General features: G+C 45.0%; 1 protein-coding gene across 2 annotated transcripts; it reads right to left on the bottom strand.

Annotated features, from left to right (window-relative positions):
• Positions 1-43,096: 43,096 nt before the first annotated feature.
• Positions 43,097-121,504, bottom strand: ADGRL4 (adhesion G protein-coupled receptor L4). 2 transcript variants are annotated; one of them, XM_009669036.2, is made up of 16 exons: positions 120,620-121,504; positions 118,934-119,083; positions 80,515-80,667; positions 74,010-74,165; positions 73,396-73,466; positions 71,457-71,630; positions 71,184-71,367; positions 68,872-68,988; positions 66,963-67,156; positions 65,516-65,686; positions 63,744-63,947; positions 62,239-62,459; positions 62,070-62,136; positions 47,106-47,197; positions 45,321-45,489; positions 43,097-44,779 (listed from the first exon to the last, which is right to left on the bottom strand). In XM_009669036.2, the coding sequence occupies exons 1-16, from the start codon at positions 120,639-120,641 to the stop codon at positions 44,717-44,719; spliced, it is 2,208 nt and encodes a 735-aa protein (XP_009667331.1). In that variant the 5' UTR covers positions 120,642-121,504; the 3' UTR covers positions 43,097-44,716. The 2 variants fall into 2 exon arrangements, with proteins under 2 accessions (XP_009667331.1, XP_009667337.1); XM_009669042.2 differs by lacking the exon at positions 74,010-74,165 and having other exon boundaries at positions 120,620-121,324.
• Between the last annotated feature and the right edge of the window lie 22,675 nt (positions 121,505-144,179).

Raw genomic sequence — 144,179 nt, 5'->3', positions numbered from 1 at the left:
ACCTCTCCGCTCGTCCCCGTCTCCGCTGGCATCCCCAGCTTTTCCTGTCGGCCGGCCTGGGCTGTGGGCGAGGCATGGGCCCCCACCGACACGCAGAGCTCTCCATATGGCGCGGCATCGATGCCTCTCCAATCCCACCCCTATCGATTGGCATCGATATCGATAGCTATCGATATCGATGCCAATCGATAGGCACCGATTCCGCTGCATCGGGCCTGGCCTCCCTAGCTTTCGCTCTCGCAGCACTTGTGCCAGGCACCACGCACTCTCACCACTGACCGGGCTCCGCCAGGCGACGCCTCGACGAGCATCCTTTTCCAGACCGTTGGCTACCCAACAACCTCCAGAGCTCTCAATCCCCGCCCATACCCATCCTTTCCTCTCCAGCTGCACAGCCATCCTGGGCCCTCCAGCGCCTTGCCTATCGCAGGGGAGGCATGCATTCGCAGTCACGGCTAAGCATCCAAACCAAGCCCGACTCTTAGGCGTCCTTCAATCTCGCCGGACACGGGCAGGTACGCTTCTCGTTCCTGCACGGCTCACGCCTTAGCGACGCACCGGAGACTATCGACATTGACCATTCTCCAAATCGGCAGGCTTCCCTCAGTATCCTGAGGCGTGCATAGTGGCCGGGAAGGAAATCTAGAGCGACAGATGCCTCTCGGTACCTCTCCGCGCGTCCCCGTCTCCGCTGGCATCCCCAGCTTTTCCTGTCGGCCGGCCTGGGCTGTGGGCGAGGCATGGGCCCCCACCGACACGCAGAGCTCTCCATATGGCGCGGCATCGATGCCTCTCCAATCCCACCCCTATCGATTGGCATCGATATCGATAGCTATCGATATCGATGCCAATCGATAGGCACCGATTCCGCTGCATCGGGCCTGGCCTCCCTAGCTTTCGCTCTCGCAGCACTTGTGCCAGGCACCACGCACTCTCACCACTGACCGGGCTCCGCCAGGCGACACCTCGACGAGCATCCTTTTCCAGACCGTTGGCTACCCAACAACCTCCAGAGCTCTCAATCCCCGCCCATACCCATCCTTTCCTCTCCAGCTGCACAGCCATCCTGGGCCCTCCAGCACCTTGCCTATCGCAGGGGAGGCATGCATTCGCAGTCACGGCTAAGCATCCAAACCAAGCCCGACTCTTAGGCGCCCTTCAATCTCGCCGGCCACGGGCAGGTACGCTTCTCGTTCCTGCACGGCTCGTGCCCTTGCTACGCACCGGAGACTATCGACATTGACCGTCCTCCAAATCGGCAGGCTTCCCTCAGTATCCCGAGGCGTGCATAGCGGCCGGGAAGGAAATCTAGAGCGACCGATGCCTCTCGGTAGCTCTCCGCGCGTCCCCGTCTCCGCTGGCATCCCCAGCTTTTCCTGTCGGCCGGCCTGGGCTGTGGGCGAGGCATGGGCCCCCACCGACACGCAGAGCTCTCCATATGGCGCGGCATCGATGCCTCTCCAATCCCACCCCTATCGATTGGCATCGATATCGATAGCTATCGATATCGATGCCAATCGATAGGCACCGATTCCGCTGCATCGGGCCTGGCCTCCCTAGCTTTCGCTCTCGCAGCACTTGTGCCAGGCACCACGCACTCTCACCACTGACCGGGCTCCGCCAGGCGACGCCTCGACGAGCATCCTTTTCCAGACCGTTGGCTACGCAACAACCTCCAGAGCTCTCAATCCCCGCCCATACCCATCCTTTCCTCTCCAGCTGCACAGCCATCCTGGGCCCTCCAGCGCCTTGCCTATCGCAGGGGAGGCATGCATTCGCAGTCACGGCTAAGCATCCAAACCAAGCCCGACTCTTAGGCGCCCTTCAATCTCGCCGGACACGGGCAGGTACGCTTCTCGTTCCTGCACCGCTCACGCCCTTGCTACGCACCGGAGACTATCGACATTGACCGTCCTCCAAATCGGCAGGCTTCCCTCAGTATCCTGAGGCGTGCATAGTGGCTGGAAAGGAAATCTAGACCGATGCCTCTCGGTAGCTCTCCGCTCGTCCCCGTCTCCGCTGGCATCCCCAGCTTTTCCTGTCGGCCGGCCTGGGCTGTGGGCGAGGCATGGGCCCCCACCGACACGCAGAGCTCTCCATATGGCGCGGCATCGATGCCTCTCCAATCCCACCCCTATCGATTGGCATCGATATCGATAGCTATCGATATCGATAGCTATCGATAGGCACCGATTCCGCTGCATCGGGCCTGGCCTCCCTAGCTTTCGCTCTCGCAGCACTTGTGCCAGGCACCACGCACTCTCACCACTGACCGGGCTCCGCCAGGCGACGCCTCGACGAGCATCCTTTTCCAGACCGTTGGCTACGCAACAACCTCCAGAGCTCTCAATCCCCGCCCATACCCATCCTTTCCTCTCCAGCTGCACAGCCATCCTGGGCCCTCCAGCACCTTGCCTATCGCAGGGGAGGCATGCATTCGCAGTCACGGCTAAGCATCCAAACCAAGCCCGACTCTTAGGCGCCCTTCAATCTCGCCGGACACGGGCAGGTACGCTTCTCGTTCCTGCACCGCTCGTGCCCTTGCTACGCACCGGAGACTATCGACATTGACCGTCCTCCAAATCGGCAGGCTTCCCTCAGTATCCCGAGGCGTGCATAGCGGCCGGGAAGGAAATCTAGAGCGACCGATGCCTCTCGGTACCTCTCCGCGCGTCCCCGTCTCCGCTGGCATCCCCAGCTTTTCCTGTCGGCCGGCCTGGGCTGTGGGCGAGGCATGGGCCCCCACCGACACGCAGAGCTCTCCATATGGCGCGGCATCGATGCCTCTCCAATCCCACCCCTATCGATTGGCATCGATATCGATAGCTATCGATATCGATGCCAATCGATAGGCACCGATTCCGCTGCATCGGGCCTGGCCTCCCTAGCTTTCGCTCTCGCAGCACTTGTGCCAGGCACCACGCACTCTCACCACTGACCGGGCTCCGCCAGGCGACGCCTCGACGAGCATCCTTTTCCAGACCGTTGGCTACGCAACAACCTCCAGAGCTCTCAATCCCCGCCCATACCCATCCTTTCCTCTCCAGCTGCACAGCCATCCTGGGCCCTCCAGCGCCTTACCTATCGCAGGGGAGGCATGCATTCGCAGTCACGGCTAAGCATCCAAACCAAGCCTGACTCTTAGGCGCCCTTCAATCTCGCCGGACACGGGCAGGTACGCTTCTCGTTCCTGCACCGCTCACGCCCTTGCTACGCACCGGAGACTATCGACATTGACCGTTCTCCAAATCGGCAGGCTTCCCTCAGTATCCTGAGGCGTGCATAGCGGCCGGGAAGGAAATCTAGAGCGACCGATGCCTCTCGGTACCTCTCCGCTCGTCCCCGTCTCCGCTGGCATCCCCAGCTTTTCCTGTCGGCCGGCCTGGGCTGTGGGCGAGGCATGGGCCCCCACCGACACGCAGAGCTCTCCATATGGCGCGGCATCGATGCCTCTCCAATCCCACCCCTATCGATTGGCATCGATATCGATAGCTATCGATATCGATGCCAATCGATAGGCACCGATTCCGCTGCATCGGGCCTGGCCTCCCTAGCTTTCGCTCTCGCAGCACTTGTGCCAGGCACCACGCACTCTCACCACTGACCGGGCTCCGCCAGGCGACGCCTCGACGAGCATCCTTTTCCAGACCGTTGGCTACCCAACAACCTCCAGAGCTCTCAATCCCCGCCCATACCCATCCTTTCCTCTCCAGCTGCACAGCCATCCTGGGCCCTCCAGCACCTTGCCTATCGCAGGGGAGGCATGCATTCGCAGTCACGGCTAAGCATCCAAACCAAGCCCGACTCTTAGGCGCCCTTCAATCTCGCCGGACACGGGCAGGTACGCTTCTCGTTCCTGCACCGCTCACGCCCTTGCTACGCACCGGAGACTATCGACATTGACCGTCCTCCAAATCGGCAGGCTTCCCTCAGTATCCCGAGGCGTGCATAGCGGCCGGGAAGGAAATCTAGAGCGACCGATGCCTCTCGGTAGCTCTCCGCGCGTCACCGTCTCCGCTGGCATCCCCAGCTTTTCCTGTCGGCCGGCCTGGGCTGTGGGCGAGGCATGGGCCCCCACCGACACGCAGAGCTCTCCATATGGCGCGGCATCGATGCCTCTCCAATCCCACCCCTATCGATTGGCATCGATATCGATAGCTATCGATATCGATGCCAATCGATAGGCACCGATTCCGCTGCATCGGGCCTGGCCTCCCTAGCTTTCGCTCTCGCAGCACTTGTGCCAGGCACCACGCACTCTCACCACTGACCGGGCTCCGCCAGGCGACGCCTCGACGAGCATCCTTTTCCAGACCGTTGGCTACGCAACAACCTCCAGAGCTCTCAATCCCCGCCCATACCCATCCTTTCCTCTCCAGCTGCACAGCCATCCTGGGCCCTCCAGCGCCTTGCCTATCGCAGGGGAGGCATGCATTCGCAGTCACGGCTAAGCATCCAAACCAAGCCCGACTCTTAGGCGCCCTTCAATCTCGCCGGACATGGGCAGGTACGCTTCTCGTTCCTGCACCGCTCGTGCCCTTGCTACGCACCGGAGACTATCGACATTGACCGTCCTCCAAATCGGCAGGCTTCCCTCAGTATCCTGAGGCATGCATAGCACCCGGGAAGGAAATCTAGAGCGACCGATGCCTCTCGGTACCTCTCCGCGCGTCCCCGTCTCTGCTGGCATCCCCAGCTTTTCCTGTCGGCCGGCCTGGGCTGTGGGCGAGGCATGGGCCCCCACCGACACGCAGAGCTCTCCATATGGCGCGGCATCGATGCCTCTCCAATCCCACCCCTATCGATTGGCATCGATATCGATAGCTATCGATATCGATGCCAATCGATAGGCACCGATTCCGCTGCATCGGGCCTGGCCTCCCTAGCTTTCGCTCTCGCAGCACTTGTGCCAGGCACCACGCACTCTCACCACTGACCGGGCTCCGCCAGGCGACGCCTCGACGAGCATCCTTTTCCAGACCGTTGGCTACGCAACAACCTCCAGAGCTCTCAATCCCCGCCCATACCCATCCTTTCCTCTCCAGCTGCACAGCCATCCTGGGCCCTCCAGCGCCTTGCCTATCGCAGGGGAGGCATGCATTTGCAGTCACGGCTAAGCATCCAAACCAAGCCCGACTCTTAGGCGCCCTTCAATCTCGCCGGACACGGGCAGGTACGCTTCTCGTTCCTGCACCGCTCACGCCCTTGCTACGCACCGGAGACTATCGACATTGACCGTTCTCCAAATCGGCAGGCTTCCCTCAGTATCCCGAGGCGTGCATAGCGGCCGGGAAGGAAATCTAGAGCGACCGATGCCTCTCGGTACCTCTCCGCGCGTCCCCGTCTCCGCTGGCATCCCCAGCTTTTCCTGTCGGCCGGCCTGGGCTGTGGGCGAGGCATGGGCCCCCACCGACACGCAGAGCTCTCCATATGGCGCGGCATCGATGCCTCTCCAATCCCACCCCTATCGATTGGCATCGATATCGATAGCTATCGATATCGATGCCAATCGATAGGCACCGATTCCGCTGCATCGGGCCTGGCCTCCCTAGCTTTCGCTCTCGCAGCACTTGTGCCAGGCACCACGCACTCTCACCACTGACCGGGCTCCGCCAGGCGACGCCTCGACGAGCATCCTTTTCCAGACCGTTGGCTACGCAACAACCTCCAGAGCTCTCAATCCCCGCCCATACCCATCCTTTCCTCTCCAGCTGCACAGCCATCCTGGGCCCTCCAGCGCCTTGCCTATCGCAGGGGAGGCATGCATTCGCAGTCACGGCTAAGCATCCAAACCAAGCCCGACTCTTAGGCGCCCTTCAATCTCGCCGGCCACGGGCAGGTACGCTTCTCGTTCCTGCACTGCTCGTGCCCTTGCTACGCACTGGAGACTATCGACATTGGCCGTTCTCCAAATCGGCAGGCTTCCCTCAGTATCCTGAGGCGTGCATAGCGGCCGGGAAGGAAATCTAGAGCGACCGATGCCTCTCGGTAGCTCTCCGCGCGTCCCCGTCTCCGCTGGCATCCCCAGCTTTTCCTGTCGGCCGGCCTGGGCTGTGGGCGAGGCATGGGCCCCCACCGACACGCAGAGCTCTCCATATGGCGCGGCATCGATGCCTCTCCAATCCCACCCCTATCGATTGGCATCGATATCGATAGCTATCGATATCGATGCCAATCGATAGGCACCGATTCCGCTGCATCGGGCCTGGCCTCCCTAGCTTTCGCTCTCGCAGCACTTGTGCCAGGCACCACGCACTCTCACCACTGACCGGGCTCCGCCAGGCGACGCCTCGACGAGCATCCTTTTCCAGACCGTTGGCTACGCAACAACCTCCAGAGCTCTCAATCCCCGCCCATACCCATCCTTTCCTCTCCAGCTGCACAGCCATCCTGGGCCCTCCAGCACCTTGCCTATCGCAGGGGAGGCATGCATTCGCAGTCACGGCTAAGCATCCAAACCAAGCCCGACTCTTAGGCGCCCTTCAATCTCGCCGGACACGGGCAGGTACGCTTCTCGTTCCTGCACCGCTCGTGCCCTTGCTACGCACCGGAGACTATCGACATTGACCGTCCTCCAAATCGGCAGGCTTCCCTCAGTATCCTGAGGCGTGCATAGCGGCCGGGAAGGAAATCTAGAGCGACCGATGCCTCTCGGTAGCTCTCCGCGCGTCCCCGTCTCCGCTGGCATTCCCAGCTTTTCCTGTCGGCCGGCCTGGGCTGTGGGCGAGGCATGGGCCCCCACCGACATGCAGAGCTCTCCATATGGCGCGGCATCGATGCCTCTCCAATCCCATCCCTATCGATTGGCATCGATATCGATAGCTATCGATATCGATGCCAATCGATAGGCACCGATTCCGCTGCATCGGGCCTGGCCTCCCTAGCTTTCGCTCTCGCAGCACTTGTGCCAGGCACCACGCACTCTCACCACTGACCGGGCTCCGCCAGGCGACGCCTCGACGAGCATCCTTTTCCAGACCGTTGGCTACCCAACAACCTCCAGAGCTCTCAATCCCCGCCCATACCCATCCTTTCCTCTCCAGCTGCACAGCCATCCTGGGCCCTCCAGCGCCTTGCCTATCGCAGGGGAGGCATGCATTCGCAGTCACGGCTAAGCATCCAAACCAAGCCCGACTCTTAGGCGCCCTTCAATCTCGCCGGACACGGGCAGGTACGCTTCTCGTTCCTGCACCGCTCACGCCCTTGCTACGCACCGGAGACTATCGACATTGACCGTTCTCCAAATCGGCAGGCTTCCCTCAGTATCCCGAGGCGTGCATAGCGGCCGGGAAGGAAATCTAGAGCGACCGATGCCTCTCCGTACCTCTCCGCGCGTCCCCGTCTCCGCTGGCATCCCCAGCTTTTCCTGTCGGCCGGCCTGGGCTGTGGGCGAGGCATGGGCCCCCACCGACACGCAGAGCTCTCCATATGGCGCGGCATCGATGCCTCTCCAATCCCACCCCTATCGATTGGCATCGATATCGATAGCTATCGATATCGATGCCAATCGATAGGCACCGATTCCGCTGCATCGGGCCTGGCCTCCCTAGCTTTCGCTCTCGCAGCACTTGTGCCAGGCACCACGCACTCTCACCACTGACCGGGCTCCGCCAGGCGACGCCTCGACGAGCATCCTTTTCCAGACCGTTGGCTACCCAACAACCTCCAGAGCTCTCAATCCCCGCCCATACCCATCCTTTCCTCTCCAGCTGCACAGCCATCCTGGGCCCTCCAGCGCCTTACCTATCGCAGGGGAGGCATGCATTCGCAGTCACGGCTAAGCATCCAAACCAAGCCCGACTCTTAGGCGCCCTTCAATCTCGCCGGCCACGGGCAGGTACGCTTCTCGTTCCTGCACCGCTCGTGCCCTTGCTACGCACCGGAGACTATCGACATTGACCGTCCTCCAAATCGGCAGGCTTCCCTCAGTATCCCGAGGCGTGCATAGCGGCCGGGAAGGAAATCTAGAGCGACCGATGCCTCTCGGTACCTCTCCGCGCGTCCCCGTCTCCGCTGGCATCCCCAGCTTTTCCTGTCGGCCGGCCTGGGCTGTGGGCGAGGCATGGGCCCCCACCGACACGCAGAGCTCTCCATATGGCGCGGCATCGATGCCTCTCCAATCCCACCCCTATCGATTGGCATCGATATCGATAGCTATCGATATCGATGCCAATCGATAGGCACCGATTCCGCTGCATCGGGCCTGGCCTCCCTAGCTTTCGCTCTCGCAGCACTTGTGCCAGGCACCACGCACTCTCACCACTGACCGGGCTCCGCCAGGCGACGCCTCAACGAGCATCCTTTTCCAGACCGTTGGCTACGCAACAACCTCCAGAGCTCTCAATCCCCGCCCATACCCATCCTTTCCTCTCCAGCTGCACAGCCATCCTGGGCCCTCCAGCGCCTTGCCTATCGCAGGGGAGGCATGCATTCGCAGTCACGGCTAAGCATCCAAACCAAGCCCGACTCTTAGGCGCCCTTCAATCTCGCCGGCCACGGGCAGGTACGCTTCTCGTTCCTGCACCCCTCGTGCCCTTGCTACGCACCGGAGACTATCGACATTGACCGTTCTCCAAATCGGCAGGCTTCCCTCAGTATCCTGAGGCGTGCATAGCGCCCTGGAAGGAAATCTAGAGCGACCGATGCCTCTCGGTAGCTCTCCGCGCGTCCCCGTCTCCGCTGGCATCCCCAGCTTTTCCTGTCGGCCGGCCTGGGCTGTGGGCGAGGCATGGGCCCCCACCGACACGCAGAGCTCTCCATATGGCGCGGCATCGATGCCTCTCCAATCCCACCCCTATCGATTGGCATCGATATCGATAGCTATCGATATCGATGCCAATCGATAGGCACCGATTCCGCTGCATCGGGCCTGGCCTCCCTAGCTTTCGCTCTCGCAGCACTTGTGCCAGGCACCACGCACTCTCACCACTGACCGGGCTCCGCCAGGCGACGCCTCGACGAGCATCCTTTTCCAGACCGTTGGCTACCCAACAACCTCCAGAGCTCTCAATCCCCGCCCATACCCATCCTTTCCTCTCCAGCTGCACAGCCATCCTGGGCCCTCCAGCGCCTTGCCTATCGCAGGGGAGGCATGCATTCGCAGTCACGGCTAAGCATCCAAACCAAGCCCGACTCTTAGGCGCCCTTCAATCTCGCCGGCCACGGGCAGGTACGCTTCTCGTTCCTGCACCGCTCACGCCCTTGCTACGCACCGGAGACTATCGACATTGACCGTCCTCCAAATCGGCAGGCTTCCCTCAGTATCCTGAGGCGTGCATAGTGGCTGGAAAGGAAATCTAGACCGATGCCTCTCGGTAGCTCTCCGCTCGTCCCCGTCTCCGCTGGCATCCCCAGCTTTTCCTGTCGGCCGGCCTGGGCTGTGGGCGAGGCATGGGCCCCCACCGACACGCAGAGCTCTCCATATGGCGCGGCATCGATGCCTCTCCAATCCCACCCCTATCGATTGGCATCGATATCGATAGCTATCGATATCGATGCCAATCGATAGGCACCGATTCCGCTGCATCGGGCCTGGCCTCCCTAGCTTTCGCTCTCGCAGCACTTGTGCCAGGCACCACGCACTCTCACCACTGACCGGGCTCCGCCAGGCGACGCCTCGACGAGCATCCTTTTCCAGACCGTTGGCTACGCAACAACCTCCAGAGCTCTCAATCCCCGCCCATACCCATCCTTTCCTCTCCAGCTGCACAGCCATCCTGGGCCCTCCAGCACCTTGCCTATCGCAGGGGAGGCATGCATTCGCAGTCACGGCTAAGCATCCAAACCAAGCCCGACTCTTAGGCGCCCTTCAATCTCGCCGGCCACGGGCAGGTACGCTTCTCGTTCCTGCACCGCTCGTGCCCTTGCTACGCACCGGAGACTGTCGACATTGACCGTCCTCCAAATCGGCAGGCTTCCCTCAGTATCCTGAGGCGTGCATAGCGGCCGGGAAGGAAATCTAGAGCGACCGATGCCTCTCGGTACCTCTCCGCGCGTCCCCGTCTCCGCTGGCATCCCCAGCTTTTCCTGTCGGCCGGCCTGGGCTGTGGGCGAGGCATGGGCCCCCACCGACACGCAGAGCTCTCCATATGGCGCGGCATCGATGCCTCTCCAATCCCATCCCTATCGATTGGCATCGATATCGATAGCTATCGATATCGATGCCAATCGATAGGCACCGATTCCGCTGCATCGGGCCTGGCCTCCCTAGCTTTCGCTCTCGCAGCACTTGTGCCAGGCACCACGCACTCTCACCACTGACCGGGCTCCGCCAGGCGACGCCTCGACGAGCATCCTTTTCCAGACCGTTGGCTACGCAACAACCTCCAGAGCTCTCAATCCCCGCCCATACCCATCCTTTCCTCTCCAGCTGCACAGCCATCCTGGGCCCTCCAGCGCCTTGCCTATCGCAGGGGAGGCATGCATTCGCAGTCACGGCTAAGCATCCAAACCAAGCCCGACTCTTAGGCGCCCTTCAATCTCGCCGGACACGGGCAGGTACGCTTCTCGTTCCTGCACCGCTCGTGCCCTTGCTACGCACCGGAGACTATCGACATTGACCGTTCTCCAAATCGGCAGGCTTCCCTCAGTATCCCGAGGCGTGCATAGCGGCCGGGAAGGAAATCTAGAGTGACCGATGCCTCTCCGTACCTCTCCGCGCGTCCCCGTCTCCGCTGGCATCCCCAGCTTTTCCTGTCGGCCGGCCTGGGCTGTGGGCGAGGCATGGGCCCCCACCGACACGCAGAGCTCTCCATATGGCGCGGCATCGATGCCTCTCCAATCCCACCCCTATCGATTGGCATCGATATCGATAGCTATCGATATCGATGCCAATCGATAGGCACCGATTCCGCTGCATCGGGCCTGGCCTCCCTAGCTTTCGCTCTCGCAGCACTTGTGCCAGGCACCACGCACTCTCACCACTGACCGGGCTCCGCCAGGCGACGCCTCGACGAGCATCCTTTTCCAGACCGTTGGCTATGCAACAACCTCCAGAGCTCTCAATCCCCGCCCATACCCATCCTTTCCTCTCCAGCTGCACAGCCATCCTGGGCCCTCCAGCGCCTTACCTATTGCAGGGGAGGCATGCATTCGCAGTCACGGCTAAGCATCCAAACCAAGCCCGACTCTTAGGCGCCCTTCAATCTCGCCGGACACGGGCAGGTACGCTTCTCGTTCCTGCACCGCTCGTGCCCTTGCTACGCACCGGAGACTATCGACATTGACCGTTCTCCAAATCGGCAGGCTTCCCTCAGTATCCCGAGGCGTGCATAGCGGCCGGGAAGGAAATCTAGAGTGACCGATGCCTCTCCGTACCTCTCCGCGCGTCCCCGTCTCCGCTGGCATCCCCAGCTTTTCCTGTCGGCCGGCCTGGGCTGTGGGCGAGGCATGGGCCCCCACCGACACGCAGAGCTCTCCATATGGCGCGGCATCGATGCCTCTCCAATCCCACCCCTATCGATTGGCATCGATATCGATAGCTATCGATATCGATGCCAATCGATAGGCACCGATTCCGCTGCATCGGGCCTGGCCTCCCTAGCTTTCGCTCTCGCAGCACTTGTGCCAGGCACCACGCACTCTCACCACTGACCGGGCTCCGCCAGGCGACGCCTCGACGAGCATCCTTTTCCAGACCGTTGGCTATGCAACAACCTCCAGAGCTCTCAATCCCCGCCCATACCCATCCTTTCCTCTCCAGCTGCACAGCCATCCTGGGCCCTCCAGCGCCTTACCTATTGCAGGGGAGGCATGCATTCGCAGTCACGGCTAAGCATCCAAACCAAGCCCGACTCTTAGGCGCCCTTCAATCTCGCCGGCCACGGGCAGGTACGCTTCTCGTTCCTGCACCGCTCGTGCCCTTGCTACGCACCGGAGACTATCGACATTGACCGTCCTCCAAATCGGCAGGCTTCCCTGAGTTTTCCGAGGCGTGCATAGCGGCCGGGAAGGAAATCTAGAGCGACCGATGCCTCTCGGTACCTCTCCGCGCGTCCCCGTCTCCGCTGGCATCCCCAGCTTTTCCTGTCGGCCGGCCTGGGCTGTGGGCGAGGCATGGGCCCCCACCGACACGCAGAGCTCTCCATATGGCGCGGCATCGATGCCTCTCCAATCCCACCCCTATCGATTGGCATCGATATCGATAGCTATCGATATCGATGCCAATCGATAGGCACCGATTCCGCTGCATCGGGCCTGGCCTCCCTAGCTTTCGCTCTCGCAGCACTTGTGCCAGGCACCACGCACTCTCACCACTGACCGGGCTCCGCCAGGCGACGCCTCGACGAGCATCCTTTTCCAGACCGTTGGCTACGCAACAACCTCCAGAGCTCTCAATCCCCGCCCATACCCATCCTTTCCTCTCCAGCTGCACAGCCATCCTGGGCCCTCCAGCGCCTTGCCTATCGCAGGGGAGGCATGCATTCGCAGTCACGGCTAAGCATCCAAACCAAGCCCGACTCTTAGGCGCCCTTCAATCTCGCCGGACACGGGCAGGTACGCTTCTCGTTCCTGCACCGCTCACGCCCTTGCTACGCACTGGAGACTATCGACATTGACCGTTCTCCAAATCGGCAGGCTTCCCTCAGTATCCTGAGGCGTGCATAGCGGCCGGGAAGGAAGTCTAGAGCGACCGATGCCTCTCGGTAGCTCTCCGCGCGTCCCCGTCTCCGCTGGCATCCCCAGCTTTTCCTGTCGGCCGGCCTGGGCTGTGGGCGAGGCATGGGCCCCCACCGACACGCAGAGCTCTCCATATGGCGCGGCATCGATGCCTCTCCAATCCCACCCCTATCGATTGGCATCGATATCGATAGCTATCGATATCGATGCCAATCGATAGGCACCGATTCCGCTGCATCGGGCCTGGCCTCCCTAGCTTTCGCTCTCGCAGCACTTGTGCCAGGCACCACGCACTCTCACCACTGACCGGGCTCCGCCAGGCGACGCCTCGACGAGCATCCTTTTCCAGACCGTTGGCTACGCAACAACCTCCAGAGCTCTCAATCCCCGCCCATACCCATCCTTTCCTCTCCAGCTGCACAGCCATCCTGGGCCCTCCAGCGCCTTACCTATCGCAGGGGAGGCATGCATTCGCAGTCACGGCTAAGCATCCAAACCAAGCCCGACTCTTAGGCGTCCTTCAATCTCGCCGGACACGGGCAGGTACGCTTCTCGTTCCTGCACGGCTCACGCCTTAGCGACGCACCGGAGACTATCGACATTGACCATTCTCCAAATCGGCAGGCTTCCCTCAGTATCCTGAGGCGTGCATAGTGGCCGGGAAGGAAATCTAGAGCGACCGATGCCTCTCGGTACCTCTCCGCGCGTCCCCGTCTCCGCTGGCATCCCCAGCTTTTCCTGTCGGCCGGCCTGGGCTGTGGGCGAGGCATGGGCCCCCACCGACACGCAGAGCTCTCCATATGGCGCGGCATCGATGCCTCTCCAATCCCACCCCTATCGATTGGCATCGATATCGATAGCTATCGATATCGATGCCAATCGATAGGCACCGATTCCGCTGCATCGGGCCTGGCCTCCCTAGCTTTCGCTCTCGCAGCACTTGTGCCAGGCACCACGCACTCTCACCACTGACCGGGCTCCGCCAGGCGACACCTCGACGAGCATCCTTTTCCAGACCGTTGGCTACGCAACAACCTCCAGAGCTCTCAATCCCCGCCCATACCCATCCTTTCCTCTCCAGCTGCACAGCCATCCTGGGCCCTCCAGCGCCTTGCCTATCGCAGGGGAGGCATGCATTCGCAGTCACGGCTAAGCATCCAAACCAAGCCCGACTCTTAGGCGCCCTTCAATCTCGCCGGCCACGGGCAGGTACGCTTCTCGTTCCTGCACCGCTCGTGCCCTTGCTACGCACCGGAGACTATCGACATTGACCGTTCTCCAAATCGGCAGGCTTCCCTCAGTATCCTGAGGCGTGCATAGCGCCCTGGAAGGAAATCTAGAGCGACCGATGCCTCTCGGTAGCTCTCCGCGCGTCCCCGTCTCCGCTGGCATCCCCAGCTTTTCCTGTCGGCCGGCCTGGGCTGTGGGCGAGGCATGGGCCCCCACCGACACGCAGAGCTCTCCATATGGCGCGGCATCGATGCCTCTCCAATCCCACCCCTATCGATTGGCATCGATATCGATAGCTATCGATATCGATGCCAATCGATAGGCACCGATTCCGCTGCATCGGGCCTGGCCTCCCTAGCTTTCGCTCTCGCAGCACTTGTGCCAGGCACCACGCACTCTCACCACTGACCGGGCTCCGCCAGGCGACGCCTCGACGAGCATCCTTTTCCAGACCGTTGGCTACCCAACAACCTCCAGAGCTCTCAATCCCCGCCCATACCCATCCTTTCCTCTCCAGCTGCACAGCCATCCTGGGCCCTCCAGCGCCTTGCCTATCGCAGGGGAGGCATGCATTCGCAGTCACGGCTAAGCATCCAAACCAAGCCCGACTCTTAGGCGCCCTTCAATCTCGCCGGCCACGGGCAGGTACGCTTCTCGTTCCTGCACCGCTCACGCCCTTGCTACGCACCGGAGACTATCGACATTGACCGTCCTCCAAATCGGCAGGCTTCCCTCAGTATCCTGAGGCGTGCATAGTGGCTGGAAAGGAAATCTAGACCGATGCCTCTCGGTAGCTCTCCGCTCGTCCCCGTCTCCGCTGGCATCCCCAGCTTTTCCTGTCGGCCGGCCTGGGCTGTGGGCGAGGCATGGGCCCCCACCGACACGCAGAGCTCTCCATATGGCGCGGCATCGATGCCTCTCCAATCCCACCCCTATCGATTGGCATCGATATCGATAGCTATCGATATCGATGCCAATCGATAGGCACCGATTCCGCTGCATCGGGCCTGGCCTCCCTAGCTTTCGCTCTCGCAGCACTTGTGCCAGGCACCACGCACTCTCACCACTGACCGGGCTCCGCCAGGCGACGCCTCGACGAGCATCCTTTTCCAGACCGTTGGCTACCCAACAACCTCCAGAGCTCTCAATCCCCGCCCATACCCATCCTTTCCTCTCCAGCTGCACAGCCATCCTGGGCCCTCCAGCACCTTGCCTATCGCAGGGGAGGCATGCATTCGCAGTCACGGCTAAGCATCCAAACCAAGCCCGACTCTTAGGCGCCCTTCAATCTCGCCGGCCACGGGCAGGTACGCTTCTCGTTCCTGCACCGCTCGTGCCCTTGCTACGCACCGGAGACTGTCGACATTGACCGTCCTCCAAATCGGCAGGCTTCCCTCAGTATCCTGAGGCGTGCATAGCGGCCGGGAAGGAAATCTAGAGCGACCGATGCCTCTCGGTACCTCTCCGCGCGTCCCCGTCTCCGCTGGCATCCCCAGCTTTTCCTGTCGGCCGGCCTGGGCTGTGGGCGAGGCATGGGCCCCCACCGACACGCAGAGCTCTCCATATGGCGCGGCATCGATGCCTCTCCAATCCCATCCCTATCGATTGGCATCGATATCGATAGCTATCGATATCGATGCCAATCGATAGGCACCGATTCCGCTGCATCGGGCCTGGCCTCCCTAGCTTTCGCTCTCGCAGCACTTGTGCCAGGCACCACGCACTCTCACCACTGACCGGGCTCCGCCAGGCGACGCCTCGACGAGCATCCTTTTCCAGACCGTTGGCTACGCAACAACCTCCAGAGCTCTCAATCCCCGCCCATACCCATCCTTTCCTCTCCAGCTGCACAGCCATCCTGGGCCCTCCAGCGCCTTGCCTATCGCAGGGGAGGCATGCATTCGCAGTCACGGCTAAGCATCCAAACCAAGCCCGACTCTTAGGCGCCCTTCAATCTCGCCGGACACGGGCAGGTACGCTTCTCGTTCCTGCACCGCTCGTGCCCTTGCTACGCACCGGAGACTATCGACATTGACCGTTCTCCAAATCGGGAGGCTTCCCTCAGTATCCCGAGGCGTGCATAGCGGCCGGGAAGGAAATCTAGAGTGACCGATGCCTCTCCGTACCTCTCCGCGCGTCCCCGTCTCCGCTGGCATCCCCAGCTTTTCCTGTCGGCCGGCCTGGGCTGTGGGCGAGGCATGGGCCCCCACCGACACGCAGAGCTCTCCATATGGCGCGGCATCGATGCCTCTCCAATCCCACCCCTATCGATTGGCATCGATATCGATAGCTATCGATATCGATGCCAATCGATAGGCACCGATTCCGCTGCATCGGGCCTGGCCTCCCTAGCTTTCGCTCTCGCAGCACTTGTGCCAGGCACCACGCACTCTCACCACTGACCGGGCTCCGCCAGGCGACGCCTCGACGAGCATCCTTTTCCAGACCGTTGGCTATGCAACAACCTCCAGAGCTCTCAATCCCCGCCCATACCCATCCTTTCCTCTCCAGCTGCACAGCCATCCTGGGCCCTCCAGCGCCTTACCTATTGCAGGGGAGGCATGCATTCGCAGTCACGGCTAAGCATCCAAACCAAGCCCGACTCTTAGGCGCCCTTCAATCTCGCCGGCCACGGGCAGGTACGCTTCTCGTTCCTGCACCGCTCGTGCCCTTGCTACGCACCGGAGACTATCGACATTGACCGTCCTCCAAATCGGCAGGCTTCCCTGAGTTTTCCGAGGCGTGCATAGCGGCCGGGAAGGAAATCTAGAGCGACCGATGCCTCTCGGTACCTCTCCGCGCGTCCCCGTCTCCGCTGGCATCCCCAGCTTTTCCTGTCGGCCGGCCTGGGCTGTGGGCGAGGCATGGGCCCCCACCGACACGCAGAGCTCTCCATATGGCGCGGCATCGATGCCTCTCCAATCCCACCCCTATCGATTGGCATCGATATCGATAGCTATCGATATCGATGCCAATCGATAGGCACCGATTCCGCTGCATCGGGCCTGGCCTCCCTAGCTTTCGCTCTCGCAGCACTTGTGCCAGGCACCACGCACTCTCACCACTGACCGGGCTCCGCCAGGCGACGCCTCGACGAGCATCCTTTTCCAGACCGTTGGCTACGCAACAACCTCCAGAGCTCTCAATCCCCGCCCATACCCATCCTTTCCTCTCCAGCTGCACAGCCATCCTGGGCCCTCCAGCGCCTTGCCTATCGCAGGGGAGGCATGCATTCGCAGTCACGGCTAAGCATCCAAACCAAGCCCGACTCTTAGGCGCCCTTCAATCTCGCCGGACACGGGCAGGTACGCTTCTCGTTCCTGCACCGCTCACGCCCTTGCTACGCACCGGAGACTATCGACATTGACCGTTCTCCAAATCGGCAGGCTTCCCTCAGTATCCTGAGGCGTGCATAGCGGCCGGGAAGGAAGTCTAGAGCGACCGATGCCTCTCGGTAGCTCTCCGCGCGTCCCCGTCTCCGCTGGCATCCCCAGCTTTTCCTGTCGGCCGGCCTGGGCTGTGGGCGAGGCATGGGCCCCCACCGACACGCAGAGCTCTCCATATGGCGCGGCATCGATGCCTCTCCAATCCCACCCCTATCGATTGGCATCGATATCGATAGCTATCGATATCGATGCCAATCGATAGGCACCGATTCCGCTGCATCGGGCCTGGCCTCCCTAGCTTTCGCTCTCGCAGCACTTGTGCCAGGCACCACGCACTCTCACCACTGACCGGGCTCCGCCAGGCGACGCCTCGACGAGCATCCTTTTCCAGACCGTTGGCTACGCAACAACCTCCAGAGCTCTCAATCCCCGCCCATACCCATCCTTTCCTCTCCAGCTGCACAGCCATCCTGGGCCCTCCAGCGCCTTACCTATCGCAGGGGAGGCATGCATTCGCAGTCACGGCTAAGCATCCAAACCAAGCCCGACTCTTAGGCGTCCTTCAATCTCGCCGGACACGGGCAGGTACGCTTCTCGTTCCTGCACGGCTCACGCCTTAGCGACGCACCGGAGACTATCGACATTGACCATTCTCCAAATCGGCAGGCTTCCCTCAGTATCCTGAGGCGTGCATAGTGGCCGGGAAGGAAATCTAGAGCGACCGATGCCTCTCGGTACCTCTCCGCGCGTCCCCGTCTCCGCTGGCATCCCCAGCTTTTCCTGTCGGCCGGCCTGGGCTGTGGGCGAGGCATGGGCCCCCACCGACACGCAGAGCTCTCCATATGGCGCGGCATCGATGCCTCTCCAATCCCACCCCTATCGATTGGCATCGATATCGATAGCTATCGATATCGATGCCAATCGATAGGCACCGATTCCGCTGCATCGGGCCTGGCCTCCCTAGCTTTCGCTCTCGCAGCACTTGTGCCAGGCACCACGCACTCTCACCACTAACCGGGCTCCGCCAGGCGACACCTCGACGAGCATCCTTTTCCAGACCGTTGGCTACGCAACAACCTCCAGAGCTCTCAATCCCCGCCCATACCCATCCTTTCCTCTCCAGCTGCACAGCCATCCTGGGCCCTCCAGCGCCTTGCCTATCGCAGGGGAGGCATGCATTCGCAGTCACGGCTAAGCATCCAAACCAAGCCCGACTCTTAGGCGCCCTTCAATCTCGCCGGCCACGGGCAGGTACGCTTCTCGTTCCTGCACCGCTCACGCCCTTGCTACGCACCGGAGACTATCGACATTGACCGTCCTCCAAATCGGCAGGCTTCCCTCAGTATCCCGAGGCGTGCATAGCGGCCGGGAAGGAAATCTAGAGCGACCGATGCCTCTTGGTAGCTCTCCGCGCGTCCCCGTCTCCGCTGGCATCCCCAGCTTTTCCTGTCGGCCGGCCTGGGCTGTGGGCGAGGCATGGGCCCCCACCGACACGCAGAGCTCTCCATATGGCGCGGCATCGATGCCTCTCCAATCCCACCCCTATCGATTGGCATCGATATCGATAGCTATCGATATCGATGCCAATCGATAGGCACCGATTCCGCTGCATCGGGCCTGGCCTCCCTAGCTTTCGCTCTCGCAGCACTTGTGCCAGGCACCACGCACTCTCACCACTGACCGGGCTCCGCCAGGCGACGCCTCGACGAGCATCCTTTTCCAGACCGTTGGCTACGCAACAACCTCCAGAGCTCTCAATCCCCGCCCATACCCATCCTTTCCTCTCCAGCTGCACAGCCATCCTGGGCCCTCCAGCGCCTTGCCTATCGCAGGGGAGGCATGCATTCGCAGTCACGGCTAAGCATCCAAACCAAGCCCGACTCTTAGGCGCCCTTCAATCTCGCCGGACATGGGCAGGTACGCTTCTCGTTCCTGCACCGCTCGTGCCCTTGCTACGCACCGGAGACTATCGACATTGACCGTCCTCCAAATCGGCAGGCTTCCCTCAGTATCCTGAGGCATGCATAGCACCCGGGAAGGAAATCTAGAGCGACCGATGCCTCTCGGTACCTCTCCGCGCGTCCCCGTCTCCGCTGGCATCCCCAGCTTTTCCTGTCGGCCGGCCTGGGCTGTGGGCGAGGCATGGGCCCCCACCAACACGCAGAGCTCTCCATATGGCGCGGCATCGATGCCTCTCCAATCCCACCCCTATCGATTGGCATCGATATCGATAGCTATCGATATCGATGCCAATCGATAGGCACCGATTCCGCTGCATCGGGCCTGGCCTCCCTAGCTTTCGCTCTCGCAGCACTTGTGCCAGGCACCACGCACTCTCACCACTGACCGGGCTCCGCCAGGCGACGCCTCGACGAGCATCCTTTTCCAGACCGTTGGCTACCCAACAACCTCCAGAGCTCTCAATCCCCGCCCATACCCATCCTTTCCTCTCCAGCTGCACAGCCATCCTGGGCCCTCCAGCGCCTTGCCTATCGCAGGGGAGGCATGCATTCGCAGTCACGGCTAAGCATCCAAACCAAGCCCGACTCTTAGGCGTCCTTCAATCTCGCCGGACACGGGCAGGTACGCTTCTCGTTCCTGCACGGCTCACGCCTTAGCGACGCACCGGAGACTATCGACATTGACCATTCTCCAAATCGGCAGGCTTCCCTCAGTATCCTGAGGCGTGCATAGCGGCCGGGAAGGAAATCTAGAGCGACAGATGCCTCTCGGTACCTCTCCGCGCGTCCCCGTCTCCGCTGGCATCCCCAGCTTTTCCTGTCGGCCGGCCTGGGCTGTGGGCGAGGCATGGGCCCCCACCGACACGCAGAGCTCTCCATATGGCGCGGCATCGATGCCTCTCCAATCCCACCCCTATCGATTGGCATCGATATCGATAGCTATCGATATCGATGCCAATCGATAGGCACCGATTCCGCTGCATCGGGCCTGGCCTCCCTAGCTTTCGCTCTCGCAGCACTTGTGCCAGGCACCACGCACTCTCACCACTGACCGGGCTCCGCCAGGCGACGCCTCAACGAGCATCCTTTTCCAGACCGTTGGCTACGCAACAACCTCCAGAGCTCTCAATCCCCGCCCATACCAATCCTTTCCTCTCCAGCTGCACAGCCATCCTGGGCCCTCCAGCGCCTTGCCTATCGCAGGGGAGGCATGCATTCGCAGTCACGGCTAAGCATCCAAACCAAGCCCGACTCTTAGGCGCCCTTCAATCTCGCCGGCCACGGGCAGGTACGCTTCTCGTTCCTGCACCGCTCGTGCCCTTGCTACGCACCGGAGACTATCGACATTGACCGTTCTCCAAATCGGCAGGCTTCCCTCAGTATCCTGAGGCGTGCATAGCGCCCTGGAAGGAAATCTAGAGCGACCGATGCCTCTCGGTAGCTCTCCGCGCGTCCCCGTCTCCGCTGGCATCCCCAGCTTTTCCTGTCGGCCGGCCTGGGCTGTGGGCGAGGCATGGGCCCCCACCGACACGCAGAGCTCTCCATATGGCGCGGCATCGATGCCTCTCCAATCCCACCCCTATCGATTGGCATCGATATCGATAGCTATCGATATCGATGCCAATCGATAGGCACCGATTCCGCTGCATCGGGCCTGGCCTCCCTAGCTTTCGCTCTCGCAGCACTTGTGCCAGGCACCACGCACTCTCACCACTGACCGGGCTCCGCCAGGCGACGCCTCGACGAGCATCCTTTTCCAGACCGTTGGCTACCCAACAACCTCCAGAGCTCTCAATCCCCGCCCATACCCATCCTTTCCTCTCCAGCTGCACAGCCATCCTGGGCCCTCCAGCGCCTTGCCTATCGCAGGGGAGGCATGCATTCGCAGTCACGGCTAAGCATCCAAACCAAGCCCGACTCTTAGGCGCCCTTCAATCTCGCCGGCCACGGGCAGGTACGCTTCTCGTTCCTGCACCGCTCACGCCCTTGCTACGCACCGGAGACTATCGACATTGACCGTCCTCCAAATCGGCAGGCTTCCCTCAGTATCCTGAGGCGTGCATAGTGGCTGGAAAGGAAATCTAGACCGATGCGTCTCGGTAGCTCTCCGCTCGTCCCCGTCTCCGCTGGCATCCCCAGCTTTTCCTGTCGGCCGGCCTGGGCTGTGGGCGAGGCATGGGCCCCCACCGACACGCAGAGCTCTCCATATGGCGCGGCATCGATGCCTCTCCAATCCCACCCCTATCGATTGGCATCGATATCGATAGCTATCGATATCGATGCCAATCGATAGGCACCGATTCCGCTGCATCGGGCCTGGCCTCCCTAGCTTTCGCTCTCGCGGCACTTGTGCCAGGCACCACGCACTCTCACCACTGACCGGGCTCCGCCAGGCGACGCCTCGACGAGCATCCTTTTCCAGACCGTTGGCTACCCAACAACCTCCAGAGCTCTCAATCCCCGCCCATACCCATCCTTTCCTCTCCAGCTGCACAGCCATCCTGGGCCCTCCAGCACCTTGCCTATCGCAGGGGAGGCATGCATTCGCAGTCACGGCTAAGCATCCAAACCAAGCCCGACTCTTAGGCGCCCTTCAATCTCGCCGGCCACGGGCAGGTACGCTTCTCGTTCCTGCACCGCTCGTGCCCTTGCTACGCACCGGAGACTGTCGACATTGACCGTCCTCCAAATCGGCAGGCTTCCCTCAGTATCCTGAGGCGTGCATAGCGGCCGGGAAGGAAATCTAGAGCGACCGATGCCTCTCGGTACCTCTCCGTGCGTCCCCGTCTCCGCTGGCATCCCCAGCTTTTCCTGTCGGCCGGCCTGGGCTGTGGGCGAGGCATGGGCCCCCACCGACACGCAGAGCTCTCCATATGGCGCGGCATCGATGCCTCTCCAATCCCATCCCTATCGATTGGCATCGATATCGATAGCTATCGATATCGATGCCAATCGATAGGCACCGATTCCGCTGCATCGGGCCTGGCCTCCCTAGCTTTCGCTCTCGCAGCACTTGTGCCAGGCACCACGCACTCTCACCACTGACCGGGCTCCGCCAGGCGACGCCTCGACGAGCATCCTTTTCCAGACCGTTGGCTACGCAACAACCTCCAGAGCTCTCAATCCCCGCCCATACCCATCCTTTCCTCTCCAGCTGCACAGCCATCCTGGGCCCTCCAGCGCCTTGCCTATCGCAGGGGAGGCATGCATTCGCAGTCACGGCTAAGCATCCAAACCAAGCCCGACTCTTAGGCGCCCTTCAATCTCGCCGGACACGGGCAGGTACGCTTCTCGTTCCTGCACCGCTCGTGCCCTTGCTACGCACCGGAGACTATCGACATTGACCGTTCTCCAAATCGGCAGGCTTCCCTCAGTATCCCGAGGCGTGCATAGCGGCCGGGAAGGAAATCTAGAGTGACCGATGCCTCTCCGTACCTCTCCGCGCGTCCCCGTCTCCGCTGGCATCCCCAGCTTTTCCTGTCGGCCGGCCTGGGCTGTGGGCGAGGCATGGGCCCCCACCGACACGCAGAGCTCTCCATATGGCGCGGCATCGATGCCTCTCCAATCCCACCCCTATCGATTGGCATCGATATCGATAGCTATCGATATCGATGCCAATCGATAGGCACCGATTCCGCTGCATCGGGCCTGGCCTCCCTAGCTTTCGCTCTCGCAGCACTTGTGCCAGGCACCACGCACTCTCACCACTGACCGGGCTCCGCCAGGCGACGCCTCGACGAGCATCCTTTTCCAGACCGTTGGCTATGCAACAACCTCCAGAGCTCTCAATCCCCGCCCATACCCATCCTTTCCTCTCCAGCTGCACAGCCATCCTGGGCCCTCCAGCGCCTTACCTATTGCAGGGGAGGCATGCATTCGCAGTCACGGCTAAGCATCCAAACCAAGCCCGACTCTTAGGCGCCCTTCAATCTCGCCGGCCACGGGCAGGTACGCTTCTCGTTCCTGCACCGCTCGTGCCCTTGCTACGCACCGGAGACTATCGACATTGACCGTCCTCCAAATCGGCAGGCTTCCCTCAGTATCCCGAGGCGTGCATAGCGGCCGGGAAGGAAATCTAGAGCGACCGATGCCTCTCGGTACCTCTCCGCGCGTCCCCGTCTCCGCTGGCATCCCCAGCTTTTCCTGTCGGCCGGCCTGGGCTGTGGGCGAGGCATGGGCCCCCACCGACACGCAGAGCTCTCCATATGGCGCGGCATCGATGCCTCTCCAATCCCACCCCTATCGATTGGCATCGATATCGATAGCTATCGATATCGATGCCAATCGATAGGCACCGATTCCGCTGCATCGGGCCTGGCCTCCCTAGCTTTCGCTCTCGCAGCACTTGTGCCAGGCACCACGCACTCTCACCACTGACCGGGCTCCGCCAGGCGACGCCTCGACGAGCATCCTTTTCCAGACCGTTGGCTACCCAACAACCTCCAGAGCTCTCAATCCCCGCCCATACCCATCCTTTCCTCTCCAGCTGCACAGCCATCCTGGGCCCTCCAGCGCCTTGCCTATCGCAGGGGAGGCATGCATTCGCAGTCACGGCTAAGCATCCAAACCAAGCCCGACTCTTAGGCGCCCTTCAATCTCGCCGGACACGGGCAGGTACGCTTCTCGTTCCTGCACCGCTCACGCCCTTGCTACGCACCGGAGACTATCGACATTGACCGTTCTCCAAATCGGCAGGCTTCCCTCAGTATCCTGAGGCGTGCATAGCGGCCGGGAAGGAAATCTAGAGCGACCGATGCCTCTCGGTACCTCTCCGCTCGTCCCCGTCTCCGCTGGCATCCCCAGCTTTTCCTGTCGGCCGGCCTGGGCTGTGGGCGAGGCATGGGCCCCCACCGACACGCAGAGCTCTCCATATGGCGCGGCATCGATGCCTCTCCAATCCCACCCCTATCGATTGGCATCGATATCGATAGCTATCGATATCGATGCCAATCGATAGGCACCGATTCCGCTGCATCGGGCCTGGCCTCCCTAGCTTTCGCTCTCGCAGCACTTGTGCCAGGCACCACGCACTCTCACCACTGACCGGGCTCCGCCAGGCGACGCCTCGACGAGCATCCTTTTCCAGACCGTTGGCTACGCAACAACCTCCAGAGCTCTCAATCCCCGCCCATACCCATCCTTTCCTCTCCAGCTGCACAGCCATCCTGGGCCCTCCAGCGCCTTGCCTATCGCAGGGGAGGCATGCATTCGCAGTCACGGCTAAGCATCCAAACCAAGCCCGACTCTTAGGCGTCCTTCAATCTCGCCGGACACGGGCAGGTACGCTTCTCGTTCCTGCACGGCTCACGCCTTAGCGACGCACCGGAGACTATCGACATTGACCATTCTCCAAATCGGCAGGCTTCCCTCAGTATCCTGAGGCGTGCATAGTGGCCGGGAAGGAAATCTAGAGCGACCGATGCCTCTCGGTACCTCTCCGCTCGTCCCCGTCTCCGCTGGCATCCCCAGCTTTTCCTGTCGGCCGGCCTGGGCTGTGGGCGAGGCATGGGCCCCCACCGACACGCAGAGCTCTCCATATGGCGCGGCATCGATGCCTCTCCAATCCCACCCCTATCGATTGGCATTGATATCGATAGCTATCGATATCGATGCCAATCGATAGGCACCGATTCCGCTGCATCGGGCCTGGCCTCCCTAGCTTTCGCTCTCGCAGCACTTGTGCCAGGCACCACGCACTCTCACCACTGACCGGGCTCCGCCAGGCGACACCTCGACGAGCATCCTTTTCCAGACCGTTGGCTACGCAACAACCTCCAGAGCTCTCAATCCCCGCCCATACCCATCCTTTCCTCTCCAGCTGCACAGCCATCCTGGGCCCTCCAGCGCCTTGCCTATCGCAGGGGAGGCATGCATTCGCAGTCACGGCTAAGCATCCAAACCAAGCCCGACTCTTAGGCGCCCTTCAATCTCGCCGGACACGGGCAGGTACGCTTCTCGTTCCTGCACCGCTCGTGCCCTTGCTACGCACCGGAGACTATCGACATTGACCGTCCTCCAAATCGGCAGGCTTCCCTCAGTATCCCGAGGCGTGCATAGCGGCCGGGAAGGAAATCTAGAGCGACCGATGCCTCTTGGTAGCTCTCCGCGCGTCCCCGTCTCCGCTGGCATCCCCAGCTTTTCCTGTCGGCCGGCCTGGGCTGTGGGCGAGGCATGGGCCCCCACCGACACGCAGAGCTCTCCATATGGCGCGGCATCGATGCCTCTCCAATCCCACCCCTATCGATTGGCATCGATATCGATAGCTATCGATATCGATGCCAATCGATAGGCACCGATTCCGCTGCATCGGGCCTGGCCTCCCTAGCTTTCGCTCTCGCAGCACTTGTGCCAGGCACCACGCACTCTCACCACTGACCGGGCTCCGCCAGGCGACGCCTCGACGAGCATCCTTTTCCAGACCGTTGGCTACGCAACAACCTCCAGAGCTCTCAATCCCCGCCCATACCCATCCTTTCCTCTCCAGCTGCACAGCCATCCTGGGCCCTCCAGCGCCTTGCCTATCGCAGGGGAGGCATGCATTCGCAGTCACGGCTAAGCATCCAAACCAAGCCCGACTCTTAGGCGCCCTTCAATCTCGCCGGACATGGGCAGGTACGCTTCTCGTTCCTGCACCGCTCGTGCCCTTGCTACGCACCGGAGACTATCGACATTGACCGTCCTCCAAATCGGCAGGCTTCCCTCAGTATCCTGAGGCATGCATAGCACCCGGGAAGGAAATCTAGAGCGACCGATGCCTCTCGGTACCTCTCCGCGCGTCCCCGTCTCCGCTGGCATCCCCAGCTTTTCCTGTCGGCCGGCCTGGGCTGTGGGCGAGGCATGGGCCCCCACCAACACGCAGAGCTCTCCATATGGCGCGGCATCGATGCCTCTCCAATCCCACCCCTATCGATTGGCATCGATATCGATAGCTATCGATATCGATGCCAATCGATAGGCACCGATTCCGCTGCATCGGGCCTGGCCTCCCTAGCTTTCGCTCTCGCAGCACTTGTGCCAGGCACCACGCACTCTCACCACTGACCGGGCTCCGCCAGGCGACGCCTCGACGAGCATCCTTTTCCAGACCGTTGGCTACCCAACAACCTCCAGAGCTCTCAATCCCCGCCCATACCCATCCTTTCCTCTCCAGCTGCACAGCCATCCTGGGCCCTCCAGCGCCTTGCCTATCGCAGGGGAGGCATGCATTCGCAGTCACGGCTAAGCATCCAAACCAAGCCCGACTCTTAGGCGTCCTTCAATCTCGCCGGACACGGGCAGGTACGCTTCTCGTTCCTGCACGGCTCACGCCTTAGCGACGCACCGGAGACTATCGACATTGACCATTCTCCAAATCGGCAGGCTTCCCTCAGTATCCTGAGGCGTGCATAGCGGCCGGGAAGGAAATCTAGAGCGACAGATGCCTCTCGGTACCTCTCCGCGCGTCCCCGTCTCCGCTGGCATCCCCAGCTTTTCCTGTCGGCCGGCCTGGGCTGTGGGCGAGGCATGGGCCCCCACCGACACGCAGAGCTCTCCATATGGCGCGGCATCGATGCCTCTCCAATCCCACCCCTATCGATTGGCATCGATATCGATAGCTATCGATATCGATGCCAATCGATAGGCACCGATTCCGCTGCATCGGGCCTGGCCTCCCTAGCTTTCGCTCTCGCAGCACTTGTGCCAGGCACCACGCACTCTCACCACTGACCGGGCTCCGCCAGGCGACACCTCGACGAGCATCCTTTTCCAGACCGTTGGCTACGCAACAACCTCCAGAGCTCTCAATCCCCGCCCATACCCATCCTTTCCTCTCCAGCTGCACAGCCATCCTGGGCCCTCCAGCGCCTTGCCTATCGCAGGGGAGGCATGCATTCGCAGTCACGGCTAAGCATCCAAACCAAGCCCGACTCTTAGGCGCCCTTCAATCTCGCCGGCCACGGGCAGGTACGCTTCTCGTTCCTGCACGGCTCGTGCCCTTGCTACGCACCGGAGACTATCGACATTGACCGTCCTCCAAATCGGCAGGCTTCCCTCAGTATCCTGAGGCGTGCATAGCGGCCGGGAAGGAAATCTAGAGCGACCGATGCCTCTCGGTACCTCTCCGCGCGTCCCCGTCTCCGCTGGCATCCCCAGCTTTTCCTGTCGGCCGGCCTGGGCTGTGGGCGAGGCATGGGCCCCCACCGACACGCAGAGCTCTCCATATGGCGCGGCATCGATGCCTCTCCAATCCCACCCCTATCGATTGGCATCGATATCGATAGCTATCGATATCGATGCCAATCGATAGGCACCGATTCCGCTGCATCGGGCCTGGCCTCCCTAGCTTTCGCTCTCGCAGCACTTGTGCCAGGCACCACGCACTCTCACCACTGACCGGGCTCCACCAGGCGACGCCTCGACGAGCATCCTTTTCCAGACCGTTGGCTACGCAACAACCTCCAGAGCTCTCAATCCCCGCCCATACCCATCCTTTCCTCTCCAGCTGCACAGCCATCCTGGGCCCTCCAGCGCCTTACCTATCGCAGGGGAGGCATGCATTCGCAGTCACGGCTAAGCATCCAAACCAAGCCCGACTCTTAGGCGCCCTTCAATCTCGCCGGACACGGGCAGGTACGCTTCTCGTTCCTGCACCGCTCGTGCCCTTGCTACGCACCGGAGACTATCGACATTGACCGTCCTCCAAATCGGCAGGCTTCCCTCAGTATCCTGAGGCGTGCATAGCGCCCGGGAAGGAAATCTAGAGCGACCGATGCCTCTCGGTACCTCTCCGCGCGTCCCCGTCTCCGCTGGCATCCCCAGCTTTTCCTGTCGGCCGGCCTGGGCTGTGGGCGAGGCATGGGCCCCCACCGACACGCAGAGCTCTCCATATGGCGCGGCATCGATGCCTCTCCAATCCCACCCCTATCGATTGGCATCGATATCGATAGCTATCGATAGGCACCGATCCCGCTGCATCGGGCCTGGCCTCCCTAGCTTTCGCTCTCGCAGCACTTGTGCCAGGCACCACGCACTCTCACCACTGACCGGGCTCCGCCAGGCGACGCCTCGACGAGCATCCTTTTCCAGACCGTTGGCTACGCAACAACCTCCAGAGCTCTCAATCCCCGCCCATACCCATCCTTTCCTCTCCAGCTGCACAGCCATCCTGGGCCCTCCAGCGCCTTGCCTATCGCAGGGGAGGCATGCATTCGCAGTCACGGCTAAGCATCCAAACCAAGCCCGACTCTTAGGCGCCCTTCAATCTCGCTGGCCACGGGCAGGTACGCTTCTCGTTCCTGCACCGCTCGTGCCCTTGCGACGCACCGGAGACTATCGACATTGGCCGTTCTCCAAATCGGCAGGCTTCCCTCAGTATCCCGAGGAGTGCATAGCGGCCGGGAAGGAAATCTAGAGCGACCGATGCCTCTCGGTAGCTCTCCGCGCGTCCCCGTCTCCGCTGGCATCCCCAGCTTTTCCTGTCGGCCGGCCTGGGCTGTGGGCGAGGCATGGGCCCCCACCGACACGCAGAGCTCTCCATATGGCGCGGCATCGATGCCTCTCCAATCCCACCCCTATCGATTGGCATCGATATCGATAGCTATCGATATCGATGCCAATCGATAGGCACCGATTCCGCTGCATCGGGCCTGGCCTCCCTAGCTTTCGCTCTCGCAGCACTTGTGCCAGGCACCACGCACTCTCACCACTGACCGGGCTCCGCCAGGCGACGCCTCGACGAGCATCCTTTTCCAGACCGTTGGCTACCCAACAACCTCCAGAGCTCTCAATCCCCGCCCATACCCATCCTTTCCTCTCCAGCTGCACAGCCATCCTGGGCCCTCCAGCGCCTTGCCTATCGCAGGGGAGGCATGCATTCGCAGTCACGGCTAAGCATCCAAACCAAGCCCGACTCTTAGGCGCCCTTCAATCTCGCCGGACACGGGCAGGTACGCTTCTCGTTCCTGCACCGCTCGTGCCCTTGCTACGCACCGGAGACTATCGACATTGACCGTCCTCCAAATCGGCAGGCTTCCCTCAGTATCCTGAGGCGTGCATAGCGGCCGGGAAGGAAATCTAGAGCGACCGATGCCTCTCGGTACCTCTCCGCGCGTCCCCGTCTCCGCTGGCATTCCCAGCTTTTCCTGTCGGCCGGCCTGGGCTGTGGGCGAGGCATGGGCCCCCACCGACACGCAGAGCTCTCCATATGGCGCGGCATCGATGCCTCTCCAATCCCATCCCTATCGATTGGCATCGATATCGATAGCTATCGATATCGATGCCAATCGATAGGCACCGATTCCGCTGCATCGGGCCTGGCCTCCCTAGCTTTCGCTCTCGCAGCACTTGTGCCAGGCACCACGCACTCTCACCACTGACCGGGCTCCGCCAGGCGACGCCTCAACGAGCATCCTTTTCCAGACCGTTGGCTACGCAACAACCTCCAGAGCTCTCAATCCCCGCCCATACCCATCCTTTCCTCTCCAGCTGCACAGCCATCCTGGGCCCTCCAGCGCCTTGCCTATCGCAGGGGAGGCATGCATTCGCAGTCACGGCTAAGCATCCAAACCAAGCCCGACTCTTAGGCGCCCTTCAATCTCGCCGGCCACGGGCAGGTACGCTTCTCGTTCCTGCACCGCTCGTGCCCTTGCTACGCACCGGAGACTATCGACATTGACCGTTCTCCAAATCGGCAGGCTTCCCTCAGTATCCTGAGGCGTGCATAGCGCCCTGGAAGGAAATCTAGAGCGACCGATGCCTCTCGGTAGCTCTCCGCGCGTCCCCGTCTCCGCTGGCATCCCCAGCTTTTCCTGTCGGCCGGCCTGGGCTGTGGGCGAGGCATGGGCCCCCACCGACACGCAGAGCTCTCCATATGGCGCGGCATCGATGCCTCTCCAATCCCACCCCTATCGATTGGCATCGATATCGATAGCTATCAATATCGATGCCAATCGATAGGCACCGATTCCGCTGCATCGGGCCTGGCCTCCCTAGCTTTCGCTCTCGCAGCACTTGTGCCAGGCACCACGCACTCTCACCACTGACCGGGCTCCGCCAGGCGACGCCTCGACGAGCATCCTTTTCCAGACCGTTGGCTACCCAACAACCTCCAGAGCTCTCAATCCCCGCCCATACCCATCCTTTCCTCTCCAGCTGCACAGCCATCCTGGGCCCTCCAGCGCCTTGCCTATCGCAGGGGAGGCATGCATTCGCAGTCACGGCTAAGCATCCAAACCAAGCCCGACTCTTAGGCGCCCTTCAATCTCGCCGGCCACGGGCAGGTACGCTTCTCGTTCCTGCACCGCTCGTGCCCTTGCTACGCACCGGAGACTATCGACATTGACCGTCCTCCAAATCGGCAGGCTTCCCTCAGTATCCTGAGGCGTGCATAGCGGCTGGGAAGGAAATCTAGAGCGACCGATGCCTCTCGGTACCTCTCCGCTCGTCCCCGTCTCCGCTGGCATCCCCAGCTTTTCCTGTCGGCCGGCCTGGGCTGTGGGCGAGGCATGGGCCCCCACCGACACGCAGAGCTCTCCATATGGCGCGGCATCGATGCCTCTCCAATCCCACCCCTATCGATTGGCATCGATATCGATAGCTATCGATATCGATGCCAATCGATAGGCACCGATTCCGCTGCATCGGGCCTGGCCTCCCTAGCTTTCGCTCTCGCAGCACTTGTGCCAGGCACCACGCACTCTCACCACTGACCGGGCTCCGCCAGGCGACGCCTCGACGAGCATCCTTTTCCAGACCGTTGGCTACGCAACAACCTCCAGAGCTCTCAATCCCCGCCCATACCCATCCTTTCCTCTCCAGCTGCACAGCCATCCTGGGCCCTCCAGCGCCTTGCCTATCGCAGGGGAGGCATGCATTCGCAGTCACGGCTAAGCATCCAAACCAAGCCCGACTCTTAGGCGCCCTTCAATCTCGCCGGCCACGGGCAGGTACGCTTCTCGTTCCTGCACCGCTCGTGCCCTTGCTACGCACCGGAGACTATCGACATTGACCGTCCTCCAAATCGGCAGGCTTCCCTCAGTATCCCGAGGCGTGCATAGCGGCCGGGAAGGAAATCTAGAGCGACCGATGCCTCTCGGTACCTCTCCGCGCGTCCCCGTCTCCGCTGGCATCCCCAGCTTTTCCTGTCGGCCGGCCTGGGCTGTGGGCGAGGCATGGGCCCCCACCGACACGCAGAGCTCTCCATATGGCGCGGCATCGATGCCTCTCCAATCCCACCCCTATCGATTGGCATCGATATCGATAGCTATCGATATCGATGCCAATCGATAGGCACCGATTCCGCTGCATCGGGCCTGGCCTCCCTAGCTTTCGCTCTCGCAGCACTTGTGCCAGGCACCACGCACTCTCACCACTGACCGGGCTCCGCCAGGCGACGCCTCGACGAGCATCCTTTTCCAGACCGTTGGCTACGCAACAACCTCCAGAGCTCTCAATCCCCGCCCATACCCATCCTTTCCTCTCCAGCTGCACAGCCATCCTGGGCCCTCCAGCGCCTTGCCTATCGCAGGGGAGGCATGCATTCGCAGTCACGGCTAAGCATCCAAACCAAGCCCGACTCTTAGGCGTCCTTCAATCTCGCCGGACACGGGCAGGTACGCTTCTCGTTCCTGCACGGCTCACGCCTTAGCGACGCACCGGAGACTATCGACATTGACCATTCTCCAAATCGGCAGGCTTCCCTCAGTATCCTGAGGCGTGCATAGCGGCCGGGAAGGAAATCTAGAGCGACAGATGCCTCTCGGTACCTCTCCGTGCGTCCCCGTCTCTGCTGGCATCCCCAGCTTTTCCTGTCGGCCGGCCTGGGCTGTGGGCGAGGCATGGGCCCCCACCGACACGCAGAGCTCTCCATATGGCGCGGCATCGATGCCTCTCCAATCCCACCCCTATCGATTGGCATCGATATCGATAGCTATCGATATCGATGCCAATCGATAGGCACCGATTCCGCTGCATCGGGCCTGGCCTCCCTAGCTTTCGCTCTCGCAGCACTTGTGCCAGGCACCACGCACTCTCACCACTGACCGGGCTCCGCCAGGCGACGCCTCGACGAGCATCCTTTTCCAGACCGTTGGCTACGCAACAACCTCCAGAGCTCTCAATCCCCGCCCATACCCATCCTTTCCTCTCCAGCTGCACAGCCATCCTGGGCCCTCCAGCGCCTTGCCTATCGCAGGGGAGGCATGCATTCGCAGTCACGGCTAAGCATCCAAACCAAGCCCGACTCTTAGGCGCCCTTCAATCTCGCCGGCCACGGGCAGGTATGCTTCTCGTTCCTGCACGGCTCGTGCCCTTGCTACGCACCGGAGACTATCGACATTGACTGTCCTCCAAATCGGCAGGCTTCCCTCAGTATCCTGAGGCGTGCATAGCGGCCGGGAAGGAAATCTAGAGCGACCGATGCCTCTCGGTAGCTCTCCGCGCGTCCCCGTCTCCGCTGGCATCCCCAGCTTTTCCTGTCGGCCGGCCTGGGCTGTGGGCGAGGCATGGGCCCCCACCGACACGCAGAGCTCTCCATATGGCGCGGCATCGATGCCTCTCCAATCCCACCCCTATCGATTGGCATCGATATCGATAGCTATCGATATCGATGCCAATCGATAGGCACCGATTCCGCTGCATCGGGCCTGGCCTCCCTAGCTTTCGCTCTCGCAGCACTTGTGCCAGGCACCACGCACTCTCACCACTGACCGGGCTCCGCCAGGCGACGCCTCGACAAGCATCCTTTTCCAGACCGTTGGCTACGCAACAACCTCCAGAGCTCTCAATCCCCGCCCATACCCATCCTTTCCTCTCCAGCTGCACAGCCATCCTGGGCCCTCCAGCGCCTTACCTATCGCAGGGGAGGCATGCATTCGCAGTCACGGCTAAGCATCCAAACCAAGCCCGACTCTTAGGCGCCCTTCAATCTCGCCGGCCACGGGCAGGTACGCTTCTCGTTCCTGCACCGCTCGTGCCCTTGCTACGCACCGGAGACTATCGACATTGACCGTCCTCCAAATCGGCAGGCTTCCCTCAGTATCCTGAGGCGTGCATAGCGCCCGGGAAGGAAATCTAGAGCGACCGATGCCTCTCGGTAGCTCTCCGCGCGTCCCCGTCTCCGCTGGCATCCCCAGCTTTTCCTGTCGGCCGGCCTGGGCTGTGGGCGAGGCATGGGCCCCCACCGACACGCAGAGCTCTCCATATGGCGCGGCATCGATGCCTCTCCAATCCCACCCCTATCGATTGGCATCGATATCGATAGCTATCGATATCGATGCCAATCGATAGGCACCGATTCCGCTGCATCGGGCCTGGCCTCCCTAGCTTTCGCTCTCGCAGCACTTGTGCCAGGCACCACGCACTCTCACCACTGACCGGGCTCCGCCAGGCGACACCTCGACGAGCATCCTTTTCCAGACCGTTGGCTACGCAACAACCTCCAGAGCTCTCAATCCCCGCCCATACCCATCCTTTCCTCTCCAGCTGCACAGCCATCCTGGGCCCTCCAGCACCTTGCCTATCGCAGGGGAGGCATGCATTCGCAGTCACGGCTAAGCATCCAAACCAAGCCCGACTCTTAGGCGCCCTTCAATCTCGCCGGACACGGGCAGGTACGCTTCTCGTTCCTGCACGGCTCGTGCCCTTGCTACGCACCGGAGACTATCGACATTGACCGTCCTCCAAATCGGCAGGCTTCCCTCAGTATCCTGAGGCGTGCATAGCGCCCGGGAAGGAAATCTAGAGCGACCGATGCCTCTCGGTAGCTCTCCGCGCGTCCCCGTCTCCGCTGGCATCCCCAGCTTTTCCTGTCGGCCGGCCTGGGCTGTGGGCGAGGCATGGGCCCCCACCGACACGCAGAGCTCTCCATATGGCGCGGCATCGATGCCTCTCCAATCCCACCCCTATCGATTGGCATCGATATCGATAGCTATCGATATCGATGCCAATCGATAGGCACCGATTCCGCTGCATCGGGCCTGGCCTCCCTAGCTTTCGCTCTCGCAGCACTTGTGCCAGGCACCACGCACTCTCACCACTGACCGGGCTCCGCCAGGCGACGCCTCGACGAGCATCCTTTTCCAGACCGTTGGCTACCCAACAACCTCCAGAGCTCTCAATCCCCGCCCATACCCATCCTTTCCTCTCCAGCTGCACAGCCATCCTGGGCCCTCCAGCGCCTTGCCTATCGCAGGGGAGGCATGCATTCGCAGTCACGGCTAAGCATCCAAACCAAGCCCGACTCTTAGGCGCCCTTCAATCTCGCCGGCCACGGGCAGGTACGCTTCTCGTTCCTGCACCGCTCGTGCCCTTGCTACGCACCGGAGACTATCGACATTGACCGTTCTCCAAATCAGCAGGCTTCCCTCAGTATCCTGAGGCGTGCATAGCGGCCGGGAAGGAAATCTAGAGCGACCGATGCCTCTCGGTACCTCTCCGCGCGTCCCCGTCTCCGCTGGCATCCCCAGCTTTTCCTGTCGGCCGGCCTGGGCTGTGGGCGAGGCATGGGCCCCCACCGACACGCAGAGCTCTCCATATGGCGCGGCATCGATGCCTCTCCAATCCCACCCCTATCGATTGGCATCGATATCGATGCCAATCGATAGGCACCGATTCCGCTGCATCGGGCCTGGCCTCCCTAGCTTTCGCTCTCGCAGCACTTGTGCCAGGCACCACGCACTCTCACCACTGACCGGGCTCCGCCAGGCGACGCCTCGACGAGCATCCTTTTCCAGACCGTTGGCTACGCAACAACCTCCAGAGCTCTCAATCCCCGCCCATACCCATCCTTTCCTCTCCAGCTGCACAGCCATCCTGGGCCCTCCAGCGCCTTGCCTATCGCAGGGGAGGCATGCATTCGCAGTCACGGCTAAGCATCCAAACCAAGCCCGACTCTTAGGCGCCCTTCAATCTCGCCGGACACGGGCAGGTACGCTTCTCGTTCCTGCACCGCTCGTGCCCTTGCTACGCACCGGAGACTATCGACATTGACCGTTCTCCAAATCAGCAGGCTTCCCTCAGTATCCTGAGGCATGCATAGCACCCGGGAAGGAAATCTAGAGCGACCGATGCCTCTCGGTACCTCTCCGCTCGTCCCCGTCTCCGCTGGCATCCCCAGCTTTTCCTGTCGGCCGGCCTGGGCTGTGGGCGAGGCATGGGCCCCCACCGACACGCAGAGCTCTCCATATGGCGCGGCATCGATGCCTCTCCAATCCCACCCCTATCGATTGGCATCGATATCGATAGCTATCGATATCGATGCCAATCGATAGGCACCGATTCCGCTGCATCGGGCCTGGCCTCCCTAGCTTTCGCTCTCGCAGCACTTGTGCCAGGCACCACGCACTCTCACCACTGACCGGGCTCCGCCAGGCGACGCCTCGACGAGCATCCTTTTCCAGACCGTTGGCTACGCAACAACCTCCAGAGCTCTCAATCCCCGCCCATACCCATCCTTTCCTCTCCAGCTGCACAGCCATCCTGGGCCCTCCAGCGCCTTGCCTATCGCAGGGGAGGCATGCATTCGCAGTCACGGCTAAGCATCCAAACCAAGCCGAACTCTTACGCACCCTTCAATCTCGCCGGCCACGGGCAGGTACGCTTCTCGTTCCTGCACCGCTCGTGCCCTTGCTACGCACCGGAGACTATCGACATTGACCGTTCTCCAAATCGGCAGGCTTCCCTGAGTTTTCCGAGGCGTGCATAGTGGCCGGGAAGGAAATCTAGAGCGACCGATGCCTCTCCGTACCTCTCCGCGCGTCCCCGTCTCCGCTGGCATCCCCAGCTTTTCCTGTCGGCCGGCCTGGGCTGTGGGCGAGGCATGGGCCCCCACCGACACGCAGAGCTCTCCATATGGCGCGGCATCGATGCCTCTCCAATCCCACCCCTATCGATTGGCATCGATATCGATAGCTATCGATATCGATGCCAATCGATAGGTACCGATTCCGCTGCATCGGGCCTGGCCTCCCTAGCTTTCGCTCTCGCAGCACTTGTGCCAGGCACCACGCACTCTCACCACTGACCGGGCTCCGCCAGGCGACGCCTCGAACGAGCATCCTTTTCCAGACCGTTGGCTACCCAACAACCTCCAGAGCTCTCAATCCCCGCCCATACCCATCCTTTCCTCTCCAGCTGCACAGCCATCCTGGGCCCTCCAGCGCCTTGCCTATCGCAGGGGAGGCATGCATTCGCAGTCACGGCTAAGCATCCAAACCAAGCCCGACTCTTAGGCGCCCTTCAATCTCGCCGGACACGGGCAGGTACGCTTCTCGTTCCTGCACCGCTCGTGCCCTAGCGACGCACCGGAGACTATCGACATTGACCGTTCTCCAAATCGGCAGGCTTCCCTCAGTATCCCGAGGCGTGCATAGTGGCCGGGAAGGAAATCTAGAGCGACCGATGCCTCTCGGTACCTCTCCGCTCGTCCCCGTCTCCGCTGGCATCCCCAGCTTTTCCTGTCGGCCGGCCTGGGCTGTGGGCGAGGCATGGGCCCCCACCGACACGCAGAGCTCTCCATATGGCGCGGCATCGATGCCTCTCCAATCCCACCCCTATCGATTGGCATCGATATCGATAGCTATCGATATCGATGCCAATCGATAGGCACCGATTCCGCTGCATCGGGCCTGGCCTCCCTAGCTTTCGCTCTCGCAGCACTTGTGCCAGGCACCACGCACTCTCACCACTGACCGGGCTCCGCCAGGCGACGCCTCGACGAGCGTCCTTTTCCAGACCGTTGGCTACGCAACAACCTCCAGAGCTCTCAATCCCCGCCCATACCCATCCTTTCCTCTCCAGCTGCACAGCCATCCTGGGCCCTCCAGCGCCTTGCCTATCGCAGGGGAGGCATGCATTCGCAGTCACGGCTAAGCATCCAAACCAAGCCCGACTCTTAGGCGCCCTTCAATCTCGCCGGACACGGGCAGGTACGCTTCTCGTTCCTGCACCGCTCACGCCCTAGCGACGCACCGGAGACTATCGACATTGACCGTTCTCCAAATCGGCAGGCTTCCCTCAGTATCCCGAGGCGTGCATAGCGGCCGGGAAGGAAATCTAGAGCGACCGATGCCTCTCGGTACCTCTCCGCGCGTCCCCGTCTCCGCTGGCATCCCCAGCTTTTCCTGTCGGCCGGCCTGGGCTGTGGGCGAGGCATGGGCCCCCACCGACACGCAGAGCTCTCCATATGGCGCGGCATCGATGCCTCTCCAATCGCACACAGAATCACAACATTGTTTAGGTTCGAAAGGACCTCTGGAGATCACCTTCTCCAACCTCCCTGCACAAGCAGGGACCTCTAGGTTATATTACCCAGGATCACATCCCGATGGGTTTAGAATATCTCCAGGGAAGGAGACTCCACTACCTCTCTGGGCAACCTGTTCCAATGCTCTGTCACCCTCACAGTGAAGAAGTTTTTTCTCAGGTTCAGATGGAATTTCCTGTGGTTCAATTTCTGCCCATTGCCTCTTGTCCTGTTGCTGGGCACCACGGAGCAGAGGCTGGCCTCATCCTCTTGACACCCTCCCTTCAGATACTTGTACACATTTATGAGATCGCCTCTCAGTCTTCTCTTCTCCAGGCTGAACAGGCCCAGCTCTTGCAGTCTTTCTTTATAGGGAGATGCTCCAGTCCCCTGATCATCTTGGTAGCCCTCCGCTGCACTCTCTCCAGTAGCGCCATATCTCTCTTGTACTGGGGAGCCCAGAACTGGACACAGTACTCCAGGGGAGGCCTCACCAGGGCTGAGTGGAGGGGCAGGATCACCTCCCTCCACCTGCTGGCAACACTCTGCCTAACGCACCCCAGGATCCCATTGGCCTTCTTGGCCACAAGGGCACACTGCTGGCTCATGCTTCACTTGTTGTCCACCAGCACTCCCAGGTCCTTCTCTGCAGAGCTACTTTCCAGCAAGTCAACCCCCAGCCTGTACTGGTGCATGGGATTATTTCTCCCCAGGTGCAGGACCTTGCACTTGCCTTTGTTGAACTTCAGGAGGTTCCTCTCCGCCCACCTCTCCAGCCTGTCCAGGTCCCTCTGAATGGCAGCACAGTCTTCTGGTGTGTTAGCCTCTCCCCCCAGTTTAGTATCATCAGCAAACTTGCTGAGGGTGCACTCTGTCCCTTCCTCCAGGTCATTGATGAATATATTGAACAAGACTGGACCCAGGACTGACCCCTTCGGGACACCACTAGCTACAGGCCTCCAACTTGACTCTGCGCCATTCACCACAACCCTCTGAGCTCGGCCATCCAGCCAGTTCTCAAGCCACCTCACTGTCCACTCATCTAGCCCACACTTCCTGAGCTTACCTAGGAGGATGTGATGGGAGACAGTGTCAAAAGCCTTGCTGAAGTCCAGGTAGACAACATCCACTGCTCTCCCCTCATCTACCCAGGCAGTCATTCCGTCATAGAAGGCTATCAGATTGGTCAAGTTTGGTGAATCCATGCTGACTACTCCTGATCACCTTCTTGTCCTCCACATGCTTAGTGAGGACCTCCAGGAGGAGCTGTTCCATCACCTTTCCAGGGATGGAGGTGAGGCTGACAGGCCTGTAGTGTCCTGGCTCCTCCTTCTTGCCCTTTTTGAAGACTGGCGTGACATTGGCTTTCTTCCAGTCCTCAGGCACCTCTCCTGATCTCCAGGACCTTTCAAAGAGGATGGAGAGTGGCCTAGTAATAACATCCGCCAGCTCCCTCAGCACTCGTGGGTGCATCCCGTCAGGGCCCATGGATTTATGGATGTCTAGTCTGGACAAAAGATCTCTAACCTGATCCTCCTCCACCAAGGGAGAGTCTTCCTTTCTCCAGCCTTCCTCTCTTGTCCCCAGGGCCTGGAATTCCTCAGCACTGGCCTTAGCAGTGAAGACTGAGGCAAAGGTGGCATTCAATAACTCTGCCTTCTCTATATCCTTTGTCACCAGGGCACCCACCCCATTCAGCAGCGGGCCCACATTTTCCCTCGTGTTCCCTTTGCTGTATTGATGTATTTGATGAACCTCTTCTTGTTGTCCTTGACATCCCTTGCCAGATTTAATTCCAAATGGGCCTTAGCCTTCCTTGTCACATCCCTGCACACTCTGACAACGTCCCTATATTCCTCCCAAGTGGCCTGTCCCCTTTTCCACATTCTGTACACTTCCTTCTTCTGTTGGAAATTTGCCAGGAGTTCCTTGCTCATCCATGCAGGTCTCCTGCCCGCTTTGCTCGACTTCTTCCTCAGAGGGATGCACCGATCTTGAGCCTGGAGGAGGTGATGCTTGAATATTAACCAGCTTTCTTGGACCCCTCTTCCTTCTAGGGCCCTACCCCATGAGCTTCCCCTAAGTAGGTCCCTGAAGAGGCCAAAGTTAGCTCTCCTGAAGTCCAGCATTGCAATCCTACTCATTGCCCTGCTCCCTCCTCGCAGGATCCTGAACTCCACCATCTCATGGTCACTGCAGCCAAGGCTGCCCCCAACCTTCACCTCTCCAACTAGACCTTCTTGGTTTGTTAGTACAAGGTCTAGCATTGCACCTCTCCTTGTTGGCATCTCTACCACCTGGGTCAAGAAATTATCATCAGTCCTCTGCAGGAACCTCCTTGACTGTTTGTGCCTAGCTGTGCTGTCTTGCCAACAGATGTCAGGGTGGTTCAAGTCCCCCAGGAGAACCAGGGCCTGTGATCGTGAGGCTACTTCCAGCTGTCTGTAGAAGGCCTCATCGATGACTTCCTCCTGGTCAGGTGGCCTGTAGTAAACCCCCACAACAGTGTCACCCATGTTACCCTGCCCTTTAATCCTTACCCATAGGCTCTCAACTTGCTCTTCATCCACCCCGAGGCAGAGCTCCATAGTTGCTCCCTCGCATAAAGAGCAACTCCACCACCTCGCCTTCCTGGCCTGTCTTTCCTAAAAAGCACATAGCCATCCATGACAGCATTCCAGTCACGTGAACTATCCCACCATGTCTCTGTAACTGCAATGAGATCATGGCCCTGCGACCGCACACAGATCTCTAACTCTTCCTGTTTATTCCCCATGCTGCGTGCATTGGTATACAGGCATTTCAGAGAGCCAGTCAAGCATGCAAGCTTCCCAGGAGAGGTGCAAGAGGATCCTCCATAGCCATGTCCCATGCTGTCTCCCCTGGCTGCATGCACCCTCCGGAGGCATCCTGACTTGAGCAGTGTTTTACTGACTCTCCTGCCACTATACCACTCCCCTTCCCCCATCTTGCCTAGTTTAAAGCCCTCCTTACCAGGCTGGCCAATCTGTTGGCAAAGACGCGCGTGCCCCACTTGGTAAGGTGGATCCCATCGCTCCCCATCAGCTGTTGATCTTCAAACAGGGTCCCACGGTCATAGAAACCAAAGCCCTGTTGCCAATACCAGCGGCGCAGCCAGCTGTTAACTTGGAAAACTCGTCTACTCCTCCTCCCGTCCTTTCCCCTCACAGGCAAGATTGAGGAGAAAACAACCCGGGCTCCCAGACCCTTCACCACCATTCCCAGAGCTCTGAAGTCCCGTTTGATGGTTTCCAGTTTGCCTTTCGTGTCGTTAGTGCCCACACGGAAGAGCAGCAGAGGGTAGTAGTCCGATGCATAGACAAGCCTTGGCAGTCTTTCCGTGACATCTCTTATTCGAGCCCCTGGCAGGCAGCAAACCTCTCTGGACAAGAGGTCAGGTCAGCAGATAGGTGCCTCCATCCCCTGCAGCAGGGAGTCACCCACAACAATCACTCGCCACTTCTTCCGGGTGTTCCTGCACAGCACAGGGTCTGCCAGGCCAGTTGCCTCCCTTGGAGCCATGCTGAGCTCCTCCTCGGCTTGGAGGGTGCTAAACTTGTTCTTCAAGGGTAAGTCTTGAGGAGGAGCAAGAGCCTTTCTCCTTCTACGAGAGGTCACCAGCTTCCAGCCCTCTTCAACAGCGTTATGATGCACCTTGACACACGGTGCTGAGCCCTCTGACAACTCCACTGCAGTGGGGGCAGGGGACTCCCGGAGCTGAACAGTCTCCGAGAACACCCTGTCAATCTCCAGCTCATCCTCTCGGATGCTACGCAGCCTACTAACCTCCTCCCGTAACTCCTTTATCTGGTGATGCAACTGGTCAACCACAGCACACCTCACACAGGAGAGCTGACTGTCAGCCCAGGCCTCACGGAGAGGCCCCAGGCACTCCCTGCAGCCTGACACCTGCAGAGCTGCATCTGCTGTCTGAGGGTCTGTCTGGGTTGAGGCCTCAGACACAGCCGATGCAGCACCTCCCGCAGCCACTGGGGAACGTGCTCTGCGGCGTGTCATGACCATGCCCCGGGGAAGGACACACCACTGTGCAAAATGGAGAGGTGCCTTCTTTGCCTTCTGGCACCCTTCTGCACAAACTGCTGCATCTGTTCACTGCCTCTGTTGGCTGCACTCTGGGCCTGGCTCTGGCTATATAGGCCTCTGCCTAGCAGTGACTCACAAGGGTGCTTGACCCACCCAATGAGGAGCCACCTGAAACAAAAGCCCCAACTCCCTCTGACCAGGGCAGTCCAGAGAGCTCGTTAGCAGCAGCCCCACCTAGCTAGAACTTCCCAGGAGAAGTTAAGTCAAGGCCCCCTGCAGTAGTCCTTGCCTAGCTCTCCCTTCCTGCTAGCAGCAAGCACCGTCTAGTTCCTTGGGGGTCCCCAGAAAGTCTCCACAACTTCCAACAAGGCCCACAAAAGGCCCAGGCAGAGCCCAGACACTGCTGTGTCTGTTGGCTGCCTCTGTTAGCTGCACTCTATCGATAGCTATCGATATCGATGCCAATCGATAGGCACCGATTCCGCTGCATCGGGCCTGGCCTCCCTAGCTTTCGCTCTCGCAGCACTTGTGCCAGGCACCACGCACTCTCACCACTGACCGGGCTCCGCCAGGCGACGCCTCGACGAGCATCCTTTTCCAGACCGTTGGCTACGCAACAACCTCCAGAGCTCTCAATCCCCGCCCATACCCATCCTTTCCTCTCCAGCTGCACAGCCATCCTGGGCCCTCCAGCACCTTGCCTATCGCAGGGGAGGCATGTATCCAAATCTCTCTAGGAAAATGATACCTAATGCCCAACTACTATTTTTCCCATTTCATATTTCATGGAGTCATAGAATCATAGAATAATTCAGGCTGGAACGCAGCTCAGCGGGTCATCTTATCCACTTTGCTGCTCAAAGCTATGAGACCAGGTTGCTCAGGGCTTCATTGAGTCGGACCTTCAAACCCTCAAAAAATGGAACTGCACAGGTTCTATGCTTAACCGTTTCCTATCCTTGACTATATTTAAATTGAAAAAGCATCCCACTGGAACCTCTCTTTTTTTCATTTTCTGTACATTGTCTCTCATTCCCCCTTTGTTCTAGTAGATTCGGGCTTGTGTTACTAAGGGCTGTGAAAAATAAACCCTTTTATTTCTTTTCAGTATTTCTGCATGCATACAGAAAACAATTACAATATCCTTCAGGCTCTAAGTCAGCAAATCTAAACAATTTTTTTCTGCTCCTTATGGGCTGTATTAAAAGATGAACACTCATGCTTGCATGTACAGAAAGCAGAGTTTCAATGAAGATCTGACCCAGAGACCAGAAAGCACAGTTTTTCTATAAAAGGTGTTCTTTCTTTAAAAAGACTATTGTAACCTAAACACTTTATGATATATTTTATTTCCAAGGAACTTTTTCAATCTCACTGAACATGCTGAAGTCATTACACAGTTACTAGAGATACTTTTTTGTCTGGACAGCCTTACTAATGGTTATGTTTCTGCAGGAGATTAAAAATGATATATTAGTAGATATTCTTCTAAAAATACTCTTTTAAGTAATATGTATCTGCATATTCCCAAAGAAAATACAGCAAATAATTCATGGCAAATAATATATAACCATTAGAACTTCACCACTGTATTTATTTAAATGAAGGGAAACATGTTGAAATGTGAAAGCTAAGCATTTCAGTTTATTCACATATTTTACATTCAGAGGACCACAGCAATGATTTCTTTCAGAAAAAAGAAAAAGATACCCATTTGTGGTTTCCAAAATTTGACAGATACACGGAATATACTTAATGAAGCACGTCACTGCACTGCATACTATGAAAGCCTTGTGTATATGGAAAAAAGATAAAATCAAAATAAATTTGACCATTACTAAAAGAAGGGTTTCCTTTAATATAAATAAAATTCAGAGTGCTTTATTTCAGCAGGCAAAACAACAGTGGAATTTATTAACAACTACATATTTACAGTGTCTCACTGGTAAAAATAGTGGGCTTCATCTGAGATCCTAGACACTTCCTGAGAAGGCAACGTGGACTGTGGATTGCTCAGCACTTCACATAAGGTAGGTGCTAAAAGGATGAAATTATAGCATACTTTTAAAGTGAATAAGATGGCAAAGTTGGAACTGCTGATACAACATGTTTATTCCCTGATCCTGCAAAACTTGCAGCACTAGTAGTCCCTTTGATTTCAGTAGATCTACATATGCTCCCAAGGTTAAACACAGGATAAGTGTTTCAAAATCAGGAACCTGGCAGGAAGACAACTGCTTGATTCAAAGATGCTGTGAACAGAGAAAACTGCTGTAATTGCAATTTTACATGGAATGGAGGCACATGACCTTGAATTTACACTAGTATTCTACATAAGTGATTCCTTCAGCTATGCTTTAATCTGATTGAAAAAAGGTCTAGATTCTAAATGTCTCTATCAAGTGACAAACCTGTGAAAGCATCTCCTTCCAGAGCCTCCAAAATCATCGTGCCAATTTAGCAGATCTCAATCTGGCAATTAAATAAAACAAGAACCAGATCTTTTTCAAAGTATTCACAAAATAATCTTTCACTTACAAAATGGCTGTCACACCATTCTTGTATCAGACCTGATATCAGTTCTTTAGATCTAAACAGTTCTTTAAAAGTTATAAAAATAAAGAATTGATTAATATACAAATATATATTTCAAAGTGATAAGAGAATAATATTAAACAAATTCCTTTTTAAATCTACTTTAAATTAAAAAGAAATGTTTTCAAAACTCTGGGCTGAAGCAGATCTTTATCTATTGACTCTTTAATGGAACCCATTCCCTGTAGATGACCATATACAACTTAATGTAAGCTCATTACTGCAAAAAGACCATGGACATGTTCCCACTAACAAAGCAATTCCTAAAATCTGCTGTGCCAGTTGGATTCTCATATCTCTCTTTCAAGGACTGCAGATATTTTTAATACTAGAAACAAAACCTAAGTAATGAAAATTCTTGTACTATTTTAGAAATTTGCTCCTGTCTCTTGTCTGCATTAGTATTTGTTTTCCAATAATCTAGTTTGTTTTGTATACTGTTTGTATACAGCATAATATAAATGCTCTGCATGAATGCACATGTATATATAAAACCAGACCGTTATTCAGTTAAAAGATATATCTGCTCACTGGGTCATTTCATACTTTCACAATGCCATATTTTTCTATAATAACCGTAACAACATCATGTAGGTTGCTCCCTTCTTCCACTGAGATGCTCGTACAGGTTTTATTTCCATTTATCGTAAGCAGCCAAAACAGCAAGGAACATTTTTGAACAACCTATAATACTCTTCCTGAATCTGAAATAAAAATATTGAATTCAAACATGAAATAGAATTATTAATAGGTCTATATATGTTTTAATTCATTTTCTACTGCGCCATGCACTTAATTTTTTAAGGCAGGGATGCTCTTGACTTTAAGACAGGATACTGCAGAATGTATCATCTCAGAACAGTGTGAATCCTGCCTCTAACTGCAAAGACTGAAAGTAAGTTTCTTACACCTATTGTGTTATTTTGTCAGGATAATGACACTATAATCAGTTTTACAGTTTTTTAAAACATTATTTACTGTTTCATATATTGTTTTTAAAATCCAGAGAAAATAGCTGAGACAGTAAGAATCTGGGCAGAAGTTCTGTCTCCGCTGAAGTCAAAAGTAAAATTTCCTCTATACCCTCCTCACCCCCCGTCAGTGGCCCAGGGATTTCTACACTTAGTCTGATACAATGCTTATACCATAAGCCTCCCACTTCAGACCCCAGGGCTGGGCACCCGCTTGTGTCATTATGTGTGACCATCTGCCTAAATCGATTCCCACAAGGGATGGGACACTTACCTTTCTAGACAACACACAAAGAAATATGAAGATGAACATCCCTTGAAACGCATTGAAGATTGTAAAAAGATATGCAGTAACCACTGATCCCTGGACGACGTGGAGGACCCCAAAGATCCAGGTAGCCCCAAGAAGGAACAGGAGAGCAAGAGCACCTCGGGCACAGGACCTAGATGGGAGGGAAACATTACAAACAACTTTCAGACACATGCTATTTCCTGTCCTTAACTGCTTTGAATGATGAACGCTGCATAGGCAAGTTTTTTCAGCAGCAAAGGCCTGAGAAGCGCAAGTGCATGGCCTGTGCTTTAGGGTGTGCTGTAACACTGTGGCATGAGTAAGCTCACGCAATCACTGCAGAACAGCACAGGGGTAAAACGGGAGGACCTTAAAACATTGGCTTCTTTAATCTTTAGATATGTTTTCTCTGGTGTACTGCAGCACCATATGATTTGATTTAAATCTACTGTTAGTGTAATTCCCCAAGGAAAAACATATGTCTGTTATGAAGTATTCCCCCCACTTCTCCTCCTCCCCCTTCTTCTCCTCAAAAAATAACCCAGAAAAATGTACAGTATGCTCTTAGGTCAGTACATGTGCATGACATCAAAGGGTTCCCAGGCTGCCTCTCAGGCACGCTGCAGAAGGTTCACTGCAGAAGATAGTGCCAATTGTAAAACTAGACTTTGTTTCTTTCATTCGTTCTGTCTCTAAAAAAATATTTTTGTTTTTAGAACACAAATACTCCTAAATATTTCCTGGGTCAGTGTATTGATGCTTTCAAATTATATGAACTGATTTGCTATGTTTTTTTTCTAACATGCTGTAGAGCCCTGCTCACAGACTCGAGCAAATTACAGCATGTTGTCTTGGAAATGAAACCACTGATTACTTTCTTATTCATTCCTAGCCCAGTCATTGCAGGACTTCCTTTGAGCAGGAGACATTTTTAGCACTGTTCCTCTGAAAATGAATAATTTTCAACTTCATTAAAACCAGCTCACCACATGAAGCTACGAAGGGTGAGGAATAAGAGAAAGTAATCAATCAAACAATTGCTAAATCCTAACTATAAATTTAGTGCAATGCATTGAAACTGCAGGAGTGTTCCTAAGCAACGCAAACAGTAAGTTGTTTTCAATGTTCCCTGTAGTACACTTCAGCTTTTCCTGCACAAACGGTTTTCAAGGTCCCTATAAATCAGTTTTAAAGAGAGTGAGTTGATGGAAAAATCATAGCAGCATGCAAAGTGAAAATCTTGGAGAGACCTCCCCCCCGCCCCTGAAAACGCCACAGAGGTACAATGTCCTACTGTAGTCTTTTCACAAATAATGTGAATCACTAAGAACTCACCTTTAGTTTGTTATCAGTGTATTACTATACGCTTTGTTACTTCACAAGTATTTTGGTCCCAGTTCAGGCACAAGTTTTGAAACCTGTTTTGACTTGCACAGAGGTACAGAAAGTGCTTAAGTAGAAAGGAAAATTACTTCTTCAGCCTTCGTCAGTCTTTACCTCTTGTTGCTAAGGGGCCGCTAATTGTCCGTATTCTTTGTACACCTCCCCACGCAACCCCACTGCTACTGCGTAAGGCATCGTTCGGTGGGAATAGATATTGCAAAATCTAGCCCCAATTTAATACAAAGGATGGGACAACAGAAAAATCTTTCTTTTTCTACAAATCTTCCGGAAGAAAAAAAAACATTATTTTTGAATAATCGCATTCATCTCTAGCTGTATTTAAACTTATGGAAGAAGAGAATTTGTATTAAATGGCAAACTTACCTTATATTTTCATAACAACTAACTTCTGGCTTTAACATTGCAGTGTGTCGAAATACTTTATAAATAATCACTCCAAAAGCCAGCAAATTAACCTGGGGGGAGTAAGAAAGGATGTTCTTTTCTAGTTCAAACCAGTATGCTTTTGAATTTCAATAACTGATACACATTTAAAAGGAACAAGTCAGATAAGGTTTCTGTGTATATGAAACCCAGAGAATCCAGTGCCGGGAGGGGAAAAAAAAAATCCTTTCTGATCCACTTCTATTAAAAAAATATGAGCCCTGTAATAAACATTGATCAAACAGGGCTGTAACTCTACCTTATCTCAACAGTATCACCACCAACAGTCTGCAAATGTTTATTGATTTTATTGGTAAATCTCTTCTATTTCCTGCTGAGATTTTTACTTCAAGTAGAGATGTTTAATAAAAGAGGAAAGAAAAGAAGAGAAAAGAAGAGGAAAAAGAAAAAAGAGGTAAAGAAAAGAGCAAAGAAAAGAGAAAAGGAGAAAATCAAAAAAGCCCTTCCCCTATGGATTTTCTATTATACTGTATCATGTAGATCTTGACAAAATGTACTTCTGTTGCTGAATAACATTAATAACATCGTATGCTCTGATGTCTTTTGGGTGTGAGAACTTTCAAGTGATACAAAAAACTGTGAGGTTTACACAAAGAAATTTTAAAAAATAACTTTGGTTGAAAGGTTCTTTGCTGGGTATTCTCTCTAATATTTTATGTTTGTTTCATAGGTGAATAATTTCAATTTTTTTAAACCTACCTTATAGTGGCACCACTACATTTGAGTTTGAAACAGAAAAAAAAAAAACAAGTAAAGGAAGCAGGTTTGCAAATGACGCTCAATTATGGTTCTGAACTTCTGTTTGCTTGGATAGGCTTCACTGATCTTTCAGTTAAATTTCTATTGCATCCTTTATACAATAAGGTTCAGTTTGCTTTCTGCCTTTAAAAAATTTCTTATTTTGGTTTGCAGCATTTAACATTAGCATCTATTAAAAATGTTAACAAATGAACCAAATTCTAGCTGGATGTCTTCCAGGTCCTATTTGTAGATCCTTGCTTGTAATCCCTTGCTTGGTTCCTTTGGGCTTACGGCTGTAGACTGATAGAATTATTATCTTCCCCAACTTGTTTCTCTAGAAAGACTGTGGGGTTTTCCTACCTCCTCCTTTTTAGTGAAAAAAAAAAAACCCTCCAAAATGAAAACAAAAGCCTGCTACAGAAGTGCAGCATCAATTAAAAAAAAAACACTTTAATTTGTTAAAACTTGTTATGTATGTCCTTAGAACATTTTTGTTACGTGTTGGGGGGGGGAATATCTGATATTAAATGCAGGCTCTGCTTTAATTAGCTGCATGCTCATACTTTAATACAGCATAATGTATTTACAATTTGATAAGACAGGAGATAGAGCTGATTAGTAGTTCAGGGAATTAATCCTTCACTGAATACCTTGTACTTGCACTGATCGTTGAGAGCTATTCTGAAGCTCCTTGTATTTAAAATTGTAATCTATAGTATCTCCTAAACCAGCAATTTTTCAAAGTTAATTATAAGTCAGTCAGCAGTTGTGGGTAATTATATGCAGACTTACTTTTTATCTTATATTTGTTGGTGAATAATATATCAAATAACTCAGTGCATACACTGTAATCTGCATAACCCACCTCATGTACTTATTAAAATAATCTGCAAAAGGTAGGGCGAAATGTGATCAAAGTATCATGAGCATAGCGAATACACACAGTTCCTGCTTTAGAAATTGTCAGCAAGATCACAGCACAAGCCCTGTGGCCCACCTTCCCTCTGCTGGCCTGTAACAAAAATCATTAGTGTCAGTGATCGTCTTCCCATTGCCCTTAGTGGGCTCTGCCAAAAACTCTGGGGCCAAACCCCATCTGTTACCACGTGCCGAGACGATAGCAGCAGAACTGGCAAGGGTTCGTTGAGTGGGGCCGGGACAGGCCAAAAAGCACCGCCAGCAGCGGGCACATCTGGTGCCTTGGGGTAGAGGTCTCCATTTCACTCCCTTCCAGCAAGACTCCGTTGCCCAAATGCTATTTACACAGTTGTACAGGATATTAGGATTTGGCCCTCTGCATTAAAGTAATACCCATTAACTATGATCTTTTCATTCATCAATTCACTCTAATGGGAATAATCTGTATGTATCGAGGGAACAGGAGAGGTTAACGTTGGCTTCTCGGAGTCAGCTGTCAGAACACAATTATTGTACAATATGTCTCAGGTAGCCTCACAGGAGGTAGTGTTACAGGGTAATGAGGGTGAGCTTAACTTCTGAAATACTCGGTCATTTCCAAGATTTATTAAAGTCTTAAGTAGGTTTTTGCCCCATTTTGAAGCACTGCTTTAATAAAATATATCTATAGCAAAGTGCATAGACTGCCTTTATACAATGTTCAGTGTCTCAAAACGGTAGCTTTTAGGCAATTTACCATATTTTTTTCTTTTCACCCTAAGCTAGAACCCTCTGATACCACATTTTGTATTTTGGAAGACCTCAAATAGGAAACAACAAAATATTTATGACTGTCCTGTGACAGTGAAAATCCAGCAAAACTTGAGGGAAAACAATAACATGAACTCATGGGCAAATCCAGGTGAAAAAACTAGTTGTTGTGGATAATTTGTGAAGCGTGGTCTTTGGAGAAAGCTAGCAATCTAACAGGTATCCCGGGCTTAGCACCCTCTCTTTCTGCCTGATATCCTGCACGTTCTCTAACATGAGTGTACTAATAGCCCCAGCTAGGTCTGGGGAATGTAAAGTAAAAAGTTCACCTTGGACAGCTGGACTGAATACGAATGAAGGGGAAATGGTCTTTTAACAATATCAGCAAAGAGCCATACATATCATTTAAATGGATGGGAAGGGAAGTCAAAGCACCCAAAGTGCCTGGCCCCAGATATCACCACATAAGGCATTTGCATTGCTATCCAAAACTGAGCTTCAAATGAATATACATGGAGGTAGCAGGCTATAGAAAGCATCTGAAATATAGACAGCCACTGGGAATCCTGGATCCCAAGTCTTCCAGCTGCAACATACTGAGGGAGTTCTGGATGAGAGATACTGAAATATCTAAAAAGGCTCCTGCTGCAACTGATAGCTAAATATTATGTTTTATACTTACTTCGGTTTTAAACTTTTGTTTTCGTTTTTGTAATTAAAGCGCAATCTTAAGATCTTGTTGAATAAACCTTTGATAACATTATAATTAAGCCTGCCTTAAGGTGACAGGCAAGGTGAATGAGACTGAAATGACAAACATAAGGTAAGCTGTCTCCAGAGAGGCAGCAAACTGGAACAAAGCAACATGTGCAGGCAACTGTGAAACAAAGTTTAGGGCAGGCTTTCCACAAGCCTAGAAAGAGCCAGCCTGGGGACTACTGCTGCCACATGCCGGCTTTGGGGAGAAGTTACCTGTATAATGAGCAGAGTCACTCTGCAGCTTGGGGCAAACCTAAAGCAGGAGATGTTGTGGAACAGCCACAGTTTTATTGAGTGAATAATGATGTTACAGCATGACATGGTAAGGTCTTGAGCCTTTGTTTTCAGGGTTATTACATGGCTGAGTAGTTAGAGAAACTGCTGCATGTCCTGAGAGGCGGTTCTCTAGAAGTCTAATAGGCTAAAGGGGAATTGCATTGATTCCAAGCCCAGAATTGAATTCTCCCTTTCTTAAACAAACAATCCCAAACCGCTACGAGGTAAACAGTAAACTCAGATCTTACTATTTCACGAAGAAAACCTCTGGCTTTCTCATTTCAAGCCAATTCTGTAAGATGCGGAGCAGCCTCAGCCCCCTTGAGATTTCAGCTGGAGTCAGGTTTCACTCAAAGTGCTCAGGTGCACTACAGGACTAATTTTAATAATTACTCTGTTCCTTTCTTTTAAGCAGTTAATTAAAGACAAGGGCTGATATAGGAACAGTCTCCGTTCATAGTATTTTCAGGGAATCATTTCTCCTTAAAGGTATCTGTAGAAGTATTTTTAGCTTTCCTAAATTCTAGAAGTGTTTTGGTATATTTATGAGCAAATAATAGGAAAGTGAAAGTATGTTTAAGTAAAATAGACATTAAATAAGTGTAATTATTAGGATCCCATGAAATCATGATTTTGTAGAGATAGGCAGCTACATTCATGTTTCTGTACAACCCAGAATGACTTCCAGCAAGCCACAAATCCTGATGAGTTAGGTTTTTTTGTACACCTCTGACTGACCTTAAGAGGAAGATGGTAGATGTCCAGCATACCTCTCCTTGGGAGATCACCTGTATAAAGGGCCAGGAGGATTTAGGACACTGGAGTAACTTCTGGCCCCACTAAGCCAAAGGCATTACTCATACAGTGTAGCGGTCTCCAGAGATTCAGAGGCAAGAACAGATGCTGTCATGGATTTCACCCTCCAGATTACCATTTGCTAATCATGTATTGTGGATGTATGCAGTGGTAGAGGAGGATAGTCAAATTTTCCTGAGGTTGTATTTCAGGGATCTCCAGGGTACTGTTCCTGTGTTCATGATTGTGGTCTTGGTGGGTAAGACAAAGTAGACACAGATAAAGTTGCCAGGAAAGGTACAAGTCCTAGGATCAGATCTGGCCCACAGCCACAAGTCGGATAGCATTGGTCTGGATAATTTCCCCTTGTCCATAAGAGAGAAAAAGTGATTGCAAATTCACAGAAATTTCCTGGTGCTTGCCTAATCACGTTGTTGACAGTAAGGAGGTTTTGCCAAAGGAATTAGCATGGCAGCTCTGTTCTGTCCAGCACACGTATTTTAGGGCAGCATGGGAAAACCTGTGTGTAGTGTTAACGTACTTCTAACCAGAGTTAGGATGACTGCCCTGTAAACTTGGTTGCTGAGGCCTTTCTCCCTCTGTCTGGATCCTCCCAGGGCTCCAGAGCAGAGCAATGCTGCCAGTATAGGCTCCCCTAATGTACGGAAACTCTCCAACTACAAGCATGGGTAGAAAAAAGATACCGCTGTTTTGGCTTTTCTACTCCTATCAGTTTTGGGACCACCACAGTATACTTTCATTCCTCCGCAGTTTGTAGAAGGAAATAATAGGACTGCATATATATCAATACATAAAAATATTTCCTGGTTCCTTTTCCCTAAGATGAGGATCCAGAAGAGCACTGAAAAACAGTCTCATCTATTGTCTAAACAAATTATGAACTTCTTTGTTGATCACTAACTGTATTTTGCAAGCTAAGTAATAGCATAAAAATGAGCACGTAGGTCCTAAAATGCTAAATGTTTCAAGCTGTTGGAGTTCTGCTAATAGCACATTGCTTAGCAACTGCTAAATTTTAAATAGGTCCTTAATTCCACCGTTAAAATGTACGTATTTTACATACTGGTAGAATAACTTAATGTTCTATTCTCAAGTAAATATGAGTGCTTCACACTGCATGAAACATTCTCTGTGTAGGTACAGAATGATAGTTATTTTTAGTTGAGCACTGAATGGTATGAAATACACAAAATTTTATAAAGCATGCAAAATATCTACCTGCAAATAAAAATATTTGCACTCATGTTGAAGAGTTGTAGTTTCTTTCATAATTAATTACAATTAAACTGTAAGATACTGAGTGAAGTGATATACCATCATTTTACTCCATCAAGGTAGCTGACAGCTGTCAAATTTTGCAACTCAGAAACCTTTCCTTTCCTTTTTTTTTTTTTTTTTTAAGTGAGACACAAAAGCATTTGAATGAACAGAGGTGGATGATCCATTTTTCATGGTGTTAGCTCAGTTAGCACCTGGACATTTGGTAAAATGAGCACAACTGGTGCTCCGAAAAATTTTGTCTAAACATTTTTTGTTGAAATATTTCAGTACATCATAACTGAACATTCATTGTTTTAGCTTATACTTTCATCAGAAAATGCTTCCTGACCAGTACAGCTTTTCTGGTTAAAGCTAGAAAGGACACTCACTTCTGAACACTGAAAATGCCACCGGGATGTTGGAGGTATGGGCACACTTTTCTGTTAGACTTAATACTCAGCCTAGGATACAGCCCTTAGTTTCTCCAGCCCCTGTACCAGCTATTCAGCGGTATTGCTACAGCAGCCCTGCTGGATCTATTCCGTTCTGTATAAATAATTAAATATTCACTGGAGCAGGGAGATCTGGATCTCTTACACCCTCGAATTTCTCAGGCCAGACTATCTAAACACAATTCCTTTTTTAACTGTTAAGTAATTGCTTAATATGAGATCGAGTTTTTGAGGCTATTTGAAGTACACATGTATTTATAGAATGAAAAAGGAATTGCTAATTTCACATAAAATATTTTTGTGTAAAAGATACACTCTAGGCTTTCAAGTTATTAAAACACTTTAAACAGGAGTCTTTTAAGGCTCTCTAGTGTTACAAAGGAGAGCTAGTGTCAGAAAGAAGCAGCTAATTCTAAAGATTCAGACATACTAGCTCTGATTCAGTCTGAGCACTTTACATTCAAACTTCAAAAATGAAGCCCCCAAATCATTCTCTTTTCCTTTCTTGGTCTCTCTCTCAATAATTGATGAAACCATCTATATGCTGATGTCAGATCTCACAAAAAAGAATGAGAAAATTTCTCCTGCTGCTCTCTTAGGCATATACTTGAATTTTTTACATATATCATATTGAATTTAGCTCTTTCAAAAAATGTCTGAAGTTCAGAGCAGCTGTATCAGTATCAGTCTTTACAATGACCCTCATTATGAGTGTTTGAATTAATGAGCTTGTGAGGGTCTGAATTCTGCCATAGAGAGCAATAGCCTTCTGTCTTTCTGTCTGTCTGGCTTATGGCAGGGTGAAGTGACAACATTCAGTGGGTCATTGTTATTTCAGTCACGGTAGAACAGAGTTAAGCTATTAACAATACAACAGTTTAAGCTTCAAAATGAAAATATATGCCATATTAATTGCATGAAATTGGACACAAGCTGGCAGTCAAACAGTCTGGGTTTGTCTCCTGACTGATTTATCTCATTATCATGTCCTCAGTGAATACACCTTCTCGAACGCTTAGGTATACAACAGCAGTCTTATCTAGGAGTGGAAAATGTAACAAAAACATTAAAAAAAACCCTTTAGGCTGTTTCTGAAGAAGTATTTTCAATAATACAGGATTAGATTTTTATGATTCTATGACTTTAATAATTTCACTGGTTTAAAAGTGAAAACATAGCTAAATGAGTTTATTTCAGACCCTGTCTCAGGAAATACATATTTTTCACATAGAGTTGTTCTTTATACATGAATACATGAATATTTCAAAGTTATTCTTTTAAATACCTCAAGCTTTAGTGTAGACTCAATTTAATAACTAAGCAGTTTTCCTTTATATTTTAGAACATTTATAGGAAGCTATAAATAATAAATAAATGGGGTTTCTATATTTTCCATCAGAGCAAACAGCTTCTCAGTCATTCTGGATTCAATCTTGTTTCTCATTGGATTGCAAAGCTAAACACAGACTGACCTAAATACCTTTATTTAACCTCAGATCTGCAGCCAAGGGCAGGAGGGATGAGCTAATAGAGAGTTGTATCTGATTCTGGCCATAAACTTTAGCCCAGCTGGGCTAAATCTTGATCTTGAATCTGGATCTATCTTGATCCCAGTATAATTAATTACTAGATATACTCTTCTCTTTTTCTGAGAAGCTTTTGAGAAGGTGTATTTACTTGGGAGATGGCAATGACATTGATTAGGCTATGTGATGCACCACTTCCAGGTACACACTACACGTTAGGCCTCTTCTAAAGTTTCTTTGCAAGGTATCTTCACCTGGTAAATAGGAGTAAAATAGCTGCATATTATATTCTATGGCAACCAGCCTCAGTGAATATTCTCTGACATGCTAACAGGACGGAGGGAGCACCAGCAGCATCACTGAGATGCTGAGATGTTGGGTCTGACCACAAGCTGTATTTGCCAGGTGGAGGGGTGACTAGATTGGAGAAAGCTGTCCATGATCTCCACAGTTTACCAAATCCTGCAGATAATGTTTCTGAGCATTTGGCCCTTTGCTTTTTAGAAGTATGCATGATTCTGCTGTGGACATGGTCACAAAATCATGTGGTGCGGCTTCTGATCATGCTCTCAATGCCACGAAAAGCTCTTTAAAAGAGCAAGGGAGGTTTCCAGAGAGACTATTCACATGCAATCATTACTGCAAATATGAACTTACTTCCCTAAATGCCTGCAAGAAATAAATCAAAGGAGTAGTAGAAGAATGGAAGAAAATGCGTATTTGAGTGAGAAAATACATTCATCACTCATCATCAGTCTATGTTAACTGTCTAAAGCAAATCTATGGATTCCATTCTGTGAACAATTTAGAGTAATTGTAAGTGTTTACACTGAGTGTGTTCATAGTAGGGCAATATAATGAATCACTAAGAGCACATTAAACAATAAAAACAAAGAAGATGACTTATTCAGATAGTTATGGCTTTCCAGAAAAAACCCACTGAGGCTGAACACACAGGGATCCACTAAAATAGTGGGCACGTATTATCTCATTAGAAAAGAAGGCAGCTGAATGGGACATTGACCTGCTTGGAGCTGTGGGATGTCTCAGGAAATCCGCACAGGCAGCTGGCACCTGCGTGCACTCTTCACCTCCTTTAGCAGCCAGTCCATATTCCCTCACCTTCTCTTTCTGCTTGCTTCACCCTTGACGATGGAGGACATTTGACTTTTCATGTCAAATGTCCTTTCAGTGAATCCGAGGGAATGCTGGCATAGAAGGGGCAAGGAGAACTTTTTCCATGCTTTTTCCTATAACACTACTAGTTAAGCTGATCTTTTTTACCTTCGTAAGGAAAATCTCACAAGGATTTTTGGCCTTATGTTGTTCCTATTTATTCCTATATAACAACATAGGAGCAGGTTATTTCCATTTGGTAGACTAATGGCCTCTTTTTTCCAAATAATTCCAGGGACTTTGGAACAGGGGCATTAATGACAATTTTCAAGAGCAGGGGGAAGGAAGGAAAAACCTTACTTTCACGTAAAGGTTCTGGTCTTGCTAAGAAACCACATCCATTGATATGGCAGTATGGAAGCTCTGGCTTGGAGAATAAGGCTGATTTTGTCCACAAAATGGAGCTAGTACTTTCAGACTCAATGATTATTTAGCACAGCAGGTACTGTTGGTTGCTGAATAACATTGCAGTTTGAACTAATCTGTTTCAACCAAAGTTGCAGACTCAGTCTTTAACTGCCACTGTGTAATTAATTATTTCCACCTTATCCACAATGGCAAAAGCAATGCAATGTAGACACCTTTAACTGAAGTCACAGAGGGGCTAGTGAAAAGGGAACTATTATTCTTTCATGAAGAAAAATAAAGCTATTGCTGTCCCCGCAGGAAATTTATTTCCACTAGAAAGGCAGACTGAGGAACACGAGTAGATGTAAAAAATGGTTAAACCAGCTTATTTTCTGAAAAATGTACGCTAAACAGTACAGAGTATACTTTGCACAGCTATCTAAAAAACATAACTAGACATTTACCACAAATAACCCAGAGGAAAAAAAAGAACTTTCCATAGAATAAATATTAAGTAAAAAGTGTGAGATGGTGGTAAAGTTCATTATGACAGAGGCTGGAGGTCAAGTGACTTTTTCAGTAATACTCCTTAGAAAGTAAGAGCAATGAACACGAACACGAACATGAACATGAACTACATGAACATGTATCGAAGCACAGCAATAATGATGTGAACAAGGCTTCAGAGACAGTGTACCTGGTTACAGCAGTGTGGTGTGACAGACTTCAAAGGGGCTGCCTTCTTTTTTTTTCTTTTTTTAATGGTAGCAATGGACCATCAGATCATGCTCAGTATTGAAGTCTGAGAAAGTGTAAAACTTTTGCTTAGACTCTTTGAATATTTACTTTTTTTACAAGAAAGATGTTCAGTTTGAATGGCCTAGATTAGGGTATTAAGTACATGAAATTTGTGAGTATATGAGAAAACAGCAGAGTAATAGATTTGCCTGGAAATTTTTCCGCATTGATTGCAGTAGTATTACTAATCCTGAATCAACCCAAATGTACAGAACTGAATAAGTATTAGAGCTGTCCAATAAGATTTGATGAATGCACTATTCCATTAATTTTACCTTTTTTGTTGAATAAATTATTTGACAAATAATGGTAAAATTCATCAAATAAATTATCTGATGAATATATTTTTTAAGTAATCGGCTAGGTCTAATGAATATGCAGGCAGTTCCTTAATGAAAAGCATTACTCTACTGTTAGCCGGCTTTCATCACTCATATGTCACTTTTTTTTTTGTACTGTGCAACTGCAATCTGTATATATTATTCATTCACCCATTCATTTATACATGGGAAGTTCAAAACAGTATGGTTAATCAATCACTGCAATTCTTAGAATATTTTTGCTTTACAGTTGGTTATTCATTACATTCCCATACAGGAATGCTTAACAAAAAGAACCCGGCTTTTCTAAGGACAGCTCTCCCAAGAGCTATTTTTGGCTTGTGTGTTCCATGTCAAGTTTGCAAGAATGCTCTGCAAATTGCAGGGTCCATTTATAAGCCATTTTTGTAGTTGCAAACACTACAATTACCAATTGTTTCAAGAAACTGGAGCCTGAATCCAAGCCAGACTCCTTCAAGGTCCCTGGAAACACGTATTAGAGGAGTAAAACAAGGAAGAGCATACAGTAGCAATCTCCTCATTGTACAGCACTAGGATGTTTGGATAGAAGCCACAGGCAGGATTATTTGGATGGTGCGCAATTTTGGAAATGTTCCAGTGTCAAAGAGCAAGTCTATATTTTGTTATTACAGAGGTGGGCTCAATAAATGGCACTGATAGATTTACACTGTTGAAAGACAATTTGCACCTGTTAATGTTACAACGTGTCACACTTCCAAGGCCTGGTTCCTCACAGAGGTATACCATTTCATAGTGGCAGTGTCAGTGGGTAGAATAGTCAAGCCTACATATCTATCAGTACTGTAAAGGTGCAAATCATGTTTTTCTGGTCTCCTTTGAACTTGCTCCACAAAGCTCAACTAAACAGACTTAATAAGTGAAGGCCCTGGGAAAGGGGTGTATTAAAGGATCCTCTATAGCTGCACTTGAAATAGCAGTGATTCTCCTCTGAATTTTCCTTTCACTGACTTGTAGACTTTGGGTAAATACAGTGTCAATAGTCTTTTCTTGACCTTTCCAAGTAGTGTCACTTTTACAGCCAAATGGGCATCTACTATATATGCCCTGTATGTGTCCTCCACAGCAGGTATGAGTGAAGGGACTTATCCTGTGCCCACTGAACTCAGAAGACAAAGTCCCCACTAACTTCAGCAATGCAGAATAAAGCCTTTACATAGGTCTGCTCCCTCTGCACACAGAGCTGCTTGCCATGTCAGAAGTGTGGGGGGCCTGCCAGAAGGCCTGCGCAAGGGGAAGGAGTTGTTCCTCAGCTAACTTCACATGCTCATCAAAACTGCAACTGCATTACCCTGCACACAGATGGTTATTTCCATTCCACACGCTTGCTATTACAGAGAGATTATTATTGTAAGAGTGTATTACAAAAGAAAAGAAAATGTTCTAGGGATTTTTTTCCATTTTCATACCTTTTATCTCTGGAGCTTATATTCGTATTTGCTTCAATCAGGCATGGGTTGTGGTATGTGTGAATGTCCCTCAAAGCCAGTGCTAAACACACTTTTCTATTAAAAAGTTTAAATACTTGTTATAAATAATTTCTCCACACTTGTATGCTTTGATCTAATCTACTGCATAGTTTTAGCAAAAATGGTTGTGGTTCTAAAGATTACAAGTATTAGGAGGGAGAAATAAGTTGTGGAAATTATCTTCAACTTGCAGCTTGCTTTACAAAGGTTTAAAATGACTTTTTTTTGCTAACTCAATCTAAAGAGCTTCTAACCCACTCTTTTTCATGTACAGTCACCAATCTAATAATAATAATAATTTTAGATGGAATCAATAAGGCCACTGCTTTACCCTTAAGAATTCTAATAGAACCTTAATATTAATAAGCAAACACCTTCAGAAGTAGTGTTACTCCTTAGGCAACCAGAAAACTTAGTTTGTACTCCTGATAAACACTTGAGCTCCTTATGCGTCACTATTATTACTGCAGATTTAAAGCCCAAGGATGTGTTTGAAAAATGTGCCTAGAGGCAGAGAATCCACTGGTACAGAACCTGTTCTGTTCTTAATCATTTACATGTTGTCTCAAAGGCATATTACCATATAATCCAAACCACAAGTCTCCCAGGGCCCCATTCACAAGAACTGAAAGCACCATTTGGATACATGGGCTTTTATGCTGACAGTGAATTTAATGCTTTTGTGCAAGAATCAGATTTGTGGTGAGCTGCTCTCCAGAGATTTGGTAACCAAACTCTCCAGGCTGTCTTGGAAAACCTGCAAGCTCAATGCATTTGTACATGAAGCTCAGGATTAAAGGCAAGCTTGAAGCTGCCAGGGTTTGTAGTTTAGTATATGAGGGCTCGATTCTCTGGTTATCTCAGAGCAAAAATAACGCTTCCTTTCCAGAGTACCTAATTAGGTTAATTTTTTGCTTCAGTTAGCTATGTGTAGGAAAGGAATCTTGGAAGAGATAGGTTTCTGTAATTAAAAAGTCTTCCTGATGAGCACTGCTTTAGAAAGAGATTAAAATTTGTTATATTGCTCATCTAATACACTAAATAGGCAGGCTGGACAATGGAAATAGAATTAATGCCTCCAGTATGCCTTCTGCAGAGCAGACATTTAGCACCAACTTCATCTTCTAAAGGCAATACCTATTTTCATGAGGTTTGCCATATTTTCCTTGGACAATAATCTGGACACAGTGTGAGCAAATTAACTAGCTCCCTGCACCCTTTGAAAACTTCCCTCTTGCATTTCACACCTCAGTTTGCTATCACCCATCAGAACAAACAGCCCACAATCTCAGAAAATCACACAGCAGCCTAACCAGCTCACTGAAAGCAGAGCACATTTCCTCCTGCGTGTAGTAGTGCCTGTATGCCCGATTATGAGGAGACAATGATCGATGTATGAGAATATACTGAAAATGAATGATCACAAAATACTTTTATAATAAAAAAATATATAGCAAAACAACTACAGGGCTATTTCCTGTCCTGCTACAGCCACACTGTGTGGCTTCACTTAGACAAAGGAGCTAGAAAGTAGAAGGAACTGGCTGTCTGTTACTCTTTTCCATAGGAGGAATTCCTTGGTGTACAGGGCCTGTATCAACTTACATCACCTCTCCTTCTTCTTTTAATTCTAGGAGATTGCCTGCTGGAGGATGTGGAGTGCTCAAAGAATATGGGGCTCAGAGCCTGGCTTGTAGGATGTGCCTTTGCGGCCCACTAGACATATATCAAAGCCAGTGCAGACCTGTTCTGCTTTTGTACTGTCTGCCTGAGATCCTGCATCAAGCACAACTCAGCTGGACCTGAAAACAAGGTTACAGATGCATATATTGTGGCCATTTTGTATATTTTGATAACAGAGCTTTCTTATACTAACAGTGCAGTGATGCATTTCACCTGAAGGCAGATGAGGTATAGGGAAAATAAAATCCAAAAAATCCCAACCCTACAGGTTGCCTTCATGGCAAGACAGGGTGCAAAGAGGAAAAAGGAAATCTGCAACATAAGCCCAAGAATTCTATGAATTTTCCAGTAAAGAATTGTCTTTCCCCATTATTTACTGTCACTGCAGTAGCCTGTCAGCTGAAAAGCCCATCTGACCCTAGGACTGCTGGCCAGGGAGCTGGTGGAGGTGGCAGAGGCTTGCCTCAGCTGTGCTGAGGTGGTGAGGCATCGAGCTGTGGCTGCTCCCAGCCTGTCCCCAATCTACAGTAGGACCCTGGCATAGAACTGGACCAAAATTATACCTGATACATTCATCTTTGAAATGGCTAATGCACTCAAATTAAACTGTTTTGTTGTCACTTGCCTGCATTAGGCACTGCCACTTTTTCCTATTAGAAATCCTCACATTTATCACCAAATAGCTAAAAAAGCAACAAAGGTTTATAACAGACTTAACTGGAGATGTCACAGGGCCTCACCATTGTACCTTCTTCTACTATTAGCTCCCTCTATTGCCAGATCACTGTCAACCTAGTCATACACAATAACGTCCATTACAGTTTGAATGGTTCGTTAAACTTTATAGCACTTAGAAAAGCTCCTGAGGCACCAACAATGTCTTGATTTAGAATGGAACATATAATACCTGCCAAATTTGCAGGTTTGAAACCACTTCCAATAAGAATTAAAAAGGCTCTCTTCACAGCTAAAATAGGGCTATCAATACTTGACTTGTCTGCCCATGTGAAATAGCGGGTTCTTTTCTCTGACGTCGCAATTTAGTTTAAAATAGCTTTGATGATGACAGGGTACACACAGATGATAAAACCATAAAGATGACAGTCTAATCTTACAAAGATGACCGATCACTGATAAGAGATTAAGTCACACAACATTTGAAAAACCAGATTATCTATCTGCTGGGATAGTATCTGTATACACCTCCTGCTGAGCCATGCTGAGATGCCAATGACATATGAAGATGCTACTTCTTAAAAACTAAAAATGCTTCACAAAATCTCTCAAATCATGGGGTTAAAAGAAAGCAAGTAAGTAAGAAAAAAGCTCTGATCTGACTTAGGTTTTTTTGTCAAGTGTTCGTTTTTCAGACTAGTGAAGTATTTAGATGTACAGCATATAAATAATTTAGAGACACTATAAAAGGGTCTAAATTAGCCAATTCTGCCCTATAATTAGCACTCACAGCTATGCTGGCAATGGGTGGGTGATTATTAAACACCTTTTATTATCGGTTTTATGTACTACAATAAAAAAGGAAAATTATACTTACAAGAATTATTAGACATGCTGGTCCTATAAAACTCCATATAAAGTTATTCTTTGTGCTGAGCCAACATCTGAAAAGTAAACAGCACAAAATGTCTTGAAATGCGCTAGACTACTGTGACTGTTGCATCCTTATATATGCCCCTGATTTGGACACAGAAACAACAACTTACACTTCTGTAGTGCCGTAATACTTGTATCCTAGTGCGGCAGAGATTCCAACTACCACAGCTGGACTGACGTAGCCAAAGACATAGAAGTTCTTGTGTAAGAATCCCTTGTTGTAGATGACTCCCACAACTATCAGGTAGAGGTGAATGCCTTCAATGCACATCCATGCAAAAGCAGCTAGAAGGAAATAATGGAGTAACCCAGCAGTGATTGAACAGAAGAGCTAGAAAGTTAATCAGAGAAAGCAAGAGTCATAATTCTATTAATATGTCTCTATTAATATTACAGCATATGCACAGCTATCTAACGATGATAAAGCGGTGGCCCAACAACCCAGATCTAAGCCTAGCTGACAAGAATTCAGCCTATACATATAAGTACCCTTGTTCCTTAATGTTTTCTGTAGCAACTGGTAAAACAAAGAGACTACATTCAACTTTTAAAATCAGGACACATGCTGGTGCATGCCTTCCCAGAAAAACTGCACAAATAAATTGACAGCGTTGATCCCACAGTTACAGCTGAGTAGCCTGTATGCTTTGCTGACTTGGACAAAGTGTATTTTTATGATTTTCATAACAACATGAAATGGCAGAGCAAGCAATTATTTCTAAAAGAACTTTTTTACTACAAAATATTTGTAAAATTATATTCCTCAGTTAATCAATACTGGAGTGCTGTCTCAGGGAATGCAGCTCATATTTTTCAAGTAATTTAAAATCCTATTCAGCCCTTTATAGTAGGGTTTTTTTTTTAATAATCTATGCATAATTTAATTTCCTAAAACTAATCTGAAACATAATAATAGGTAAATATTTCACATTTCTGTATTATATTTCACCACAAAAGGAGCAGATTTTTCATAAACACTGATTAATGAATTTTTCTCACAACAGTTAGAGGTATAAAGAGATTGCTTGGATTTAGCCAAATTTGGTGAAGTACACAGGAATGTTAACTGGTACTTTAGGGCAAAAGTGAAGAATGCCATGCACATCTGAAACGGGAGGTACAATTTAGTTAGTCAGAATGCATCTCAGTGGACTATAATCTTCCTGAGATACAAGAATCAACGGTCCTTCTTGTATAAAAAGTGACAGGGAGAGAGCAAGACCTCAGATTTGCAACTGAAAGATCTTCCAGCCCATAGTCTAATGTTTGGTTTTTAAAGAAATCCTCATCCACAGAGCCACCAGCATCGCTTTCTGCAGCATGCAAATATGAGAAGTGAAAATGTCAAACACATCGAGACAACAGTCTCAGTTAAAGTGACAAAGCTCAAGTGAAATCAATGGAACAGAGTCAATTTAGATCAGATAAAAAGATGGTCCCACTTTTCTAAATATGGCAAGCTCAGACACCATTTTATGTTTCCCATTACCAGAGACTAGGAAGTCAATGTGACTAGAATAATCATACTGACTGCAGATAGATGGAACATGGCATCTTACACTGTCTGTTTACTTTACAACACAAAATCAAGAGGCAACAAGTAAAAACTACCCACCTTATTATTGTTCATATTAATTCCAACCAGAAAAATAAATTCTGCCAGGAAAAGGCTGCAGCAGAGGTTTTTGTGAATTGTCGTTCTAGTGCTTTGAATTTCACTGAAGAACCAGAATGTGAAAATGCACATGGAGAGGCAAATCAACGAAATAATTATTCCTAGCTGAGTGATTCTTGTAAGAATGTTGTAATTTGTAACACCCTGGGGGAAAATTATAATATAATATTTAAAAGAATAGCTCTGAACCTTCTCAAGAAAGACTTCATTTTATAATACAGTTCTTTTCTTCTTTTGTAGAACATATTAATCACAACTGTTTGTAGAGTTTCAGTGCAAATGTACACTTTGGATAATCTAAAAAGTATTGTTTTTTGTGAGGCAGATATAATTCTAGGGGAAATTAGTAATGAACTGTATACATTACTGCTCCTGTATTTTGTGATGTGTTATTTCTTAGCAAACCTTTGTATTAAGATTAATATCTCCTAATATGAGCTTAAAAATCAGATCATTTTAGTGAATGAAAAATACAGTGTCAGTAGGACATATATTAATACGACATGAACATTTTCTAATATAAAAGGACGTATCACAGCACTGACTTAGATAAGCTAAACTGAATAACCGTCTTACTGAATTTGCAACATGATCAAAACAAGACACTGAAATACCAATCCCTTCAAACAAATGCTAGTTCCAGATATGTAACATGAACATTCTTTAAAAAACACAGGCTATTTTTAATGACTGGGTATATGACTGGGTGTGCATATTTTCTGTGTAGGAACACAGTTTCATTTGCTACTTGGTATTCTCAGAAAGAATCTCTGAAATATGTGACTACACATCAGCATAAGGGCAGGATTCAGCGGATCATTAAGTGTATCTAAGTATTTTTTCCAAAAAAAGGACCAGAGATTATCTTGCTCCCCTCCTCCCTTTTAAAAATAACTACATAAATACCTCCAAAGGTCTTAAATTTGGACTGAAGACTTAGGATGCTATTTGGCAACCGGGAAACAGCCTCTATCAGCATGAAATTCACAGTGTGGGAGAACTGTCTCAATACGGTATATTCATGCTAATATTCTGCTTGCTGTCAATTCTGATACCTTAAAAAGCTGCCTCCTGAGGCAGGATCCCAGCTCCCGCTGGTCCCCACATAGATCCTGGAAATCTATGGGGCCTCTTAATATAGGAAAGACATAAACTGAGCAGTTATTTTCACAATTTGGTGGTGGTCGTGAGGGTCCATGCTTTAATGATCACAAACTCCATTCTGCTTACTGTTGCTATATGCTCTTCTGATACTGCTAGTGTAGACTCTCAGGAGAGAATTTAAGGGGATTTTTAGATGCCAAGGTAAGACAAATGGGTGACAAAGTTTTGTGAGAGAAATATTCTGGGCCATATGGTTGCTGACCACCAGCAAATGCCAATTAAATCCCACGGTAGTCTTAAAGTGGGATTTAAAATTAAAAGCAATGCACCAAAAATAAGCACAACAGACTGTGTATTTGGAACAAGATCCTTTGCTGCATCACTGCTCTGTAATACTGCAGAAAGGACATAAGGAAATTCAAACACATATGGGAGGAATTTTGTTTGCCCTGTGCACAATAAATTGTGTGTTTGCTGAACAAGAAAAAAAGACACAACCTACACAGGGGAAAGTGATTGCACTGAAGTCAGTTGCACTGAAATAAAAGCATAGCCAATGAAGACGGAAGAAAGTATTAGGAAAAACACTAAATTAAAATAGGACTTACAACAGAGCCACCTGAGGACATCAAAACAGCAAAATGAGTCAGATGATTGCATTTGCATGAGGTGTGAGTGGCGTTGGAATGTGTCAGCTCACAGCCTTCTGTAGCCCAGTTGCCATTCATTGTGTCTGCTGAGTAGTTCCAAAACGCACATTTAATATCTTTATCTGCAGTCTGGAACAGAAACAAGATGTTTTACTGATGGCAAAAGGCAGGATATTTCCCATCTAGAGACCTTTCTTACACTAGCCAGAACAATTCATTTAAAATTGCATATTTCCATTGGAACACTGAGAAACAAAAAGCGCATTCTGCAAGGCCTATTCCAAGCAATTAAAACATGGCTCAGGATTGAAAACTTTATTCACACAGCTAACATCCAACCGAACATGCAGGCTAATCGGATTACTGAACCCTTTTGGCACTCACAAAAGTTGGAATTTTTTAGCTACTGAAAACATTGTTACATATACTCATGCACCTGCTAAAAATGGACTAAACCCCAAGGTTACAGCCACATTGCCTACCCTGTTCATAGTCCCTTCCAACTGAATGCTTCAAAAATTAAGACTGATCCTGTGCATTTTATGAAGTAATCTGGGAGAAAGCCAGGGTCATATCACACCTGGTATATCAGGTGTGATGAGCACAAAGAATAAGACCACGAACATTATTTATTACTGACAGTGCTTACAAATATTAGTCAGAGATCAGGTCCCTGCTGTATTAGATGTTGTATAAATATATGCAAATATAGATAAAGGTGATCTCTATCTCAAACATTACAAGATGTGGCAAATTTAAGAGCTGGATGACCAAGGTTAACACATTCCCCAATGTCCCACTGCCCACCTCCTTTCACAGAATCACTTTGTTGATGTTGCAGGTCAGGTCTTTGTGCCATATAACATGGTTCTTCACAGGCAAGTGAAGCCGAGAAAATCTATGTACCCTGGAAGCAAAACTCTCAGTTTTAAAGTAATGTGTACAAATTTCAGAAATAACAAAGCTGTTATACTGTAGGTTCTGTTATTACTTTTTTGCTGCAGACATTGCATAGCTTGAAACGTTTCTTCATCCTTTTAGGTATGCAGTTTTAACTATCTGATAGAGTATTTGAAAACCCATCTAAATACCAAATGGTCAGGACTCTGTAATATTCTCTGATTCAAGTAAAATTTTACTCATACTGCAACCCAGTGAAGACATAATTGTTGCCCTTCCTTTACTCTGGTAGCACTTTTCAGCAGTATCGTATTTAGTACTGCACTTATGGTACCACATTTGACATTATCATTTTTTTCTATAATTGGATTAAACTCACATCAGCAAACAATAGAACTCTGTCTCAACATATCATACACTGCAGGTATGGTTACATCACATAAAATAATTAGCTATTGTTTTCCTTTTATTTGAGGTTGATAATAATAATTAAAAAAAACCTTACCTTGGCATACTTTAAGGTAAATGTTATTTTCTCAAGCTCATAGAGCGTAGGTGGATTTGAGCTAATTGCAACAGCTATAACTGATGAGCTCACTGTCTGTCTCTGTTCCGAACTATCTTTCGAGGAGCCGTTTTTTGGTGATGAAAGCAGAGAACCGATGTTGCTATACCGCAGAAAGACAACTGCAACAGTGCCTATCAATCAAACAGACCATGTTTAGTAATTTGTGGGTTTTTTTATAGAAGAACAAAATTGAAGACATTAAGGAAACAATAAACAATAGACATTGTTACTGCTATTGCATAAAATATGCAAAACAGATGGAATCTTTGTGGAATACTTATAAAAATGCTTTAGAGACAATGAAATATAGCTTTATTTAAAACAATGTAACTGCCATTAGAATTAAAAATGTGTGTTCACACTGGAAATTCTAATTGGATATATGCATACATATTTTTTCTCGAGCAATATATCCTTGCTGCTGTACTGCAGTTGGCTGCACATGTGGTATCACGTCTTGTACACTAAAATGGCTAAGACTTGAGGTAGATACCTGGCCTTTCTAAAGCACATGGCTTGCTTTGACCTCCATTACACTGGAGCCAGAATGGAATACATGTAGGGGAAGAGAAAGTAAAGGTAGTTTAGAATGTAGTGCTGATTTGAAAAAATGCAATGCTTTTTTCCCTGATAAAGGTTTAAGGTATAAGGATAGGTGGTTGGATTAACCAGTTAGCTGGACGGTTAAGATTTGAAAAGATATTTTCTATGTTTTCCAAATTAGGTTGATTAATTCTGGAGCTGTTTTTACACTCAGATTTATTTTTTTCAGTGAAGGAATAATGATAGCTGTAGGCCATTTCGGTAACGCTCTGAGGTCCAAGCCACAATCTGGGCTCTGTTGTTTTTGGTACTGAGGAAGACATGTTCTTACTTCAATGATCTACTTTCTAAACAGAAAATATGCACCAATTTTTGGAGGAGCAGTGACACAGAGAGATGAAGGGGCTGGTCCACAGTCACACAGATCTATGGCTGAGAAAAGGATAAAGGTGAGTCTCTTTGGTGCCAGTGTCCAGTGTTTAAACTGGATAAAAGTAATTTCATTACTTTTCATCTTGGCGCTTCTCATCTCAGAAAATAAGAAATTATACTGGGAAAATGCACGTGGTGGTCAGTCTAAGGTAGCTCAGCCCTACATGAGGGGATTTCACATTAAAGATACTTTTTTCACCTCTCTCTACTGATTTCAGTGTTCCCCTGTCACTCTCTCATCCCAAAGGGCACTAGGCAGTACATTTCCCCGGAGCTGCAGTGGATGACTGGTCCAACAGACACCTGATTTGACCTAAGATGTTTCTACTCTTCTGAAGTTTGTGGCTTAAGGAGACACATATGGTGATGGGAAACAGGGAGCTTATTCTTTTATACCTCAGTTCACTCCTGTGGGCCTTGCGGTCAGTCTAGCTTATCTCTGGATTTTAATGATTTAATGTAATAGAGCTACCAGATATATACCTATCAGGAACAGAGTCGACATTTTTTGTGGGACAGCTTAGGTTTGCAGATGTACTCTTTACTATATTCATACCTTTGTGACGTATTGTTCAACACAGATAAAAAAGGGCTGTATTCAGGTAAAAATGGGTAAAATCAGGGGCACTGAAACACTGAACCTCTGGCTCACTGCACCATTGGAAATAAGAAGAGAAATACTAGTGCTGAGACAATAAAGGAGTAGGTGAAACGGTGATAAAAATGTCTTAACTCCTCTGTAGTTAGCAGGACTGCAGCTCGCTCTGACTGCAAACTGCACATTTTATTTTTACTAGTGGGTACAGATCTAGTACAGGTCTATCCAAAGGTGTTTATTAACCCTCCTACACGCTAATCATTTTTTTTTTACCATTAGGATGAGATTCCTCTTTCTTCTTTGGAGAGATCTTTATATAATCTCCTCCTGTGTATACATGAGGGTGAATGTGTTTCATGTGGTGTGAATCAAAAGCAAAAACCTTGAGTGCTGAAAAAGAAGAAAAATACTGTACAAATCACAGCTCCATTACAGTCTAACATAATTTACAGTTGGGCTAATAAATGTGCTATTGGATTGCATAATTACTGTAAATTTTAAGAATATATCATTGTGTCAAATATTTCAAGAAAAATGCTATTAATATAGCATGTTTGCTTAAACCTCTAGATTTTGTTATTTTCATGCATACATTTAGCTCTCATACCTTTTACTCTTTCCATGAAAAATATAGTCTTTTATTTACCTTGCATTAAATTAGGCACTGGAAAGAATAATGTAGGTTACTTTGGGAAGAGCTATTGCTTTATTAAAAATGCATTTCTGAAAGGGACCACAAATCACAATTATAAAAAGCAAGGGATAAAATTCTCTACTGAATTGTAGCATTTGATAAAAGCCAATTTTTGAAAAGTATATATTTTATAGTTATCTGTATTTTATAGTTATCTATCCATGCTACCAAATGCACATTGCACCATGAAATAATGATGTGTATTGTCAAAAAGCAAACAAACAAGCATCACCCCTCAGGACAAAAAATACATTAGAGGACATTGAGCTCTTTACTTGGTTCATTATAGTGCTGAGTTTCAATCACCCACAATGGGAACAAAAAAAGTCAATCAGGCCGTTTTTTAAAACCAAACCAAAACAGCAACAAACCAATCTAAAACTTGACTGATGGAGGAGTATCACTAAGCTAGACCATCTGCATTGCTTATAGCACAGCACACAAAAATAATATGAGCTATTCAATAGACCAGCTGTCAGAAAATGTTTGTCAGGACATAAGAAATAGTTTCTGTAGCTGGAGTTTTGAAAAGCTTGTAGTTTTAGAACTTGCACCATAAAAAGCAGTGAGAGAGAGAGGTAATTTCATAGGTCTTGTCACAAAATAGATGTGTGGGACATATATCTATCCTGTGGAGAATATGCTCCTGCTGAGCAATAATAGCAAAAAAAAATTAGTGCTTGGGGCCAGTTTGGAAAAGAACTCACAGAAGTTCAAATTTTGGAACAAAACTCAGCCCAAAAGGGTCAACCCTTTGAAAGAGGGATTCCTTTCCATTCTCGTTATTGGATTTTTTCTTTTTTCTTTTTTTTTTGATCCAGCTTCCTTCTGACTGGTGTCTCTACGGCCACTGATGGCAGCACGAGACTTCTCTTTCTTCTCTACCCTTAAGGCCTCAGCCCTGTGTCCACAACAGTCTCTGTCTTCATAGGGGAACGGGGAAGAAGAGGGGCTTTTTGATGAGCTCCTCCCACCATTCCAGATCTTCTGCAAACCCAGAAGTACTCTGCACTAAAATAAATCTGCTTCTACAGATTTTATGGCATGGGACAAATCACTATTTGTTTCCATCACTTTTACTAATTTAATTTCAGAAAAGGTGAGGAAAGAACAGATGAATAGCAGAGGTAGTGAAGGACTGGACTGAATTTAAAATAAGAAATCAGCTCACAAAGGATTTGGGTACATTTGGAAAAACAAAAATGAATGAGTGGCAATTGCCAAAGGAATCAGCAATGCTTTATTACAGTAGGATTTTCAGAAACGGTTGTTACTAGCCTTATACTGCTCCCATTGAAGGAACAGTAAACCTATTACTGTCAGAGGAAAACTGCTAGGAGTTGGTGTGAAGACACAGTATGTAAGGAGATGGTAGGAGAGCAAACTGGTGCAGTGGAGACTACCCAATTGTATTCCTCTGAAATTTCTCTGAAAACCAGAATATATATTCTTTGAATATAATGCCAGACAAGATCAGATTCACAAGGTTCAATCTTATTCAGAGTTCATTTACAATGCTTTCACTGAACTAAAAAAAGCCAAAAAAGGTTTATGGCGCAAATCCAATTTTCATTCTGTTGTTGTTTTTATGCATATAAGATTCATGGGATATTTTTATGTATATAAGAGGATTCACTATGATAGTGTGGCTATAATGAGGGATTGAAAGAGAATCTGAAAGGACAACTTCCCATAGCCTCTCTTTAGTTTTCTCTGGGCTCAATATTTGACAACTATGATACCTACATTGAAAGTCAGGTGTTAGTTATGAAACTCATACAAATTAACACCTACGTGTTTTATATAACACCATTTCTACTCTTTATAATTGCGTGGAAAACTCTTCAGTGTAATTCACATCTAAAGTATTCCTTAGATTTCTTTATCTTACCTATATCACTTGCATTAGCATCTAGCTGTGTTGTCTTTTTGATGTTCTGTGACATGAGAAGCGTTGCTTGTTCTGCAGTATGCATCAGTTTAGTCAGACTCATTCTTTGGTAATCTACAGGAAGAGCTTCCCAGACTGTAATTTTGTCTTTTTGTAAAAAATTGTTCACGGTGTTAACCAAAACCTGTAAAAAAGGAATATTTTAAGCATTAGAGTCATACATTATTTGTAAAAGAAGAAAAAACCCACAATTTTACGGCTTGATCCACTCACGTTAATAGTTGTATTACGAAGTGCTTCATTGTCAGGAACTGAGTAATGCATGGTATTCAGTGAAGAATAAGATAATGCTTCTACATATGAAATCACATCTACAGGTAAAAGTGGTCCTAAAGTATTCTTATTAATTTCTTGCAACATCTCCAGGGGTGTTTTTAAATGACTAATCTGAAAAACACAAGAAATCACAAGTACAGCCACAAAAACTTTCTGTAAGTGGAAGAGGAAACCCAGTACAAATGAATGAGTTCTGTGAATTAACAATAACATACTAGCTTTTGAGATGCTTATGCAGAAGAAGAGGCACTGTTTAACTGAAGAGGTCTACAAGTAAAGCAATGGTGTTACTCAAAGAGAAGAGACATGACTGATAAGACCCTAGCAAACAACTATGACAAAAAAAAAAGTCACGTGCTATCATTTGCTAAGTTTTTTTGCTATTCTTTTAACTTCTGCAGCTCAATTTTATTTATCATAATGCTGTAGAATGCACTAGTAGATGTTCTGCAACATATTTTGCAAAAATAATTAAATATCAATAATACAGAAACTCAGTCGACTCTTTTCTGATAAATTTTAGTTGAAGTGGTGGGAGCAGATGGGCAGTGTTTATTTATTTTGTTTGGATTTTTTGGCAAATGCAGCTTATAAAGCATGTAGATTAGTGAAACTCTACTGCATATTTCACCCTTACTGCTTAAAGTTTATGAAGTACTAAATTTTCTTATAAAAAATAATTAGCTTAAAAAGTAATAGGCTAGAGAGGGTGAGATGTAGACGAAGTGTTTGGCCCGTATCGCGGGTTTCAGTGTCATGGCTAAATTAGAAAAGAATTCATACTTCATAATGCTGAAATCTAATGAGATTTTATCCATCCAAAAAAAACGAGCAGTTGTTTTGGTAAGATCTGTAGTCTCTGCTGGTGAACAGCTATTGTAGGTTTTGCTTCATCTTTGATTGCATCCGAATAGAACTAGAACCCAGGCTAATAAATGGGCTAAACTATTATCAAACACTATTATTTACATAAAATGGAGGTATTTTGATTTATTACTTTGATTTAAATTTAGTTCAACTACATATTAAAAAAAGACGATCTTGTGGTATTCACCACATCTTTGGATGCAAAAATGGTAAGCAAGTTAATAAAAGGCATTATATTGTACCTTAACATAGAAAGCATATTAATACAATGTATACCTTACACTGGGTATATAAAATCTTTTCAATTAAAATCTTTCTGAATCTGGCAATTTAGGCAAGCTGCTTAATACAAAATGCAAACATATACAATTGGTTTTAATTTATTAATGCTTATGTTTCATTTATCCTTTTAAATTAGACATCATTGTAGGTGTGGACTAATGAATGGTGAATTTGTTAATTTATTTAATTTGCTTCAGGAAATCTTTGCTTCTAGTGAAAATATCTTGAGTCCTGAGTCTCTGGGTCTGTAAGTCTGTGCCAATTTATATACTATGCTTTGAGGAGTAAATATACTGGCATGCCAGGATAGTATTGCTCCATTTTCTATTTTGTCACTTGTTTACATTAGTTTTGTAAGCCATCTTTCTGGCTTTCACTCTGAACAAGCAAATAATTGCACATCAGTAAATGCAGCAATGTATAACTTCAGAAATTACAGAAACAGTTGAGTGATTACCACACTTCTGAATTTTTCATGCATCATGACTTACTTTGCCAGAAATACAAAACATACATTCCCAGAAAGTTATTACAATGATTTGAACACATAACTGATGTCACATTATTTGGAATTATTAAAAAAGACTTCTGTAAACATGCTTAAGTTCAATTGTATGCTTGAAGCATTTGTTAAAAGCTCCTTAAGAGCTGTTATAATTGAAATAACAGTTTCAAACAGAAACAATTAAAGGATTTGCAAATTAATCTATAAACCAATGCTACTTACTCCAGCTAAAGTTCTATTAATATGTTCAGTTATACAGTCTTTGTATAACTCACACTTGGCCTTCGGATTTTCTGTAGAAATTAAAAACAAACTGATTATTTTAAGTTCAATTCAATATTCAATATATGCTCATTATAAGAGCTCTTGCTTAAGTAATTCCCCAAACCACCAGCATTCTGAATTTATGCACATAAGATGCAGCACTCCAATCTCGAACCTCAACTACAAAGACCTTATCTTGACCACAGTTACTGTTTGCATAATATTGAAACACCAATGAACTGGATTAGAGTATTTTTATTATGTCTTTGGTAGAGTTTGGCCCCTTTTTTGGGGACTTCTACCAGGGGAGTCAAGAGAAGGTTTGGATTTACAGAGTGGAACACACATCCAAACAACTATGAGGAGGTATCCATTTTTCAGAATGGATTTCATCACACTGTTTAGCAAAAATACATTTTTAAAAGCATTATATTCTGAGAAAATGTAGATGTGACTACCTTGCCTCTTTTCATGTCTTGCTGATTAATCTAACTGAAAACAAAGAGACACTGGAGGGTTTCTTAGAAGATGTAGCTCTATAATGACACATAAACCGTTATACTACCATATACCTTGGCAGGAAGTGCCATCATTTGGCTTAAACTGCAATTTTCCTGTGGATGGTTGATAACCTTCCTTACAGGCGCAGTTATACCCTCCATCCACGTTTTCACATTTTGCATGATCTCCACAGGCAACAGTTCCTTCTTTGCTGCACTCATCTACATCTGCAAATATCGTGAGAAATTGAATTTTTTATTAAGTATTTACAGACTAACACCTTGCTGCTTTGTTGATAATAGCCCTGCACACTGCAAGTAATTTCACAATAAAATTTCATGAAAGAAAAAAAAGGCAAAAACCTAAAAAGGCAAACTTAATGGCAAAATATCTGCCAATTATATTGCTTAGGGATTAGCAGGATAAATCATAAATGCTAATGTTTTTATAACACTACTTTTATTACTATATAATATTGTATTGTTCATGTTTTAAAAGCATGAGTTTAAATATTAATTTTATCATAACAAAATACTTGGCGTGATGCAAATCATCTGAAATCCATTTTCCAGAGATTAAACTAAATAGATTTTCTCAGCCTTACTATTCAGTTAGAAAAGAGAAAGAAGACTGCAGCCTTTTCTTTTAAGTCACAGCTTTAAAAAGATACTTCAAAAGATCATTCTATCCATCTGGTAAATCTAAGATTTAAGTTCCTTTAAAGTGCTTGGCATGTCTTTTCTTTTAATCCAGTTAAATTACATTTGCCTAAAATGACTTTCGTCCTTCTAAATAATTGGCTGTTTCCAGCCATCTACCAATGGTTTCCGTAACTGGGTGGGGCACAGTCTAAGAGTAAAAATGATGAATTCCAGTAAAGGAATTCATGAATTGATCAATTTAGTTGGGCAGGGCACTAACTCCCTGGCTGGAGGGGGGAATATTTTGCATAATTTGCTTGGCTGAAGATAGAGATCAAATAACTCAATAGATTCACTGGAGAAAGTAAATCGGGGAAAATACCAAAGAATTCTGAAGAACAGAGCAATAGGCTGTGAAATGCTGTGCTGGAAAGGCAAAAAGAAAGCGAACAGGTTTGTGGTAGGTATATCTGAAAAAAGAACAGAAGAACAGAGAAATGATATATGAGTAGATTTAAATGAACAGTATGAACTGGGATGACAATGAATTCAGGAAAGAAACAGGGGCAAAAGCAGGCCTATGCACTGATTATTGGAAGAGAATAGCTAGCTGAATGGACAGGAGTGCTTTGAGCAGCCAGAAGGGATTTAAGAACATTCAAACAAAAAACAGATATAGGGGGTTGGAAATGCACCTTTAGCATACAGGAACCATTTTTGTACCCTTATTTTGACACAAGATTGCTGGTGATTTTGGAAATGGGATAAGACAAAAATAGGTAATAATGTATAAGAAATGTGGAAAAGTGTGGAAGAACAGAAATACATACTGCATGTCTGTGGATATATCTAGGGACTATAGAAAGATGTCTGAAGGATACCTGAGGGCCCTATGACTTTTTGGAAAGCATAGTTTGATACATTAAGTAGAATATTCTTTACTAATGGCAAGAGAGCCTCCTTACATAATCGAATGAATGCTTTCTTTTCCTTTTCCTTTTCCTTTTCTTTTCTTTTCTTTTCTTTTTTTTCTTTTCTTTTTTTTTTTTTTTGCAACTGTAAACTGCATTTGAACATTTAGTGGAGCATCCCAAAAACTTCTGCATCCACACAGTTTTTGATTGTTCTGCACTTCATTGTACAGCTTCCCTTCTTCTGCTTGTAATGCTAGAGGCCTTCTTAGGGGTCAAGGAAATGGCTGAGGTTTGACCCCTATCTTTCACATGCCTCTTTGCCTCACTGAGCAGCGGCTTCAATTTTCACCTGAAAAGCTGCATTTTAAATGGGAGGTTCAGAAGGTCCAGTCAAAAAGCAGGTAAAAATGCAGGCACAGTGAAGGCGAGGAAGGGAGGTGCGTTTCAACCTTACTTGCCATCCCAAACACAGCCATCTCTGCTCTTCATGAGGTTAAATGACCATTATCTGCATTAAGATGATAGTTTTTTCCCCTTATTTAATTCCCAGAGCTGTAGATGTTCTTTAATGAACTGAGGTTTGCATCATCCATATTTGTATAGTTTCTGTGACCTCAGTAGACATAGTCATGGTGTTAACCATATTATACGTCAACGAATCTGGCAAAAGTGAAGAGGGGAAAAAAGTGATACAGTGCTACACACAGGCTGACTCATAATAAAATGCTATTATTTATAGACTTAAGGCCAAAGTTCCTACTCTTGGCATTTAAATAACCTCTCACATCATCAAACTGTATAGCTCTTTCTGAAACAAGTAGGTGCCTTTCAGTACCCTGTTGTATGACTCAATGTAACACAATCAAACTTTGATTGAATTGAAGCGCCAAGGGTGAAAAACATGACAATACCAGTTTGCATAACAAGAACACACATCAGCCTTATGCCAGAGATTTCTTTGGCATTGTCAGCTACACAGATAAGGACATATATGTCTCAGCAAGATATTCAGTATGTAACACAGTACTAAAACGCCCGTAAATGACAACAAGCTTTGCTAAAACTTACAATGACTTATAAATATATAAATATTTGAATACATTCCAGATTATCATTGCTAAGTATCAGGTTGCCATGTGATTTACTGTTGCAAGTATTTCAAAATTATTATGATAATTTGCTTTTCATGAACCTAGTTTAATAAATCATTTATTTGTCATTATTGGGCATTCATACAAATTACCCTTCTCTTTTGTAATTATGTCACATATTAAGTGTAATGGAGATTTTAATGAGAAGTAGGATTATCCAAAACAACAGCAGAAACTCAAGCACCAAGGCACATCTCTGGCAACAGGATGCCTATTTAAAGTCTGATAGAGACACCCTGTTGAGTATATGCAAATAGACTTTCTGCAGTTAAGTTGTCCATATGGAATGAGTCCACATCACGCCTATCTAATTTACTGTTTCCTGGAGAAGAAATCTCCTGGATGACAAAATTAAAAAGCAATGTGCCTGATCTTGCAAGATACTAATCAGCTGCATATCCCTTTTAAATCAATGAGACTTTCAAGGACAGTCAACAATTTGTGGCAGTAGCAAGAATGCTCCTTTTAAGTTCCTGCTTTGAAATAATTCGTGCAGTAGCTGTAGTTTTTTGTTTCTTTATTTTTTTGTAGTTATTCCTTTTTAAATGAATATGCAATTGTTGGACCACACACGGACAACAGCTTGTCAGCGCTTTCAGCAATCCAATTTGATTGGAGCTTTGGGGTTGGTATCTTAAACCACCCTCCTTCATCTACTGTGGGAGCAGGAATGGGCTGCCAAAGCTTGCATGAGCAGTTTTCACAGAGAAGATTCCTGAGCAAAGGTTGAAGGATAGCAGCTTTTTAAACAGAAGAGCATTAGCCATAGCTCTGCAAGAAACTGGCCTCTTAGTAAAATGTTCAAAACAAATCCTGGAGTTGGACTTTGAAGCTTTTATAATAGCTCTGATCAGAAAAACAATATCACCGACACCACTTAGGCCAGTGTGAAAAAAGATTTATAACCTTTTATTTTATTTCTGTGCTTTGTCATTCCTCATTTACTGCAGCGGGCCAGGAAATTCCAATTAATATAAAAATACTGAGAACAGTTATTATGCTCAGTCTTGCCAATTACTGGATTTTACCTACATCGCTTTGATTCTTCAGCAGTCAGTCAAGACAGCTTGATAGCTACACTATACCTTTTGCTTATTAGTAGCTTGCGAGTGATTGAAAAGTCCAATTGCAAAGGACTAGATGTTCCCTCCCAGTGTCTCCATACTGTGGGAGGCAGCAGCATAAGCAAAGTAGAAATGAAAAGCCTAAGAACGGCAGAGGTAAAAAAATCTAGCAGTATGGCATAATGTCATATCCCATCCACTACAACTACAACACTCTCTCATCACAGAAAAGTATGTGACAGAGAATGGGCGTCCTCCCACTATTCTCAGAAGAAGCTGGGAAAAACCTGAAGATAACTAATAGCCTGTTTCTGGAAAGGGCAGAGTGCCACGGATGTCACTTTCATTTTAGAGATGGCCATTTTCACATTTTAACTCTGTAGATTGGGGGGGGGGAAGTAGATTTGTATTTCACCTTTTTATCTGCAGCAGAACATTCAATAAAATGTGAAGTCTAAGGATAAACCATGGCTTTCGCACAGTAAGTAGATCTTAGTATCTCACATTCAGAACAGCAGAAAAATGTCATCATCTTCAGAACTATCATACCTCTGCATTTCTCTTTTTCTCCATCTCCTTTCTCTTTCCGTCTTTTTCCCTCTCTTCCCTTCTACTCTCCTGTTCTACCTCTATCTTGCCATCTCTTCCTCAATTCCATTGGAGAAGATGATGAAATAATGCCAACCCTCACCTCAAGAGTTAACATCTTGGTTGGAGTAAGGGGGAACTGACATTTCCCAGACCTACTATCTCAAGCTTTATTGGCATCTAGGGTTTTGTGTGTTATACTCACTTCATATTTGGAAGATTAATATAACATCCAAACAGGAGAGAAACACACACACGCATACACATAGAGTTTGAAATGGACTCACACACACAATGATCCACCACACAGCACCACTTGAAACTCCACATAGGTTTGATGGCATTTGTCTAAAAACAAATAGGTTGCATAATGGTACTTTCCACATTTCAATCACTGTATTTTTCAATATCTGCTGACACACACATACATACACACGTTAAAATAATATATATATATAATATATGCATTATATATGTATAAAATAAAGAAAGCCTAAGACTACGCAGAATTAGGAAAAAAATTGGGACCTATAAACTTGTGTGGGATGCCTGCTTGGTAGTTCTGTCCTCTGATTTGTACAGGGTACCTTCCACTATGATTATCATGGAAGCTTTGGTGTTTGCTTCAGTTGTGTATAGCACAACTTGAATATACTACTAGCAGATGCCCATGTAAAAGTCGTATCATCTACCTGTAGCAACAGATCCACTGAGTACAAAATATTCTGTTACGGTTATCTGGCAGATAAAGTGGAAGATTAATTGTAGATCAAAAGGTTGTCTTTAGGACTTTGCTTGGTAAAGTAACGTCTAATGAGAAAAGGTTTAATGAGATGAGAACATGTAAACACATGTTCAATGAGAAGAAGGGCCCACAGGTAGTTTTTTTTTTTTTTTTTTTGGTCAGTGTGACTTTTGGAAGCCCTCCGGTCCTCCCATAAAAACTTGCCAAAAAAGGAGAAGTGATGAACTAACCCCCAGCAGAGGATAAAAATGAACCAATCTGTCCAATAGAGGAAAGAGGGAAATATAAGAGATTAGCAAGCTAATGGTAAAAAGCTAAAGTGACTCAAGGAACGGTCAGAGAAATAACTTTGAAGACAAAACTTCTGAAACTGAGAAAATGTCATAACTGGTAAAAATCAAAGCTTGGATGAGAACCATGAGAATATTTACAGCTCAGTGTGCTAACAGTCTCAATCCCAGCTAATTTAAGAACGATTCATAGCAGCTGGGTAAAGCAGAGCTCTTTTAGATGGATGTGAGCAATGGGCAAGAAATGTTGATTAGATCATTTTCTGGCTTAATATGCAGCCATTCTGCTGATATTAAGAGCAGTAAGAAGAGAGGTTGTCAGCACTCACAAGCTCACAGGAAACATATCTAGAATGAGACACAGTCAGCACAAAGGTGTAAAGGGCAATAGATTTATTTCTCATTTTCCCATTCCCTGAGGACTATTGCAACATACAGAAAAAAATTACCAGGGGTTTGAGAAAAGAGAAATAGTTACAGTTCTTCCATTGAAATAAAATCCTGAAGGCTTGCATGGTTGTTCAGAAATAATATTTTCCCCAATAACTTTTCCTCCCCTGTAATCTTGAACATGATCCATCCAACTGCAATGGGAACAGAACCTAATGGATGGCACAGAAGGTAGGAAGGCTGCTGACCTTGCTCATTGCTTTTGATCAAACTTAAAGAATTACAAAAAATATCCAAACCAAAGCCCCCAATCAAAAGATATTTGGAGCACAGTAGGTCAAATGTGTGGATTTTGCTGTTCCAGAACCACCTGAATGCCTCTTTGTCATTCCTCTTTGTTTTGAGAATATGACCACCTTGCTCATAGTTCAGGGAAACAGTGGCATACATGGGTGGATTGGGGGTTACTGTTTTAACTTAACTATATATTCATTGTCTAAAACAGTGATGTGGATTAATACTATTGCATGTGGCACAAAGATTCATGCCACGTGTATTGCTTCATTATTAAGATTTCATTACTGAAATCAATGGCAGCTGCAGTGTTATCAGTGAGAAACGTAGACCTGAACTGGAATATTAAATCTATACCAGTCTGGAATTTCACCAGACAGGAATTTCATATCCAGACTCCAAACTTCACAAATCTGAATGTAGCTTACTAGATTGCTATAATTAATAGAAGCAATAAGAGTGACAATTTAAAGCTAGTTGCCAGACATTAATAACTTACCCACACACGAGGTTCCATCATTAGGCACAAAACTTTGTTGACCGTTGCTGGATTTGAAACCAGGGGCACACATGCAGAAATAACTTCCCACAGTGTTTGTGCAGTTGGCATTCTCTCCACAAGGCTGAGTAGCATTTTCACATTCATTATCATCTGTCAATACATAAATTATGGAGAAATATATTTACATTTGCCAATTGAAGAAAACAATGAAGTAAAAGCTTAATTTGGCCTTGAGCATTTTTTTATTTCTGTGAGTTTAGAATGCTGAGCTAACACTCTCAGTATTTGCGCACACAAGTTTCCCTTTGACAGGGAAGTAATCAGGTGTTCAGCAGCACTCCTTTGCCCTCCTTCTGCACGAGTCAACACACCAGAAGAAAACCGACATGATACCGATATGGATGATGTAACGTGATATTCATTTGGAAGAAGGGATCAAGTCATATCTATGTTTTGTTATGCTTGTATTTGGTAATCTTTTTGGTACCTACCCGGTCTTCACAAATCTACAGATAGAGACTAGCCCTGAGGACACAGCTGGGAATTCAGAATCATAGAAAATAGGGCCCAGAGGGACATCAAAAAGTCACCTATTTCATTTCCCAATACTAAAGCAGGATCAATATAGCTAAACTGACAGATATTTATCTAGCCTGTTCTTGAAGATCTCCTGTGGCATTTCTAAGCATTCCCAGCAGGACACTGTTAGACAGTTTGTCCTGCTATCTGACCTGAATCTTCAAACATATTACTGTTTTTCTTATATCCTTTCTTCTTAAGGGATAACTAATGACAACAAACAGATGAGCAAGATTCATGGCTTGATCTTTACCTCTCATAGATTGCTGTGTGAGTGATCAATTTTGTACCTACAAAGTTACAAGATCTATTTCACAGGGCTAATCCCATGTCTCCAGTGACAGAAGAAAGAAGGAGCTATGCATGCAAGTTTTAACATTACTTTCTCTCTGTAGGGTCTCTCCATCTGCTCTTACTGGGAGAGTGAGGATCTAGGTAGTTTGATGAAAGGTCAAATGAAATCATGATTTCATGCATTATACTGTATAGTCAATCTTCTGCAATGAGTCAATAAAATTGTTTTCTCTCTAGAATCTTCCAAGATCCCTGCAAGTCTATTAAATAATTATGACCAAACTTGAGAAAAAATTCAAAAGCTGCCTTATCCAGAAACTTTACTTATTAGACTGAGAATAACATTCATGATACTGATACTTCGATCTTTCCAATAGCCCATCTGTTCCCAAAGCACCCCGAGACTCTGAAGCAAACAAATCAACTAACAAAACTCTCCCAAACAAGAAGACATTTTCTGAGCAGAGGTCTTTATTTTCTTTATTCTGAGAAGGGAAGGGTGTTAAAGGCTTCCTGAAGCCTACTGGGATTTTATTCTTGTTCTTCAGCAGAAGGTACTCAGGACATGATAAATGACAGGAAAGAATTCTAACAGGGAGAGATATAACAATTTATCGCAAAAGACGAACAATTAAGAAGCATGACAGGGAGAAGAAATATGATTTCAGAAGATGTCCATGGATGAGTTTCAGAAAGGTGCTTCTGCTTCCCGATGGCCAGTGTTCTCATAAGGTGTTTGCAGAGACAGGATATAGATAACTATAATGTCACGTGAGTTAAGGAACTGGTAAAAATAAAATACACCAAGAGCTGTAAAGTATAGCAGGAGTACATTTCTGCAGTATAACCTACCGTTGACCCCAGAATAATTCTGGCACAGTGCATTTGTCAAGATTATACATCTGATGTGTTTTTGCATGTTACTCTGTTGACTCAGAGATGCAAATATCAATTCAGAATTGCAATTTTTCTCAGGGGAATTTAGGTCAACAGTATCAAATGGATTACACTGATTATAACTAAAACTGAATATAATTTAAGAGGATCCAAGTGTGAAAGCACTTTGCCCACACATGCCAACAATATTTATTTTTACAGCTTTGGTTTTCATGAGAAAACAGTGGAGAAGGTGTATGATTTGGATCTTACTTAGAGAATGCCAAGGAAAACCCAGATTAACTTCAGTGAAATCATGGATGGGGGCAGGGGGAAGTGACAGGAATCCAAGTCGAGAAGATGAGCCCAGGAAAATGACCAATCCTGTCTAGCAGGTGGCAGTCGAGGGACCAGGCCCCAGAACATTTTGCAGATCCTTGCAGTGAGTTCCATTTGACTGAATGTCATTTTTTGTGTGTTTGACCGTATTGCAATCCCAATTTCCTCTAGGAAATTCATCAAGAAAAAGACTGGACTATCTTGTGTTAGCTGCTATCTTGGTCTTGGGAAAGTATTGCAGTTCCTAGAAAACAATATGCACTGACTTTGGAAAGCACATGGAATAGAAGCCATGGAAGATCAGAAACGGAATGACACTGCAGGACTTCATTCAATAACAGCTGAGGAGATAAAAGCTACAGGCTTATGCAAGTAGAAAACCAAAATTCTTGCTTTTGGTTTGTTTTCTAGGAGCTCAAATATAAGAATTGCAGTCCTCAAAATCCAGAATTATTACCATTCTCAGGTGGCCCAAAGCATTCATAAACATTATTAAAATGACTCATGTGGTGATCATTAATAAAATCTTTAGTTTTGCCCAATTAACTTTACTGGGTTACTGTTGGTTTTACACACATTTAGGGTGTCTATAAAGTTTTTAATGGTGACTACATTATCTTAGAAGGCTTGCCTTCTCTGAGAACCTATAGGAAAGTTTTCTGACTCCCTTTCCTTTTCTGAGAGGAAACAAATGTCTTTTATAGCTAGCTCACAAGACTAGCTTGTTTTCAGTCACCTGGCCTGACGGGCTAAATCAGCAAGAAATTTGAGACTGCATGCACCAGACGGACTGCAGGAACTTCTCTCACTGACTTTTGTTCAAATGTAGCCTACACATAACAAGTAACAAAATATTTGGTTAGTCCGTTCCACCAAGCACTGACTTGGGGTCTTTTGTAAGTTGTTTTTCAATCCTAAATAGTATAGGTGGAAGAAGTGGAATAGAGACAAGAACAGCAATTATGCATGTGCACCAGATAAAACACAGGGATGAATCTGCATATAGTAAAAAAAGTTAAGCACTTGCTTAACCGCTTCACTGGCTCGAAACCAAAGAATTGGGCAGGATTAGCATTTTTAAGGGGGAAACGCAATGGTTCATTCTGCAGTGCTCTCATTAAAAACTACGGATCACTGTTTCTTGTCATGTTAAGGGCTTTTTCTCTATTTTATAGCTAATATGTTCATTGTACAAGAGCAACAATTAGGCACAGTGCTAGAAACAGAAGATATGTTCAAATTATCCCATTTAGGATATCTAGACAAATGCAATAAAGAAAACAGCCCCTTTTAAATTAAGAAATATGGAAATGTATAAAGTGAGTGTAAATTGCATCACACTCAAAAATGGCAGAAATTGTACCCCATTTCACAATACTGATGATATGGTGCTTAAAACAACAGAAAATTAAATTCAGCATATGTTTACTATGGTATATTATTCCCAGACACTAACTGTACTGTCAAAGATGCACAGTATAATAATTTGAAAGACCTCCAGAACATTTAAGAAGAGAAGTATTAACTTACATAGCAAATACAAGAATGGATATTTTAAACAGTTAAATTCATAAAGAACTTTCATTTCACTGTTCCCATGGTTTAATATAATACTGAGAAGACCATATCAGGGTATAACTTACTGGATCATATCCTTCTCCTATTGAAATTAATGGCATAAAAGTCACTGGCATGAATAGGCCCAGGGTGGTGTCCATTATGGAAAACTACTGGGTTAGTGAGAAAGGCAAGTGAGGAACAAGTTTTTGAGAAAAAAAGTTCTCTATATACTTTGACTAGATGCGCTTAAATAATTTGCCTGGCTTCACTTGTAAAAATATTTTACGAGGTTAATAATGATGACAAAAATATTTTAAAGTTCTTTATATAGTCAACACCTTGAACTGTTGCATGAAGAAAAATTCAAGTGTGAAGCCCAGGGGTTTAAAGATATTTTCCAGCTTCTCACATAATTTATAATATTATTGGATTTGTGGTTTAAGGGGAGTCAGGAAAAAAAAATCAGGATTTAAAGATGGGAAATTTTGTATCAAATGTTTTTCCACAGATACAGAGAGGATAGTGTAAATGACAGCAAGTGTATAATCTTTGCTGCTTTGCTGCTACCCAATTTAATTATGGTACGTGCATTCACTGCTGGCAGAGATGCCCATTGAACACGGCAGGCAGTATTTCAGAAATGCACACACCTTTAAACTTTTCTTCTTTTTTCAGTTACTGATGAAAAATTCAGAGACTTTTAGAAACGAGACTGGCCAAACGACAAGGTTAATTATTGTGCCTAAATGGTAATGTTGCATTCACATCTACTTGATAGACATCTGCTGAATAGCTGATTTGTCTTAAAAACTCTCTCTTTTTTAAAATGGCCCTATCTGATTTGCCCTAAAAATCTTATCATTAAAAATCATGGGAGGAAACTTATGAATACTGTCATAGGAAATCTGCATTAAATAGCCCGAAGAAAGGTGGATATGGGGATATGTTGGTGGCTGCATGTGAATATGGTAGTATGTTTACTTGATACAGGTGTAAATTAAACTGATTCTCCATCCTTACCTTGAAAATGCAACCTACTATGTATTTTGCTGTGCATAAACGCATTTATGGTGAGACAAAATCAGTTATTAATTGCATATAACCATTTCTTTGGTAGTTTCTAGAAAATGTATAAGGACATTCTAAAACAAAAACATCTGAAGGGCTGATGTACTGCTTTTCATACTGGTTTTTGAATTGACAGGGTAGTATTTCTCTCTTAAAACTGCATGTGTTCATTCATCTGGGAAGAGAATTTTGGTTTAGAATTGAGCAACCTGACTCAGAAATTCAAACATTAATGTAGTCTTCTCCAACCACAGAGGACCATGAATTGGGTCCTGTGTTTGCATAAACATTTTTTTTACATTGGGTAACATTGTTCACTATGAAATAAAATCTGTTTCAATTTTGTTTAGCATCGATATAAAACATTTTTGTAAAAAGAACATTCTTTTTTAAAGAAATTTTAAGTCATATATGAAATGCAAGATGTAGCTCAAAAGAATAATCTGTGGATTTTGGGACCATGATGCTATTGGAAAACAGAAGAATCTGGTAAGAGAAAAAAAAAGTATAGACCAAGTTTCTTCCACCATATTCCATATGCTTTCCAAAAATGCAACTTTTTCCTTATCATATATCCTGTTATAATATTAGGTGGATATTGAATTATAATCTCTGATAGGAAAACTCTGGGACACCTACAGTTACAAGATGACATCATTCATTATTATTATGACAGAAGCATTACAGAACTCTTTGAATTATCAATTTTAGATGTAGGATTTATTTTGTGATACTGTTTTCATGTTTTACATGAAAAAAATGCCATATGGGAAACTTTTTATGGCAATGGATTTAGCAAAACAACTGCCTTACCTTGAAGGATTTCCATTGCATTAAGCCCATCTCTACAATAGACTCTGTCATGATACAATGATATGCAACATGAAGAGTTAGTTTGGGGGTGAAACCTGTCATATTAACTCACAATCACACAGAAGCACTATATATATATATTTATATATATATATTTTATGAATTCTGAAGTAAAAAATTTTTCCCTTCACCTCAAATAACAAACAAATAGGATAGGCTGCAATCACCTAAATTAAACAGAGTAATTTGGGTGTTATTCCTCACTGAATAAGTTTTTTGTAGAAGTGAAACCTCGTATTATAAAATATGTTCTGGGCTCACCGGCATGCATTGAACTAAATGGATAGCAGTCAGGCTGATGACCTTTACTAAGTGCAAAGGTGACATGAGGGAAAAACTAAGAGTGCTGGATCTGGAGTTTGGTCATTGGAGACAGCCAGCCTGAGGCAACTTGCGCGGCAGGACAATCAGCAGCTGCAGGACCTGGCTGCTAGGGAGCATGCCAAAGCCTGCAAAGCCTGCCCTGGAGCCACACAGCCTGGAGGCTCAGTGTGAGACGTCCAGGTTGCTCTGCAGAGCAGCTAGAATTCCCCAAATTCTTAGCTCAAGATCTTCCAGCTAGCCCTACATCTCCCAAGGCTTTCTAGTAGGGCCTTAACTACAGACAGAGCACTGAGAACTTTCAACCTCCTGCCTCTCAGGTGGAGACCACAGTCCTGTTTCCCAGCACAAAATGATCTATACATGCTTTGTGGACAGGCTCTGTCCTGGATACCCAGGCCAGGCTGGCCAGATAGGCAGCAAGTTTTCCAGGGCAGCCAAAACTTGGCTGTTCCAGGTGAACTCTTTTGACACCATGACATTTTGGAGAAAGATTTTAATGAATTAAGGACCCCTGACTAGAGCTGGAGTTTGACAGCCTGAGTTTTCCCAAAGCCACATCTGAACAAGCATAGCAGTGATTTTTATAAGTTTAATGCATGCTCAATGTTATTAAGGACCATAAACAACTCATACTGAGGCGATTACTGTATAGGAGAATATATTTGTAACTTGTTCTGTTCAGTGTATTCCCCAGATGCCATAAAAGGCAGCAATTAAAACAGTAACAGTCAATTTTGCCCTGATCCAGGCCTTTTGAAACCAAGGTTGGAGGCCTCTGGGGCACACCTGTCCATCAAAAGAACAGCAGTGGCAGCACAGGGCTGGGGACCAGTATCAGCCTCAGTAGTCTGAAAAGTGGACAACACTGGGTAGGAAGGAAATGTAGCCAGAGTGGCTGGGGAATACACTGATTCATTGCATCCGGCTGTTCTCTTTTGACAGCAGCCTCTGCTGCCAAAGCTGCTATGGAGCCTCTGGAGGAAACGAAAACTACCCTTCCCTAGTGTAACCCCCATGGGAGAACTGTACTTGAAGTGCCTCACTTAACCCCTCAAAAAGCAAGGAAATGAAAGGCTTCCTGTAAAACAAATTCCAGTGCTACTCACCCTGCTGTGCTTAACTTGTCTGGAGGTCTCAGAACAGTGGGCGATCTTACATACATTACTTTTGTGCTGCAGGACTGTGACTCTACAGCCATAACAGCCTGAGTTAAGAACAGCAATACCATTAACAACTTTGCCTTTCCTTCCTTGCAATGTGTTTCCATTAATGGTAATTTAATACAATTTGTTTATGATTCTCCAAAGATTCAGCATTCAAGTTTGGTCTAAATCAGCATGAAAGAGCAGATGCTTATATAAAACACTTGAGACTGCAGAACTGGGCTGGAAATCTCATTTAAATATGAATTGCTTTCATAACGGGCCCGATTTGTCTTTGTCCTATGCCAGGGCAGGGGATCATGCAGTTGCTGCGTAGGAAATCTTGCCACTGAAGGCTCTGTCCTGCTAGATTTTCATAACTCTCTATCTCCTTGTAAGAGCCCTTTGCAAAACCTTCTCTGGATATTTTTACATCTTGCCAGGAGCTTTTAACTGGTTTGAACTTGAGGGCTCTGCAGCCTAGCTGGACTCCTAAAAGTCCTCGGATCAGCAAAAATATATTTTCTCTCACATTCTTCATAGGCTATGTGAATACATAGAGATGATTTGAGATCAGCAGTTCTTGTGTCTCTGGTTTAACTAAAGGGTCTTACCAAAAAAAAAAAAAATTCCAATAGTTCCAGTTTAAGGAAGAGGGCAGAACAGTCTATAAAAGAAGGAGAAGGAAAGACATGTTCCTACATATTCAAAACATATAGACTGAGTTTGTTTGGAGATTGGACTGCGTTTGGAGGAGTTGCTATATTATCCAAACCGCTTCCCTCATCTCTTCCTAGAATTTTCAGACATTACAAATTAAACGTGACAAACATCTATTATTGGGTAAGCACCAATAATGAGATTGTCATTTGTTTAGCCACATAGAACAAGCTGCCTTTTCAATGCTTATGTAGTATCAAAAAAAGAAAATCTATAATTTCTGACCAGTTGTATGTGAAGAATAGAGTAAGAATAAAAGAATCTTTAAAAATGCTACTGCTTGCCCAGAAACAAAGCACTTACCCAGCCCAGTATCTGCAGAAACTTGAGAACAAAAAGGAATAGGGTGCTCAAATTTGGGAAAACAGAGGAAAGGGGAATAGCTGCTGAGAGGCCCTGTCCTACTCTTTCCCCAGCACTGACTCCCGCTTGTTTTTGCAGAAGCCAGGAGTCTACATGCAGCGTGAGGACAGCAGCAACACCCACGCTGGTTGGGTGTGCAAACCTATAATTAATTACTTGCTGTCTTGGTGACACCCCCTTCCCAGACTGGACCATGAGAGGAAATGCTGTAAGCAAGATGCCATGAAGATTTACTCCTCCTGTTACAGAGGAAAAGCCAGAGCCGATCAGGCATCCCCTGCTGAACTGGATAAGACGGGTCTCCGGACACTTGTCAGGTGGTGGGTGAAGAGCACAGCCCAGAACATCACAGCTGGGCACAAGAGACCAGGAGCTGCCATTCACTCTTAGGGGAAGCAGACCATGACCTCCTTGCACCTGGAGTGCTCCAGGCTTCCCTTCACACCTTCTCCCCAGGAACTTGACATTAATTCACACCAGCTGAGCACCTGGCTTGATGAGCTGTTAGAGTGCAACGCTAAAGAACAGGGACTGTAATTGTCAGAGGCAGTGAGGAGTCACAAGCAAAATAGAAAAAATCCAGTCTGACTGGAACTGTTTGAATGCTCAGCCTGACTTTGGATACAAGGACTGATGACCAGATAAATTATCTGGAAAACAGGACTACAGACACTGAATAGGAGGGGATAAAACAATAATCCCATTTACAGCTCAAGTCACATGCAGCTTCCGGTTAGCCATATAATGAACTCAAACAACCCAAGGTTCACATCTGACAGGATGTGAACAAGTGAGACGTCACCACTCAGATCCAAATATTTTGGTCTCAAGCAAGAGATAAGAGTGAGGGAAAACAGCTTAATAAACAGTTTGATTAAAGGAGAGGAGAAAAAAAATCAGGCAACACTCTCTCAAGTTTCAAAACAAAAGAGAAAGATATTTATTCAAACTCTGAACAACACAGCCAGGAAATGCATCATCACATTATGGCTTATACATGCAAACCATTGTGGTGCCATCATGGTATGGGTAAGCAAGATGTGAAAAAGGGGGTGAGAGACAACACAGCTTGAATCAGGCAGATGAATGTTAAGCATTATCTAATGAGCTTTATCTAACGCATGAGAAACATGCAGCACTGGCTTTGATCAAGAATAACTGTTCTGTGTTAGGATACGGACTAATCTTTTACTCATACAGGACTAAATCCTGGAATGGTCCTGGGGTGGTCTTAAATGCCACGTGGCAATGGAAACACGGAGTTTCTGCTGTGCCAGGGAGCTGGGACTGGAAGTGCTAAGGTGCCTGTGGAGGCTTGTCACTGATCTACAGGAGCTGTCCATTAGAGCACAAAAGACAGTTTCAAATATTTAATGCCAGCGATACTGGGAGGCATGCAAGTTCACTACACAGACTGTGTGCGGTGACAAACACGAACGAGAACATGCAGCTCCGTAAACGTTTATAGAGGACCTGTTTAGATACACAAAGCTAGGGGTATGCTTAACTGGAGGCACTGACTGTCATTTTGTTTGAAATGGTTCCTATCCCAATTGGGAGCTGGGAGCCAGAAATTAAGATCCAAGTGCTTAATTCTTCCCTTGAGTTGGGAGACAGGTGTGTTTGAACTAGAGGCCAAGTTCAGGACCATTTCTACCTGCTTTTGAAGAAAGAGGTTTGCCTCAGCTGACCTGCTCTGTCACTCCTCCTTGTGGTAGGCTTTGAAATAGCAGGCTTGCTTCTGCATAGACTTCTGAGGCAGGAGAGCAACAACATACTCATGTTTTGCTTACATGTGTGAAAAGTCTGTTTCTTTAATGGCGCCTGACCTCAAACTCATCGATGTCAAAGGAGTGGCTTCCATGAACTGCTGCTTTTACAGAAACAGACTCATGGAGAGAAACCTTGCAAAGAACACAAGCAAAGAATTAAAATCACATTGCTCCTTTTCTCACCCGACACAGATCTAGTTTCTAAGACCCAGCCTCAACATCCTGGCAGGCATCCTGTGTCAAACTTACTACTCGAGGATTAGACAGAATGCGACTGAGACGCACCAGTTTCTTGATTTGCCTCCACTGAAAACATTGAATTAAGGTGAAGTGCAGCTGAATTGGAATATTGCTGGATTTGAAATGCCAGCAGCACTGTACAGGTGTCAGTGTTTTCCTCAGTGCTACCAGCAGAAGGGTTTAAGGAACTCCCCTGTTACTGAATAAGTTATTCTCAATTCAGTTTCCATTTTTGTTGCCAACTCACTTGATTTCACTAAAACTCATCTTTTAACTGAAAAGTAAAACAGCATATTTTCACAATCAGAGACTACTTTCGCTTACAGGGAAGTGAGCGCCACAGTGGTCCCCTACTGAGAAGGGTTCACTGTGGACAACAAATCCCCCTGCCGAACCAAATATGCAGTCCAAATAAAAGTTCCACTTCACCACGGGAACTAGAACAATGTTTTTTGCTTTTTAAAAAACTATCATCAGACAACATCTGTCATAATTTCCTCACATACTTTCCATTGCATTTTCTGTTTACTATAGTGCTGATTCTATGCCAGCATTATGAAGGAAGATGTACCAGAATATACGAGAATGAAATCCTAATTATGTTATTGAACCCTTCCTTCAATTTACATAAATGCTATGGTTTTTGCTATATACACATATCCTCTTCTATACCACCAAACACCAGTAGCAAGTCTTCAATAGTATTTAGGAAAAGTCAGACTCAGAACTGGCATTCAGCATCTAATGCACCCAGTTCTTGTTATTTCCAATACTCATTTCTAAAAATTTCATATGCAGAACTTTGTGAACTGAAATACATAAGCTTGGTAGGACATATTCTGGTATTAGTCTAAATCCAAACTCTCTCTTCCATATTTTAGCAGAAACTTCAAACTGGTCCCTTTAGAGGAAAGGACCCTTTAGGGTCCCTTTAGAGGCCCCCCTTTTTCACCACTAGCTGCAAAGAGCTTATACGCTATCACGCACCAAATCTTGGGACCAATCTGAACTGCATCCAGCACAAGTTAAATGCATCTAAAAAGAATTATAAACATATCAGGATCACTCTCTCCATGCTTAATGTCAAATGACACCTTGATGGATGCCCCCTACAGCCAGTTGCACATGGGCCATCACTTGGAGGTCTTTATTGCTCTCCGCAATACACGGCCCCACCCAATGGCAGACGAAATGTAAGGCTGCAAGTCAGAAGGAACATGAATTCCCACGTCCTGTGTGACAAGACTACCTTCCTGGCCTTCAGAAGGCAAAAAACTATGTCAGTTTACATTTACTACTTTAGCTGTGTTTTTGGAAGTGAAAAGAAAAACTGAACTCCACCAAAAATATTTTGCTGAATCATTACATAAAATGATTTAAGAGCTTTAGTAGGAAGCCTCTATTTGGGCAAGAAAGACAAATCCATATATAGTAATGACAACTGCGTTCAGTGTTTAACTGAAACGACTTCTAGACATTTTTGAATTTGCTGCCTAAAAATAGATGGTACATTAAGAAGTACAGGTGTCACTGTATGTTATCTTTGATGAATTTTTTCTTTTCAAAAATAATTTGCTGTAACACATCTGAAGTAGTATTAAAAGCATTTCTTACTTTTAGCTTTGAGATCTGTATTATGTTTCATTTTAGATTTAAAAAGAAGAATACAATAAAAGATGTGGTAAAATTGCTTTGAAAGAACCAATAGCTCAAATAATATGGAAGGCCATAAAACAGTGACTACAGGAGAAGTTATTTTTTCCATTGTGGAGCAGTACTCATTGATTTCTGAAACCACAGACTAATTATGCTCTGAGTGGACAAAGTACTTGAAGGAGTCTACTCTGTGCATCAGAGACCGAGTTCATGATGTACTTTTGTAAAATTCAAGTTATAGTGCTACGGACAAGAGCAGCTTGATGAAATTTGATTGCCAGTACTACTTAGGAGGTTAGATGAGGTGACCTAATACAAGTCTATGAGATGCATGGACCTATATTGCTCTGTCTAGGTTAATATCAAGGCTAGCTTATTAAAAGAAAATAACTCCAATAGAGAGTGGACATTCATATTTTACATTTTCAATACCTGTTTCATTCTTCTTGTCAAATTACTTGTGATCAAATTACATGTGAACTACACATCTTCTACAGTGACTCACATAGCTTTTACATGACCTGGTGACAAACTGTTTTTTATATTATCTCTGCTTGTAAGTTATCCTATTTAAATGCTCTGGAATTCAATAGCTTCACTACTGGATAATAGACTAATTCACAAAAGGAAATCATTTCAATCTATAACTGAGAAAAGCCATTAATTACTGGAAAATGTCCAGGCTCCAAACCTGAAGATATTAAATATGGTCTGGCAAGGAGGAGACAATTAGACTGAGGAATTCTACCCAAAGGGAAAACATGCCAGTGTTACTTCAGCTAGACTAATGACTTCTACAACAATAACCACTAAGTATTTCCAGCTACTGTCAATGCTGCAAGTATTTAACTACACGATGAAAATATCCTAACAGTTACTGACAATCATGTTCTTAGAGACTGACCCCAGCAGTACATTTCTGATAACAAAAGTCACTATGAAAATATATAACTTCCATTTCTCATCTTCTGATGTGAATTACAGCTAAATAGAGTGATGTGAGTGGAATTATGGGTTATAAAGATCAGGAGAGCCAGGTCTACAGCACTGCTCAAGCTCTATTAAAGGCCTGCAGATTTGGGACTTCTTGCAGTCATTTTCCTGTGGAATAGCCCAATATTATCTTAGTGGAATTTGTTTATTTGAAAACTATACAGCATTCCTCCTTCCTCGTGCAACCTCTTCCAAAACCAGGCTGCTGTAAAAACCAAATTTCCTCTTTCATCCTTCTCTCCCGAGTCTTACAGCTTTGAAGTGATAAGCCTGTGTTCTCCTCATACCAAATGGTCTTGTTAGCTCTTGGACCTTTCTTCTTAATGTTTACAATCCAGAAAGCTTTACTCCCAAGTGGTAGAATGAGTGAACCCATGCAAGTCTTCAGCAAATTCTGAATGTAAGGATAGTTTATAGCAACCTAATTCATACTAAAGTGACTCTACCTTGCTGCCTACACCAACATCTCTGTTTTTTAATAGTTATTGCATACTAGTTTCAAATATTCCGTTCATGATCAACGTTTTCTGCATAAGCTCGTCATTTTTTACTGAGGATGTTTACTCTTGGATGCAGGGGCTAAGGACTTTCTTAGCCCAAAGATGCGAAACACTGCTTTTATAGTCAGCAAAAATAAGAGAGTTGCTTCTATTTTAAAAGAATCTACTGGTTGGACAGATGTAATACTTATAACAGGGAAAAATGCTGAAACCTGGCACAAGTCAGAACTGAAAACACTTAAGTTTACCCATCGTAATACAACCTGCCACATAAGGTGTTATTACATGCGTTTTATGGCTTGGACTACTAACAGGTGGGAGGGTATAGATAAACTATATAAAAGCTGCGTATCCTTTGGCAACTGGAGATATGTCGGTACACCACACCCGAGAGCTGTGCAGAGCTCAAAGGCAGGTCATATTGGAAGCAGTAACACTGCCTTATTTCCTCTTCACTAGCCAGGCTAAATTAAGCACAGTGGTGATTAGCCTGGTTGCAGCACTGTGCTACCTAGCCACACAGCTTTCTGCTGCTCTCCCTGCCTTGTCTAGCATTGCACTGTATCATCTCCGCAGACACTAAGAAATAGAGCCCCAGTTATGAAATGCAGAGAAAATCCTGCTGCCCCTGGTTAAAACGAGAGGTGGAATTCACATGCAAACATGACAGAAGCCACAGGAAAGGAGTACTGCCAGACGATACTGCATAAAGCAGCACAAAGCATAGCAGATCGCTACAGACTGACACACTTGGGACATGTCAGCAAGCAAGGTGGAACAGAAGGCCTTACCACGATTATTCCAAGCCATAGTCCAGGTTCACACTCAACTGCAAAAGCTCTCCTTTGGCAATGCTAGACCTTCCCTGATCCACCCTCGTCCATCATCCTCAAAACCAAAGTGAAGCTATATTTATTAAAATAAACGATCTCAAAGTGCCTACATCTAAATTCAAGCACTTTGGAAAGTGTCTTGATTATCAAATTGACTGAACTTCCAGAAGCACTGGGTAGATTTCAATAGGATGTTCAGTACTCCTGAAAATTGGGCTGTTTATTGGATATGTGGAAAAGTACTGCAAGCTTCTATTTTGAAAGTGTTGGGCAAGAAATTGGTTTAGCAAAAGCAATAGTAAAGATTCTGTTCTTTTATTTTTAATGAAGGGAAGCTATTACATCATGTATCAAATGTTTTGTTCATTAAAAAAGTATCATTGCCTTTTGTCCTTCTCTCCTGTCTCTGAATGTACCAGCACAGGCAGTTCTATAGGATATCCTTAGTTTTGCTCTGAAAGTCCCAGATCACTTAAGATATTGCAGATCCCAGAATAGTTTGTTAGGAAAGATTTTCTTTGCTCAGATTTGTTGTGATCTTCATATTATAGTTAACATTACTAAAAATTTGTCTTGTTTTTTCAAAGTAGAGTAGGTTTGTATCCCAAATGTAAATACATACTATGCACAGAGAAAAGTAGTCTTCAAAGGACACTTATTTTCAAATGGTCAGGCTGTTACATATCAAAACATTGGATTAGAACTTAAATTCTTACTCCAGCTGCCATGCCTTCAAATTAGGCACTGTAAAGTCAACCACCAGGATCTCCTCCAAAGACCTGCTGAAAGATCTGGGATAGGGCACAGCTGGAGCCAGGGGGAAAGGCACGTCAGGGATGGGACAACAGGACACAACATCATGAAAGGGGTAACCTTATGCTTTTGAGAGGTTGATATCTCTTACAGAGGCTGACTATTGTTCAGAGGAGGGCTTTCTCAGTCTTCAAATCCATCCAGGAATCTGAATAAACTGTCTTAACATCCCTTTCCTCTTGACTGTTGACATTCAGGTTACATCTGTAAGAGGCAAGTGAGAGAGTCGCCTTGCAAGTCCCAGGAAAGAAGAACAAAAAAACATTCAAAGCAGGTCCACTTTTAAGCCATCAAACTGCAAGATAACGATGGCTTTCTTGTGGGGCAGTGGGTTTCTTCAGAACTTCATTTGGTGCCTGTTTTAGCCAAAGGCACAGTGTTGTGTTATTTTATGTTTAAACATACCCTACTCTAACAAGCCACTGAAGTATTGATGGTCTTATTTTATTGCAGACAGTACTTTGATCTAGATGCCAGAAGAGGTCAATACAAAAACTTCAGAGTTAAAGTTGTTTACATCCAACCTACAATGCAAATAAGTGAATGTGGCAAGGACATCCCAGGCAGATTAAATGAGGCCATGTTTTCCTAGCTCTACTTAAAATGTTTTTAACCAACCATTCTGTGAGCAGTGTCCATGAAATCCAATGAAATTCCCTTATTTAAGGGCTTTTTTCCCCCCAAAAGTTTCATCAATCATAGCCTAGAAGGGCTCTGTCAGAGGATAATTGTGACTTGGCGTGCCAACAAAGGGCATCCAGATGTCCTCAGCTTCCTTATCTATACAATGGGCAGCGATGACAGCCATTTTATTAGCTGAGATATTTTTACCCTCATCAGATAAAATAGTGTGTTTTGTTGCTTTGATGTTTTCTGTCATCATAGTGGAGCTGTTTCAATTGCATATTTAAAGAATGGCTGCAGTGGCAGCTTATGTTCCTTAACAATAACACTGTCTAGAAACATCTCACAAGAAGAAGCAAGTAATGTAGTAATTGTATTTTATCAGAAGATGGGCAAAATAAACAGAGCTTCTGCTGCGGTTATTCCTAGTCAAGATATAACTGCAGAGTCATCTTTCTTCTCTACATTTGTTTCCCTGAGGGAAAAGATCACCAGAAAGTGAGTTTCCTCTGAATGGAAAGCAAATTGAGAAGCCACCCAAAAGTAATTTCAGCCATCCCTATTCTCCTGCCTCCACATACATTATTATTAGGCCACAAAACATTTAGTAGATTAAAATCACATTTTGGGGTAACTGCTTATATTTAAGGCTTCTCCACAATAACTACAACTATTATAGCACTCAAATATGTATCTTACTTCCACATGCTTGGTTCGATCACGCAGACCTTGAAGGCTAACAAAAATCTGTCAGGCAGAGCAATATGCAAACCCATTTAATTTTCTACTTAAATCCTTCCTGACAGAGTACACTTTTCTTGAATTCTAAAACAGCAAGCCTGTTAACCAAACTCCGAAGGTGGATAAGTTTGCTTGATGACCCTGGGCTTATCGCACCATACTATCACTCAAGCAATAATTATATGAAGTGCTGTAGACACAATTTAATAATTCAACATTTGCCAGCTGCAACTGAACACTTCCCATCTATACTAACTATAGGGAAGGGCTATGGACTCTCCAATGGACCGCATGACAAATACACCCACACCTTTTATCTCAGCAGCACTCTATTACACTGATTTCTGATGATCGACAATGTTGGCATGATAATGGGAGCTGCACAATTAGAGATTGTTAGCTGAGCAGGAAATCTCTTCCTTGGTGGCTACTGGCAAGAGGCTGCCTCTGATAACAAGAGGTAGAATAGGCAAGTATAAACTGGGCAGGCAAACACAGGCTTCTGATTGTTCATCCCTGCAATGCTATGCATATGATATACCTCTGGAAAGCTGGCAGGCAGTTAGGTTGATAAAGAATCTAATGCTTCTGCTCTAACGAACCTCCTGTACTGCCAATTCCCAGATACAAGAGGTGGCTACTGCCCCCTTTTCCCAGCTCTGTACTGCTCTTCTCCAGGCAGAGCCTGCTCCTTCCTTTACATAGGAGTTTCCATTCCTGGTTTTCCACCTCCATCTGTGCTCCACCACAAACAGTGGAGCACCTCCCCAGCTGGTGGCTGCACAGCACCCTTGTGAGCCACAAGCCTTATGTTCGTTTACTGATTTTGCTACAGACTGTCAAGGGAGTTCTAAAGAATCATTTAACATACCTTTGTTTCAGTTCCCACCTGTAAAAATCCTTCCTTCTGCCTTGTTTATTTTGATTTAAACAAACAAACCCTAACTCCTAAAGGTCACATGCACTTATATAGCAATTTGGCACACTGATCTTATTTAGGTCTTCTAAGTGTCACTGTAAACCAAACACTGACTCCTAAAAAAATGGAACAATCTGAAACTTCCTTTCAAGGCCTGCTCTCCAAAATGTTTTTCTGTTGAGAGAAGGATGGTGCAAGAATAAGTTGTGAACCTGAGAAAGCTACCTTGCGTTCTGCAAAGAGACAGAGCTAAAAGGGGAACTCCAGCACAGACTCAGGAGATTTAATATTGAACATCCTTTTGAGACTCAGGAGGAGTTACATGTATTCTGCACACTTCTTTCTAAGGCCTGGGCTGCTCTTCCCATTGCCTGGCACTGCAGATGGTCTGAAAGACTGAAGGGGAGGTATCCCAGCCTGGTCAATAGTTGCCCACCCTGCAGTAACCCAGTGAGGAACATACCTCTCTGCAAAGCAGACCAAATTCTTCACTAGAATATTTCCCAAAAGGGGAGTGGTGTGGGGGGCAGGGATGATGGAGAAGAGACTCTCTAGCATAGAACTTAATATAAGAATTGGGGTGGGATGGGGAAAGCATCTGCTAGTCTACCCTATTTTGAGTGGAGTTATTTTTATCCATCAATAGGCACCTCAAGGCTGCAGGGCTCAGCGCTTTAGAAATGCCTTCAGTATGTGAGATGGTTTTGCAATACTTAATTTCTTTCTTAAATCTTTAACTCCTGAAACCACATGAACTACACCAACACTCAGAACATACACAAACAAACAAACAAACAAACAAAAAAAAAAGGCAAGCATCAAACTCTTAGCAGCAGAGAAAGTCTATTCCCTTTAACAAAAGAAAGTGACAGGTATGCACCTGTATGTGTGTGTGTGTGTACAGGCATAAGAGCCTATGCAGAAGTGTACAGGCCCCAGCAATAGAGGTTCTGCAAATCCAGAGGTACCACACTACTTCTCACATAAGATTTTCTGGCCTTCTCATTTGCTTATACAACCTGGATATAAGATATAACAGACCTCCTGAAAGCTAACAAAAGAGAATAATTACATAGTTGTACCACCTCATTTTGCTAATGCATTTTTAAAATTCTCCTCACAAGACTTTGACACATTATAAACTAACAAGAAAGAGACTAGAGACTGGCAGATAGTAACTGGAAGGTCAAAGGCAAAGAATTACTCATTTCAGTATCTGTATAGGTTCCTCCAAATGACAGCTGCCGCAACACTTCTGACTCGCAGTTCTGGCTAACACCTATTGACAGATTTAGCTCATGTCTGCTTACTTAGTCCACAAAGAAAACAACAATGTAAGGTTCCCACCTTGCTAGCTTTGTTTAAAGACATAGAAGCACTTATCCTTGCCTGTCCCCCCACCCCCTTCAGCTGCTTATTGCCATGATGTCTGCCTGTCTCCTGAAGCAGGCTGTCAGCAGAAATCTTAGTCCTCTTTCCCTTTCCTTCCCTTTTAATCACTGGTTCAAGAAAGAGGTAACAAATTGCTATGTGGAGTACTGGGGCCCAGGAAACTATTCCACTGCAATTGAAATCTGGTGTGTGTCAGGTGTGACAAGTTCTGGGAAAAATCAGAAACTTTCACAAATGAACTGCATTTGCCAGAATCACAGTGTGGTGATGAGAGGGGCTCTTCAATGAACAGAACGCTTCTTGGTCATTTATAAAGGATTATTCAATTATCTAATAATTATACCTTTAGGTAATGAAATATGTTTTAAAAGGAGGAGGGGAAAACCAGCAACCATGACTTTGCTTCAGTAAATGTAAAACTGACACATCTGCCTCCCTCGATACTAGCAAATTGGCTCTTTCAATATGTTTCATTTGTTCTCCTGCCAATTGCTGATCTCTTGTCAATTTACTCTCAAACTTGGAAGAAAATTAAATGTTTTAATGACATATTGGTTTCTGTATTTTATCTTTGAAATGCAAAACATATCTTTCAATGATCTTAGAAATCTTAGAAATGCTCTGCATCTTTGAAATCTTCGGAATTGTAAGATGTTGGCCTTGATCTCCATCTGGAATATAAGGGCATAACTACATCTAACTAAATTAAGCTTTAGCAGTTTATCACAGCTGGTGATCTTGTCCATAGATTTTCCACAGATTAACATGGAACATGTTCTATATTTATTTAAAAATATGCTCTGCAAAAGGGGGTGCCTCCCTATACACTTTGGGCCTCTCTGAAAATACCTCTACTAGACGACTGCATAAAACTGCTTCTTAATAGCCTTAAATACTCAGAATGAAACAATGCAACTGTCATCACGGCCAATCACATAAGGAAAGAAAAAAGATAGCAGCATTAAGTGCAACAAGCACCTGCTCTATAAATGTTATTAAAATGATGGAGACAGTATGTTGGCTATGCCGTAATATGCAGGCTGAAACCCCAGGCAGGTCTAATATTCCATGTTACAGGTTGTATTTTATATACCTACTATACTATAATTTATATAATATTTATTGAAATGCAGGCTAGAAAGGACTGGCTAGTGACTGGGGTACTCATTTAATTCCTTGCTCTGTGGCCACTTCCTTAGTCCCAACTTCACAAAAGGCTTTTGGGACCAAAAGTGGAACTCTGACAACTGCCTGTGCTTTGCTCCTTGGTATGCTTGGGAAAGCCTCAGTCCTGCCACTGATAAGCAGCTCAGTCCATATTTCTTAGTGATGCCTAAATTCAACTGGGAGCTATTTCCCAAAGGGATGGGATGCTGTAAGCATAAATTGCCTAACACACATCTGTGGGAACTTGCTCAGCACTTAACGCAGCCACAGCTACTGCCACTGATATTCAAACGTAGAAAGAAGAAAAGGAAGAAGAGAAGGAGGTAGTGGCCACATCCTTTTCACAAGCAATGTTTTAGCATGAGAGAGTTTCAAGGCAGTTAGAAATGAACCTGCTCTCCCCCCGTCCTGCAAAGCACCCACTCACCCAACGACAGGCAATCTGAGAGCAGAAATGTACTCCGATCCTTCTCTGCTTGGAAAAAACAATTCAATTGCCCTGAGCCCATGAGCACATTTCTCTAGCCAGGCAGGTAGCGTCTTCACGTGGGAGTCTTGATTTCAGGTTCCTGCCCTAGGGATGGCTAATGCATTTTATCCAAGAATTGTTTAAAATAAAATCATTTGTCATTGAAATGAATGGAAAAAGACTCATTTTCGGAGCCACTGCCACTATGGACAGCCAATATAGATGACAGTGCTTACATCTAGGCGTTCTTGACTAAAAACAATGGCTTCCCTCTCTTTATGCTAAGTTTACCCATCTGTAAAGCAGACACATTACAGTTTACCTAACTCAGAGAAATGGGATAATACAGCTTTGGCAAAAGAAAGGCTCCATCATGTTGCTTTACTAGGCATAAAAAGGTAATATGGATATATGGTTTCAAATCAACATTAAGATAGTGTAGACTCTGAGACATTGCTGATATTGCTTTGGCTGGATAATGTAATTTATTTTCCAACAGGTCTCTTGCAGTGCTTGATATTCCACAGAGCGAACCTGTGTTACAAGATGTACATAGCTAATCTGCTGAGAAAAGGAATCATAAACAACCCTTTATCCTGCACTATTGTATTCATGACAGCATTATTCCAATCCATGAGATCCTGAAGTATGGGCTGGATCCTGGGATTATATAGTTATGCTGATATATCCCAAGTTGGTCGGCTTTAAACATTCTTTAATTCCAGAGGAGGAAGGCGGGTGCACAACCTTTAATGCCATCATATCTGGTTTAAAACTTACTGTCATGAGGGTTTTTTGTTTCTTTGGTTGATCTTTTTTTTTTGATAAAAAAGGCACAAGGAAAGATCTCAACGTTACATAACTACCTAGTTTCCTAAGTGACTTGTCCAAGGACATTAATTGCACTGGCAGCCAGATGGCAGGGTGGGAGCAACAGCGTTTGCCCCTCGGCCTGTCTTCGGCACAGGAAGTACACTGCGTGCCATGTGCTGTGAATGCTGCAGGAAACAGGAATCTCCCCAGTCCATTTATGTTGTTTTCTTCCAGGAGCTGGACCGAGGTTTTTGTAATATGTACAAAGCGTCCACACAATCCTTACAAGCCTGCCATCACATATTTTCAGTAGCATTGTTTTCACGGGGGAATCCTTAGTGACATGCAAAAATGAAACCTGTTATCTCTTTGATTAATATATTTTGAAATATATTTTGAAGACCAAAAAGCGTGGGTAGGAGATACAAAGAAGACGGTGAAGATCTGGAGAGCACTGACAAGATCTGGCAGAAAGGAAAACCAGTTTCTTTAAAAGTGGCTACTCAGGTGTCATGTCCCAATGTAATTTAACATTACTATCCCACACTACAGAAGCATATATAAATTTTTACTGGATGGATCCCAAGGCCCATGCAGACTCTGACCAGATGATCTTGCTAGATCAGGTGCTGAGAGCTGTCTCCCATGACAGTCCTGGATACTAAGCCACTGTTAAACATCTGTCTTGTCACAGATTTGTTCTGTATGTACTTGAAACTGAACCATGTCACATATTTGGCAGGAAATGTAATCCCTCCACAAAGAGGATTTGATCCTCAGTGTGATCCTGCAGTTCTCAGGCAAGCACAGCTCCTGGTTAGAGCCAGTGCAAGTTCTGTCTCTGTATCTCAGTTTTGAGTAGGGGACAGGTCCCAAATATGGCACTGCAAGAGCAAAAACTCCCTTCCCCAATGTTCCACATGGCCCAGATGGCATGAGATGAGATGAACTGCAGATACAAAATGCACAGTGCACACACACACACACACACACACACACAAAAGCCTACATCTGAATCTCTAAGGAGAAACTGAAATTTTTTAACATTGTTTTCCAAAGCCCCAAGTGACATGCCCTCAAGCAAGCAGTAGCACAAGAATTATGAGGAAAAAGAAAATGACATGGCTCTTGTTCTGAACAGCAACGGACAAAGAAATCACTAAGTGAATGACAAATTACGGATGCTCACCTATAGCTGGCAGCTCCATGGTTCTCCGTCATCTGAACTCTTGAGGCTATCTTTGAGGCTATCTTTGACTTCCTCTGTTCCTTTCTTCTCAGGTTCATCATCTCAGATCATCATAACAATCCTCCTCCCCCTCCTATTAATAGTCATGCCTTTCTGTCCCTCCTCACTGACTTCTATGCCTAGATTAATGTTAGTATCATCTCTCCTCACACGTTCTCTCAGTACTCCTCATGTGTTACTCCTCTGTGTTGAAGAGTATGCAGCTGGAGTATTTTGCCCCTCTTGCCTTAAAATCCCAGGCGTGAATCTCAGCAATTGCTGGAAGTCTTCAAAGAAAGGGGGAAAGACAGGGAAAGTGAACCTGCAGTTATCTCCTGGTATGACTGTTATCAATCTCCTTTAAAATAATAGAATAAAAATTATGAGCGTAAAAATCATCTCAAACAACAGGGGAACCATGACCAATAAATAGTTTGTATTTTCAAAGAATACATCATGCCAGACAAATGTAATTGCTTCTTTTGCTTCTTCAATAGTTTCTGGGTTAGCGGGTGGAAGAAACGGAGTGGCTGCAATATATCTGGGCTTTGGTGTAGCATTTGATACAGTGGCTCACAAAATCTTATTAGAAAAATAATTTATAATGTCTTGGATAAGAGTGCTGTCATGTGGACTGAAAACTGGCTGAAGGAGTGTAAACAAAGGATAATGAGTCATGACAAACAGCACTGCGCTGAGCTGTGAAGAGGTATCCAGTTGGGTTGCCACAGGAATTGGTGTTAAGCCCAGTTTTACTTTACATATTTATTAATGCTTTGGAAAAAGAGGTGAACAGCCTGTGAATTAAATTCACAGATGATACTAAATTACTAGCTGTTGTTAACATCGTTCGGGACAGAGATATTATATAGAAGAAAAGCAGAGAGGATGGGAACGGGAAGAGTCAGTGACCAGATTTACCTATACAAATATGCGAGGGAGGGTTTTATGTCCCAACTGATAATAAGGGGACCTCACTGGCAGGTCAGCTAAAAGCACTTTTCATTTTGTCTATTAAAAGCTGGGGCAGAGAAGTAACAACAAAAATAGCTAGGACATATTTAATTGTAACATTGTCCAAGCAAGATCCCAGAAGAGGCTTCAGTTTCTTTTTTTAGTCTAGATAAGTTTTAATGTTTGGCATTTTCTAAGATTTTGTCCAGTCACATCTACAGAGCAGCACATAGCAATGTAACAGAAGGTCATCTGTCTTCACCTCACTATATTAAGTTGCTTTGTTGAGGAAAAATCAGTGGCAAGAATCTTGCCATTTTATTTGTGTACCTTGTTTTACATACACTATTAACATGAAGACAACACAAGTAGTAAAAACAGACACACAGGTAATAAGCTCTTTCAGGAATTTCAGTGTCTGTAAGCAACTCAACCCCAGGAATTGAATCTGTTTAGAAGCATTAAAACAAAAACAAATTCTCTAGCTATTTGCAGCAGCTCCTTAAATAGAGCCCATGTTACAAAATCAAAAAAGAAGAAAGTTTTAAGCACTATGCTCTGTGAGATATGGAAAAAAACGGAGAAAGTATTTCATTGTCCTAATCTATTTTAGTGCGGCTTTGTGCTGGGTACCTAACTACAGCAAAATTTTATTTCTTTATTATCCATTTAAGGAACACACCTGTATGATGAATTGGATATCAATCTAAATTTTATGAATATTTTGGGTCTGTGATACAAATGTAAGGAATGCTGATAGTTTCAATTTATTTTAAAGGTAGAGAATATGGTCTATATATTTGTATATATTTATCAAGAGGAAATATAGGAGTCTGTCTCTACCACCTTATAGTCAGGGAGCAGGAAAATCTAAATGGACTGTAGGTCTAACCAGACCCTTTAGTGAAAATAAAATTCTACCTCTTAAGATAACTAAAATGCTCACCATATTACCCAAAATGAAACTAAGTGAAACAGTTACGAACATCTCACATAAAAAATGCACCTTAATAATTGCAGCCTGACTTCCTACACCATCTTGAGTTTGCTTGACTTTGGGGACCCTGGAAAGACAAGCTCAACGCCACATTTTCCCATTGCTAGGGCCATTGAAAATTGCCCTTCCATGTGCACTCTTCAGTATATGTGAGTTTACAATGTAATTTTTTAAATCAGGATATTTACATCAAACTTTTAACTTTGAAATCTTGGTTAATTTTTTTCATATATGGTGGAACACAACTGAATTCAAAAGGTACTGAGGAGGAACACACTTCAACATCATACCCGCAGACAACCTTATCACATCCGCTAAAATAAAGCCACCCATTAAAGACTTAATTATTCTCTACTTTCTTTCCTGGCTGGTAAAGGCAGATACGGAAAACCAGAGAAACAGCAACCTGAGAGGGTGCAAGTAATTCACATGGAGGTGCTGTTAGGTTGCTCCAAGTTATGACACAGAACAACTTTGGCAAGAGAGTGAAAATCCAAGTCCAGCTCTGAGTACAACTTTTGAATGTCTGAGGATTTGACTTCAGGCACTTAGGAAGGTACAGGGCACAGACCATCAATGCCTGTTGTAAGAGATTAAATGATTCAGTCTTTTGAAACATCCATCACTGCCAGTGGCCATTGTTGTTTCTTATAAATACTTCCTCAGAGACTACTAAAGGAGCAAGGTTAAAAATTTCCAGAAGATGTTTAGTGGTATTAGTATCCAAGTAAATATAAATTTTGGTTTTATACAATGGTATCATTTGCATGAGATAAAACATTACTGTTTGGATGTATTATTTTGCAAGAGAGTATTACATCTCATCAACTTTTTAAGGCTGGTGAGAGTAAAATCTCTACGCCTGATTCACATTTGGTGAAAACTGATATGGCTAAATTGACTTTAGAGAAAGCCTATCAATGATGATAAAAAGTTATTCAGTGAGTGCAACTGAATTACATTTTTTGCTTTTGATTCAATAATTCAGCACCTCTTTTCTGTGGAATATTTGCAGAAACTTTTCCTTCCATCAATATTTCTTCAGGCGTTAAAAACAAATTTGCCAGGAAAAGTTGTGTTGAGCTGGTTTCTGGCAGCAAGCTGGCAGCATCTTTAAATCTGCACAGAATTGTGATTATCTGACAGACTTACAATACTTTAATTCTGTACTATACTATTTTCCATAGAAGCAATATCCTCAGCGCTAGTTTGAATGCCTAGAATGTTAAGTGTCTGGCTCTGGCTGGATTCTCTACATTTTCAATCCATGAACACGTAGCACATGGCCCTTGATTACTACTTTTAAATTGATCTGTGTCTGCTATGAAAATATATTGCTTCATAAAAGTCTTTCAGAGTATCAGCTTCCAAATTAATGATTTTTCTCTCAAGCTCTGACTTTGAGAGCTTACAGTACAGAATCGCACAGTCCAACTACTTGAATCAAATTGAAATCCAAACACCGTCCATCTGCAATTCAGATCCAAATTCTTTCAGTGCTGTTGGCTCATCACTAGGTAAAGAGCAGCTGTTGTCCTGTTAAAGTGACTGTAAATAATTCTAACTTAATGCTCAGAGAGTGAAATTCACCCTGCCTCACTGGGGACCACTTCATCCCCAGGATGTTTCTGGGCTCGGCCATCAGCTGGTGGAAACTGCCTACTTCTGCAGTAATCAGTAGAGCCGGGTTACTTTATACCAGCTGATGATCCAGCCCTGGGGGAATGGCAGCCCAGAGGTGCCTGCGGGGTGCACTGGGGCTGTTTGCTCTCTCTGCAGTGGACATGGATGGGAGGCATTTGCTAGTTACAGAGGGACGCGGAGTCACTACACTGAGCCAGAAACCCTGACTCATCATTGCTGATTGCCCAGGGCATTTGCACCCCTATGGTCTAGCTCACAGCCAGGAGAGAAGAGTGGTGAGTGCTGCTTTCTTGTGCTGTGACCATCTCTCATTTTTACCCCCAAGGAGCCAGTTACCATGCTTTTTTTTGGTTTACGTGAGTTCTGTAACAAAAACAGTACAACACAGAAAAAGACATATTTACAGTAGAGATTCAATGAAGTGTCTAAAGGAAGAATTTTCCAATGAAGAGATGGACCCTAACCAAGAAGGAAGGTACTTCTTGTTAAAGCTGCTATATCAGAATAGCAAATGAATCATGAAGTGATAGCACTATTTGAAAGGCTGTTTTGAATGGAGCTGTCAGCAAGTATTTTAATAGCAAGTCTTCAGTTTCTGCTTTATGGGGTTTTTAACCACCAAAAAGAAAACATAAGTAACAAGCAGGGATTTAGGAATTGTTTAGTGTTCGGCTGTTCAAAGGGAAAAAAAAAGAGCCCTCCACATGCATTGCTGATAATGAAAATTGCCATTATGTTTTTTTCCTCCATTTGCCGATGTTAAACACTGTAATAATGCAAAGTCCTTATGATTTTGTAAATCTCCTCAATAAGGAGGATATTATCTACTTATTTAATTACTGAATCTCCAACGGCAAGGAGCTGTTACCACCAGCAGCTCAAACTCATTCACTCAGTTCCCCTCCCTGATTAAAGGGTCTTTGCAGTATAAAGAAATAAATCAATCAAAAGCCAAAACTGCTGACAGATGACAGAACAAAAAAAAAGGCACTTCAGGGACAGATTTTCAATGGCTCAGCACTCACAACTGGGATTATTCTTTTGAAACAACTCAGCCTTATTTTAGGCACCTAGGAGAGAGCCAGATAGTTCAAAGTGCTCAACTAACACTTCTTTGGAAAATCCACCCCTAACTGCAGGTACGTTTCCTACAGCTGTTGTGGCTTGCAAAAGTCAACTGCGAGTATCTCCCTGTGGGAGGAAAGTCATCAGCATCACCCTTTCTGCAGAAAACTTGGCAGTAATATATTATCATGCTCATCAGTGCTCCTACCTTCGTTTACTATGAGGAAAACGGAGAAAGCCAGTCTCTCAAAAGAGACTATTTTTACTACATTGCCACTGAAAGAAGCAGTAGCCCTGAACTTTGATTTCTGTTGCAGCACTCAAAACTAGATGCCCATATTGCAGCACGGAGCTGTTACTAGTTTGAATATCAAGCTTAAAATTGAATGCTACTGCCTGTATGCCATTCCTTGGGGGTAAGAAGCCATTATCAGGTTACAATTTTCCAAACGTTGATTGGGCTAAGGCCAAATCTTGAGTAATAATTCTAGAGCACTTTACAGCTTATAAAAGCTGCAATAACTTTCTCTGAGAACAGAGAATACAGCCCAGAGGCCTTTTAGCACATCCTTCCCCTCCACAAGAAGCATTTGGTGGTATTAGCACACTACCTTTTTATTCAAGAAGGATGTACAAAAAGTGCAGTTGACAATTCTTTTCTTTGCAGCCCACAGCTGTGTAAATATTATCTCATTCTCTCCTTTGACATCTGACTGAGCCTCACACACTTCATATGCAAAATGATACAAATTGAACTCACCATTTCTGTAGCCTGATGCTGTGTCCTGACACACCTAGGTCTGAATATCTAGCTTTTCGTGACAGAGCAAAGATACTGTATGATGCATGCTTAAAAAGAGACAGTGACCTCATTTTCTCGAGGTAGCTTTACTAAGAAGCTCCTAGATTTTAATCATGGAGCTGCGCATGATGAAAGTTTTGTGGAAACATCGTACCTCAATTTGCATGACAACCCCTAAAAGAGTGACCAAATCACAGCTCTACGTCATTTACAACTGCTACACAGTGTCATTTCTATTTTGATTAGCTCAGAGGAAAAGCTGTGTTCAGTTTTAGAAACTTCTCACCAACTCCACTTTCAAGTCAATATACATTTGAAGGCTATCTGCCTTCCCTATTTTCTCCATGGCTGTTAAGGAGACGAAATTCTTTCTGTATGCACCAGGTATCCCTTACACAATGGGACAGAAAAATTGACATTTTTATATTGCACAGTGGGTCATTTTTATTAATTGCTGCATGCTCCATCAGAGATTTAAATAATGTAATATTTTGGATAGGTGCAAAGGGCCCGAACCTGTTAGCCTGAATACCTCCAGCTTCTATTGATCTCCCTTCTAAACTTCTTATATGCTGATTTTGAAAAGGTAGAGCTTCCTCAAGATCAATGCAACCCAGCAAAATGATTTATTCAAGACAAAAAGTAAGGAAAAGGCTTTGCTGTAATCTGACTTTCCATCTGCTCCCTTCCTCTTATCACACAGAACTAATGCAAGGTTTGAGTTGCTGAAAATAGATACCTTGAGTAGCTATTTAGGCCCGCAGAGCTTAGCTGAATTTCTCTTTTACTTCATGCTAACATACATGATAGCTGAATTGTACTGAAGATTTTATCTCATGTTTGTTTAGGGTCTTCCGCTTTAGAGAGATCTGTGATGATGAGTTTTATGTGATGCACAGATCACTGCGGCACTAATTCCCAGCCTCACTGACAAGTCTGATGCAAGCCACAATCCAGGGCTGCGCTGCCCAGGACCCAGGGAACTGTTTGAACTTCGAGCATGCCCAGAAAGCGTTATTATCTTAGGAGGGCTGTGAGGATCGTAGCACGAGACCTACCCAGCACACAGCTGGAGTCTCACCTAACCTGGAATCAAGTAAGAGGAGATCCGTCAAAAGTAGCGGGAAGTGACCTGCAGTTCCTCTGTGTAGATGGGGCAGGAGTGAATCTGCAGTTTTTAGCTGTTCTTTGGCCTCCTGCTGCATGATGAATTCACCTTTTCTCTTGGTCTTCCTTTGGCGACTTTCTGGGAATGAAGACTGCAGTACCTCAGCCTGATTTCACGTTCTTTAAAACTGAGATCCACACACTTTGCAACAAATAAATATTAAATATAAAAACATGCAAGTCACCGCCTAGGCTTATGTTCTCCCTCAGTGTAACTTATGTAGATTGCCGCCTATGTGTATAGCTTTCATTACAAATAAAACATAAAAGCCAATGCATATCCTGAAGAGCTATTTTTCTTTATTGCAACAGCCTTACATGAAGCCTACTAACATAAACAAAGATTGGACTCGGCTGTTTTTGAACAAATAACCATTTATTGTCAAGGCTTTTCAGGAGCTTTCATTTTCCTTTTTGAAAAACATGATCCTGTGCCAACCTAACAAATGTGTAACATTAAGCAATAAGCACAATAATGGGACTCCCTGCCACAGTGCTTTATAGACAACTTTAGCCTGTCACAGTTGTACAAATCTAAGCTAAGACAGAAACTCAGTTAAGTAATAAAGACATATTAAATCAAAAACCCACCAGAGGAATCCTTTGGGGGCACAGCTGCCATTTTTAAGTGCTACAACTGGCCTTTAAAGTGGGATGGTGCCCAGGAACAAGAGTCCAAGGACAGAGGAGTCCATGTGCTGCTTTCTCCTGCTGGCTGCTGCAACAGCACGGCCAGAGCGCCTTCCCCTGTACCATCCTCCGACGGGCTAGCAGAGGGCATGAGACAGAGCCATCCCAGCCCCAAAAGCACGGTCACGCAGCCCAGGGCCGTCACATTGGAGGAGAGGCCCTGGGTCCGCCCTGCGCAGAGCTTGCCGCTCGCTCTGCACTCTGCACTGCTGCAAGCGAAGGTCTGGCCCTCGCTGGTCACTGAATGCAAATTCAGCCAGATGCCTCCATTTTGTAGTTATCATGAATCTCTTAAACTTAGCCCTAAGCAATCACACAACAACCTATCCATTAGACAATGAGCAGAGATTATTCAGCTTCCTTGTACCACAGCTAAACAGCAGCTTCCTTCCTGCCAGTGATTATGGTTGTGATTAACTGCACGGTTCAAGGTGAAAGAATAATACAGTTCCAGGCATATATGGCTTCCTTTAACCTCAGCAAAACACAGTGCCAGACATTTCAATTAGTGTGTACCAAGGTCACAAAATCAATTTCTTATCAGCCAAAAGCACACATACTGTAAATTTCATTTTCAAAACATAATCTCCAAATTAAATCTGTGTACCTAAAAAATATACAGTGCAAAATTGCAGTCCTTCAGCCCCCTCCTCTGCAGCCCAACAGCATTTTCACAAACATCACCCGGCTTTGTGCTCTATATTTAGAGCACAATGTTTGGTTAGATTCTAATCTTCTTGGAGAATGTCATTATCTCTTTCTTTGGCAAATAGATGCCCAAAGTGTCAATTACCTTCTTAAACTATTTTATACATACAGGTTGAGCAGGGTTTGATATTCTGTCTGCCAACAGCTCAGTCGGCAATTTTTCACAGTCATACACAGAAAAATTCTGCACCAGCATATCCTCCTAGATAAATTACACATTTCAAATGAGGTTACAGACAACTTCACCACTCCTGGACAGTTTATGCTGGAGGAGAACAAAAAATTCTAAAGTAAACACTTTTCTACTATTAAACTCTATGAGTTATTGAACAGAGACAAAAGTAAAATGAGTACTGCAGACTGGTATGATATTATATGGAAATCAATGTAGCTGCACAGAAATGACATCATCCTCTCTTAGTGTACAATTCTTTATGATGCGTTCTTTGCTATGAGGGTAACACTAGCTTATTAGCTCCAAAGGCAGCTGCAGAATCTGATAGCTATAGGTGCTCTACGATACGCAGACCTGGATGCAGAAGATATCTTAAGGAAGTAGAATTTATGCAAGCTATTTCTCTCCAAAAACACCCAGTCTTTCCTTAACTAAGGCAAATTTCTTCAACTATACCATCACAGAGGGAGTAAAACAAAGACAATTTGAGACTGCTTTACAATTTCTCATGGAAAAGCTTGCTTTATATTCAAATACCTACAAATACGTAGATCCTTGTGTATACATTTGCACACATTTAATATTCATGTATGAATATGCACATGTTCTGGCGATATCTTCCATCCCTTTATTTCAGACCAGCAAGCGAGAAGAATGTATTGTTACTGTTGGACCTTTTGGGACCGTGTTAGATGCTAGAGATACAGGAAGTGAATATTCTCTCTGGTAGACACAAAGTAAGCAGACTCTGAGGTAGTTAGTTTAAAGCTCCTTAACTGATTTTCCCATATCCTCTAAACATGCAATGTATTGATTGATTTTTAGGGCCGTAAAGCAAGATGAAAAGAGCATTTTCTCAAGAAAGGAAGTTAGCATTATTTGGCAAGGGTTAAAACACATTTTGAATTAAACAAATAAGAAACTGTCCACGTGTGGATGATCAGCTTGAAAGTTTGGGTAGATTTTTGAGAAAGACAACTAACTCTTTTCTACCACATCATCTACACATATTTTTAAAACTCTTTTTAAATGCAAATAAGACTAACTCAAAAGAGACACTGGATATGATTAAAGATGTAACAAAAGCAATTTTTGTTTCTTCCTAGCCCATTCAAAAAATCCATGACTGTATTTTAGTCATGCTCAACGTACTGTTTCAAGAAAATGTAAACAAACACCACAAAAAAAAAGATGGCGCTTTTTTTGGCTCAAATCTGTGAATGTTATGAGTCTACCATGGGCTTGGTCCAAGGCTCATTAAAGTTAGGGTCAATCTTAACAAATGGCTGTAGAGGGCTCTGTCTCTGGCCCAGGTAAACAATGTTTGCTGCCAGTAGAAGGAGAGCTAGCCCTCTGAAGATTTTTCTCTCTCTCATTGACGTGAGAAACTGGGAGGGATTTTTTCGTATGAGTGAGCAAACAGGGTAAGGCAACTGGAGTAAGACAGCCTCCTCTGTGTCTTATTTAGCATGTTCATTTTATTACTTCAAGCATTCTGTGCTGCTTTCCATCTGACTAATGTTCTCATGTGTAACTTGGCACTGTTGCAATGGGCTCTCCCCTTTCAAACTCCTGATCGACTCTTAAAAGCTTCAACTAGAATATACTTTCAATAGTAGCTAGATAAAATACGCAATCCCAATTAGTTATAAAAAGTAAAGTAAATTCTACAAATCCTGTTTTGACTAACACTATTACCAAAGAGTACAAATATTTTCAGGAACATCAACATAGCTCGGTGGTTTGCAACTGGAAGGCAACCATGCAACAGCTGGATAGTCCACAACAGTCTACATACTCCACAGCCATCAAACCCTTCCCAAGATCAGAGGAAAGCGTAACATCTTGCACAGAAAAGGCAAAAGCCACACACACACACACAAAAGGTTCCACGTGAAAAGAAGGGGCCATCAAAGCTTTAGGTCCCCAAATGGCCAGGAACCTCCTCCATTAGCATGTATATTAACACCCACATGTCCCCTGGGAAAGCAGACACGCATCCATGCTGCAGGAATGCAGGCCAGTTTGTCCAGCCCTTTCGATTCAATACTTTTCCTGCACATTTAATCCTGAATGTGTGCTCAAGATACCTCAGCTGGGCAAGATACCCTCAACTAAGCAGCAAAGTGGTTTTTTTCAGTATCACTAGTAGCACCATCACACAGTTAGCAATCAATCTCTGCACTTCAGGAAAAGGTGAAAATATTCAGCTACATTATGACTAACAAAGAGGTGAAAGGGGATAAAGCTTTCTGTACCCTAAAGAGGAACCCTGAAAGCGTGGACTTAACTAAATGTAACATACACTCATGCGCCAGACAAGATGGTGCCTCCTTACACTTCTTCTTGGGAGTACCAAAAAGTCAGAGATCTAAACCTCTGCTCCTTCACACAGCCTGCACTCTGGATTAACCACGCTCCAGCTGGAAACTATGTAAAACATATCACAGAATTTGGGGGTAAAACAGCAGAGATTGGGAGACATGGGGTGAGGTGGGTGAAGAGAGGAAAGGGCAAGGAAGAGTGAGAGAAGAGTGCAGAGGCTACGAGGAACGTGTTAAAAGGGCTGAGAAGCAGGATCTGCTCCGACCTGCTGCAGAGCATATCCCAGGGTTTCCATTCTGTCACCCACTGTGTTGAACCCAGTTATTTGTGTTTGGCTAAGGCATATCTTCCTCCTGCTGTGTTATGCTAGAGCAGCTGCAATTTGCCTTTTTATAGCCTGTGGTAACTGATATCAGTGAAATGAATTTAGGAAGTGTGTGGGTTGGTTCCTCCCTATCAGTGATTTCAGACTATTTGGTAAACACAGAAGTGACATCCAGTGATGTATGCCTGCTGGTAACAAAAAAAAAAAATCTCTGGTGAACCAGCATTGAGATTAGATTGTTTGCTATTGAAGGACACTTCTTGATAGAATGAAATGATCATACACAGTGGTTTTATAGGGTCATGCTATTTTGAAAGGTAAAATCTCCCTCAAAACTGTATACCCATTGGGTACTGTGGAATGGTAATGAGGACCCAAGTGAATCAGAACAAATTCAGTGCCTGCAGGAAAAGTTGATGATGGGACACAGTGACATCACCTTAGAGCAAAAAGCTAGCATTTCACAGGAAAGCTCCTTTTCAGAGCTGGCAAAAGCCAGCGAGTTAGTACTCACATACGTTTGTGTGCAGATTTCCAGTAGGCTTTCAATTTGATTCAGCTGAGTTTACATAAATTACCTTGTGATCTAACAGGGATTCTATATTTTGATATGAAACATCACTTTGCACTGATGTATGTTTTGCTTCTGGAAAAGGATAAATGCTACTGCATTGCACTTTAGAAAGACAGTCAGTGCCCTGCTTCAGTGAAAAGTTGCCCTGATCGCAACTATGTCCCTGCTCACTATTTCTGGAAGAGCTGTGACTATTTTACAAATAAGACTGATTAATTTTGGAAGTATAATTTGCAAGTGACACTTACAAGGGAATATTGTGCAGGGATATCTGGGCGGGGATATTGTGTTCAGACTTTTCCTGCTTGCCTGCCTGCCCTCCTGGAACAAACAGCACTGCTTCATTTTCCTGCTGTATTTTACAAAGTTAAAGTAAACACTGTGATCACACTGTTTATTTTAATTTCCTGCAGTGCGCCAGCAAAGCAGCAAATTGGCAGTCAGCAATCAAGACGCAGCCAGTATTGAAATAGTGGAGCTGCTTGGGAAAGCATCAGTGATGCCAGCCCATTTTTCCTTCTGTTTTAAAAATAAAATATTGGCTTCCATGAAGTTTTACTTCCACCCTAATCTTCTCTAAAGGATCTGAAATTTTGTTTGTTTCCTTTTTTTTTTTTTTGAAAGAAAGCTGAGAATATGAGCAACACCTAATTTATATGGCTGACTTGTTTTTAGTTTGCAAACCAGTTTTGTATATTGAAGCAAAAGGTCACCCTTTTTATATAAAGAAACGGGTTTACAAAAGTGGCAAATATATGCTATTTGTCTGTACAAAATCCATGGCATGCTTGTATAAGAGGAAGTTAACTTGTCTATAAATCAGTCTTATCTGGTTATATTTTTATCTTCATGGCAAGAACTTTAGCTGTGCAACTTCAATTAGGTGTATGATAATGTGAAGTTAAAGCCTCATGCATTACATTCAGAATATGCATCTGCCCCAAAAGGGAGTCCTAAAAGGAAAACAGTTATAGTTTCAGAGGCCAGTCTCACTCGTCTTATATTACATAAAACAAGAAATACAAATACAAAACAAGAAGTAAGAACAATGTGATAGTATTTTGTACCTCTGAGGTGTAAAGCTTGACAAGGTGACTCATTTATGGCTTTCTGGAGGATATTATACAGAAGGAATTTATTACTAAGTAAGTTATAATTCCAATATATAAAAGAGACCAGATCCTGTAGTCAGTTATTTTCCTGACTATGTGCATTCCTGCACATATTCTTACTGAAGACAATGAGATTATGAAGAGGATTAGCTTTTTGTTAGACTCGCCAAAGTATGCTTTTGGAAAGTCCAAAACATGACCTCATTTAAAGTGGCTGAAATCTTGTGGGAAAGATTGTAAGTGGATAATTATTTTAAAAGCCATGACTTTGACACCAGGAAATTAAATTCATATCTATATGTCTTTATCTATACACAGTAAATCCAATAATCTTGAGCTCTCTGCAGTCACTTAGCCAGCTGGCAAAGGGAGCAAAGTAAAAACTAACAAACCCCATTCCTAAGGTATGCTGACATCAGTGATTCATGATTCATCAATAATAGTGCTAGGATATAAATGTAACAGGACATTATTGCCTTTTGCAGCACAATAAACTCAAGGGAAAATGTCTAAGTGTATCACATTGAAAAGACAGAGCTAGCAAAGAAAAAACTTTTACAAGTATTTAAGAGGTGTTACAAGTAAGTGAAAGTAGAGACACAAATGTAAACCTTTTGAATAAATTGAGAATGTCCTTTAAATAAAAATAGACAGTTTTCCACCTATCTAAGCTTAATAGAACTAAATTGAAAACTAACATTTTTTGACGTTCAATGTTTTTACATGGAGAAAATCATGCTGGCAAAAAAGAACTTGAGCTGCTTGTTCGAGAAAAAAAATCCCTCAAAATAACCATAACTGTGGTTTAATTGGATATCAGGATAAGCAGAATGAAGAATAAGATAGGTCTACACAATGCAAAATTATTAATGTCGATGACAGTAATTATGACACTTATAACCTATCTAAATAACAACAAGGGCAAACATGTACATATAATGTACCATTTAGAAAATGCCCATATTAGCACATAACTGATGATCTCCTGTGAAGGTGACTGGACTGTCATTGTAAAAGCCCATAATTAACTGAAGAAAAATGGGTAGCTATCTCCATAATAGCAGATATACCTGCTGCATTCCCCATACAGAAGAGCAAGATCTAATACATCATTAAGCAACTGAAGCTTTGTTTTACTTTTTTTTTAGCTTTAAACTACTTATGATAGGGTTTAGACTCTATTTCTAACCCTTTTCAGAACCAACCCAATTAAAATTCAGGTAACTTGTTTATGCTATTAGAGGACTACTGCACAATATTAATAATGCACTGTATAACATGCTGCCCTAGAGAAATGTAGGCTCTCTTTCAGGGACAACAGCCATATCGTTCTAACACAAGCTTCACTACTTAGCTGGAGGGTAAATGACTTTGGTGGCTGTTACGGTACTTCACCAGAAAAAATGTTGGTGCCCTGACCTGAGGCTTGCTTCAAATCATTGCTGCTTAAGTGCAAACGTTGCAAATAGAGCTAGAAGCTGGTTTGCCTGAAATGACATTGGAAATCTTCTTTTAAAGATTCACTTTCCAAACACTTATTATAATTCTTAATAAACAAGTAATTGATTCTCAGGCTTTGTGAATGATTGACCTGTCTATTTTACTGCACTGAATTTTCTTTAAATAACCAATAAACATCTTTAAGTAGAATTCCCTAAGAAAATATGGAAGATAAAAAAGTAAAAAAATATAGAGGGCAAGATAAATCCATTCTCATGGAATAATGTTAGTGAAAGACAGCACAGTTACCTTCACTGTAAATTTAATTGATGATTCATAACCACAATTTTCTAGAAAAGTTCTGATAGAGAATATGTAGTGGATTCATGATTCTGGTAGATAACTGAATATTGGTTTGACTTGTTGCAGGTAGTGCTAAAAATTGACTTAGTTTTCCTCTTTGTATTATTCACAAGTGTAGGCACTTGATTCTGCAAACATCCACTTAACTTTGAAATCAATCAGCTTACTCATGGTAGTAAAATTGAATTAGTGCAAATAGTAGTGTAGTGAAGGCCATTTCTTCTTCTTCTCATTTGACCAGTTCAACAGGCAAATAATGACTGACCTGTATTTATGGCAACATTACCATTATATTTAAGAAATACCTTTAGTGACTATATGACACATGTGATGTACAAGAAGAGGATGAGAGAACTGGGTTTATTCAGGCTTAAGAGAAAGCAAAGGGGAGATCGTATTCCTGTCTAGAGCTACCTAACAAGGGGTTATAGGGAAGATGAAGCAAGACTATTCTTGGAAACGCACTGTGGTAAGTGTGAATGAGAGGGACAAGTTGCAAGTTGCAACAAGAGAAACTCCAACTAGATATTAGAAAAAACTTTTCAAAATGAGGGTAGTCAAACACTGGAAGAGGGGGCCAAAGAGGGGTGTAATCTCCATCCTTGGTGACAACCAGGACTCGGCTGGACAAGGCCCTGACGGCCTCATCTAAGTTGGACCTGCTTTGAGTGGGGGACTGGACCAGATGACCTCCAGAGGTCACTTCCAAACTAAATTAATTCTATGATTTTATGATTACACATTGCTTATTATTTGGGCCAGCTGTATTTCTCTCTAAGGATTCCCAGCTCATAAAAAGGGAAGGCAGCTTTCCTAAGGAAAGGTCTCTGCATTCTAAATTTTCCTAAAACAAACACATTTCTAACTATACCATGACAAATAAACTATGAAAACCCAAACTAAAGGTGGACAGCTTAACTGTGCTCATATCAAACTGAAGTGCCTGTTATTGCTTAATTTCCCAAGATGCACAAGACACAAGCCCTGACCAAACGGCTGGTTTGTATTCATAACCACTACTCAAGACACTGAAAACTGACAAGATTGATATGAATTCCAGTCTGCCTGCAGCGGGGCATAGCTATGCCTAACAGCGGAGATAAGTATTAGTGCTATTCATAGCAGAAGATGACTCAAAAATGAAGGCAGGGAAAATATGCTTTTCTTCAGATGGAAAGTAACAGTGTCCAAGCCCAGACCTCTCCATAGGATTTCTAGCATATTTCCCTTGCAAGCAGCAGTAGTGAAAAAATGAGCATTGGGCTCAAAATTTCACATACGGGCGTTTCCCCATGGAGTATACACCTCCTCCATGTTCTAGAGCAGCCTGGGAGCTGTATTTTTTGGTCACAATTAGCTGTTGTGAAAAGTTGCCTAGCATTACGTGCATGCGGATGAGAGGTGAGGGTTGTGAAGTGGCAGTTGTGCTTCAAAAAGCTTCAAAAGTCCTGAGTCGCAAGGGAAATTGCTGAAGCTAAATCACAGAAGATATACCAGCATCTCCCATGGAAAAGGAAAGCAGCAAAACTGAAGCTAGAAAACAGGTCAAACAGAAATGAGATGTGGCGCATGGCATGCTATATTAAAACCCTAGGTTGAACTGAGATGTAGAATTGCTCAAAAGTTGGTGAGACCTTAGTTTTTGGCTTTTAGAGCATGTTAATGTAAGGTGTTATTACGACATAAAGTTTAATCCAAGGATTAAAGCTAATGGGCTCCTGAGTAAGTTTTTCAAGCAAGCACATAACAAAAATGCATATAGGTAAAATCTATTTACCGTAACAGAATGATATGCCATTTCCTGTATATCCTTGGGTGCAATAGCAGCCTTGGGTTCCACCCTGGACTTCACACCGGGCGTCTTTATGGCATGTCATGTTGCAGCTTGCAGAAGTGTAGCCACAGTCCAGCAGACTGGACATAAGAACTGAAACAAAGGAAAATTGTGCTTGTTTGTTCATTTAAAAACTTCATACCAGATTCTAAAATCAGATTTGGGCAAAAGGTATCCCAGAAATCAGGGCAGAAATCAGGTAAACTTAACATCATCACAGTGCCAGCTGTATCACACCATGGGGCAAGAGCCACCAACTACAAGGACTTACTGGTTAAGACTACTCAGCATCTAGAAACAAGATATCAGAGATGAAGAACTTGGGTCTGTGTTCAAGAAGTGTGAGACTGGTAAACAATGTAGACGTTACTGAGTGGTCTGGGGGAATCATTTTAAAGGCTTTCAAAGCTCTCTAGTACTTTCCAGTGAATAAAGCAGAGACATTTATTTGCAGTCTGAATTATGTATGCAGTGTAATCCAAACTGCCCTACACATATCAAGTGTACACATATCAAATAAGGGTACACAAGTGCACATATTTCAAATACTGAGGAGGGTTCCCCAGATCAGATTTTTTATTTTTTATAACCATTTCCATACATATGTCACTAACACATATTCATGGTCTGAGAAGATTAGATTGACATAGCACAGAATTTACAGCATTAGGATGTAAAAACGTCTCCAAATTATTTAAAGGCAATCTCTTAAAATACCATTTCCGTGTTATGAAAGTACTGCCTTTTTTTTTCCATCCACTGAACGATTCCCAAATGATATAAGCACTAGTTGTATAAATGCATATAGTTTTCAGTACAAAAAAGAAAGAAGTAATCTCTCCCTTTGAGAAAAATACCAGTTTGCTGAATAATTATTCACATGCTATAGTAAGTTAGAAATGAGGCACCTAATTCAGAAGGGAAAGTAAGTTTCTGACTTTGTACTTTATAAATTGTTTGCAAGACATAATGAAAGTTACAGAACACAAAGACCTTTTTGCATGTTGTCTTCCCCTGCAGTTCTGCTTCTCCCTATCCAAATATTATTTTGGATATTTGCTAGCCGAGCATTACAATTACAGGTTTCATTGCTTCAGGAAATCTCACTGAGGTGTTGTTTTCTCGGACAAGTAAAAATTTCATGTAAAATTCAAAAGACTAAAAAATACACACAATTTTTAATAATGATATATAATCCAAATCAATTCAGGTCTCACCAAGCTTCGTCTTCTCCCTTTGTTTTTGAGAGTGGAGATTAAAACAGCTTTGGGATTCTAACGCCACTTTATTGTTCATAACAAATTGAATCGAAAAATCTCCTAAGCAGAGAGAGAAAAAAATCCCCACAATGGTTCTGGTTTTACAGAACAGAACTCAGAATGAGATAAAGATTGATGCTTGCGAGATTTGGCTTTGGGATGACCCTCATGGTGGGATTTCCGAATCCAGTAGCAGCATTGATCACATCTCTGGGAAGCTTTCATTTTCTCGTACCCCGGAGTTTTCCACCCATCTCCAATACACTCACTTCTCTCCAGCCCCTGCACCACTGTCCTCACAAGTCATCTTGCCAGACCCCACTCCCTTTCCACTTGCCACTCGCTCTCTGAGGAAGGAGTTTTCACCTACCTAGGAGTGGAAGCAGTTTCATTGGTGATGCTGTTGCCGTGTGGTGCCTGGTGCGGAGCCCCTGGGTCACAGGAAAAAACTTCTTGCCTTAAAATGTATAAGCTCGTGCAAAATATGCGCACATGCCTATGAGGAAAGCAAAGTCCTGGTGTAGCTGCTGCCCTTACACAGCCCCTTGTCCTGAGCTTTACGTTTCCAAAAGCTCCTAAGAGGCTCAAAAGCAGGACAGGGAGGATCAAGAGGGGGCTGAGGACCTGTTCTTCTGGCGAGTAGGAAATAAATGAGAAAGTAAAAGGGAGGCAGCAGCCAGGGTCTTGTAAAGGCTTGTAAAGTCAGAAGCTGGGTCCTGTAAAATCAGAGAAGATACAGGGGTGAGTGGGTTAGAGAAGCATGGGTTAAAGGAGCTGTTTGGGAGGGTGCCCGGGTTGGGAGGAGGATGAAGATTGCAGATGAAGGAGGACCGCGGCGTGGCTGAGGCCGCCAGCAGGCCTGAAGCACCGAGCAGACCAGGGAGCACTTGCCGGGAAGGGAGGAAAAGGTGGGACGGGAAGGCGTGAGCCGCAGGAGGAATAAAGGAGCAGGCTGGAGCAAAGGGATGGTGGAGCAAGTCAGGGAGGGTGAGGAAGAGGTGAAAGAGACTGGTAAGTAGCTCAGGGTTTATGAGCTTAGAGGTAACAGGCTATATGCTTCCTTCCACCTTTTCCTGGTGAGCTGAGGATACGTGAGCCCCAAGACCCATTTTTTTTAGAGACAATCCTGGCCGACTGCAATTGTTCTTCCGACTGCTTTCTTTGTTTTTGAGAGAGACCCTTATTGCAACCAAGCTATATTGCTTTAAGGGTAGCAGCCTGTGAGAACATACAGGAAATCCACTGAACTCTTTGTGAGGAAAACAAAGCGGTATAGAGTATAGATAGGGCAGAAAGAGGGAGGAAGGCAATTGTATGGCTGGGAATCTCAGGAGCAGAAAGAGCCTGAGTTTCTATGAATTCCTGTGACTGAAACAGAGTTTTATGTAATAAGGCATTTTCAATGCAGCCCATTTGGCAAAGTGTTTGGCATGCTCTTTGCGTTAAACATGAGAGCAATTGTATCCTTATTAAAACATCCCAATCAATGGGACTTCAGCATGCACTTACTTATGCTACCCCTAGACATGGTGAGTAGCATGGCAATATTTTTTCTGATCTTGTTATGAATCATGTGCGTGCCACCATTTCGCAGTGTCCTGGGGATGACAACTCACATACTGAAGTGCTATAAAACTGTAATACTGATGTGTGTCTGTCTGTATAGAAGGAAGCAGATGGACATGCACAAACATGCACATTCCTGGAAGACTGGAGAATATCTCTAAACTAAATAAAGCCGATATGAGGATATGGAATGTAATTGTGATTAAAATATCATATGTCTGACTAGAAAGTTATCAAGTTGGGTTTTTGCTAGTGAACTGATTGGAAAGCATCTGCCTGTTCTTAGAGATTACCAGTGGATGTGGGTGTGGCAATATTTTTTCTTGTCGTGTTACGAACAATGTGTATACCATGATTTTCCAGCTGCCTGGTGATGGCTACTGACTGGAGTTGAATGTGTTAACTCCTGTGCAGACTGGGGAGGAGTGAGGCATGTAGAAATAGCACGTAGGTGTCTGGTTGGCACAAAGTACTTATCTAGCACCTTGGCAAAGAGGGAGGAAGCTCCAGGAACCGGATGTTAATTTTCGATGGACCACAGAATAATGAACAAAGAGTCCAGGTGTAAGAAAACTGTTTTTCCCTTATTTGAGTTTGCTAAGGGGGAAGGGCTCAAAGGAGAACAGAGGAAGAAGTTAGGAGCTAGTTTGTTTTGTTAAGTTTTCCTGTAATCTAATGCACAGGGGCACAGAAGAGCAGAAAGTCAGACGAACTGCGAGGAGCTTTGATCTGCACGTCCTGTCGTTCATGTTGACATGCAGTGTATCCTGACATGCACTTAGAGATCCTGCTGCTGAATTTCAGCTGACTAATAAGGGCTTGGTTTGGAAAGCCTCTAATGTTGAAATTATATCTCTCATTGCCCTATTTCTTCTTACTCTCCAAAAATCAAGCTGGGAGAGGTTCAATAGTAAGCAAGTGGAGACAGCAAGAAGTTACAACCTAAATGTCTAGTCTTAGAGTAGAAGGCACATTTTTGAAAATTCAGTGGTGTACACTGCAGTTTCACCTAGGCATCAGCTTTCTTCATGGGGTGTTCAGAGAGACTGGCCGGAGAGCAGCTTCTTGAATCATAATGTTCGTAAATTTATAGTAAAAACTTTAATTCCTTTTCTGCTTCAAGGCACACAGAAGAAATAGTGGATGATTCAGACCAAAACAAAACCTCACTATGAGAAGGCAAATGTCTTCTTTCCTTTTTGCTAGAAAACCACACAAAAATTTGTTTTTATCAGTCAAAGGTACAAACCTATTAAGGGGACTATGCCAGACAGGCCAGGATATTCCCCATCTGGGAGAGTACTGCTGAACTACTCTACTCTCAGGTATAGTGGACAACATGAAAGAATGAGCACAGGTCTAATTGGTAAATGATTTAAGTTATGAATGGCAATGGGTGAGCAGGGAGCACATGAAGAAGAAAGACAAGGAAGAACAGAGCAAGAAAGACAGAACAAGGAAGGTTAGGTCAAGAAGGAACTCTGGGTGATAAAAGGAGCTTAGATCAGATTTAGAAGGCAATAAGGAGACAGTGAAGAAGAGGGATTTAGGAATATCTTAATGAGATCTCAATACCAGGAGCAGTGGATTACTTTTGCATTAGAGTACTCTAAAAGCTGGCTAATGGGAGTGTCAGTTAGAGGCTGAAGACAGCAAGGTCGCAGTAGTCATGGATGTGGAGAAGGATGGACTTGACAAAGATTATATGGGGAGAATGAAGAGGAACGGGAAGATTTCTGAGACATTTTGGAGATTAGACCAGGCGGATTTACTGATAATATCTATTGGCCTATAGGGATAAGGAGTTACACAAGAAGAAACGAGCAGGTGAACACATGAGAGTGCAGACACTTTCAAATTTGCACTGTCAAAATTTTCAAAATATGCTGAGAAAAAAATATCAATGTGTCATAAAAGTGTAGTATTGATAATTGCCTGTCTTTATAGACTGAGAGGAGGGACATGCACAAACATGCACACTTCTGGAAGACTGGAGAATATCTCTAAACTAAATAAAATGGGCATGAGGATATGAAACGTCAGTACTGCAGAATCAATCTATCCCTGTTTGTCTTGAAATCAAGAAGCATTAAAAATAAATGGTTTGTGCAAACGTTCCAAAAGATGGCCTTCCATTATTACATGTGGGAAGCAGAGCCCAAATTCTACACTTAGAAGTGTTGTACATTTTATGAACGGACCTATTTGTCTTTGCAAGACTGAAGTTAAGAGGGCTTGAGTAAATGAATATGCACAGATTAACATACTTGTCTTCAAACAACGCATTTTTGATTACTGATCACTGATTACAATATCTTATGTCTGACTATAGAATTCTCAAGTTGGGTTTTTGCTAGTGAATTGATAGGAAGATATCAGCCAGCTCTTAGAAATTACTGGATATTTTCCAAGCCTTGTATCATGAAGAAATGTATTTATTCACAAAGGTTTTAAAGGTAACTGGAATGCTGATTGTGCAGACAATGCTAACACCCACAACTGATGAGGGAGGGAAGTTAACACTTCCTAGAGCTCAATCTTAGGTGGCTTTCAAAAGACAAATGCAGAGCAACTGTTTTCATTTCAGAAACGGCCTACAATACTAAAAAAAAGAGCAAAAGTGGAACAAAGCTCATATTAGGTGTATTATTTCCTTCAAATGAACATAAGCATCATCTACTGTAATAAAGACAGATTTATTCCTTGGATGTGATCACAACTGGACTGCTAGCTGGATATCTACAACATTTATAGCTATAGATTACAATAGGAATAAACAAGGATGATATATCAGGATGTATATTTCTCAGATTAAAAGTTAAATATGCCAGTAGAAACTTTGCAAGAGCCAAAAGGTGTCATCTGATGGGCATCTTGCAAATGTACCTGCTAAAGGTTGCTGACCCCTCTTTCAGACCACTATGAATCATCCGGGGAGCGGGTAGTGGGAGTGCATATCACAGAGAGATCCCGAAAACGCCAGGTAAGGTTCTTACATCTACAGCCTCTTTGCTGTTTAGCTCACATATTTTCAGCATCATCAGGCTCCTGTAGCTCAGCAATAAGCAGTATGCTCCAATATAATCCCCTCGCATATACAGAACCAGCCAACGCACATGTGTGCACACACTCCAAAATTTATGTATATCACATAAGCACACATATTTGTCTGTTACTGTACTGGGCTGATAAATATTTAATGTCAATAATAAAAAGATGATCCTGATCATCTCTTCTTTCAGCTTTTGCTTTTCTCGAAAAATGACTGTTCATTTGAATTACCAAGTTTTCTGCCAAAAAGAAAACAGGATGTAAAACAGACTGAGAATGCACAAATGTCTTAGATAAAGATTTTTCTCTGATGCTTTTTTTTTTAAATATCAAATCAATTTGTCAGTTCCAAATCAAATCCTGTCACTTCAAATATTTAGATGGTCTTCATGCTACTTCAGAAATGTTTCATTTGTCCTAGTCATTAGCACAATTATGTTTGTTCTCTGGTAGATAAAATCTGGATACAATTGAAAATGCAGTTAATGTCAGATCAAAATAATGCATTTCCATGGTTGGTTAAAATTATTTTCAAGTAAAATAAGCCAAGGAAAACGTTTTTAGAACACAGCCTAGTCTATCACAGAGCAGCCTATCACAAAAGTAGTGTTAGCATCTGCTTTATAACTGCCTCACCTCACCTTCCTGTCCAAGTGCCTCACGAATCCTTATCATTTTATGTGCAAACATCATATTCCATCTGAGTGTACAGGGCTGAATATACCTCTTGGGATGATGTAACTCTAGGCATTTCTGAAGCAATAAACATACAAACACACATAAACATATGCATGCACACATCCTACTAAATCCATGTAGCTATGTCCATCTGAGGGAGATTGCACATTTCAGTTGAGGGAGCCAGTTTCTTTCTGCTTTTTGCTTTACCTTGGGTGAAGTCACGAAATAAGGGAATTTAAAGAGAATGTAATGTTTGTGAAAGCCAGATTAACAGCCATGAAACTGGGCTGTGCTTCTGCATCTATTCTAATATGGAAGAGAGGTACAGACTGGGTATAAAGAGCCTTACAGCTAAATGTCATCAGGGATAAAGTAATTGGTTTCCACATCTATTTATGATCTCCTGGGACTGGTCATACTGGAATAGTTCTAATGATATTCACTACTCTTCAGAAGGAAGAACCCCATGAATAATTACACCAATGAACTGTGAGATTACCAGCTGCTATTAATTCATACTCATTTTAAACCAGAGTGTTAGAAGTTAGGGGCTCCTGCAGTACACTGCTAATATGTTAACCACCAGATAACCAAATGCCAGTATCAACGATAGTTCCAGGAAGGCCACAATTACCTTTTCTTTGTTATACTTACATGGGAGAAAAGTTTTGACACTTCTTGCTATTCTAACATACGGTCCTAGACATGAAGTAGTGACAATCACTGTTTTAACCTGTCCAGGTCTTTACCCTCATAACACGCCAATCCGATATTCCACTCAGGCCAATATTCCTCAAAGCCACCCTGGCTTTTTCCTCTTCAGATAACAGGCTGCAAAACACAGTTTAACTACAATATAGATTTCAGTGTTTACTGAATTAAGTTCCACGCCTTTGTGCACAGTACTGGGATAGAAGATGCTCTTCTTCATCCTCTTAGCCTCTCATAGGTACAAACATTTCAGTTAACAGCTCCTGGTAGCCATGGGCTTGCTGTCGCTTTTGTGCTCTGTCCCCCTTCTCACAGTCCCACCATGACCAGAGCCCTCTTCCTGCTATTCTTCCCTTTGCCCCCATTCCTGCCTCAGCCACCTCCTCCCAGCTGTATCTCTTCCTCTTTCCTCCTAGTGACTCCTCAGGAATTTGTGCACTTCCTAAACTGAGAACTCTTGCAAAAGGAAAAATGCCTGAGGACTGTGGCTGGGGAACAAAATAATACTCAGAAGAGGAAAATACTGAATGATTGTTTAGGACTCAGAGTGCAAAGTTTATCCTATGAACTGCCAACAGCGCAACCAGTCAAAACAAAACACCTGCACTAAAAACTGACTGCACCATCACTGACTTACATTATCCCTTCCTCTGAATAAGGTTTTCTGGGATGTATAAGCCAAGAAACCACTTATTCTGCAATATTTGTTCTCTGTGATATCATCCCTTTCACTCTAGCTTTCAGGAACATGATGGTTCACAGGGAAGCTATAAAGTTTGGAGAAAAGTTGGTTCTAGCCCACAGAGAACAAGTGAAGTCACTCCACTCAATGACAGCAATGACAAATAGACAGAAGAGCCGAAGGAACTGGACAGACAGATCCTCAGGCTTCCCTGATTATTGGTCTGATCGCTTTTCTAGCATCCCAGTCACTTGACAAACCACATCCTGCGTGTGGATTGACTCCAGAAACCACTACCTCTTGACCCCAGAACTACACAACAGAAAGTTTGTAGCAGCTGCAGAGAAATTCAATCTTCGTTCCTACCTGGGACATGATTTAGAGCCTATTCTATCATGTTTCTTCAGGCTAAGGGCTCATCTTCCCGTAGAGTTAAGGCACTGACTGAGTTGAGCTCTGGCAAGTCCTGCTGAAGCAGTTTAAAGTTACAGCCTATAGTATGCTGGCTTGACCCTCTGCTAGACACCAGTACAATAATAATTTGTTTCAGTTGCTTTTGTGAAAAGCCTACCATATTAGTTTAAAACGGGTTACTCATTGCTAAACTTTTTTGTTTATTTTTATAATCCTAACTACTGGATTTTGGCATGTCTTGAAGAAACACAGAGTATGCTCATCACCAGGTTGCATATTATCTTGTACGCCACTGGTGCTTTTTTGACTCTGAAAGTAAACAGCGTTTAACCTACATCCTGGAGGCCACTTATCACACTTATCACATATATCTGCCCTTTTCTCTGGGCTTTTTCTATTTTGACTGTGTCCTTTCAGGATTGCCTTTTAGCTTGATTGGATTTAATTCAGTCCTCAAGACGAGAAAGTAACTATGTTGGTCAAATCTAGTCTCTCCCCCCCCCCCCCCCCCCCGCCCCCCACCCCGGTTTACACCTTTGCATAGAGGTCTAGAAGTCACATTTCTTACTTTAGGCCTACTTAATGCTAGGACTGAAGTGATCCTTCTAATTTGGACTCAGCCTCACCAAGGAGTAAATTGCATCCTTTTTTCCTTCCGCATTTCTGCTGGATAGTACATCCATGCTAGCACCAGGGTCTCTCCAGGACAGGTTACAGCTAATTCGCACTCCATCAATGTGTACAAGTAGTTCAAATGATTTCTTCCGATGTTCATTTTCTTATACTTGTCCTCACTGAACTTCATCTGGTAGCTTGCTATTCAGTCACCCAGGTTTTATTAGCTCCTCTTGAAATTCCCTACTTTGCTGCTTGGTTTATATTAACTTAAATAATTGTCTATTGTCAGCAAATTTCAGCACCTTGTTATTCATCCCATTTCCCGTATCATTAAATATGACTGATGAGCAAATAGTGGAGGAAATTATTCATGAATATTCATTTGAAGTTAAAAGCAATTTCCATTTTGACAGCAGTCATGGCTATTCCTTGTTCACTTTCTGCAAACATTTGAGCGCTAAAGGTTTACTAGTGCAAATGCATGCATGAAATTCACATTTTACTCTGTATACAAATATTCCCAAACAAAATTCAACTTATATGTTTACATGCCAGTCTCTCATTTCAGAGATAGGAGGATATCTCTATATGGGGGATAGAATCTTAGGCACTAAGAATATGTTTTGGAAGACCTTTCTCTTTCTCATGCAGAGAGAATCCAACACAAGCAGGGTAAGGAGACGACTGAATTTCTGACCCGCCACATTCACCATCTGTATCAGCTTCCACCCAATGCCAAGCAAAGACTTGTAGTCCTCACCAGTCACTGGTGCCATCTGTACTGGCTTCTGATCAATTCCATATTTCCAACCACATTGGATTATAAATTGGCTCTATTCCATCTATACTGTCACTCTGTTCAGACCCATCCAATATGGGATTATGGACTCTCAGCATGTTTTGTTGTACAGGTGCTACCTGTTATGGGTTAATTGAGTCATTCACAGCTCCTCTTAATAAGGTGACCAACCACTTGGTCTCTGCTCTTTCCTGGCAACTATACAGTCACAGGAAACCTTATGCAGGTAATTAGACTTTAAGGGGACCAATCTTACATATCTCAAGTAGTAAGTCTCCCTCACTCATGTAGCAGAGGTTATACTGCTTTCATTAGGCATAGCTTCTGTTTAAATGTGACCCTGTGTATTACAAAACAAAGTTGTGAGATATATTTTAAATAAAGGTCAGAAAAGAAGGAGATATTTTATAATAACAGTTAAGAACTGGTCCAGTCTGCTACCACTTATGTTATGCATGACACAGTGGCCATAACCTAGATCAAGGTTATCTTGGAAATCCAGATAGATGCATGAAAGGAAAAACAGAGAAGCAAAGCCTGTGAATAAGGAAGAGAATTGGGATTGGAAAACTGTGACACAATGCATGGGAAACATTGCTGCAGCAGAGAGATTAAATAGGTTTGACTTTTGTACACCTAAAGAACAAGCTGAATGGAGGTACCTGATGAGCAGTTTAATATGATTTTCCCTATCCTTTATTCCTTATTATTTTTAAGTAAGTAAAAAATACTTTTAAGTGTTAAGGGCATATATACAAGGACAAGCAGTGTCTTGAATCCCTTCAGTAAGTTCAAATCTAGGCTCTATATTAAGCTCTGCTTGAACATGGTGTCAAAGTCCACACACACATACACACAAGATTGGCCTTTCGGGTGACTAGCCCAAATTGTTTCAAGGTCTGTTCTACATATTAGTATAATGACCAAAACAGAATGGAAAATAGTCTGTAATGCTCAAAAAGCAGCAAGTAATATGTATTTGCCAGTCTTATACATAGTTCAGCAGGTGAGCACTCAAGTGGGCCACAGCATTTACTGAATATATTCCCCGCCTGCAACCCTCAAGCTAAAGTCAGTGAGAGTTGTGCTTATGCTTGGCTATGGACTTGTGGTTTAAAAGAACTGAAATATAATGAATCTATTCACATACAGATTAAGCTGGCTGCACTGAAGTCTTCACTTAATAATGCAGATGTTTTCAGATGAACTATTTTAAATACTTACAACAAATAGTGCTGCTATATGTGTGTGACATAATCAGGGCTGATTACACCACATGATATAGCTTCCTTCATAAGGTTGCAGGAAAGGAGACGTGCAGATATTCATATGCAACTTCCTTTATAGAAATGACTGCATTTAAAGTGAAAGGAAATTAAAATGGGATTCCATTGTTTAGATCAGAAAGTGCAAAAGTTCATGCCTAAATTAATATGATTCTGATTTTGACCTTTAGACAAAGCACTTAAGAGCTTTCCAGTAAAGATATCATATTTACTTGGTGCTTACGCCTTGCTGGCATTTCTAATTACTTAGTGAATAAAACAGTTAGTTACTGTTTTATTATTTTATAAGTATATGTATTATATACTATATATGTTATAACCTTTAATCTCAGCACAGTTGCTTTAATTCAAATGATGATATGATATGCTGGATTTCAGATCACGAACAGCTTGCCCACAGCATTATGGCCATGATTTGGGCACACATGGATGTGTGGGAGAAGTTCCATTGTGTTTCAGGGAACTACAGGGATGTGTAAAATGCACATGTAAATTTGCTCTTCTATATTTCATATTGTTTGCCAATCTCCATTCTTTAAAATTCTCCCCTAGGTATCTCAAATTATCTTTTATTTCAGTATTTTCAAAGCCTCCCTATCAAGAAGAAGGTTTCCTTGGAGATTTTGAGAAGATTTTGAGCTCACTGAAGTTAAGGGAACTATGCTGCTTTATGCAAGCTGAGGATCTAGTTTGATAGTCTCATCTTTGTGAATACAGAGTAGAATGAATTTATTCAAACTTATGAAAGCCACATGAATAACTCTGAACAATTCTGTTGTATCCCCTATGCATTTGCAAGAGTGTAATTTAGCAGACTGAAATTAATTTTTCTTCCCTGATTATGTTTTCAGCAGACACTGGAAAGGTTGATGAGTACAATATAGTTTTAAATGATGTGCCTTGTTTATGCTTTTTTCTTTATGATCCATTACTATAGGATTTGAGTGGAACCATATGATTATAGTCTTAGGCTGTCATGCAAATGGACTCATTTTGTTCCATTTCCCGTTCCCCTTACTGTCGTTGTCAATGCGATGGATAAATCTTGCTCTGCGTTCTGTTCCTCATAGACTTGTAAGGCTGTCATCAGAGTGGATTAATCTTCTGCCTGTGTTATCACAAAATTCTCTGTCCTAACAATGACTTATCACTGAATTTAAAGCCTGATATACTTTATACTAAATCTGTAGCCTTAGTCCTGCAACAAAAATTGTAATGAGAGCTAAAAATGGTACAAAACTAATCCATTCTTATCATAGTCTTTGAATTGTAATTTCATGGTTTTCCTTGAATACAGCATTGTACTGAACAATACCAAGAGCGAACATAGTAGAATAACATACTTGAAATTTCAATTTTAAATGTCACCTTAAGTAGACTTCTAAATAGTTTAATTAAGTGACCATTACTCTAGTACAGATTATTGCCTGCACAAATGCTGCACAAGCAGTTCCTTTGATAAAAGCCAGGATATGGACAAACTATTACTTGACAGCATATAAAAAAAACATTAAAAATAATGATAATGGTGGGACTTAGATCTAGAATAATACAAGTTTTAGAGTTACAGCTTCCACATCTAATCCCTTAACTCTCCCCTTCATGCTTCGCTATTGCATGTTTTTTAACCTGATCTGTGATTGTTATGCATGCTTGTAATTTATTCTTTTCTCAGGGTTCTCCAACTGGTCTACACTATGGAAAAAAGATGCTTTAAGCATTTCATTAAAATATATTTTTATGTGTACTCAAGATGCTAGATGAAATAAGAAATATTTAGTATTTCTTGCTCTCCAATGTAATTTATAAAAGACCAGAAAAAACTGATTTAAACTGCAGTGGAATTAAATAAAGTCTTCTAAACTTTAAGCTATCTTGATATTTTATTAGCATATTAGGCTTGCCTACATGAAGGTTTTAGAATGAACAAAAGAAGTCAGAGGATTGACTAGACTATGTTAAACTGAAGTAAGTGCTTCCAAACTATTTCCTTCTGCTGATTTACAGAAATTCCCTTGTTAACCATTTCATTTACAGATTCTGTTTGCTTGACTTAATAGTTGGCAATTTTGCCTAAGCACCCACCACAAACTTTTGCCTGTCAGCTCTGTGATTTTTCTCATAGTACCTTATGGGATGCCCCCTAGAAATGGCAGGAGGCCTGAGACTTGTGGCATTAAACTGCTATGATTCCTTTCCCATAACTCATCTGTGTTTTGCCAGCTCCATTTCTAAACTGCCATGAGAGCAGCCTGGAAGACACACTGCTCACTTACAGCAGTCTTTAATATAAACAGGATAATGTCTTGTATTGGCACTCATACAGTCAGACGGATTTGGCTTTGTAGCTTTGGAGGAGCATTATGGCTTGAGGAGAAGGAAATCTGGAGGATGAAGTAAAAAGCATTTTTTTTCCTTGGAGGCATTTCTCTGCAAATGCTTTCACAAAGTGCAACATTGCTTCTTTACTTGGCAAGCTACAAGTGCCTAGTAGGATGCAATCCGGAGAAGAAAGGCAGCGTTGAAGAATTTTAGGCTGGAGAAGGTAATGATCCTGCTAAGCTGTTTGGCACTCATTTGAAGTGACAGAATACCATGTGAAAGTCCTCTTCAGCCCCCAAAAGTAAAGGGGTGAGATACCCTTGTTGCCTACAGCGTTGAAGGAAGAAAAACATGAAAGGCAGCAGCAACAAGTAGGGAGTATCCTAGGTAGGCCAAATGTTCCCTATAGACATTAGGCAAATTCAGCTAGGGCTAGATGACACAGTGCTGCCAGTGAAGGAGAGATGAGTGTCTCAGAAATGGAAGGAATACCTTGTTATAGGGAACATTCTAAGGACAAAACCTGCCTTAAAATGAGCATACTAGAACAAACTGTTTGCTTTGCCATAAGCTCTCCTTTACGGCATCCACACCCACAGATCCCACTTTGCAGCCACAGTGCAAAGTACATTTTAAAAATTAATAAAATTTGTCACGAATCGTTCCTCAGTCAAGCATTAGCCCATTATTACCCACATCTATACCTTTTGGTTTGTCTTTTCATATCTCAAATTAAAAAGATTTTGCTTAAATCAAGGTAGAGATCTTGGGGGCAGGCTGCCCTGCAGAACAGGATATTGCAGGGAAATCTAACAGTCCAGCTTTAAACTTGTGATGTTGCCACTGTTTCATACTGGACATACTGGAAAGAGCAGGAGATAGCTGCTGAGCAATGACAGGAATGCGCCTAATGCCCCCCAACAAGCTAGCAGTAGATGGCAGGCAGTGTTTTAGTCCCCAGTGCTCCCCCCATGGGAATGTATTGAAATATAGCTCAATAGAGGGACACAGTGTCCATTCCTGGCTTTTGCAAGCTCCACAGCATAGTCTCAGGAATGACTAAGCATGAAGAGTTCTTGCCTGTCCGTTATGTCATATAATTTATGATCACTGTTAAAAATCTCATCCTGGTTAGACCTTAACATATATGCAGAAAGGATGGCTTGTTTTTTTCTCCCCTCTACGGTACCTTGAGAGCCTGCTACCTTTTTTGCATGCCTGTTGCGTTAGTTACAGCAATTTGTGAAAAACTTTCCACCACACCATATGCATGTGTTGGTACACCTGCTTGCCAATGTACTCTCCATTTCACAAGAAGATGGGCAGGTGTTGGGAGCACCGACAGAGGCTTATTTGTGTCCTATCTTCAGTCACTATCACTAAGCACTTTTTCTTTGACTTTGCACTAGGAGTAGGAGCGGGAATTACCATCTCAGTTTTGTTTACTCCAACAGCATCTTGTAGATGTTTGCATTTGTGACACTCCTCCAGATGGGACTAAGCATGCAGCTCTCTGAGTCCCAGAGCTCTACAGATGTCCAGATGGAAGATTAGGGAGAGCAGCAGTCAGACTGTAACTGGCTAAGTGATAGACCTGCTGCAAAACAGCATTACCTCAGTCTTAAGGAGGATTAATTACAAAAGACCTAAAATGCCAATTAATTCACTTTAAAAAGTTATGTGGGGATTCACGATACTTTAAGTCAAAGAGGCCAGAGTTAATTCAACAGAATGTCCTTACATAAATATGCAAGTGTTGCAAGATATTAGGCACTTAATATGTCACGCATATGGAAATGTCTGAGTTATTTTTTTAAAATGGGTATTTTAAAGGAAGAAAGTGATCCCTCTCCCACCCAACCATCAGCGGTGGTCTTCCTAAAGCAGACCGTAACCTCTAGTTCTGGCTCACATACAGCACCCATTGCTGAATACTGCATGTGAGTTTTGATCCCAAAGTGCTGATAAAATACAGCTGATTTCTCAGCTTAGGCTGACAAGATTTGTTCATGCTTAAAAAAATAAGCATCTCAAGTGACAAGGCCTCAAGATTTCAAAGGAACCCTAAGAGAGTTGTGTTCAATCAGAAGGTAACAGAGATGCTCTTACTGACAGGTCATTGTAGTCTCAATGGAGCAAGAGAGAAACTGAGGAGACGGGAGGTACTACTGATCAGGTTAACATGAACACTTTCTTTGCAGGTGTTAGTTGGAATGCATATCTTTGTATCATAAAAAAATCTTAACTATGAATAGAGCACTGGAGTTTCATTGATCAAATCCATCACTTTCTCAAAAAGCAGGAGATATGTGCTCTGATATACTTGACTCAAACAGTTTTATTAATAGGCATATGGTGCTTCAGCTTGCTTTAGAGATGCAGGTAAAATACACGGTATATTTTTACAGTTAAAAGGATTTCCTATGAAAGGCACACAAGAAGATTACTGATTCAGAAGGTGAGCTGGTATGTGCACTGGCATTGTAGTCATCAGCTGACGTGTAGAGGCAGCAAAGGTATACAACAACATGGTGGTACTGGCAACATCTGAATATCGTTGTAGCATATAGGCTTGATAGGTAAAAGAAATTATAATAACACTTATTACACAATTAAACCAAAACTTATGAAATAGGAGGAAATCAAAGAGAAAGAAAAAATTTTTTTTTACCTTAGGCTATAAGTGATTTTAACATCATTGCCAAATAAGTTTTAGTACTAATATCATTATATTTTTCCAAATTTTCTGCTGTAGGAAGCTAACAAGTTTATGAGTCATACTCTGAATTACATAGTCACCTGTGGATGTGTATGGTAGACTGCATGGGTCTATGCACATAGAGAGAACATTGGCCCATCTGTACAATACTTATCAGTATGCAACATGACAGCTTCCCCACAGTTGTTTTCTCATCATAACCCAACTGGGTTATTTTCAAAAATCATATCCAGTAAGTCACTCTACATATATTCACCTTCACCTTATGAATCCTCTCCCTTACTCCCTCAGAATAAGAAAAAATCCTGGACCAACATATTTATTAGAACATGAACTGGAACTTTTCAAAATTATGGTCATTAATGGAAAAGTCAGTAAAATCCTTACTACCCAAAGCCAAGTATAAAATCTGGGAATGAAGTGTCATTATAACATTATGGCATAAATTACAGCTGAACTAAGATGTATTTGTTAATCTTCCCCCAACCCACAACTTAAAAAAAGACGAGACGCTATGTCCTGTAATCCAGAGTAACAAAACCCAGGTGTATACATGCAATACATGGTATCATGTAGATTCATTAATATGGCTGCCATATGACTTATGTTTTATTACTAGAATAATATTTAATAGATTATGCTTGCATATTGTATTGCATACCTGGTCTCACATTATAGCTCAGAGTTTTATTCTTTAAAAAAAAAGAATAAGAAAAGAGGAAATAAAAAAGGTAAATCAATAGGGTTATGTTTGTACTCTGTGTATAACCTCATGAAGCTTTTCTGATTTTCCAGCAGTTTCAAAAAGCTTGAAACAGTTCCAAATACTTCGGTCAAAATGAGAAAGCATAAAATGCCTGAAAACAGAATGTATCATTTTAAAAATTAAAATAGTGAAAGAAAAAAAGATCTTCATGTAGAAAAGCCTTTCCATTTCAAATACTGAAATATCAAGATATTGCATCAGAGCAAAACAGTTTGACTTCTGTTTCAGTTTTTCCTCTTCATTTCTACCCATCTCTTCTTGACACAAACAATTCAGTAAAATTGAAACAGAACCAAGGAAAAATTCAATGCCACCAAATCACTGTTTTCCAACAAAATTTGACCTATCTCTAGCTTTCTCCTGATACTTGGAGAGGAGATTAGTCTATTCATGAATTTTTCAAGTTTTTTTTTTTTATTTATGTTTTTCAAGAAAGAATGGTTAAGAGGGAAGTTCCAGAATAAATGTATTTGACAGCTCATGGAGTGCTAACTTACTGCTATTAAAGCTTTTGGCTAATAACAGCCTAAGTTTGCCCTGCACAGAGTCGTCCTCCTAAGAGTATGAACTGTTACATTTTGAGAGACGAAGTAAAAGGTAAGTAAGTGAGTAAGTAAGTGACTTATTCAGATGCTCATTCCTCAGGGCTGCATGGGGGCCGGGAAGGTCCTGCTGGCCTCGGTGTGCCCAAGCCCCAAAACTTTCACGGGGCACACGGGAACAGGGTGACAAGGGGCTGCTTCTAGCCAGGTTTCATGGCCAAAGCAACCGAGCCCAGCATTTCTGATCTCACTTAACTGAGCCCTTTGTGGCAATTAGAGCAGGGCTGTATTTGGGAGAATCCTGAGAGAAGGCGGCTGGCAGCAAACCTCCCTGCCTGCCCCTCTTCTTAAGGCAACTCGCTTTTGGCAGTGGATAGACAAACTGGAAGTGTGAAATATAAATTTCACCTCTCTGTTTAGGTAAATCTGGGCCTGAAACCTGTATAGTGTGAGTTTGTTCAAAATGTCACAACAGCCGATTTCAGGGCTCAGAACATCAATAGAGGAGCAGAGAGTATAAATATTGCTATTTAATTAACATTATACAATATGTTTCCCATATAAGCTGACATAATTGTCTATACTTCCAGTGATAGGTTTATATAGTGATGGTTGGAAACTAGCAGATTTACTGCAAATAATACCATAAATACACTTTCCCAAACCAACATAGGTAACACAAACGATTATGTCTGTTGTCTGAAATGCAGCAAAAAGCAGAGTTGTGGCAGCTGTGACACCTGATAGCTAAATTGAAATTTATAGAATGCATATGGCAGAATTTCATTTTTCTTTTTCATTTAGTGATCAAAAACTAGATGACAGACAGTGTAAAATGAAAACAGATGAAATGAATTTCCACATGGGTCCTGCCAAGTTTCATTTTCTCCACAAGTTCTTGGAAAGCCCAGAATCTATTCCCGTGTGCATGGCTAGAATTTGCAGATTCTGCGATTTACCTCTTCATTCTGCCATCTGACAGTTTGCCAAGTCCTGTGTGTTACTGAGCGATTGTGAAGACAAGTCTGTTTATTATGGTACCAAGATCTTTCTGTCAGGCTTGAAAGCCTAATTTTTATATGTATAGTATAAATAAAATATAATAATAGATAAAGATATATATATATATACACATACGTACTTACATATTAGTTATAAAACTTTTCAAAGTCACAGTCACTATAATGCTTTTTCTGACGAAAGCAGAAAGACTGGATAATAAATGAAGTGTAATGGAAATTTGATATGAGTTTTTAAACGTGTGCTGAGGTAAAAGGTGAGTCTAGTTAACTAAGCAACAGATCCTTTTACTCGTCCGATATGAAACAAGAATCTCTGTGGAATAAGTTTCAGACAGGCATGGAGAATTTATTTTTAATCAGCTTTAAAATACAGTCTATAATAAGCATGCCCTTAGGCAGTTAGTCTGTGCATGCCATCATTAAAAAAAAAAAAAAAAAGCTTACAAGGAGACTTAAGAAAAATGGTCAACCGAACACCAATATTTTTCAATCTGCAGTTGTCTTTGCCCCCACTGAGGATTTCTACATCATCTTTTTATCAGGAGGGTCTAGCAAAGCTGTTCAGTGGGTACCATATGTTGGGATCCGTAAAAGTCAATATGGGGTATACGAAGGCAATTTTTAAAGGCTAACATGTGAAACATTAAAAATCAAGGTTGTATTAACCATGTATAGTCTTACCAGCTCCACAGTTCCAATGTATCAAACACAGCAGATATTATGGTATAGCACACAATAAGGTAAAATAACCTTTAAGACTGAAGATGGATTCTTTTGGGAAGCTTTTTACAATATGGTTTATTAGGCACATCAAATAAAAATAACATGTCTTCTCATAACAGGGAAATGCACTTATGAAAAAAAAGAACTGGGTAGAGATATTATGGGCAAAACAAAGGGAATTAAGCTTATGAGGGAAATGTTCGAATTTTATGCCTTTGGTACAAAGAAAATTATCAGGTTGTTTCATTTTCAGAGCATCATGTAACTTGATTCGAGTTTTTCTAATTATGACATACATTATGACAAAAGTATTAAGTATCTTGTTGAAGACAATATAATTCATCTAGCAGGTTAAAGCTTTATATACACCTCTTAAATAGCCAATGGGCCCTAGTGCTAGAAAAAAGTCGCCTTTGATATAACTCTTATGCACTGAAGTTATCCCACTGAAGTCAAGGCAACCATTCTGGGAAAAAAAAATCAAGTGGAAAACAGTGACACATGTGACAACCTAACTAGAAAAGATGAAAGACAAGAAATATTTGTGTTTTGGCTGGGGAGCTGGGAACCTGAAGAACAGAGAGATTAGGGGACACACCAAGGTTATGCAGGAAGTCTTTAGCAAGGCAGGATCTAAATGCACATCTTGGGAGTCCTAGAGGGCACAATAGCCTCTCATTTTGAAGCTAAGTACTCCATCTCATTCAGTGCAATCTTCCAAAACAATTATAGCCTACAGCATACACACAGTATCCTTGAAAACAATTAGCATGTAGCTTGTGTACAGTTCCTAGCACAATTATCCTCTCTGTACACTAGCATGAAATCAATAATAAATAGTTAGGTAAGAGAAATCAACAACAGGCAGGAAACAATAAAACTGGAAAATCTTCACCAACAACTCCATCGGAGAATGAATGCAGCCTTTCCTACTGTCATCCCTACCAACTTCCCACTGGATTAATGAGGCAAAAGAATCAAACCATAAGCCTATTCAGAAATGATCTCAGTTCCTGTATAAATACATACAAGATGCCTCAAATTAGATATACTTTGCAAGTTTGCCATAGGAATAATATATTTCACAGTTCTTTTCTTAATTACTTCGAGACTTATGAAAGCGGCTGTTAAAACTTTTGTTCTGATGTAAAGTCACAAACACTTTTCATTATGTAGCATTTTAATGTTGTGGATTTTGTATCTAAAGAATTTGAGCTAAAACATTAAAACTCTTCTCCTTCACAACAGAAATGTATTAAGTGCAGAACAGATTTGTATAAAGCATCCTGAGACAGAGACAGAGAGAGATTATAAAAACCCCTAGTACACCTGAAACACATATTAGGGATTAAGAACTGAAGGAAGAAAATGAGATGCTTAAAAAAAAAAAAAAGGAAAAGAACTCATGTGTGCTGCAGTAATAAAGAAAATTAAGAAGAGAATTTTCAAAAATGTCCAGAGGAAAAGAAAAAAAAAAGTCAGATCTCTGAATAATAGAGAAGAGAAACAATCACTAAGGACTTGGACATAGCAAAATTCCTGTATAGGTACTTTTCTTCAGCCTTTCAACAGGAAAGAATCGGGAACAAAGATGTACTGGAGCATCAGTACATGTAATGGAGCAACATTCAAGAAACCAAATGAAAAATGCAAAACTAATCTACAGTAAAGAGAGTGTAAGCATATACTTAAGAAAAGTTAACAAAAAAAGGCTGCAGGGTCTGAAGGGCTGCGTCCTTGGGGCCTGAAGAATTGGCCAAGGAACTAGTAGAGATGTTAGCAGAAATATCTGACAGGCTTTGCAAACTGGGCTCTGGTACCTAAATGTTGAACAAAACGTAGAGCTCCAGTTTAAATGGAGAAGGTAAGATGAGTGACCTGCACACTTAAACTTATAACCTGGCTTTTGTTTGAGGTGAAGAACTTGAAAGGATCACAGAGGAATTAACTTATGAGAACTGATGGAGTGGAAAGCACCTCGCCAGAGCTGGCCTGGCTTTGCTGAACTCAGGCTAACATTACAGATTGGCTTTTTCCACATACTAAATTGGGCAAAAAAGGATGAGGCAAAATTAATCTGGACTTCAGCAAGATGTTTTGATCTACCTGCAATCAGAAGAGTCACTGAGATAATGGAGATGAATTGCTGGCTCAAGATGATGATATGGTGCATGGTGATTAGTTTTCAGATGATAGAGTATTAGCAGGCTGAGTCATGGTTCAGCTCAGCCAACACTGTACAAGATAATCTCGGATGATTTTAAGGCAGTGATTAATTTGGTCTTCATCAAAATCTGCTTTTGGAATTGGAAGCAGCAATAAATAATTATTTCTTAAGAGTTGATGTTATATATCTCAAATGATTCTGAGGAGGACTAGGTCTAAACTGGGCAGCAGTTATATGAACTCTTACATCAAGAAATGGAAAGGGTGGTGAGTCACAATTTATAAATCAAAATTGTAAGTATTATTTAGAAAATGATTATGAAGATAGTGATGGAGCAAAAGCAGTGGATAAAGCACAGGAAGAATACACATAATAAGGCCACTGAAAAACCAGTTTTGTCCTAGAATAAATACATAGGGACATTTCTTGCCTGTCTTTGCTTATTGTATAGTAATCTCTACCTATGCAAGCTGAGCACAAAATGCTACCAAACAGGAGTGGCTGCAGTTTCTCAACTCTTTCAGAAATGTGACAGACTGCTTGAAAAACAGGGTGGGAGAATCAGATCAATATCATTCCCGATCAAGAGAAAAGCTTCAAAGCAATTCTAAATTGCCTCAATTATATTTAGAATAACATGAAATGCAGATTTCTAATCTAGATGAAATTTAGCCTTCCATCTCTACACCAAGCTCTCCAACAACTCTGCTCTTCCTTCTAGTAACACCTTTCCACACAGCCCATCCTTTATCCTCTAGTACATTATCCAGGTTGGGATTTTGAGAAGACCAAAGTGTATAACCACCTGGGGAGTCAACAAAATTAATTTGTGTTTGTGTAGGCGAAAGGTTCAACATTTCCTCTTGTCATACCCTCACGTTGTCACTGCTGCTGTGGTTTCCAGGTCCTTCTCCCCACGCTGAGAATGGTTTTCTGGCCTGATGGTCCCTGGAGCAGCAGGTAATGGCTCACAGGTGTCACTGACCACTGTATGAAAGCTCTGAACCTGCCTTACAATCTTACCACTCAATCTATTTGACAGGGGTTACAACCCTTCAAAACCATAAGTACTGGCAGTGGCAAAATTATGCTGATTAGCCTCAACGTGCACATACACAACTCAGTTTTTCTGGTTCCAGTCCAGATCTGCTGAAACTAGAATACTAATTTTTGTCGTCTTATGTTACCTTGATTTTTCCTTCGACTATACAGAATTTTATATTCCCATCCCTCTAATAGGGTGTGTTTTTACTTTTTCCTGTCTCCTCTGCCTGGCAGGAAACCACACCATCCTCTCTGTATTTAGTGTAAAAAGAGATTAAAGGGTAAACATTGAGGCTTTGGCTAATCTTTTGCCATGACTTATACTCTCAGAGGTTGCTACTCAACAGTAGATACCATTTCTAGAGTATTTCTCCCTGCTTCTTTAGTGACTTTTCTCCAGGAAAATGAAGAACAACAACATTTGCTTTTGGAGTTTCTGCCATCCTGACAACAAAAGAGAAAGAAAGCAAGCTGGCTTTATTTTAGCAAATTAGCCATATGCCTGACATCAGTGGGAGAGGTGCCCCATTGAGAGAAAAGAATAGCCCCTCATTTTATATAGATCTTTGCCAGGTTACAGGCTTGGCTTCTGCTTTGCACACTGAACTTTTATAGACTCCTATAGGTTTGTCTGAACTTTTTGTATGCTTACTCTGATAAATAACAGGGCAGCTGAGAAAAAGAAGAAACATTAACTTATCCCTATCTACATAGAGGGGAAATATAATATAATATGTCAAAAATGGAATAACGTAATTAAACATAATATTATAACGGAGTATTTTATAGTACAGTTGATAAGCTCCAAAACAGGGTGACGTTCCACATTTCTCAACACAATTTAAAGACAGAAACACCTCCTTCTTCTACCTTTTAACCAACAATTCTGATCCCAGAAGCACTCGTGCATGTTTAACGTCTCCTACTAATAGTAATCATTCATTTCCATTGGCCTCATGGCCTACTTAAAGCTGAGTATAAGTCCAAAGAATTCACAAGGCCAGAAATATGAGTCAAGGTTTACACGAAGAGAACTGAGGTCCAGAAGGATTAAATAAGTTGCCAGGAAGTGACTATATATCAGCAGTAAAATTGAATTCGGGCCTCTGAGACCCAGTCATCCAACTAAATCAAAAGAGCACATTTCCTCTATTTAATCATTAGATAAAAAGTGAGATTGAAGAAAAATCTAATTGCAATTTGTTTTGAAACATTTTCCCTCCATTTTGGGCCAGATTATGCCTGATTTAAAAAGTAACCTATTTTCCCATATATAGACCTGTCAGATTCAGAAGGGTAAATGCTCACATAAAGTGCTAGTGGCAGATTGATTTTCTGTTTTTTTTGGTCTCTACCCAAAATATTTCCTAAAACAACCTCAAATTGTTGTTGTTTATATCTCAGTTAGACAACAGTTTGAAACATGCATACCTGTTTCTATCTAGTTGGTATCACAATGTAACTATGATTTTATTACCATATCTTTTGTTGTCTGGGCGTTGTATTTCAAGGGGTTGATCAAAATTAATGTGGTCTCTCTACCCAATGGCATTTATTTTGGTTATAAGATTAGAAATGTAAATTTGCAATAAAAGAATAAAATAGGAAGCTGTTTTTAATGAATATTTTACACATGACTAATTAACAGAATCCCCTACAGGAATTTGGAAGTAATAAGGAATTGACTGAAAATAAATTAAAAATTAATAAAGGGGTCTCCAAACAACTTTGTTTATGAGCATTACCAGTTGCATTCTTAGTTATGAATATTTCAAGCTGTTTTGCTATTCAGGATGTTTTATTCTTGGAGTGTTCATAATTTTAGAGGTGATTAGACAAAAAAAGAACAACAACATAAAACAAAATGTCTTGAAATGATAAAACCTACCTGGGGAAAACTTGCTAATGTACAAATAATGGCTTAATATCCATTTTTTTTGTCTAATAATACCTGCGGTATGATGTCCCTCTTAATCTTCAGCCTCTAAATGGAGTGAACAAAATGCTCACTAATTCATTGAGGAAAAAATGAAAAACTTTTGCAAGATAGTGTCTTCAGAAAGAAAAATTGCACACACTCAGCTGAGCATAACCATTAATAATTGTTAGCTGAACCCTGAAAGAGACTTTGGGCCATGCAAGGATGGGCACAGCAGTTAGAGCTGGCCCAGGCGCAGCTGGTGGGTGGGTGCAATGGCAGAGCCGGGATGCCAGGCAGCCACGTACAAAACCTGCGCAAGTATACAGTGCTAAGGGGAGAAAGTGTGCCTAACACCTGCTTAGCTATTCTTCCCCCCCCCTTTTCAAACCATATCTTCATTTATATCAGTCTGCTATAAGTGTTACTGAGGAAATAAGCCCATGTGAATTCCAGATATTTTCATATGTCTGTGAAAAATTTTTACTTGAAAGATTATTAGCAAAATAAAGTGAGGTGATTAGAATTTGGTGATATTGCCTCAGCTGATGGAAAAATTTCCTCAGAGAACTTAGGCTAAACCAGCCAGCAACTTCAGCTGTGAAAGATCAGAACCATAAGCCTGAAGAACAGAAAAGAAAAGGAAACAAATGGTCCTCTGTTATTATTCATTATCAGTCCACTTCCTTGTTAGCTGATCTGAATGCAGAGGATCATCTACGTATCCTAATGCCAAAGATAAATGACAGCAAAAGTAAAGTAAAATATTTAGGATGAAACCAGTTTTATTTAGGATGAAACCAGTTTTTAACTAAAAATAAAAAATAAAAAAAAAAAATCACCCAAACCAAAATGAAATCATGGACTTTGGAGAGCTGGTCAGGTCTTTCTCTCTGAAT

This window comes from Struthio camelus, chromosome 8 (genome assembly GCF_040807025.1).
Source record: "Struthio camelus isolate bStrCam1 chromosome 8, bStrCam1.hap1, whole genome shotgun sequence".
Classification (NCBI taxonomy): domain Eukaryota; kingdom Metazoa; phylum Chordata; class Aves; order Struthioniformes; family Struthionidae; genus Struthio; species Struthio camelus.
The sequence above is the reverse complement of the archived record's forward strand: the minus strand, read 5'-3'. Positions and strand labels throughout refer to the sequence as shown.

Coding starts and splice junctions, on each gene's coding strand:
- ADGRL4 (XM_009669036.2), bottom strand. CDS start 120,641: ATGAAACTGCTTCCACTCCTAG. Junction 68,989..71,183: donor TGCTAATGCAAGTGATATAG/GTAAGATAAAGA, acceptor CTTCTTTTTCAG/CACTCAAGGTTTTTGCTTTT. Junction 45,490..47,105: donor AGTTGTTATGAAAATATAAG/GTAAGTTTGCCA, acceptor CCTCCCATCTAG/GTCCTGTGCCCGAGGTGCTC.